Source organism: Cetorhinus maximus, chromosome 12 (assembly GCF_964194155.1).
Source record: "Cetorhinus maximus chromosome 12, sCetMax3.hap1.1, whole genome shotgun sequence".
Taxonomy (NCBI): Eukaryota; Metazoa; Chordata; class Chondrichthyes; order Lamniformes; family Cetorhinidae; genus Cetorhinus; species Cetorhinus maximus.
In genome coordinates, this window is record NC_135890.1 from 117,196,872 (window position 1) to 117,318,955 (window position 122,084).

The window sequence follows — 122,084 nt, forward strand, 5'->3', positions numbered from 1 at the left end:
TCATATATAGTCTACTAAATGTGTTCGACATAATCCCATGTACAAATTACATTGTTCAGCAGACACTTAACAAGCACTGTAGGGTAGCAGCAAATTGGAGCAGTGCCGTGCAATGATGAGATTGATACAGACTTGTCATTTTCCACAACACTGAATTACTACTGTCGGTCTTGTTGTTGTGGGGATGTGTTGAGTGAAGGGAAATTCATTGCCAGACCATCTCCAGAAAATACCCTCTGAAAATGTAAGCAGATTGTAATTGCTGGATTCCTTCCAAGTACTAAATCAGTCCTCCTCACTCAAGATGTTTATAAGAACTTAAACTATTCATAACTTCAAGCTACCGAAATTGGGCATTCTGGACAATATTGAATTAAAATTGGCCTGTTACTTTTTAAATTGATAGATTTTTGTTAACCAAAGGAATTAAGGAATAGGGGCAAAGGTACATATCTGGAGCTATTTGGAGATCAGCCACGGTCCCATTGGATGGACGGAACAGGCTTGAGGAGCTAAACCACCTACTCCCTGTTCACATATTCCTAAAACGAAAGGGCAGCAGACATGCACAGAGACACATTGTGCATCTACCTATTAATGCCATCAGTGTCAGTTGTGGCTCAGTGTTTGCATTCTTGACTCTGAGACAGAGAATTTTAGATTCAAGTCCCACTTCAGAGACTTGAGCACAACATCTAAGCTGACAATTCAGTGCAGCACAAAGGGAGTACTGCAGTGTTCGAAGTGTCGTCTTTCAAATGAGAAGTTATACCAAGGTTTCAGATGGATATAAAAGATCCCAAATCACTATTCAAAAAAGCGCAGGGGAATTATTCCTGGTGTCTTGACTGTTCTTTATCTCTCAGCCAACATTCAACCCATTTTACCTGGTAATCTATTTCATTGGTTTCTGTGGGAGCTTGCTGTGTACAAATTGGTTGCCCTATTTCCTACATTGCAATAGTGTCTAAACTTCAAAGAATCAGTGGCTGTAACAAGCTTGGGGCTTCCTGCATTCCTGTATTGTGAAAGGCACTATACAAATGCATTTTACTTTCTCAGTCTTCTTTTTAAATCTTTTGATCTTGCCATTAAATTCCTCCTATTAGCACAGGCGAAGGTTGTGGTACCTGCCTGTGGCTGGAGACAATGATCAATGCATGTGTTTTAAAATATTTATTCATTTTCAAACATTTACCAACAGGAGACGGTCTAATCTAGGTCATGAAGTGGTGAGCATCCATCTGTGTTCCCAACAGTGTTGGTAGGCTGATTGACATCGGGCAGAGACAAATAAAGGTGCTCCATCTGATATGTAGCTGTGCATGTATGAACAGTTGCCCACTTCCCCTTCATATAGTTCTATTTTTTGGAAGTCAGATTAAGTCATCTATATTTCCCAAAATAAAATGAATTTCTATGTTCTCAAATGCCTACATTTGAAGACCACTAAAAAGAAATTCTAAGGAAACCCAATGCCTGTTCTTAGAGTGATGAGCATGAAATAGTACATGATTTAAGACTCATATGAAAGTTCCAAAGAAGATTCATATTAGATGTGAAACGTTAACTCTGTTTCTCTCTACACAGATGTTGCCAGACCTGCTGGGTTTTTCTGGCACTTTTTGTTTGTATCGCATATGAAAGAAAGGGTTGCATTTATCACCTCAGGGCATCTCGATGCTTAGAGCCATTTGGGAATTGTAGTCACTGTTGTAATATAGGAAGTGCAGCAGCCAATTTGTGCACAGCAAGCTCTCCCAACCATAATGACCAGATAATCTGTTTTTTGTGATGCTGATTGAGAGAGAAATTTTGGTCAGGAAGTAGTCCCACGGGATCTTTTACATCCACCTGAGAGGTCAATCAGAGCCTCAATTTAATGTTTCATCTGAAGACAGCACCTCCAACACCACAGCGTCCCCTCAGTACTGCATTGGAGTGTAGGCTTAGATTTTTTGTGAAGTCTCTAGAGTGGGACAATGAACCAACAACCATTTGATTCAGAGGTAGATGTGTCACGGCATCGATAAAGCTCATTAGCTTTGGGAAAAAGAAACATAATCTTTCAAATGGCTTATGAACAGGGTTCAATTGAACACACCCATAGAGAACATCTTCAATTGAACACTGTTGAGGCTTCATTCAATCATCAAATTCTCAGACATTACACGTGTGCATGTTTGGTATATTCATGTGGCGCACACCTATGTGTTTGCATTTGGGTTTTGGAATTCTGGCCCGGTGCTGCGGGTTTAAGAAGCTATCCTTTGTGTAGCGTTCTTCCTTTATAGTTGATTTGCTTAGGGGCTTAAGTTTGAATTGAGAAATAGACTTCAGCAAACATTTAGAACAATTCAGTCTCTGCAAATTTTGATGTAAATTTCAGTGTGTAATTGACTTTCTGTGATGACTAATTAGTAACATCACTGCCAGTGCTCAAGGCTCAAATTTTCTTCTGATTGTATTTTCAGGCTAAGTAATGTGTAAGGCTCCTGTAGGCTGTGCATATTGTCAAAATCTTTTCTGTCAGTTACAATAGATGGAACTCCTAACACAAATGTAATGTCAATGTTGTAGCTGAACTGAAGTCGTATTTAAATTGAGTGTTTCTTAAGGTAAATATTATATTGTATTATTTAAATAGGGTAAACTAGTTTCAGAATTTCTTTCAAAAGCTTTATTGACAGTTTCAGTTAACTTTTGATCTACACTAATTCTGACAAACAGGCACAATTGGCCTTTATTAGATCAAGTGCCGTTGAGATAAGGACTTGTTATTGTAAAGTATGAGGCAACAAGAACTCCACACATGTAGAAAGTAAGCAACGTGGGAGGAATGAATGTTTTTGTTGGTTTGCACAGTTAAAGCAAGACATTGTGGGAAGTAGCATATCAAAGGAAGGCACTAATGAAAGGCTTGGAGCTTTCTGCTATAGGACCCTTGGTATTCTGGTCATGGGAATGGGGAGGATAGTAAACGGACTGAGAAGATGTGAGGAGTGACACAGTGAACAGCTATAGACAATCTGTGGGAGGTCAGAGAAATGTACCATTAGCTCAGTCTGAAGGGAGGTGTTGACGAGTTTGCCACGGTTCAGCTTTCGCTGATATACGGCAATTTGCTTCTGAAGAATTAACCATGTTTTCATCATGCTAATGTCATTACAATATTAAGCTGGCAACTCCCTTGCTACTTAAAAGGGTTGTCAATTTGTTCTTGGTTATGCTTCAATGATGAAAGTTTCAGGGGATATTATATATATCTATATATATATATATACACATAAATAGATATATAAATGCCTAATGGGTGGAACAAAAAGCAAAGTATTCTCAGGATGTGTGTAAAACTGAACTAATCAAACTGTAAAAAGAAGCAATTCTGCACAAGGTCAAAATCCTTGTGGGCCAAATATAGAGGCACATGATGCATTTAAACCCTTACCAGCTAATTTACAAAGCAGTAAATAGGTGCATCAAGAGAAATGGTGGATTTAAACTTTCACCAACTTTGAATGGGGGATGGTAATTGACCCTTTTCACAATTGAGTGACAATGGGATATTTCACAGTCTCTTTATGAAACAAATGCATCAATTGCTTGTTTGCTCAAAGATTTTCTTTACTTCCATTGACTATATACAATATTTAAACATAATCTCAGCAGCAACTTTATACCCAATATAAGAGGTTGACCTCAATGCATCACAAATGTTCTGCAGAGTTCATCATTCAGCGACATTTGTTAACTTGGTGTTGCCCAATGTCAAGAAAATATAATAATTCTCATAATATTGTGATTTATTGCAAAAGTGGGTTAATAGTGGGGTTTGGATAGTTTCTGTGTGTGTGTGGGATTTAATTAAATTGAAAGCAGCTGGCCTGGAGGCCTTTGAGTCATCAAAAAGAAGCTAGGTTTGAAATGCTAAATATGTAAACAAGACTGAAATTTTAGAATGTGAGGTTAGTTTGAATTTCAAAGAGATGGTAAAGAGTTACACTTAGCCAGAAGTAGCTAAGCCAAACAGTGTGTTTATTTTTCCCCAAAGGTTACTGATAAAATTAATACGATGAAAGATTTATATTACGAGAAAAGTAAAGTTGCAACAACCTATGGGAACAATGGAATTTACATTAAAAAGGGAGAAACATGTAGAAAGGAGATGAGGCTATGTGCAAGAGGAGAAGGCATTCTAAAATCTAACACAAGTGTGAAAAGTCTCCAGCCTCTGTGCATCAAGTTGCTGTCTACAGGAACTGAAGCTGAGAAAACGCACTTTTGAATTTGACTGTTCAGGGTATTGTGTGGCTTTGCCTGGGTCTGTTTAAATCTGTTTGTTTTTACTGTTGCCTTAATGGGGGTGTAACTGGAAGCCAGGATAATTAAGGGTTTTAGGTGTTATTATAGTAGTGATTTGGAGACCTATGTATGTGCTTGAAATCTTTTCTTTTGTAGAAATTTAGTTTTCTAAGAACCTCTGAGGTCATGGTAGTCTTATTACTTCTGAGTTCCAGGCGCACATCTCGAAATAAAATATAATTGCAAAACGGTTGTGACCACGTGATCAAGTCTCCCTCGTGGATTTGATCTGCCTGGCACACATCAGCTGCCGCATCATAACACACAAGTTTATACCAGAATATTCCTTGGGGACTAGCGTACTCATCTGATGCAGCAAGAAGTGGGAGCAAGAGGAGAAGGCAAATAGGGAAAATTAACAGAAAGAGGGAGGGGAAAATAAATGAAGCTACCAAATTTAAAAATACAGGCTACCGTGCATATACAGTGGTGGTGTGGTCTGCTGCAAGATGGTGAAATATAGATTCGCCTTTTTCAACTAAAAAAGCTTAAGGGACAGCCATTCCCTGATTCATTTCCCTTGACAATGCCTTGACTAATCAGAGTTGACCAGCCTGGTTTGAATTTTAACAAAAGCTTGGCAGTTAACTGTCCTCTGCTGTATTCTCCATGGTCACCACTTGCCAACCAATCAGCACTCTCTTCTCATGCAGTATAAATTGTTGTCTCTTTATTGTTGGTAATCCTGCGCTTTGTCCTGACAGCATGTCTCTTTTTTCAGCAATAAAATCTAAAACTGAAAGAACCAAAGTCCATTGTTGGCATTGTTGATTAATTGAGTTCATAAGTTGGAAGGGTATCTAATCAATGGTGTATAAAATGATTACGGGATCTGATAGGGTGGATACAGAGGAACTATTTTCTCTGGTGGGGGAATCCAGAACAAGAGGACAGAAACTTAATCCAAAACAGTTGTTTGGGCAATATGAAAACTTCAGCAGTACAGCACTGAATTTATAAATGGGTTTGAATTGTGATCTCTAGTGGTGGTGAAACTTGCCAACTCTCATTAAGCTTGTTTCTATTGATCTTGGCCAAGACCACAGCCACATTCTACAATAATGGAGTGTCTCCTTAAAAATCTGCCCTGGCAAACCTACTTGTTGCCAGCTGACTGTCCAAGGATAGTGATGGAAGTTACTAAATTAATATGGTCTATACCTGTCCTTGTTCCTGACAGAGGCAATGTAAGGATGCAGGAAACCACATGGCTTTAAAGGGAAACTACTCACACAGAAATCACAACAATTAGTGCAAAAGGTCTAAAATAAAACTTTTCTGAGGAATGTGATTTAATTAGTGATACCATTTTCCTTCATCATAAACAAGGAACATTGTCTCTGATAAAAACAAAAAGCTAAAAGCTACTGCGGATGCTGGAAATCCAAAACAAAAACAGAATTACCTGGAAAAACTCAGCATTGTCTCTGACTTTGTTTGGATTATGGCAGTCACACAGAGGAAGAACATTTAGACTTATATAACTCGACTGTCGAGAGCTCTACTCAGACTTAGTCAGCAGTCAGGTTGTATTTCACATACAGCTTGTTAAAACCGACTCTCCTACACTGCCTTTTTTGACAAGGGCACTGTAAATTCTTCACAAGGGCTGCATTGTCTAATAATATAAATGTGTTAGCACTGTAAATTACAGTCCTCCTTCTCCCTTCCTGTAAGAACCAACTACAAGGCACTATTTGGTTTATAAAAGACCTTGAGCCGTGTCAGATGCAAGTGCTGAATCCAATTTTCGCTATGCCTCTTTAAGCATCAGAAACTTGTGCTCACAGCTAACCAGGAGCAAATTTGAAATTGCATGGTCAGTTACAATATAGTGGCAATGGTGCTAGGAGGAAGCCATAGAAATGACAGCACAAGAAGTGGTCCATAACACGAATGCAAGCTCCTCACTGGGGATCCTTAAAAATGCTCCCTCTAATCTCCCTTCACCATGCGCAGCCTATTTGTTGCACTGAAGGATCCTTTTATGATTACCATGCAAATATGCATCTTTAAGGGGCCGCTGCTTAGGCACAGCTGGCATGGCACTTTCCCAGGTTGCTGCAGAACAGCATACCTGCTGATACAGTAGAATATATTTTAAAACTTCCAACAATAATATAATCTGAAGGAATGAGACTCCATGTTTGGTAAATATTAATTTTCAGTGCCATAGAGGTTTGTTTGGCAGTAATTAAGCTTCTCACACTTAATACTCACTTACGCTCGACATGGACTAGCTCCGGGTGCTGGTGTGTTTAGTGGGTAAATACCAATGTTTCCTAGTCTTCCCTGGTCTAGTGAAGCTTATGAGGGAGCAGGGAAACTCAGATAGCAACTTCTTGATTTCTACTTCAGTTGTGCATGCATAGAGACGAGAAGTTATTGTCCAATTTACTCCCTTATAATGGTAAATGCTGTTAGCCTCACCGCTATTCCTACCGCAAAATCCAAGCAGTTGTCTTAAACTAAAGTTTTTTTTTAAATGGCGTTGAATGCATTTTACTTTGTGCGTTTTGAAATTTTCATTGAAAATCTATAAGACCATGAAAGATGGAACGAAATTTTCACTCCCAGTCATCGCCGTTTACCCTCAAGAATCTGCATGAAACTGATTCAAAAAAAGCTGTCTCCTCAAGATAGCTGTTGGATGTTGACAAGGAGCTTGACATGAGCTTGCTTACAGCAACAGTAAATCTGTAGAGAACAAGTACGAGTCAATGGAGAAAACCAAGACTTTTAATATGTTACTCATGAATCCAGCAATGGCCAGAAATGTACATTACGCTGATCAGCTGATCCGATGGCCAGAAAGTAGGAGGTTAAAGTTCACTCAGCCGCGAGGGCTATTCCTCTTGTATGATGGCTGCAACTTTTCTTTGGTCGGTGACCTGTAATTTTACAAACGGCTTGTGCTGCACTTAAAATGAGCTTCGGAAAAGGTTGAAAACTATTTCAGATGGGATGGTGTATCAATAGGATTTCTCTCAGAGAGCCAGCGCTTGTACAATGGGATGAATGGCCTCAATTTAGGATGTAAAACTCTATGTTTCTCTACTAGAACTGCAACAATGGAATATGAGACACAACAGATTTACTTTTCCCACACTGACCAGTTCAAAATAACAAATATGAGACAAAACTGTAATATCAGTTTATTTAAATTTCTATATATATATATATATATAAAAAACTTTCTAATGCCAATCAGCATCAGACCAGTCTATCCCATAATATGGGTTTACAAACAAGTCGTCATTAACTGGCACATGTGCAGTCTGACTATACTATGTTCATATAATATACATTTATCGTGCAAAATGCATACCAGTTAACAGCAATAGTCAAACCACTTTTACTTCTTCTCCAATTATCCCTGAACAGCACACCAAAATCTCTGGCTCGTGAACTGGAAATCTTTCACAGAACAAGATAAAAATGCACATTCAACAATTTCTGAAAAACATTCTCGCCTATGGTATAGAATTAAAGTACATGCCAGTTTCCAGTAAAGCAATCCCACAGGCTCCCATGTTTACAGCTAAAGCAAATACAATTGGCAGCCCACAGTTTTGCAATACTGAGTTACAAATGATTTCCATTCCAGATAATTAAGCAACAATATTACTCACATCCAGCTTTATAAACAGACATCCCCCTCTGCTGGCTGATTTAGGAATTGTTCTACTTTCACAATAGGACACACGCAATGGACCCTTAAGGATTGCATCAAAAAAAAATATCATTTTGATTGCATTACTAGAAAAAGAAATTGAAAAACAAAATGTCACTTCCATTCATTTACTTAATTCAACATAAATTTTTTTTGCAAAGGTCATTGAATGAAACTAGGTCAAACTTTAATAGTTGGTAAAGTCTTGAAATGTCAATAGCCAAAGCCAGATATAGTCTCGATTTAAGATGACCAGTTCCAAACATGGATTTTTCTCCAGTGTGCATTTTTCTCAAGTGCTGTAAAGTTTTGTGGTGTGCCAGTTGCTTCAGGGATGACATTTAACCTCAGCAGGCTGTGACTGTTGGATCCAGGCCCGAGCGCTTGGTGATGTTCAACTTATTGACGTCTTCTGCACAGGTTGGATGGATACCCACTGTGGATACTAGCTGAGAGTATGTAGCATTGCATCTGGAAAAAAACGCAAGTTTAATCGGAATGAAATAGATATTTATTAACAGACAGATGGGCTGAGAGAGATGAACATACAATGACATAGAATTTACAGCAAAGAAACAGGTTATTCTGTTCTGTCTGTGCCAGTGTTTATGCTCAACACAAGCCTCCTCCTATTTAACTTCATCTCACCCCATCAACATGTCTTAATTCTTTCTCCCTATGTACATATCGACCATCCCCTTAACTTCTATTTGCCTCAACTACTCCGTGATAGTGAGTTCCAGCAAAGAATCTCCCAAGCTCTATACTAGATTTATTGGTGACTATCTCATATTTATGGCTTCTAGTTTTTGACCCATCATAAGTGGAAACATCGTCTCTTCTTCTCTACATTTACCCACTGAAGCGCACACAGGCTTGCAGACAGCTCTGGAAACAGATTATGGAAAATGGTAGCAAGGTGGGAACTCACAAACGCATCACATTATTGCCAAAATTTTGATCTAGTTTAAATAAAAGCAGCCAAAGTCTAGCACAGGAAGCATTGTGTTCTTCATCCCTCCCAACAAGACTGTGCTTTTTAACGAAGCAGCAAACTACTCATTACAGGGAGCACCACAAACATATAATTTACCAATGACTCATGAGGAAGCAGATGAATGTGGTTTCTTGGAACTTAGTAATTTTCTAAGTACAATAAGGCGGTGCTAGAATGGCACTAATTGTAATCGCAGCTCTTCATTTGAAGATGAAGTCATGTTTTTTGGTCTGCTGCTGATGTATACGATGCTGTTCAGATTTAAGCTCATATGCAGGAAGAACTCTGAATGAGCTTTACAAGCTCATTGAGCAGAGAAAGTGGGCACAAATCAAAGGCATTACTTCAGGGGATGGTGGGATATAGAGCTTTGAGTCTCCACTTTGCTTAGTCCTTGACTTCAGGCCTGCCCCATGGTATGGGGCAAAGGGGCAGGTCCTCACCACAAAGAGGAGGAGAAAATGAAGGTGATGGACTATCTCCTGAACACTCAAATATCCAGGGATTAGCGTGAGCCTGCATGAGTCAAATGCAGGCAGTATGTGGCCCAGGTGAATTTTAAAAAAGCAGCATGCCCTTCACAGAAGTGGGTGGGAGGAAAAATGAACTGGTTTGGATGTGGACAGATACCAGCAGAAAAGCACATCATGCTCTCCGACCAGGCCTCCACCCTTCAAACTCTCGCACTCACTAAAAAGCCCGTAACTTCACCCACACAGATTCCTCTTCCATCCCTTGTATTTTCTGTGCCCTAAAAATTAATTTCAAGCACCTCAAGTTCACTTTCAAATCATGCATTGGTTTTCCCCACTCTGCCTTGGTGATCTGCTCTGACTACACATTCCCATACACAGTCCAGCTCCCAACACAGCGTTCCTTCATGCTGTTTCTGTTCCATTATTAGAGGTAACCCTTGCAGCCATTACACTTTTTGCTTCCATGTTACTCATATTGCCATCTCCCTCCCTGATTTAAAAAAACAAATCTGCAAAATGTCTTCACTCCCTCTGTTTTTCCCTTTTCTCCTCCTGATTGTGTCTACCAGTTTTCTCATCTTGAATAGGGGCTCCTGTTTGACAGCACCACAGAAATGCAATGTATTGTATAAATGAAAAATCATAGCAAAATGTTGCTTCATCAGATGATATTGGAGGTTTGCATAATCCTAAATACAATTACTTAAGCACTGAAGCTGAACTTAGCTGATTTCAAAGCATCAGTGCAGTACAATAAAAGTACAGCAGCATTGCAGTCCGCGGTTACATAAAGAAATAAAAAATGTACAGACTAGACAGACAAAATTCAGATATATGCTATTAGTTATTGGAAGTATACGAGAAGTAGTCCACCAATTAATTAAAGATTGTATATATGTGTATCACAAAGCCACTTTTAATATAAATAAAAACCAAATTCTTATCATCTTACTTTATTCCCAGTGCAAATCCTTGAATGACCTCTCCGGCATTTGGTCCAATGAAATGAAGCCCAAGAATACGCTGGTCACCTTCACGTAAGCAAACCATCTTGATATAGCACTGGGTGGCATCTCGTTCAGCGACTGCAAACTCCAGTGGTTTGTAATATGCATGATAAACCTAATCAAAGCAGGAGGGCAAAATAATAATAGGGACAGTGAAACTATACTTCTAAGTCTACATATACACGATAAGCACATATGCATGTGTATGTGTACATTATAAATATATTAATGTAAATATTTTGTATATATTTATATATATATATATATACACACACACACATATATATATATATATTATATATATATTTATATATATATATATATATATATATATATATATAAAACACTCACCCATGCATACATAGTAATCTCCCACGGTGCGGTACATGCTGTATATGAGAATTAAGGACCCCCCAAGTGTTGTATTCAGGGGATCAGCATGAGAGAATCAGGGTGTACAGATGCAATATAGTTGTCATTTCACAGTGTTTATTCTAATAATTCCAATACAGATTCTTACATTCACATTTATAACAGAATCTGTCCATGTAAACTAAAATCAAGTCACTTAGACAGGTGCAAAATAATTAAAGGAAGTCAGCAAGGATTCATTAAGGGAAAACCATATTTAATGAACTTGGAGTTTTTTGAGGAGGTAACAGACAAAGTTGATAAGGGCAATGCTGTTGATGTGGTGTATGTAGATTTTCAGAAGGCATTTGATACAGTGCCACACAACAAACTTGTGAGCAAAATTCTAGCTCAGAGTAAAAGGGAAAGTAGGCACTTCAATAAGAAATTGGCTGAGTGACAGGAAACAGAGAGTAGTGGTAAACCATTGTTTTTCAGGTTGGAGGAAGGTTTGTAGTGGAGTTTCCCGGGGTCAGTGTTGGGACCCTTGCTCTTCCTGATATATATTAATGAACTAGACTGTGGTGTTCAGGATTTCAAAATTTGCAGATGATACAAAAATTGGAAACATTGCCAACTGTGATGATGATAGTCTTGAACTTCAAACGGACACAAACATGTTAGTGGATTGGGCAGACAAGTGGCAGATGAAGTTCAATGCAGAGAAGTGTGAGGTGATTCATTTCAGCAGGAAGGATATGGAGAGACGGTATAAACTAAAGGGAGAGCCTCTAAAGGAGGTGCAGGAACAGAGGGACCTCGGTGTATATGTACATAAGTCATTGAAGATGGCAAAGCATGTTAAGAAAGCAGTTAATAAAGCATAAGTATCTCAGGCTTTATTAACAGGGGCAAGGAGTACAAGGGTAAGGAAGTCATGGTGAACTTGTATAAGACAATAGTTAGAGCTCATCTGGAGTACTGCTTCCAGTTATGGGCACCATACTTGAGGAAGGATGTGAAGGCATTGGAGAGTACAGAGGATAGATTGGAGAGGTTGGGGCTGTTTTCCTTGGAGAAAAGAAGGCTGAGAGGAGACTTGATTGATGCATTCAAGATCCTGAGGACAGAGTAAATAATGAGAAACTGTTCCCACTCAAAGAGTATCAAGAACTAAATGGCACAGATTCAAAATAATTGACAAAAGGAGTAAAAATGATGTGAGGAAAAACTTTTTCACTCAGAGGGTGGTTGGAGTCAGGTTTGATCAAGGTATTCAAAAGGGAATTGAATTGCTATCTGAAAAGAAAGAACATGCAAGGCTACGGTAATAAATCAGGGGAGTGGGACTAGGGAGAGTGCTCTTTCGGAGAGCCAGTGCAGACTCGATGGGCCAAATGGCCTCCTTCTGCACCCTAAAGATTCTGTGATTCTGTGACAAGTTGCTCACACTCCTGCCATTGGTATTGGTGCAGGGCCTCTACTAGTGGGAGGGTGCCGTTATAACATGACAAGTTTACATCAGCAGTTTCCATTATAAAAAGCTGACAGGAAGTCACTTTGGGCTTTGTACCAATATCTCATGGTAATACAAGCAAGGAGTCAGGGACAAAGTGTAGTGCACATGTAATTCAGTCACCATTTTAAAACCATACAATCTGTCCTTATTTTTATATTTCCATTACAAATCCGTGTCCACATGCATAATGGCAATTGTCTGTATATACTTGTTACATTGTAATCAGAGGGGCATTAGAAATTCAATTTCATAACCCTGTCCTCCGTTCTGTGAAAATGATCAATGATTGTCTGTTAACCAGGCATTACACTTCAGGGGAACCAGCAAACTGGCAGCATTGTGGAAGGGAACCTGAGGTTGGATTTAACTAAGGGTTGGGCTCACTGATAGATACCTGGTGGTCAGCAGTGAGGATAAGGGTAAGGGCCTGGGATAGAAAGCATTGGTTGAGGGATCCCATGTGTAGCAACACTGGTTTGTGACTTTTCAAGGCATCTCTGTAGACACAGAATTTGGTGTTTTATGATTTTTTTTCCTGCTCTGTCTGCCACTGTGTCTCTCAACTGTGAGAAAACATAAACATTCTAATTACTATCAACAGAGCGCAGGCAGTAATTATAGCATTCAAATTTGAACTCGTTTCCGGGATTGGATTGTTTGCAATTTCTAACTGCCAAAATAATAGATGATCACGTGAGATAATTAGAGGCAGTTTTGCTCGAAAATCCAACACATTTATTTTCAAAAATTGACTGAGTTAAAATGAGGAAAACACCTGATTTGCCTGGATTTGACGCATTTTACTGAAGTTTATTGGACTTGAACAGTTTCAAGAAAGGTGTGTATTCAGTGACCTGCATTCTTCCTAGCATCAACAGTTGTTATAGAAAAAAAAACATAATTTGTTTAAAAAGAAAATAGAAAATTAACTGCAAAATTTTGAAAACTTGTCCTCTATTCTGAAAAACTTTTGAGTGGAACCTGCTAGAATATGCCAACAATATAACTGACTGAGTGGTACTAACGTATCTTAGGAAATTAAAATCATTGCACGTGCTGCGACTCTCACCTCCAGCTCACAAAATCACAGGTAGGTAATAAATTAACACGTCCAAGGCCTGGCTTTTGAGAGAGCCTAAAGCCTTCAGACAAAACCTTCAACAAAAGGCACTGAAAAGTATCCGAAGTTTTACCCACTGCTCTCTTATTCCTCCATTTATCAACTCATTGTGCTCTAAGCAGATGTTCACAGCTCACTGATTTAAAACGTGGAATAATCTTTGTTTCCCTTGCTCTGAATCCTTTCCATTTCCTCCATGTCTTTTTTAGAAGGGCATTGTTCAAAAAAGAGGGTACAATACTTCACATTTACCCTGATTCTTGTGCGCGGTATCTGCATCGGTGCCTGGAGCCAAGAGTGATATTACAACAATTCCTTTAATCTTACCACTCTCTGAGCAAAGAGCAGTACAGCAAGATGTCATTCTACCCTGTACAAGCTCTTCAGCTGAATCATTTTTCAGTTTTGAACATGCTGTTCACTGGGACAACACATGCAATTGTCAGTCAACTATTACATCTGGATCTTTTGCTAAATGTTGTCTAAAATTATAGCCATCTTGTTTTTCATTAGACTTTCTGTTTAAGGACGTTATATCATATTGATTTCCTGTTGTGATTTACCCCGAGTTGATTTTTTTTAGATCATTTAATTTTACCCATTTTCCCCCAATACCTTTCTTTTCTATACAATGCATCATCTGCAGCCATAACAACAACTTGCAAATTGTGCCTGGAGCAGAGTAAAATGTCCCAAGGCACCTCAATTTCTTATACTTTGCTCTTCTATTATAGCATACAGATATAAATTATGGTTCAGTGGGTAGCACTCTCACCTGAGTCAGAAAGCGATGGGTTCATGTCCCAATCCAAAGATCTGAGCACACAATTCAGTCTTATGTGCAATCTTTTGGATGAGACCCTGTATTTCCTCTCAGATGGTTATATTTCAAAGGAGAGCAAGGCGTTCTCTCTAGTGTCATGACCAATACTTATCACAGAAACTAGGAGCAGGAGTAGGCTATTCGGCCCTTCGAGCCTGCTCCGCCATTCATTATGATCATGGCTGATCATCCAACTCAATAGCCTGCTCCTGCTTTCTCCTTATACCCTTCGATCCCTTTCACCCCAAGAGCTATATCTAACTCCTTCTTGAAAACATACAATGTTTTGGTCTCAACTACTTTCTGTGGTAACGAATTATCCCTCAGCCAACATCACTAAAACAGACTGTCTGGTCATTGTTACATTGCTGTTTATGGGACCTTGCTGTGTGTAAATTGGCTCCGTTTCTCCTGCATAACAACAGTGGCTGCGCTCCGTAAGTACCTTATTGGCTGTAAAATGCTTTGGGACATCTTCAGAACATGAAGGCGCTTTCTTGTCTTTTAACCTCTGGAACCTACATTTGACTCTGGGCCAAATGAAAGTCTCCTCTTTGGTGAAAGCAATCCTTTTTAGGTGTGGTGTTTGGAAAGTCTCAGCTCCTAGTTGGCACAGGTCCAAAGCACTGAACTGCCTACAATTCCTCAGTAGCCCACAGTCTCGCTCAGGGAAGCCACAAGAACGTCTGGCACATGAAACGGAAATATTATGCTGGCACTGTGGAGGTGTTCCTCTGAGGGTGAGATTTTGCCCTGCATTTAATCAGTTGCAAACCTCATTTGCAAGTGTTTAATGTTTACACTTAGTGCAAAAGTGAAAGCATCCTATTTTGTAGAACTGACATTACTACTTAGTGGGAAAAATTAAATTCCTTTCCTTCCCAACTAGAGTACAAAAGCAAGGAAGCTATGGTAAGCCTTTACAAATTACTGGTTAGGCCTCAGCTGGAGTAAGGCATCCAATTCTGCACCACAGTTTAGGAAGGATGTCAGAGAGTTCAGAAGAGATTTACTAGAATTGTAACAGGGATCAGAGATTACCCGAGAAGCTGGGGCTGTCCTCTCTACAGCAGAAATGGTGAAGGGGAGATTTAATAGAGGTATTCAGAATTATGAGGGTGTTTTTTATATAGACAGGCAGAAACTATTTCCACTGGCAGGAGGATCAGTAACTAGAGGACATAGAGTTAAGATTATTGGCAAAAGAAGTGGGGGAAAAGAAGGGTATTTTGACACAGCATGTTCCTTCACTTGTTTGTAATTGGCAGAGTACAGACCATACTCAACCAGCTTGTGCTTTCAAAACCAAAACAAAACATCTGTTAGACGTGATTCTGCAATTGAGCAGCACTTGCTGAACAATCCCGAGTGCACTAATAGGTACACCAACAACCAATTTAAGACAAGCAGTCGAGCTTGTAACTTGGCTCATTTAGGCTTGTGAGAAGTTGCTTTCTCCATGGCAACACCTCGGCCAGTCAGAGTCAATGTGCCAACCAATCAACGCCCTTTTCTCCTGTATTATAAATTGTTATGAACATTTGAAATTTGGCATGCTTGTGTTTGTCCTGATTTGTGCAAGATGAAAAGCTTTGGCAACATGTCTCTCTTTTCAGTAATATTGAAGAGTTTTCTACACAGCGAGTGGTTATGATCTGGAATGCACTCCGCTTGAAAGATTGGTGGAGGCAGATTCAATAATAGCTTTCAAAAAGGAATTTGAGATATGCCTGGAAAGGAAAAAAAATTGCAGGGTTATGGGGAGAGAGCAGGACAGTGGGACCTAATTGGTTAACTCTTTAAAAAGTTGGCACAGGCACGGTGGACTGAATGAGCTCCTTTTATGCTGTGAACTATTTGACAACTTATATTCACTTAGACACTGCAAACCATCAGAGGACAGGCTAAGGCTCAGACAATTTGGCATCAGATCCCATCTGTAGAACTTTTAATCTGAATCAGTGGATCTCCATAGAAAAAAGTGTTCAAACTGGAGTGTTTTTTGTTCCTTAATTTTCCCAGCAAAGGATCTGCTAGAATATGGCTGTACAAGCACTGGATATTCTCTGGTGCCTCACTTAAGTTGTCAATCTATACGTGCGAGCCTTGACAGGAACGCAGCTGACTACTCAACTGCAGAGGCATCACATCCAAGTTCCATCCTGTTCTCTCCCAGCTCTTCATACAAGTTCAGTTCCAGCAGAGGCCACCAGATGGCAATCAGGACTTAGTGCAACTTCTGGCTCCATAGCAGAGTCATGCAGAGGCCAATTGCAGATCCCAGTCAGCACCCTAGCTGAGGTAATGGCTCCATAGCAGCGTCATGCAGAGGCCAATTGCAGATCCCAGCCAGCACCCCAGCTGAGGTAATCTAAATCACAGATTGAGGAATGATTCTGAAACTGCATCACTGAACAAACTCACTGAACTAACAAGGGAGCAGCTAAATGCTTATCAATGCAGTTCAATGAAAGTGGCTCTGCAGTTATCATGCAGTCTGCTCCTGGAAATTATAAATTATTTATTGTGCTTAAAAACTTAAATTATTCAAGAAATTGAAGCAAACAACATAAATAATACAGCAAAATTGGAAACTAGACTATCAGTTAATTTGAATTCAGTAGAATGTACAGCACCAAAATTGCCCATTCAGCTCAACTCATCCATACGTGTTTATGCTCCACATGACCCACCCTCCCACACTGGTTCATCTAACCCTAATTGCAGAATTTTCTATTCCTTTCCCACCTAAGTGTTTAGCTAGCTTCCCCTTAAATGCATCAATCAAGAACTAAGAATAAGGCTGGATTATGAAGACACTCCTTGAAACCTCTCTCTGACCAAACCTTAGGTCATCTGACCTAATACCTCCTTAAGTGGCTTGGTGTCATATTATTCTTTTATAATACTCCTGTGAGGTGCCTTGGAATATTTTATTCTGTCAAAGGTGCTGTATAAATATAAAGTTGTTGTTGAATAAGCCTACAATATCAAATGTCCTGACTTTGTATTGCAGTGTCCAAGTTTTCTGTCCTTGAGAGTCACTTTAGGTGCAAGCCTCTTGGGCCACATATAAAGTTGAACCAAATGTTCTCACTAATTTACATATCCCAAGTTCTGGTTACTAACTGATCTTGTCTGGTGAGGCGATAGCTGCAGGAACATATCTTTCCAAATCTGCAGGCTCACGAAACTCAAAAAGGACAATTCAATGAGTAAGAGGGCTATACTATAGAGAAGCATAGACTCCTATACTTCTTACCTCGATGTTGTCCTCACCATGGCGCTGTACTGCCTCTTCCTCCGATAAGCCTACACAGCCATACTCCAATGGTGTGAAAACTGTTGTAGCAACCTAAATGTGTAAAGTAAGCATTTCAACTGGATATAAGCATTAAGTTACTAGGTAAAAGCCAACATTCCAACCTCATCACCCTAAACCATTGGGTTATTCACTCAGGTGGACCTAAAAGATCCCAAGCCACTATTTCAATGAAGAGCAGGGGAGCTCTCTCGGTTGGCCAATAGTTATCCCTCAACCCACAAAAACAGCTTATCTGGTTATTTAACCTCAGTGCTGTTTATGTGCAAATCGGTTGCCGCATTTCCTACATGACAATAGTGACTGCACTTCAAAAGTGCTTTATTAGCTATGGGGCACTGTTACATTGTGAAAGGCACTATACAAATGCAAGTCTTTCTTTTTCTTTCCAAATGAGTGTGTGCCAGTTGGCCTGGTCCCTGATATCGGTTAATTCCATGATTGAACCAGCCTCAGGAAGTGAGGAACAACTCACAATAGAGCACATATCTCATTAGCCAAAAAAGAAGCAGCGCCAGTTATCGAGACTCGCTGACTTTCCGTTAAATTGCAAAGCTAATCACAATTGCATCTTATAAATATCCTATTATACATAGGCCTTTAAAATGAAAGTCTTTCTTCAATAGGTTACTGTGAGTCAATCCTTTTCAAGCTGACTGCTACAGAATTTACCCATAAGGTTTACTCACATTGTCATAGTCCATCAGCTCAGTTGATTTGCCAAACAGTCGATGTGCCAACAACTTCCCAGCTTTGATAGCTGTGGGCGTGAGCTCTGGACGGCCCTGTTAAACAAAGATAAAATGAACAAAACCTCTCCTGAAAGAAAACTATTTACTAGTGTTCTATTTTGTCACTGACTGCTCATTTATGACATTACTATAAATCATAGGAGGCAATGCACGAGATCGCACAGTTCAAATGATTGGTAAACATGCTTTGCAATTCTTAGTCATGTATAGTTACCCTCATTTTAGCTATTTAACCCATTCTAAGTAGCTGCCATTTCTGTCTTTAACATGGTCAAAGTTGACTGCATCTTCCTCTGAGATAGAAAAAGGCGCTTCTATGGTGATTGCAAAACTTAAAGTAAAGTACCTGCAGCTTTTTGCTTTGGGTGTCTGAGATAGGCTGTGCCAGTGTAGAAGGAACACCCTCAGGATTGCGAAGTCACAAAAATGTCAGCTACTGAACAATTTATGGACTGAATTTAAGATGCTGAAATTTCAACATTTGTCAGCCTGAACTGTGATAAGCAACTACAAGTGCTGCAGCACTCAACGTCAAAACCAAATTAAATTACAGTGCAACAAAAAAATACAAATCCTGCAACCAATTTTGCCTCTTCTAGTCCATTACATTTCATACAAACTATGATAAATTAATCCTGAAGATTATATTTTGTAGAAAGCAATAGCTGGATCATGTCCTACCTCTGCTGCATCTCCAATCGCATAGATATGAGAAGCAGAAGTTTCTTCATTGGCACCGACAATGATCTTCCCCGTTTCTGGATTAATCTGGACCCCAGCTTTGTCTAGACACAGGCCTCCCGTTTCAGGTGCTCGACCTGGAAGCAATTGGGAAGGTCAGTACGTAATCAGCAAAGGAGGATGTCACTTTTTCAGACGGTGTGTAATTGCAGTATTTACAATACATATCATGTATGAAAAAGTCTTGTGGCCGAGCGTGTGTCAGTCAGTATCATGTGTCATGCGTTGTTACGGACGCAAAATAATCTTAGAAACAGAGAAAGAAAAGACAGTAATTGACTTGGAACCTGAAGTTTACAAGTGGTCACACTTGTCTGTGTATTACCTTAGATTTTAAGTAGCTGGGTTTGCAAATTAGAACAGGGGCCTTTAAATGTTTTCTCTTTTGCATATAAAAGATGGACAAGACATGCAATTTCTTTTAAAAAGTCAAGTATTTCTAAAACTTCTATTACTGTTCTCGTGTCAGCCTTGGTCTATGATGTGACAGAAAACTATCACCAAGTCAGTCTACTTTCATCCAAGCTGTTCACCCATTGAGTTTGACTCAGGTATACCATTGCCGGACAGATATACCAAATCTGTTTTAATGTTTCAAAATAGCGCATCTGCATGAAAGCAAGTCTTCAACTATGTAGAACTGCCAGGTTTGACAGCAAAGTTACAGCAAAGGGACATTTGTTGGATAATTGTCGGCCTTCATCTTGCTTCAATGGCACTAGATAATGATCCGGAGACAGTAATCAAGCACGGCAGACATTAACGTAGCAGTGCCACGAAGATACGGCACTTCCACAGTCTTCTTCCCAATAGTCACTGACAGCTGGTGAGAGAGATCTTGTCAGAGGTTGATCTCTGTGGCTTACTGCACTTTGCCACTGAGCCACCCGCACATGAAATTTGTCCAAGAGCTTACTGCTCATGTTTGGGCAGGTAACTATTGTGTAAATACAATACAGATAAACCTGGATTTTTAAGGCATTAGATCCATCTCAATCCTCTGACCTCGCCTCCCTGTGGAGGCAGAGAGATACTGGGGTTTGACCCCACAACAGCAGCAATAATAACTTGCATTTATATAATACCTTAACTGTAGCAATGCATTTCAACAAGTCCCACAGGGGTGTTATCAGATAAAATTTGACACTGAGCGACAAAGAGATATGAGGACAGGTGACCAAAAGCTTGGTCAACGAGGTTGGATTTAGGGTCAGCCTTAAAAGATAGAGGTAGAGAGGCTGTGAGGTTTAAGGAGGGAATTCCAGAGCGTAGAGCCCAGGCAGTTGAAGGCACAGCCGCCAATGGTGGAGTAAAGGGAATCAGGGAAGCGAAAGAGACCAGAATAGCATCTTGCTAGTATCTTGCACCAATGATCATCTTTTCTATCGTGAGCATCACTTTGCAGTTCAACCCTGAAACCAATACAGATAAGACTGATCCATTCCTCATCCTTACAATGTTTCCAGTAGAAGAGATGGGGTATCACTGGGAACCAATTAAAAGGTGGAGATTCTAAATGACTTTCCCTCCTCCTAGCCATTGTTGCTCATGTTTCATCCTCTGCCTCCACCAATGCTGCTCTGAAATCATTCACCAGGAGGCACACAAGAACAGCCAGGCATATGCTTGGCATCTTCAACAAGTCTGGCCTGGGCATCTCAATGTACAGACAGCTGCAGACAAATACTTGCATCCTACTGTTCTCACTGACCTACATTGACTCCGAGTCCAGCAATGCCTTGTTTTTGAAATTCTCATCCTTGCTTTCAAATTCCTTCACAGCCTCATCCTGCCCTCTCTCTTTAACATCCTCCAAGCTCTACAAACTCTCTGAGATCTCTTTGCTCCTCCAGTTCAAGCCTTTTGTGCATCTGATATTAATCCCTCCACCACTGGCTGCCTTCAGCTCTGGTATTTCCTCCCTACTCTCCTTTAAGATGTTTCCTAAAAATCTCTTTGACCAAACCTTTGATCACTGTCCCAATACCTCCTGTGTCTCTGTATCAAAATCTTTGATCATCACTCCTGTGAACAACCTTGGGCGTTTTACCATGTTAAAGGCACTAAATAAATGGAAGTTGTTGTCCTGTGGCACTAAGGATCCAGTACTGTGTACAACTCTCAAAACGTCACGACTGTAAAACCCAGTATATTGGTTGAACTTGTCCAGAAGCTGCTTGTGACTTTTATGCCATATTTCCTAAAGATGGACTGTGTTAGTACACAAGTCACATGCCCAAACTACAAAAACCTGCCAAAAATGTGCAGTTTACATCACAGGTTTACAGTAACTGAGCCAATGGATTACACCTCCAAAACCTGGGCATATTTCACAGTCCAACAGTTCTTAGAATAAACAGAATAGGAAGAAAAAGGCAGAGTTGGGACAAGTGTTTGCACCCTGCCATGCCAGGAACTTAATAGTTGGTAGTGTTTTTTTCCCTGAAAGTCTGATTCATGTTGTAACAGGAGGATAAAATTCTGACATAGTAATCGTCGTCTCTGTTCTGAGCTGAACATAGTAATTAAAGGTGAGGCTAGAAAAAAATTAGCCAATTGCTTGAAAAGCAAACTTAAAGGTTATATGGTTTAAACAGCGGAGTGGAATTAGACTGGATGGCTTGTGGAGAAAAACAATGGCACAGACTTGGTAGGATGAATGGCCTACTTGTGTGCTGTAACATTATCGTCAGGTTGATATTCCACAGCGGGACAGGCAATAAATAACGGCTTTGCCAGTGCTCCCATATTCCAAGGTCAAATGTTAGTTAAAAATAGTGCTACACAACAGCACCCATTGACTAACATAGGAACAAACTGTAAGGCACGCCAAGTGGGGAAATATACATAAGTTCCAACCACAAGATATCAACAACCTGCATTTATATAGTCTCTTTAATGGAGTAAAACTTCAAGATGCATGATAGAACACGTTGCAACATAATTTGATACCAAGCCACAGAAGGAGATTTTAGGACAGATGGCAAAAAGCTTGGTCAGAGGTAGGTCTTAAGGTTTTAAAAAAAGAGAGAGACACAGAGAGGTTTAGGGAAGGTACTCCAAATCTTAGAGCCCAGGGAACCAAAAACATTGCTGCCAATCATGGAGGAAAGAAAATTGAGGATGCACAAGAGGCCAGAATTGAGGAACACAGAGATCTCTGAGGTTTGTATGGCTAAAGGAGATTATAAACAATCGCATGGTTAGCTAGATAAATAATTATGCAGTCAATGCAGTATCCTGTAAATACCATGGTAAGAAAAATGTACAGCACCATCTATGTCTGCAATCTACAGTATCTCTTAAAACAAAATCAAAAAATAAATTTGCACTTGACGGTTAATTGTTTAGCTGTTTCCTGGTGTTATGACTGTGATGGGAGGAGTGTTCAAGTGATCTAGCCCCACTACTCCACAGGTCATATCACTAGTTTAAAAGTTGAATTTACTCACCAATGTAACTAATTGTTGACCTTCTCCGCTGGTACCCAGAATAAAAGAGACTAAACAGGCTTCTTTCAATAAACAACAAGATTATAAAACCAGTCTTGTCGAATAGAAAGGCAAAGCTTATTAACACACATGGATTATGAAATTATACTAATTACTCTTTAGAGATACCCTAAATCTCACACACACACACAAAACAATGAAAGTAAAATAGAAATGGAGGAATTCAGCCAAAGGCTAAAAGTCAGTGGTTCAAAGGCAAAGGATTGACGGTGTAGTTTTTGAAATGGCGTCTGGGTTATATAATTGGTCTCTCAGTGCTGATCCACGAAAAAATCAATGACTCTGGCACTGCTGTTCAGGCAGACTCAAGGAATACTCGGGGGTACTCTATTCCAGCATGTAGAACATCTCAGGAGCAGCTTATATTAACTTGTGGCTCTGGGCTGCAAAAGGCTGCTGTCTTCCTTCTCAAGCAGGTAGTCCTTCTCTTCTCAAAGCAAAACCAAAACCCAGCTTTAAAACACAGTCTTCCAGAGCCATAAAAACCATGTGATTCCCTTTGTACACAGTTGACCATGGTCAAGAGGTTTACAGTTTTTTTTTTCAACTGCTTGATTACCCTTTCTTGTAAAAGGATGCTTTTTCCAGGAATAACAATCAGATTCCTACTGTATCCCTTTCAGAGACAGTGTCTTTTAAAACACAAATTCTCCCAGAATGTCCTAAGTCCTAGAAAATGGTTCATCTTCAGCGATTAAAGTCTTCGTGACACTGATTGCATTTGTAATGATTAGCTTCATGAAATATGTTTCATGAATAATTAAACGCAGACTGCACTGCAATAGCAATAATATAAAAAGGTCAAAGACAAGCCAAATTCAGGCTAAAGTACATTAAACTGATCAACATGATTATAACTAGTAAAAATTGTATTTTCCCCTCTTGTATACAGCCAGCATCTGCTCTCCCATCATATTTGAATGCATTTGAGAATATTTGGTATAGAATTGGCATCTGCTTATTCTGCACTTCCTTTCAGACAACTGACTGAAGCTGTCAGCACTGAACTACCTCTCAGTCTCCTCTCATGACAGCATGTGTTTTTTCTCCCTTTCTACTCACCATACTAGATCCTGCTTCATTGTTCATTCCTTCCTCCCCTATCCCCTAACATGTACACACCCACCCTCCCACCCCCATGCCCCAGCATTGATGCTATCAGTGAACAACAATAATAAAATGCCAGGCCTTATCTAGGCACGGATGTGATAGAACTTCCTACAGTTGTAATGCAATCTGTATTTGGATTATAGGCTGCAGAGTTTAGGACCCAACAAGTAACTGGGGTTTTCTAAACTCCCACTCTTCCTGTATGCTGAGCCAAGGGACAAGTTAACACGTTATCAGACGTTACAGCAGATTTCACTAGAAACTACAGACACTGCCTGTATAATAAATATCAGCGACAATGCATTATTTAGCTAATGTGGAGTGTTTAACTTCTTTCTTCCATCACAGGCTGCCGTTGGAGCTGATGGGATGATAATTTCACCAATTTAATTTGGCCAAGTCAGGCAGTTAAAGATGAGGAGTGGAAAAGCACCTCTGCTGGTGCCAGTGGGCAATGCTGCCAGCTGTATATGCTCGAAACTTTGCTTCACTGTAAGTCAAGTTTGTCCTTCACAGTTGCAGTAGCACTTGGGGTAAGACAGCTGAGTGAGAGAAGAGCAAAATCAGCTAAGGCTGCTAGCCAGTGATCCTTGCTGGAAAGTGTGGGTAAGTGGGTGTCAGGTGGGCAGGTTCCAGCTCTGCTCTGACGCACTCCACAATCAAACAGCCTGCTAACAATCACCATTAAAAACTGGCTAATTGGGCAAGGTACCAGAGGCCTCCCAGTGTGGGACTGCACCTGCAGACCTGCTCCTTCAGGAGAGAAGGGGAGAATCCTGCGGAAGATAAGTAAGGGGAAGAAATGTAGTAAATTGTCTGAACCCAGTACTTTGCTTTCATTACAGACCAATGCTGAGGAGCTTTAAGGGAGAAATATGAAACAATGAACACCCAGGAGTGATTATAGGTCAAAATATAATGGATAAGGGGATTCTGACAATGGCCTAATCCACAAAATAAGCTCAAGCAGCTCACAGCTAAAAGTCTTGAAATTACTATGAGAGACCTGTAACCATATGTGGATGACAATGGTCTCACCACTGTAATGCACAAGGACTCTAAATCCATTTGAAAGAAAGCTTACATTTATATATCTTGTAAACTAGGAGCCTCAACTGGAGCTTCATCAACAGCAATTAACTAAATAATCAGATAGTCTAATTTAATGATGTGGTTTGAGGGATAAATGTTCCTTAGAACACCAGGGGAACTTCTTTTCTTGAATTCAGAACAGTGTCCTGCAACCATCTGGATGGGCAGATGGGCCTTTGTTTAACAGCTCATCTGAAAGATTGCACCTTTGATAGCCCCTTGGTACTGCACTGAAGCGTCAACCTAGATCATGTGCTCAAGACTTACATCCATTTCTTTCAAATGGATCTTTGTGCAGCTATATTAAGAAATGACTCAGTTTAATATTAGGGAATTCTACAGCAAGGAAATAACTAAAATTGCAACTAAATATTCATGCTCAGCAGCTACAGAATGGATACTTGTAAGGTTATGGTGTAGACCCACCCAACAATTCTCCCATGCTGAAAATCTCTGATACTGGTCTTACAGCTAGAAGGCAACACAGGTTGCTACCCACCAATCAAAAAAAAACAAGGCAGGTAAGTCAACCAGGCCAACTCAACAGTCATCTGAAGCAGGATCCAGAATAGATCCGAGAGTCACAAAGGACTTAATTAGTCACTGAATATCAACCCAAGCCATTAGACCAAAAGTTTTATTCATGCAGCATCTGCTACTTTCTGTTTTCAAGCTCATTTTCAACGCAACTTAATTTGTCATTAATTCCACAAAGATTTGTAAGTCTCGCATTTGGAACCCAAAGAAATTCCTCTTGAAAAGTATTTTGTATTCATCCTTCCCCAATAATTCCAAGGTGCAGAGGGATCTAGATGAGTCAATAAAGGTTAGTATGCAGGTACAGCAAGTAATTATGAAGGCTAATGGAATACTATTCTTTATTACGAGAGGAAATGAACATAAAAGTAAGTATGTTATGCTTGAGTTATAAAGGCCATTCGCGAGGCCACATCTCAAATACTGTCTGCAGTTTTGGTCTCCTTATTTAAGGAAGGACGTAAGTGCGTTGGAGGCGGTTCAGAGGAGGTTTACTAGATTTGATACCTGGAATGAGCGGGTTGTCTTATGAGGAACGGCTGAACAGACTGAGCTTGTTTCCACTGGAGTTTAGAAGAGCGAGGGGTCATTTGACTGAAGTAGACAAGATCCTGAATGGCCTTGACAAGATTGATATGAAAAAGATGTTTCCTTTTGGGGGTGAGTCTAGAACTAGGAGGCACTTTTTTAAAATTAGGGATCACCCTTTTAGGACAGGGATGAGGAGAAATCTTTTCTCTCAGAGGGTTGTGCAACTTTGGAACTCTGCTTCAGAAGGTGGTGGGGGTGGGGGGATCATTGAATATTTTTAAGGTGGAGGTAGACTGATTCCCTTGCCAAACAAGAATGTAAGGTTATCGAGGGTAAATGGGAATGTGGAATTTGAAACACAAGCAGATCAGCCATGATCTTATTGAATGGTGGAGCAGGCTTGAGGGGTCGAATGGCCTACTTCGGTTCCTATTTCGTATGTTCCTAGCTTCTGTCACAATGAATTCCAAAAGTCTTGGGAGCCACGACTTATTCTTCCTAAAGTCATGTCAACAGCCCCTTATGATCTTTGAATTAACACCAAAGTTGGATAAAGGGATCGAGAGTATTTTTCCCCACCAGCAGAGTCGGACTTGCCAGTCCAACTTTCTCAGCACATTTCACTTGATTGAGTTTCACAATTAGGGTTAGAGAGCTGCCTGATGGATGATGCCAACAACCCCAGCAGTATCTGCCCTAACATGTATTCCTCATTCACTTAATAAGTTTGAAAGCACATCATCTTCCTGCACTCAAACTACTACTGACTCCTGAATTATTTCCTCTGCAACCAAAAATGCAGCTGGGAAAGGAAACCATCCCTTTCCTTTCCCCCATCCTCTCCTACAAATAGTATTTGTAGCAATATATTGAATCACCAACCCCCCCAAGACTGGTCCTAGCTAATGTTCAAATTCACAACCATTGAAATCTGCCTCAATTTTAAGAATTCATGAGCATAATGCTAAACTTGACAAACAATTTTAAAATGAGTTGCACATCATTACATATAATCTAGCCATTTGGAATCTGAACACTGACCATGCCACCCATCCCAATTCAGTCTGCTGCTACAGCCCTGTTTTCATGAAGCTACTAAAATATGAACCAGTGTAGCACCCATTTTTATGCTCTATCAAAGGAACATAGGAGCAGGCCATTCAGCACCACAAGCCTGCTCTGCCATTCAACCAGATCATGGCTATTTTCCTGCGATATTCCCATATCCCTTGATGTCATTAGTATGTAGAAATCTATCCATTTGTGTCTTCAACATACTCAATGACTGAGCTTCCACAGCCCTCTGGGGTAGAGAATTCCAAAGATTCACTACCTTCTGAGTGAAGAAAATTCTTCCTCTTCTCAGTCATAAATGGATTGCTCCTTATTCTGAGACTATGTCCCCAGCTCTAGATCCCTCCCCCAGCCAGGGGAAACATCCTTGTCTAGCCCCCTTAAGAATTTTGTAAGCTTCAATGAGATCACCTCTCTTCCTTCTAAACTTTAGAGAATATAGGCTCAGTGTCCTTAATCTCTCCTCATAGGACAGTCCTGTCATCCCAGGAATTAGCCTGGTGAACCTCTGCTGCCATCCCCCTCTATGACAAGTATATCCTTCCTTTTGTAAAGGGACCAAAACTGTACACAATACTCCAATACTCAATACTCCAGGTGCGGGACTTCAGCTAATCCTGGTGCTCTATTTATAGTTATACTTTCGTCAGGACCTGTTTGGCTAACATCTGCACATGCTACGGGTTCCCAAGGGAGTTTACCAGTGCTGGAGTCTCTTTAATGTCCTGAAGACGGCATTGAAGAATAATAGTTTAAAACATCAGTCAATTCATGGCATTCATGTTCATTCTGCCAAATTGACTCAAGTTGTACGTAACAAAATATTCTAAACCAATAAGTGTAGTTAGCTCATTGGATTCACATGGGCTTGTGATCACTAACTCGGGTTTAATTAACTCACTAACTTGTGTATTTGCCTGATGCTTAAAAGTCCAAAAGCTGCTGTACAGACAGCTGCTAAAAAACTTAAATGACAGAAGTTAAAGTAATTCTTACAATTAGTCATATGGAATATAGGAATTGCTAGATTAAAAAAAAGATTAAGATCCATCTAGCTCGCTTTCTACCATTCTTAAGTGATATCACAGCACAAGCGGAAACAGTTTTCTCTCATCTACTCCATCAAACCCTTTGTAATTTTGAACAGCGCTTTTAAATCTCCCCTCAACCTTCTTTACCGGAAGGACAGCAATTCCAACTTCTTTAGTCTCTCCACATAACATCCTTTATCTTGCTGGATCTGTTCGCTTCATTTATAAACAAGACTGATCAAATAGTTTTAGGTTGTATGCAATGGCCTGACAGTGCAATCTTTACACGTAACAAGATAATGTGATTGGAAACCCACACACTCCTAGTGAACAATTTAATGCAGTCTGGAGTTAATAGTTCAATCTGTGCACATTAACCTGCAGATGGTGAATAAAGATAAAGGTGCTGGAAACTTCTAACAGTTACCTTGCAGCAATCAAATATAGACATGTATTTTTAACATTACATGTACGGATTCGCCACTATTTCCATCTGGCCTTTTCTTCCCTAAAAGCCTTAGTTAACTTAACATAATACTGCATAATTTAATTTACCCTTAGAGAACTTGTGAATGGCAGCATTCATTATTCCACAAGAACTGCTTGTAAAAGAAATGGAAAAAGGCATTAAAAAAATTCCACTCCTTCACCTCTCCCAACACACACAAGTGCAATGCTTTTTTTTTTTAGAAAGCATCTATTTTTAACCAATTGTTTATATTTGAAAGGAAGTACTAAGGCCAAAGTAATATAATTTAACTAGGCAGCCTCCGGGTTGCAATGATCACACATCTTGGTGCTACAGGAATAGATTTACTATTGTGCTCTGATCAACCAACACAGGGAAGTCTCGACAGCAGAGAACAATAACCACAACTGTCAGTCATTCACAGTTTAAAATACTCACTTTCATTCGGCCTTTAAGCTGGAAATACACAAGCCTCCATGGATGTGCAAGTACTGACAGAATGAACATGTTCTTCCAAATTTCCAGGTCCCTAGCCACCAACATTTGGTATTTGAAAATCAGATTTTTCTTGGAGGTTATATTGTGTGGTGCTTGCTAAAACTGGGGTTCATTGTTTTTTTTTCCTTCAAATTTTTACAGTGCTGCACATCATCAGCTATTGGCAACACCACAAAAAGAACAGTTCTTCTGAGTTCAATGTTGCCATTTTTTTTTATTATTCATTCACGGGATGTGGGCATCGCTGGCTGGGCCAGCATTTATTGCCCATCCCTAGCTGCCTTTGAGAAGGTGGTGGTGAGCTGCCATCTTAAACCGCTGCAGTCCCTGTGGTGCAGGCACACAAACAGTGCTGTTAGGAAGGGAGTTCCAGGATTTTGACCCAGCGACAGTAAAGGAACGGTGATATATTTCCAAGTCAGCATGGTGAGTGACTTGGAGGGGGGCTTGGAGATGGTGGTGTTCCCATGTATCTGCTGCCGTTGTCCTTCTAGATGGTAGTGGTAATGGGTTTGGAAGGTGCTGCCAAAGGAGCCTTGGTGAATTCCTGCTGTGCATCTTGTAGGTGGTACACACTGCTGCCACTGTGTATTGGTGGTGGAGGGAGTGAATGTTTGTGGATGTGGTGCCAATCAAGTTGGCTGCTTTGTCTTGGACAGTGTCAAACTCCTCGAGTGTTGTGGAAGCTGCACTCATCCAAGCAAATGGGCAGTATTCCATCACACTCCTGACTAGCGCCTTGTAGATGGTGGACAGACTTTCGGAAGTCAGGAGGTGAGTTACTCGTCGCAATATTCCTAGCCTCTGACCTGCTCTTGTAGCCACAGTATTTATATGGCTAGTCCAGTTCAGTTTCTGGTCAATGGCAACCCCCAGGATGTTGATAGTGGGTGATTTAGTGATGGTAATGCCATTGAACATCAAGGGGCGATGGTTAGATTCTCTCTTGTTGGAAATGATCATTGCCTGACACTTAAATGGTGTGAATGTTACTTGCCATTTGTCAGCCCAAGCTTGGATATTATCCAGGTCTTGCTGCATTTGGACATGGACTGCTTCAGTATCTGAGAAGTCGCGAATGGTGCTGAACATTGCAATCATCAGTGAACATCCCCACTTCTGACCTTATGATGGAATGAAGGTCGTTGATGAAACAGCTGAAGATGGTTGGGCTGAGGACACTACCCTGAGGAACTCCTGCAGTGAGTCCTGGAGCTGAGATGACTGACCTCCAACAGCCAGGTATGACTCCAACCAGCAGAGTGTTTTCCCCGATTCCCACTGAGTCCAGTTTTGCTAGGGCTCCTTGATGCCACACACTGTCAAATGCAGCCTTGATGTCAAGGGCAGTCACTCTCACCTCACCTCGGGAATTCAGCTCTTTTGTCCATGTTTGAACCAAGGCTGTAATGAAGTCAGGAGCTGAGTGGCCCTGGCGGAATCCAAACTGGGAGTCAGTGAGCAGGTTATTGCTAAGCAAATGCTGTTTGATAGCATTGTTGATGACCCCTTCCATTACTTTACTGAGGATCGAGAGTAGACTGATGGGGCAGTAATTGGCTGGTTGGATTTGTCCTGCTTTTTGTGTGCAGGCCATACACGGGCAATTTTTCACATAGCTGGGTAGATGCCAGTGTTGTAGCTGTACTGGAACAGCTTGGCTAGGAGTGTGGCAAGTTCTGGAGCACAAGTCTTCAGTACTATTGCCGGAATGTTGTCGGGGCCCATAGCCTTTGCAGTATCCAGTGCCTTCAGCCATTTCTTGATGTCACGTGGAGTGAATCGAATTGGCTGAAGACTGGCATCTGTGATGCTGGGGACCTCCGGTGGAGGCCGAGATGGATCATCCACTCGGCCCTTCTGGCTGATGATTGTAGCAAATGCTACAGCCTTATCTTTTGCACTGATGTGCTGGGCTCCTCCATCATTGAGGATGGGGATATTTGTGGAACCTCCTCCTCCAGTGAGTTGTTTAATTGTCCACCACTATTCACGACTGGAAGTGGCAGGACTGCAGAGCTTAGATCTGATCCATTGGTTGTGGGATCACTTAGCTCTGTCTATCACTTGCTGCTTATACTGTTTGGCATGCAAGCAGTCCTGTGTTGTAGCTTCACCAGGTTGACACCTCATTTTTAGATATGTGTGGTGCTGCTCCTGGCATACCCTCTTGCACTCTTCATTGAACCACGGTTGATCCCCTGGCTTAATGGTAATGGTAGAGTGGGGTATATACCAGGCCATGAAGTTACCATTTAGCAGTGGTAGATGGAGGGTATCCTCAATGTGAAGGTGAGATTTTGTCCCCACAACGGCTGTGTGGTGCTCACTCCTAGCGATTCAGACATGGACAGATGCATCTGCGGTAGACAGGTTGGTGAGAGTGAGGTCAAGTATATTTTTCCTTCTTGTTGGTTCCCCCACCACCTGCTGCAGACCCACTCTAGCAGCTATGTGCTACCGAGCCACTCTTGGTGATGGACATCGAAGTCCCCCAGAGTACATTCTTCGCTCTTACCACCCTCGGTGCTTCCTCCAAGTGATGTTGAACATGAAGGAGCATTGATTCATCAGTTCAGGGAGGGCGGCACGTGGGTAATCAGCAGGAGGTTTCCTTGCCCAAGTTTGACCAGATGCCATGAGATTTCATGGGGAGTCGATGTTGAGGACTCCCCATGAAATCTCCCTGCCGATTATATGCCACCTCTGCTGGGTCTGTCCCGCCGGTGGGACAGGGCATTTCCAGGGATGGTGATGGTGGTGTCTGGGACATTATCTGTAAGATATGATTCCGTGAGGATGACTATGTTGCCTGACTAGTCTATGAGACATCTCCCAATTTTGGCATGAGCCCCCAGATGTTAGTAAGCAGGACTTTGCAAGGTCAACAGGGCTGAGATTGTCTAGGTTGATGCCGGGTGGTCCGTCCGGTTTCATTCCTTTTTTGTGACTTTGTAGCGGTTTGATACAACTTGGCTTGCTAGGCCATTTCAGAGGGCATTTAATTCAAGTACATTGAATCACGTGTAGGCCAAACCAGACCTTCCCTAAATTACATATTAGTGAACCAGATGGGCTTTTACAACAATCGACAATGTCATGGTCATCATTTGATTTTTCACCAGACTTTTATTGAATTCAAATTCCACCATCTGCCATGGGATTTGAATCCGGGTCTCCAGAGCATTCCCCTGGGTCTCTGGATTACTAGTTCAGCGACAATATCGCTACACCATCGCCTCCCCCCATCATTTATTTTGTTTCTTTTTACAGGGAAACATGATTCAGTTCTAAAAATTTGCAAGAGGCTGCTGGTCTGAAACACACACAAAAAACTTCTAGTGCATCAAAACTGTAATGTAGCTTTGAAGTGCCACATCAACAGAAAAATGGAAATGTAAGCCTAAGGCATTGAGGCCATAACAAAATCCAAACTGCAATTCTCAACACCAACAATTCAACTACATTTAAAGTCTTTGTGTAAAACCTCCAGACCCAAGATTATTTAGTAATTATTACAAAAACTTGTGATTCTGTTCGTAATTTTTGGTCCCTTTAAAATTTTTCCAAAGCTGAACTTCATAATAACCTAAGAAATAGGAGCAGGAATAGGCCATCTGGCCACTCGAGCCTGCTCCACCATTCAATAAGATTATGGTTGATTTATGACCTCAGTTCCACTTTCTCACCCCATCCCCATATCCTTTGATTTTCTAATGTCTAAAAATCTATTAATCTCAGTCTTGAAAATACTCGATGACTGAGCATCCACAACTCTCTGGGGTAGAAAATTCCAAAGATTCACAATCCTCTGCGTGAAGAAATTTCTCCTCAGCGCAGTCCTAAATGACTGATCACTTATCCTGAGAGTATGATCTCTAGTTCTAAACTCTCCAGCCAGCAAAGACAGGCACATTGCATCTACCCTGACAAGCTCCCTCAGACTCTCATACGTTTCAATCAGATCTCCTCTCATTCTTCTAAACTCCAGACAGTGCAGGTCTATTCTACTCAACCTCGCCTCAGAGGACAACTCTCATATCCCAGGGATCAATCTAGTGACCTGCCCTTGCAGTTGATTTATAATTGCTTCACCATTAGTGCCATGCCTTTAGTTGCCTCGGCCCCAAACTCTGGAATTCCCTCCTTACACCTCTCTGCCTCTCCACTTCACTTTCCTCATTAAAACCTACCTCTTTGACCAAGCTTTGGGTCACCTGCCCTAACACATTGTTATATGCTCAGTGTCATAATTTGTTTTATAATGCTCCTGCTGAAGCATCTTGGGGTGTTTCACTATGTAAAAAGCGCTACATAAATAGAAGTTGCTGTTGGATAGCGAAACACCAAGACAAACTTAACTGGAGTGCAAGGCATTAGACAATATTGTGAAATATGCCCTAAAAAGATCTCATTTTAACATATAACTTGTCAAATTTTATATTCCTACATTAACTACACTTCAAAAAGACTTCATCACCTGTAAAGCTTCGGGATGTCCTGAGGTGAGTAAAATGCTATAATAACGCAAATCATTTTTATGACTTAGGGGTGCAGCGACATACGCCAACATAATGAATTCTTTACCATTTGATTTACACCTACACAATGTATACATAGGTTATTATGGAAGCATTTTTATTCTTATTTGAAAATTGCTGCAAAACTTTTTATTTTGCACTCATCCAAAATCCTCTGATTTCCTGTTAAGTTTCTCCAAGTTTGCTCCTGGGCCTTCCTTTAATACGCTTGGACAGGGGTTACCTGGAGCAACCTGGAAATGGTGTATTATCCACTTTGAAGTTCTATGATTGTCTAATAAACACTGACTCATTTATTCTATTTGCAGAACATGCTTTATTTTCTGTCCTGAATAATCCAACTTTGGCAAATCTATACGCATTTCTCAGATGAATACTAATGAGAGAAAATTATTTTAAGTGCTGCCACATCCTTGATGATCTCCTACTCCCTTGAGGGTAAAAAAAGGCCCTTGAACTATTGCTAGGCACTAGGAGCTCAAAATCAATTTCAGAGGCTTGGTACAATTATAGAACTACAATAAGTTCTGCTGGTGGCTCAGTCAGCTATGCTTAAGGGACAGATCTTCAAGTCTGCACAGAAATAGCTGATCTCAGCCAGAATAGGGATGGACCAATCACCCTCAGCACTTGGGGCTACAGGAGGAACAAAAGTCCTCCTGAGTTTTCTACCTAATGCTTCTGCCAGAAAGAATGCAGGGGACATTCTCAACAGCAACAATTCAACTACATTTAAAGGCCTTGTGTAAAACCTCCAGACCCAAGATTATTCAGTTATCAATACAAAAACTTGTGATTCTGTTTGTAATTTTTGGTCCGTTTAAAATTTTTCCAAAGCTGAGTCTCATAATAACCTAAGAAATAGGAGCAGGAATAGGCCATCTGGCCACTCGAGCCTGCTCCACCAGGGGACAAAGGGTGCGGGTGAAAATGAGAGCGAGTGAGTGTGCTTAAAATTTCCAATGCATTAATTTTAAACTCTGCAAACTGCTGCAAGCTCATGAGTTACTGTTGAAATTCCAACATCACCAATAACTTAAACGCTTTAAATATTTTTATCCTATGCAAATTTAATGTAAATTCCAAATATTGTGACAAACTAATTTTACTATATTAATGTGAGGAGCTAGCCAATGCAAATACTGAACGAGAACTCACTTTCTGAATAAAGTTAGTACACTCTGTTGTACAGTTATGTATGGATAAAAGCTGCATTCTCCAGTTCTCCTTGTGGAAAACTACTTTCTTTCCAAACTCAGGGGTTGATATTAGAATTGCTGATCTTTCCTATACCATTACTGACCTGGTCTTGTGCATATCGGGCATAATTTTTAGAGTTTGCAGATGACACAAAACTTGAAAACGTAGCAAACACTGAGGCGAAAAGTCATTTGTGGTTCAGCTGGTAGTGATCCCCGGAGTCCTGGCCAATATTTATCCCTCAATCAACACCACAAAAACAAATTATCTGATCGTTATCATATTGCTGTTTGTGGTAGTTTGCAAAGTACAAGTTGGTTGCCACATTCCCGGCATTACAACATTGACTACACTTCAAAAGTACTTCATTGGTTGTGAAGCGTTTTGAGTTCCGGTGGTCGTGAAAAGCGTTATATAAATGCAAGTCTTTCTTTTTTTTTAAACAGACTGAGGGTCGGACATGGACAGAGTAGTGAAACAGGCAGACACATGGCAGGTGGAATTCAACACAATGTGTTAAGTGATGCATTTTAGTAGGAAGAATGAGAAGCTGCAATATTACAAAAAAAATTATTGACCCGGCAGATTTAATAGAATACAATAGAATAGAATTAAGGAAAAATAGAAATGAGGTGAAATATAAACTGGTTGAGGGGGTGGTGGGACAGGTAGAGCTGGATAAAGGGCCAGTGATAGGTGGAGGAAAAGAAGAGATTGCCAAAGATGTCATAGACACCATCCAAGGGCCCAAACACTCCTTTCAAGTGAAGCAGCACTTTACTTGCATTTCCCTCAATTTAGTCTACTGCATTCGCTGCTCCCAATGTTATTTCCTCTACATTGGAGAGACCAAACGCAGACTGGGTGACCGCTTTGCAGAACACCTTCAGTCTGTCCGCAAGCATGACCCGGACCTCCCTGTTGCTTGCCATTTCAACACACCACCCTGCTCTCATGCCCACATGTCCATCCTTGGCCTGCTGCAATGTTCCAGTGAAGCTCAACGCAAACTGGAAGAACAGCACCTCATCTTCCAACTAGGCACGTTACAGCCTGCCAGACTTAACATTGAGTTCAACAACTTCAGATCATGACTCTCTCCTCCATCCCCACCCCCTTTCCGACCCTCCTTTTTCCAATAATTTATATTTTTTTAGATATAATTTTCTTTTCCCACCTATTTCCATTATTTTTAAATGTATTTCCATTCATTGTTTCATCTCCACCTTTTAGCCGATTTCGATCCCTTCCCCCCACCCCACCAGGGCTATCTGTTACTTGTTCTTCCTGCTTTCTACCCTTAATGTCACCATTAGCACATTCCTAAACTAACATCACCACCGTCAACACCCCTTTGTCCTTTTGTCTACGGCATCTTTGGCAATCTCTTCTTTGCCTCACTGGCCCTCTATCCAGCTCTACCTGTCCCATCCCCTTCACCAGCTTATATTTCACCTCATTTCTATATTTCCTCAGTTCTGATGAAGAGTCGTACGGACTCGAAACGTTAACTGTGTTCCTCTCCGCAGATGCTGTCAGACCTGCTGAGTTTTTCCAGCTATTTTTATTTTTGTTTCAGGTTTCCAGCATCTGCAGTATTTTGCTTTTACAATAGAATAGAATTTGCTTTAACCATCTGTTTTACATCACTTTAAATGTGTCAAATTAGAAATTGCCATAAAATGTTTCAGGGCAGGTAAAAGAAACTGTGAAAAGCAAAAAAAAATTGTAACTTAGAAGTGTGGTATAATACCTTTCAGCCAAGAACTCTGTAATTAGTTAGATGGTACAGCTAATTTAGAGCTGGTGTTGCACAAATGGACCAGTAAATATTGAACATTTCGCAGATTTGGGATCTCCTTTAACAAATAAATCCACAGGATCACTCCAAGTCAAATGCAAAAAAATGTTGCATTCCGTGGAGTGTCTGCCCATAAAAAAGCTGTTAATTCAACACTTTTATTTTATTCGCTTCAGTAAATTTATTTTTCAGAAATTCTATAGGGGCTAAAGAACAACGAGAAGAAAGGTGAAACTTAATAAATGCAAGCTTTTTCTTTCTATGTAGGGAAATGCTCAGCCCCAGTCGGCACACCTTACACCAAAAGTGGAAACAGGAAATCTATGGCACAGAATGGGGCCATTTAGCCCATCATGTCTTTGCCAGCCAAAAAAAGGCATCCAGCCTAACTGCACTTGCCAACATTTGGTCTGTAGCCCTGAAGGTTCTGGTATTTCACATGTATGTCTAAATTTTATGATGGATTTTGCCTATACTACCCTTTCAGGCAGTGAGTTCCAGCTCCCCACCAGCCCCTGGGTGAAAACATTCTTCCTCAACCCCCCCTCTATTTCTTCTGCCAATTACCTTAAATCTGTGCCCCCTGACTTCTCAGCTAACAGAAATAGGTCCTTCCCATCCACTCTATCTAAACTTGTCAAAATTTTATGCACTTCAATTAAATTGCCTTCCAGCCTCCTCTGTTCTAAAGAAAACAATCCCAGCCTATTTAATCTTTCTTCGTAAGCTAAAATTCTCCATTCCTGGTAAAATCCTCATAAATCCTCTCTGTACCATATCTAGAGTGATCACATTTTTCCTGTAATGCAATGACCAGTGCTGCATGCAGTACTCTGGCCTAACTATACCCAAGCGGTGGCCTACCTATACTCTACCAGTGTCCTAACTCGGAGAAGTCAGTTGGTGTACTTCTTGATAGCTAACGATTACAAGAGAGGCTTCAGAGCATTTCTTTAGTCTGCCCTGTTGCGAAGGTGTCCCCGGCCCACTCTGCTGCAAAGATCTGCAGCATCTGGTGGCTTAAAGGGAAAGAGACAAAAGCGTAAGATACTGGCCTGAATCATCCGAGGAGCGGCAATCACCATCAGCCACTCCGCCCCTACTTTTCTCTACCACGCCAGAGCTCTGCATTTCTGGTCGGGAATATTGATCCCAGCTTCTCCAGAAATGCGGAGTGTACAGTCCTTCAAAGATCTTCATTGTAGCACTGGGGCATTGCGGGAAGACAAGCCACGCTCCCTTTTTACAGCAGTTCGCTGTATGCTGGTACAGCATGAGCCAGTTTTCAGGCTGCATGTGAATTCTCTCAGCTCTTTGGAAAATATTAATTATGCTCGATATATTACATTAGAAAGTAGCATAAAATTCAATGGCAAAGATTCCCTCACCTAATGGATACAATTTAGGCTTTTAAATATTTCCATTTTATAGAAAATATAGAGGAAATAATCCTGACTTTGAACCTAGTTTCCACTTCAGTGTTTAGCAGCAATTTAATTGTTAAGACTATGGATTTACATCGGCTTTCAGCGGGAGAAATCTCTATTTCCCCCTCTTTTTGTGTGAACTTAATGGCTTCAACAATGTGAAATCCTTCCAATTTTTAATATGGAATAACCTCACTTCAACAGTTCCCATGTGACTGACAGAAAGTGGCAAATCAGCGTTTCCCCCAACCCATGGGCCTGTAAGTCTCTCAGCCTTATCCAACATTGAAACTGGGAGAATGTAATCTGCCAAATAGATCCCAGAGCGTAGACTTCCTTGCCAAAAACAACAAAGATTGGCTAAAAATGAACAAATAGTTTTATTTCCACTGATAGCTTTAATTAGTTTGATGAGGTCATTCATAGGGCTAGCTTGTTTGAAGATGGCTCTTTGGGATGTTATACAGTAATTTTCTGCCGCTTGTGGCGGCGTGTGTGAGCAGGAGACAGGCAGGAGAGGAGAAGTAGTTTATCCTCAGTTTGGATAACAACACGAACTAAATGCTCGACAGTTACTTCTGATCACAATCTAGGGTAATCAAGGTAAGCGAGACTTGCCGGTGTATGTAACTGATGGGCTGCTTCTCTACTTTTTTAATCCCTTATTATTATAGCATTTGGTGAAAGTCTTTAATAAGAAGTGACAGTTGTGAATTGCTGAAAGTGGGACTTTTTCAGGTTCAAATGACGTTTTGCAGATTCAAGAATGCACTCACAACACGGCCCAGTTGGTATTTTAAGAGAAAAAGTACACGTATACAAATTGGCCCATGTTACAGTACAGGTAAAAAGTCCACAAAGCCCTCCCCCAACCCTTTACCAAAAGTCAGATTGATTCAATTGGTGACATTAAGGAAGCAGGTACAATTTAGAATAATCTCTAATGTTTGTTAATTATTTCTAATAATTTCATGTTTGGTTTTGAATTTTCCAACATGTTTATTGGAGCTGCTGTATTTCATTTGCAATGCACTTTCTTCCTCGTCACATACCGAATGACAATATTAACCTGTCAGTTGTTATTTTAATTTTGAAGAAAGATCCTGATGTAATCGACATTGTGGTTTCCTGAACTGACTTAATTAATTAAACAGCGCAGAAATCTCCATTCAGCAATGATTAATCGCCATCCATGTACTTAATAACATAAAGACTGCAGTTATGGCAGGGACGGCGCATGACGTGAAGAATTTCTGAAGTGTCAAACCCCACAGCTTGACATTAGTCCCTGCGTCAGCGAGTCTCTGTCAGTTCCTGGTTACATTTCAGGTGCTCTCCACCTCCCTCACACGTGACTAAAAAAACCAGAGTGTAAACGCTGTACACAGTACTTAACCCACAACATCGCTGTCGGTCATATTTATTCCACAAGTTATTTTTATGAGAAAAACACAAATCTTTCAGCCCACTGTTACTATTTTTTCCAGGATTTTCAGTGCACATGGATTATTCAGATCAAGTTGTATAATTGTTCTATTTGCTTTTTCTAATCAGAAATTTGCCTTCACATTTGGTCTTGTTAATTACATAAATTGGAACCAAACGTCATTGTCAATTTTAGAATAACTCAGTTACCTTCACCTCCCAAAGCTTCTTAAAAGCTACGGAGAGAAGGTAAGTTGGTGGGGGTGTGTGTGTAACGGGGTAGGGTGTGTAATGGGATAGAGTGGGTAAGGAATGTGGGTAAGGGGTAGAGTGGCATGGGTAAGGGAGTAGGATGGCAGGTTGGTTAGGTGGGTGAGTGGGTAGGTGGATTGGGGGTAGTCAGATGAGGTCAAGAGGGGTTTGTCAGGTGGAGGGAAGTCAGATGGTGGGGACTAGTCAGGTTGGGTGCTGGGTGGGGTGGCGGGGGGGGGGGGGTGTCAGGGGGGAAGTCAGGTGCTGGGGGTGGTCGGGGGCAGGGTGAAGGGTCTGACTGGAGGATGGTGTCGGGGGACTCAGAGGGAGTGAGCATGAGTGATTGGGGGGTCAATTGTATAGTTACCCAGGAGTTAGATTAGGATTTTTCCGTCTAACATTCCTTGGGTAGCTATGCAGATAAGTAAGTCAGAACCATCCAAAGTCTCCAGCTCTAACTCGAGTTGACACTTTTTTGGAGGGCCCTGGAGAGCTGGGGAATTGCCAATCAGGAGTTCAAACTTCTCAAGCAATTCCCACAAAGTCCTTCTATTGGGAATTGAGAGGAGAGTGAGAGGAAGACCCTGGGACAGGCAGTCAGCAGCACCTAGAGGAGAGTGCAAGAGAAGGACCCTTGGACATGCACACAGTAGCACCTGTAGGAGAGTGCGAGAGGAAGACCCTGGGACTTGAGCACACGGAGAGCAGACCTGCGTGAGAAGGGCAACGGTGGCAGGAGGTAAAAACCAGTGGCAGAGAGCCCCTTCAACCTGTTTCTACCTGTCAGAGCCGAAGTGTGACATCACAGGAAAACAGGTAGGTGATTGGTGGGTATCTCTCCTGTGTCTTTTGATTGGCCAAGTGGTTTAAATCAGGAGATGTTATTACAGCTGTAGAGTACAGTTAAGAAATTCACTTTTAAAATATTTAACGTCCAAATTAATTAATTAAATAGAATAGGGATGGCTGGGCAGGCGATGTGTTGCAGCTGTAGTATGTGGGAGCTGGTGGATGCCGGTCCGATCCACGGTGACCACATCTGCAGAAAGTGTTGGCTGTTCAAGGAACCTTAGCTCAGAGTTGATGAGCTGGAGTCCAAGCTGCGGACACTGCAACACATCAGGGAGGGGGAGAGTTACCTGGACACTGTGTTTCAGGAGACAGTCACACCCATTAGATTAATTACATCAAATGCGGACTGTGGTGACGCACAGGAGGGCGTGACTGCGAGTTAGGCAGGTATGGAGATCCAGGATTTAGCTTACGAGGAGCCTCAGCCTGTGCCCTTATCCAATAGGTATGAGGTTCTTACTCCTGGTGTGGACGAGGGCACAGACTGCAGGGAGTATGAGCAAACTGACCACAGCCCCCCACCATGGTACAGAGTCAAGTGGGGGGAGAAAAGAGAAATGTAGTAGTAATAGGGGATAGCATAGTTAGTGGAATAGATACCATTCTCTGCAGCAAATACAGAGTCCCGAAGACTGTGTTGCCTACCTGGTGTCGAGGTTAAGAACATCTCTTCTGGGCTGGAGAGGAACTTGGTGTGGGAGGGGAAGGATCCAGTTGTCGTGGTCCACATAGGTACCAACAACATAGGTAGGACTTGGAAAGAGGTTCTGCTGAGGGATTACAAGCTGTTCAGGGCTAAATTAAAAAGCATTATCTCCGGATTACTACCTGAGCCACATGCAAATTGGTGTAGGAGAAATAAGATTAGCGGGGTAAATGCGTGGCTCAAAGATTAGTGTGGGAGAAGTGGGTTCTGGTTCATGAGGCACTGGCGCAAGTACTGGGGAAGGAGAGAGCTGTTCTGTTGGGACAGGCTTCATTTGAACCATGCTGGGACCTGTGTCCTGGTGAATCATATAACTAAGGTTGTAGATAGGACTTTAAACTAATTAGCCGGAGGGAAGTTTAAAAAAAATCAAAAAGAAACAAGAGAGCAGAGGTGCAGGGTAGTGAAGAGGTGAACGATAATCAACGTGTGACAGAAAGGGGCAGAAAATATAAGCAAAAGAGTGCAGCAAAAATTAGAACCAGAATGGGTAATAATGGTATAAAGTCAAAGCTTAAGGCTCTTTATATGAGTGCACGCAGCACTTGTAACAAGATAGATGAGTTGACGGCACAAATAGAAATAAATGAATATGACTTAATAGCTGTTACAGAGATGTGGTTGCAGGGTGACCAAGACTGAGAACTCAATATTTAAGGGTATTCGGCATCCTAGAAAAACAGGCAAAAAGGAAAAGGAGGTGGGGTAGCCTTGTTAATAAAGGAAGGTATCAGTGCGGTGGTGAGTAGTGATATAGGTGGAATAGATCGTGATGTGGAATCAGTTTGGGTGGAAATAAGGAATAGCAAGGGGAAGAAGTCACGGGTGGGAGTCATCCATAGGCCCCCAAAGAGCTGCCTCACTGTAGGACAAAGTATAAATCGGGAAATAATGGAGGTGTGTAAAAATGGCGCTACAATTGTCATGGGTGATTTTAATCTGCATATTGACTGGACAAATCAGATTGGCAGGGGTAACATGGAAGACAGATTTATAGAGTGTATCAGGGATTGTTTCCTAGAGTAATATGTTGCAGAACCTACCCAGGAACAGACTATTTTAGATCTAGTAATGTATAATGAGGTGGGATTAATAAGAGATCACGTAGTTAAGGATCCTCTAGGTGGTTGCGATCACAACATGGTAGAATTTCAAATTCAGTTTGAGGACGAGCAACTTGGGTCTCAAACCAGTGTCCTCAACTTAAAGAAGGGCAATTACAGAGGTATGAAGAAGGAGTTGTCTAAAGCGGGCTGTGAAAAGAGACTAAGATGATGGTCAAAGGATGAGCAGTGGCAGGCATTTAAGTGGATATTTCATAATGCTCAGCAAAAATTTATCCCAGTCAAAAAGATTCAATGAGAAGGATGAACCACCCGTGGTTAACAAAGGTGGTCAAGGTGAGTTTCCAATCAAAAACTAAGGCATACAAAGCCTTAGTATGCCTAGTATTAGGCCAGGGATTGGAAATGTTTTAGGAACCAGCGGCGGATGACTAAACAGCTAATAAAGAGGGAGAAAATTGATTATGCAAGTAAATTGGCAAGAAGTAAAAAAAAACCAAGAGCTTCTACAGATATTTTAAAAGAATGGCTGAAGTGAGTGTGGGACCCTTGGAGGGTGCGACTGGAGAATTGATAATGGGGAACAGGGAAGCAGCAGATAATTTAAACCAATATTTTGCATCGGTCTTCACGGTGGAGGACACTATAAACATCCCAAAAGTATCAGATAAGCAAGGAGCTAATGGGAGGAAAGATCTTGTAACAGTCTCTATCGTGAAGGGCAAAGTATTTGACAAATTAATGGGACTAAAGGCAGACAAGTCGCCAGGTCCTGATGGCCTGCATCCAAGGGGTTTAAAGGAAGTGGCTGCAGAGAGAGTGGAGACATTGGTTGAAACATTCCAGAACTCTCTGGATTCCGGGAGGGTCCCAGCGGATTGGAAAATTGCTAACGTGACGCCCCTGTTCAAGAAGGGAGGGAGACAAAAGGCAGTAAACTATAGGCCAGTCAGCCTCACATCTGTCACTGGAAAAAGGCTGGAGTCCATTATTAAGGAAGAAATAGCAAGACATTTAGAAAAACTTAATGCAGTCAAACAGATTCAACATGGTTTTATGAAGAGGAAATCACGTTTGACAAATTTGCTACAGTTCTTTGAGATATAACAAGCAGAGTTGATAAAGGAGAACTGGTAGATATAGTGTATTTGGATTTCCAGAAGGCATTTGATAAGGTGCCACATAAAAGGTTATTGCACAAGAGAGGAGCTCACGGTATTGGGGGTAATGTATTAACATGGATTGAGGATTGGTTAACACACAGAAGACAGAGAGTCGGGATTAATGGGTCTTTTTCGGGTTGGAAAGACGTATCTAGTGGAGTGCCACAAGGATCAGTCCTAGGGCCTCAATTATTTACAATCTATATTAATGACTTGGAGGGGGCAGAGTGTAATGTTTCCAAATTTGCTAACGATACAAAAATAGGTGGGAGGGCAAGCTGTGATGAGGACATAAGGAATCTGCAAGGGGATATAGATAGGTTGAGTGAGTGGGCAAAAACTTAGCAGATGGAGTTTAATGTAGGAAAGTGTGAGGTCACACACTTTGGTAGGAAAAATTGAAAGGCAGACTATTATTTAAATGGAGAGACACCCCAAAAAAGTGCAGCACAGAGGGATCTGGGTGTTCTTGTGCATGAAACACAAAAGGTTAGCAAGCAGGTGCAGCAAGCAATTAAGAAGGCAAATAGAATTTTGGCCTGTATTGCTCCGGGGCTGGAGTTTAAAAATAGGGATGTACTGTGTACAGTTTTGGTCCCGATATTTAAGAAAGGATATAGTGGCATTGGAGGCAGTTCAAAAGAGAATCACTCGGCTGATTCCTGGGATGAAGGGGTTGATTTATCAAGAACGGCTAAACATGTTAGGCCTTTATTCATTGGAGTTTAGAAGAATGAAGGGTGATCTTATTGAAATGTACAAGATTCTGAGGGCGCTTGACAGGGCAGATGTTGAGATGTTTCCACTAGTGGGGAAATCTCGAACGAGGGGACATAGTTACAGAATAAGGGGCACTCATTTAAAACTGAGATGCGAAATAATTTCTTCTCTCAAAGGGTAGTGAATGTCTGGAATTCTCTACCCAAGAGTTGTGGAGACTAGATCAATGAAGGTATTTAAATAGGAGGTAGACAGATTTTTGAAATATCAGCGAGTTGAGGGCTGTGAGGAGGTGGCACGAAAGAGGAGTTGAGGCCTGGGGCAGATCAGCCATTATCTTATTGAATGGTGAGACAGGCTTTAGGGCTGAAGGGCCTAATTCTGCTCCTATTTATGTTCTTATAACTTCCAAGGGGTCCAGGAGCGCATCTTCCGGGGTACGTCCAGTCTACGAACCATCGGACACTGGAAGATATGGGCCACTATTTCCCAAAATACTGCCACAATATACAGTTTTCAACACTAAGTGATGGTCAATGTTGATAAGAATTCCCAGCACTCTTTTAAGAACAAGTACAAAGTTCTAATTTACTAAATTAAAAAGTGACTGATAGCTTGAATGCAAGTATTACAAAATAAATTTGGTACAACTATTGAAGAATTCTGTAAAAACAATGGAGCATCCTGAGCAACACAGAGCATATGACGTGAGTATATCTGGCATTCCAACTCAGAATCTCAAAATTGTTACAGTGCGAAAGGAGGCCATTCGGCCCATCATGTCTGCACTGGCTCTCCGAATGAGCATTATGACTCGGTGCCATTCTCCTGCCTTTTCCCCATAACCCTGCATATTGTTTCTATTTAAATAATCATCTAATGTCCTGCTAAATGCCTCGATTGAATCTGTCTCCACCACACTTCCAGGGTGTGCATTCCAGACCTGAACCACTCGCTGCGTGAAAAAGTACTTTCTCACAGCGCATTTGCTTCTTTTGCAAATCACTTTAAATCTGTACCCTGTCATTCTCGATCCTTTAGGAGCAGGAAAAGTTTGTCTCCATCTACTCTGTCCAGCCCCCTCATGATTAAACTGAAAGTAATTGTTGTCCACTGACGTTCTTTAGAATCCTTTGCTTGTTGACATTCTTGAATTATTTCTATATTTATGGACTGTACAGTTTGGTACCCAGGAATTCATTCAACCTATTAAGGTTCCTTTGAAGACTATGCCAAGATGTCTGCTTCAAAACTATCCTTCAGCAGTCATATATTTTTACAACAACATCAAAATAATTTTATTTATTTCATTATTAAAAGAACAGTGGCTTGTAGCAAAGAGCCGAACTTGCACTTGGGAGCTGGGATCGGGACCAGCATCACAAGCACACCCCCATCTGAACACCCCCATGGGCAGATTGTTCTGATTCTCAGCAGTAACTCCCAGTAGCAGGCCAGTTTAGAAGGTGAGCCCTGTTCCATAAATCAAACATCCAGTTGCTAAATCTCCCACTTCAAATGGAATTCTTCCAATGTCTCTAATGCTAAAGCTGCCTCCAAAAAGCTTGATTTGCTCTTTTATGCAAAGCATCACTTATTCCTCTTAATAACCTGCAGAGCCCAGACCTGTCCAAGATTTGAATTCTGTCTCAAACAGAGGTGAGGCTCTTCCAGCACCCCTCTCAGTCTGAAGATACAAGGCCGATCATCTGATGAATGATCCTTCTCTCATCGTTAGCCGCCTAACTCATTCACCTGCCTTTCTGCCATTGCTCCTCTGCCTTGTTTTCCTAAGCTTAGACCATGCTGCCTGAAGCACTTCTCCACCACCCTTTCTGAAAGGAAGACTCACAGAATCACCTCTAACTCCCAACACTTTTGTTTCCCAGGAGATCTGCATTGGGGAGCTCCACATCTCCCTCAGTATTTCCTTTTCCCTGCAAACTGAGGCTTTCAAAAATGAAGCATGGCCATACATGCTCTTCAATCTACTTTGCATTCTTTTACACAAAAAAAATTGAAGTAGCACAGACAGCAGCCACAGACACATCTAAAAACCCAGACTATTCTGCTCTCTTGATCAAAGAGAAATGTGGAGGAAGGATCCAAAATAATGACAGGTAAGCATAGGCTAGAGGGGGAAGAAACTACTGTATTCAGTCAAATTAATCTGCATTTCTGTGCAATCCACAATGTAATTAAGTGTCAGCACCCAGAGATAGACTGAGCAGTGCAACAAAGAGGAAATCGCTGTGTTGAAGAGTTAACTGCTTCTCACTGCTTTCTCTCCCACTGCTTAAAACACCTGGTATGGGTGTGTTAATACAGAAAAAATACTGAGTTCTAACTCAAAACCACAGATCAATGTGCTTACAGCTTACTTCTGGGTTTGCTAAGCAGGGGTGGGGCTGACCCAAAAAAAGTCAAGACCTTTATGATGGACTCATTGTAAAGACTTCTGACAGTGAGAAAAATTAGGTGGATTACTTTGCTTTTGAGCTTGTGTCACTGCACATTTATATTTATTCAGCTCGACCTTTCTTATATTTTTACAGACGCAGTTTACATACCATTGAGTTCATAAGACTTACATAACATGGTATCGACTACAGCTTGGAAATAAAACTTACAAAGGAAGATTCTTGTGGTTGAATTCAGCAATTCTGCATCTGGCAGACTGCTTTTCAAACAATACAAGCTCCCCACAATATCTCAACAAGTCTAACTGGTAAGTAGCTGAGCCAAGTAGACCAGTTTGAGCCCTACTTCAATTCCCATTCCCTGCTGGGTCAACCAGGGCAGTGGAGGGCAATGGATCACACAAAAATACCGAACAGTAGTAACAACATATAATCGAGTGAATTATGGATAATCTACCATGTTTTTTTAAACAAAAATAAAAATACCTGGAAAAACTCAGCAGATCTGACAGCATCTACGGAGAGGAACACAATTAACGTTTCGAGTCCGTATGACTCTTCAACAGAACTGAATTTTTTAATTTATTCTTTCATGGGTTGTGGGCAAGGCTGGTGAAGTCAGCATTTGTTGCTGAGTGGCTTGCTAGGCCATTTCAGAGGGGCAGTTCACAGCCAACCACAGTCACATGTAGGCCAGACCAGGTGACGATGGCAGAATTTCTTCCCTTAAGGGCATTAGTGAACCAGATGGGCTTTTATGACAATCGATGATAGTTTCATAGTCACAATTACTGAGACTTATTGATTTATTAATTGGATTTAAATTCCACCAGCTGCCGTGGTGGGATTTGAACCTGTGGCCCAGAGCATTAGCCTGGACCTCTGGAGTCCCATTATATTACCACTACGCCACTGTCTCCCCCTATATTTTATTGACCAATATAAAAATGATGGGTGGCTTTCATGAAGGATGCATATTTTTTTTAATGTGAAGCCGTATATATGCATGTCTGTTCCATGTCTTGCAGCACTACCAGTGTTTCTTTTTGAAGGGACATGTTAAGAATTGACTTTCTTACCAACTGCCCACATCACTGTGTCGAAGGACTCTCGCTCTTCCACATCTGATTCAAGATTTTTCCATATAACCTGCAGCTTTCCATTGTCCAGTTTTTCTATTTTGATTGGTGTGCATTTCCAAAAGATCCTGGTACCGTAGGATGCCAAATAGTCAGTCACCAAATGGGCCATTTGCTACATTAAATGAAAATGAAAAATAAGTTAAATTGCAACAGCATTTTATCAGGCAATATCATGTGCTATTTCCATATTTACATGGGCACATTTCTGAGACTGCAATTGGGATCTTTGTATTGGTTATTTCGGGAAGAAATTTGAGCTTTCCAGTTTAGCCTTCAAAATTAGTTCATCGAGCACACACACATCTCCAACTTTCCTACCGATGTAAAACAATCTTAAAATTCTGGGTGTTTTGAGCTGCAGCTGAAACGAGCAAAAATTTCAACCCATGCCATCCCCTGGCCAAACTGTTAAACCACTGCCCAGGCCAACGTTTATCCCTCAACCAACTCTAGCAAGTTGACTGCTGCGTTTCCTGCACTAAAACAGTGACCACATTTCCAAGGGTACTTCACTGGCCATAAAGTGCTTTGGAACATCCTTAGGGCATGAGAGTCATTGTATGAATGTAAGTTTTTTTAAACTCAACTCAACCTATGTTTACTTAATGACTGCCTCCATAGCGTTAAAAGAACACAAAGCCAAGGTTCTTGCTGAGCTGAGCGCACAACAGCAATCTGGATGGTAGTGTGCAGGCTCTCCCAAGCCATTCCCTGCAAAAGACCTCGCATTCATGGCTGCACAAAAAATTTACGGGTAATGCTCACTGAAATAAATAAGCACATACACAACATATAGAATGTTCCTTCTAAGTTTTATATCTTAGCAAAATAGTACATTACACATATCATGTTCCAGTATATTCGGACTACAATCAATATTTGAGAGTTTTAAAAACCACAAAAGACTATGAAAAGACGGACGCCTGAGGATCACCTGAGTTCTTTTGTGTATTGAAAATCCACCCCCCTATCTCAAGAAGGAAGAAAACGAATTTTCCAGACTATGTTGACTCAATGTCTTTTCCTGAAACTAATTCAAAAGGGTTATTTCAAATTGAATGGGTCATTCAGATACAAAGACATTAGCTGTCTCAAACTTTCAAGGTGTGAGTCATCACACAGGATATACAGCTGACCTAGACACCCACCTTATTTGGAAAAGGGCTATGGACCTTGTAACAAGTCACATGGTAAGAATGCCATGTTTGTTGCCTGCTTTTTAAACAGCAAGCTGTTCTGGACAGGAAATCCATCAGACATCCATCAAACCAGCTGCATGTCAACTAAGCAGCTAAGGTTATAAACAACCATACCTTAAAGGTGGGGGAAGGACTCTCCTCAACCTGTTCCAATTTCAAGTTCACTTGAGAACTAACCATCTGACGTGGTAAATGCGGGCTCACTCTTAAGTTTTAAGAATAAATTAGATAGATACATAGATGGGAGAGGTCTGGAGGGTTATGGACTAGGTGCAGGTCAATGGGACTAGCAGAATAATATTTCAGCACAGACTAGAAAGTCCGAATGGCCTGTTTTCTGTGCTGTAGTGTTCTATGGTTCTAACCTGGAAAACTGACTACAAGAGGCTTTGCAGCTTACTGAAAATCCTCTGCTGTACAAGGCCTTCACTTTAATTAAAGCATCAACTGATCTAAGAAACTACGGGCCTGCCACAGAAGAGAGACTGAGACAATCGTACATTGTAATTGTATCATTTCTTTCCCTCATCTGTATCTAACGTTTGTGCGAGCGATAGTGGGGGTGAGTCAAGTGAGTGAACCGTCACATTTTAAACTTCCAGGGCAAATGTGTGATAATAAATAACCTTCCTTTTTTTTAAATTCACAAAAAAACTTGCTGCTGGAATTATTTAAATTAGGACAGTCACTGAGGGTAAGAAAAAACACATCCCTCACACACAAAACACACTGATCACAGGCAGTAAGAAAACACAAATTCTGTCTTTGACAACTGACATGTAATAACATCCTTGTCTTTATAAAAACAGTGCAACTTCCAACTTACCACAATCAATGATGTGAAAGATCCGCTTGTTTGTTTTGAAAACTATTATGGATGCATGAGTGATTGCAAAGACAACTCAGAGCTGAGGTGCAAATAAACAATTCAGATTACATCCTTGCAGTAGACGTTAAATAAATCGGAGGTATTTTATTTATTCTAATTAGTCCCACACTGACATCTATTAAATGCATGTGTCCTGGTGGTTTATGGTGTAGAATAATTGCTTTGGTATTGCGTTAAAGGAGACTGTAGTTTTTCTAACTGCTGCATTCCTCATGCTCTTGAACAGAGCTTCCAATCCCATGCTCGGCATCACAGAAACCACCAATGTAACATTGCTGCCCATATCCTGTCCCACACTTTCACACTACCCCAGTGCTTCTGTCCTTGCTGATATGCATTAGCTACCTATCTCATAATGCCTCAAATTTTAAATTCTTACCCTGGTGTTTCAAACCCTTACTGGCCTTACCCTATCCAATCTCAGCAACCTCCTCCAACGCACCACTCCTCACCCTCCAAACTCTCCAATCCTACAAGTATGACCTTTTCTATCTTTCCACCCTATGCCCATCAGTGATGGCGATGCTGTCACCTGACTTAGCCTCATGCCATAGCTTTGAATTATTTCCCTAAACCCCCCAATTCCCTTTCCTCCAAGACTCTTCTTAATACCCACCTCTGCGACCAAACATGCGGTCACCTCTCCCAAACACTCTTCCTTTGGCTGTATTTATTTCTGAAGTACCTTGGAACTTTTTCTACACTAACAGTATTAAATAAATGAAGGTTATCAGATTAAACAGCTCCTATGACAAACAAATAAATAAAAATAGACTATGTAAACAAGTTCTCAAGGACATTGTCACATCACTGCTAAATGAAACGGCTTCTGTATTTCACTTTACTAACCTAGTATGATTTTCTATTCATTCATGGGGTGTGGGCTTCACTAGCTGGGCCAGCATTTATTGCCCATCCCTAATTGCCCTTGAGGAGGTGGTGGTGAGCTGCCTTCTTGAACCGCTGCAGTCCATGTGGTGTGGGCACACCCACAGTGCTGTTAGCAAGGGAGTTCCATGATTTTGCCCCAGTGACAGTGAAGGAACGGTGATATATTTCCAAGTCAGGATAGTGAGTGGATTGGAGGGGAACTTCTAGGTGATGGTGTTCCCATCTATCTGCTGCCCTTGTCCTTCTAGATCGTAGTGGTCATGGGTTTGGAAGGTGCTGTCGAAGGAGCCTCGGTGAATTCCTGCAGTGCATCTTGTAGATGGTACACACTGCTGCTACTGTGCGTCGGTGGTGGAGGGAGTGAATGTTTGTGGATGTGGTGCCAATCAAGCAGGCTGCTTTGTCCTGAATGGTGTCAAGCTTCTTGTGTGTTGTGGGAGCTGCAATCATCCAGGCAAGTGGGGAGTATTCCATCACTCCTGATTTATGCCTTGTAAATGGTGACAGGCTTTGGGGAGTCAGGAGGTGAGTTACTCGTCGCACTATTCCTAGCCTCTGACCTGCTCTTGTAGCCAGAGTATTTATATGGCTAGTCCCCCAGTTCAGTTTCTGGTCAATGGTAACTCCCAGGATGTTGATAGTTGGGGATTCAGTGATGGTAATGCCATTGAACATCAAAGGGCGATGGTTGGATACTTTCTTGTTGGAGATGATCATTGCCTAACACTTGTGTGGTGTGAATGTTACTTGCCACTTGTCAGCCTAAGCCTGGATATTGTTCAGGTCTTGCTGCATTTGGACACAGGCTGCTTCAGTATCTGAGGAGTCGAGAATGGTGCTGAACATTGTGCAATCATCAGTGAACATCCCCACTTCAGGCCTTATGATGGAAGGGAGGTCATTGATGAAACAGCTGAAGATGGTTGGGTTGAGGACACTACCCTGAGGAACTCCTGCAGTGATGTCCTGGAGCTGAGATGACTGACCTCCAACAACCACAATCATCTTCCTTTGTGCTAGGTATGGCTCCAACCAGTGGAGAGTTTTCCCCCTGTTTCCAATTGACTCCAGTTTTGCTAGGGCTTCTTGATACCACACTCTGTCAAATGCTGCCTTGATGTCAAGGGCAGTCACTCTCATCTCACCTTGGGATTTCAGCTGTTCTGTCCATGTTTGAACAAGGCTGTAATGGCGTCTCGAGCTGAGTGGCCCTGGTGGAACCCAAACTGGGCATCAGTGAGCAGGTTAGTGCTAAGCAAGTGTTGCTTGATAGCACTGTTATGACCCCTTCCATTACTTTACTGATGATTGAGAGTAGACTGATGGGGCGGTAATTGGCCAGGTTGGATTTGTGCTGCTTTTTGTGTACAGGACATACCTAGGCAATTTTTCACATAGCCGGGTAGATGCCAGTGTTGTAGCTGTACTGGAACAGCTTGGCTAGGGCCACGGCGAGTTCTGGAGCACAAGTTTTCAGTACTATTGCTGGAATATTGTCAGGGCCTATAGCCTTTCCAGTATCCAGTGCCTTCAGCCGTTTCTTGATATCACACGGAGTGAATTGAATTGGCTGAAGACTGGCATCTGTGCAGGGACCTCTGGAGGAGGCCGAGATGGATCATCCACTCGGCACTTGTAGCAAATGCTTCAGCCTTATCTAGACTAACGGGTTATAGTTCAGAATAATGAAAAAGCAAACTTTTTAATAGTTAAGTATAGAAATATACCCACATTATACCTGATCAAAGCCACGAAGAGGAATGCTTCGCACCATGACTGAAGTGTCCAAACCAACACCAGTTAAAAATCCAGCACATTCCAAGGCCACATCTAATGAAGTGTCAAATTAAGGGTCCAAATATTACTACACCATACATGGGGTTTCAAAATAATATTTTTATCAGAAGTAGTGTTCAACATTAAACACAGTTCATCAGCATGAAATTAAGTTTAGCACCTTCAAAAGCATTTCAAACTAAGGAAAAATTTTTTATCAGACTGTATAACTTTATTACTAATCTAGTGAGGGTTTTCAAAATAAGGATACAGCTTGCGCCAATAATCAACCTGTAAAGAAAAAGGAAAAAAATATTAAAATAAAGAATGTAATCTATTTAAGGATAGCCTGGTGCTCCACTTGCTTTCTGTTTCGACCTCAGCAACAAACATTATTCAGTAAAATATACTGAAAGGTAATCTGGCTGCCTGACCTCTGCCAATCTCAGGCATGAGTCAGCCATTGAGAGGAGCTCAAGAGCAGCAGAAGGAAATCCACTCATTGCTTTAGGGTTGATACAGATGATACATGCAACCTTTTCTGTTGGGCTAGATTGCAGTGTAGGTGCTTCAGGAGCAAGTGGCATTCTCTCTCACACACAATCCTGAGGCCCTTGGGCACCGATCAGCAGCCAAAACTTAGTTTAATGTTAATGCAAAACAAAAATATTGGGTTTAATTTTATCCAAATATCTGAAAGAGATGTCAAATGTCATACACATTGAAAAAAAATCACAGCTTATTGGTTGCTAGCCAGTTGATATGAAAAGGTCCAGAGGTGATATGAAGATTTCTTTTTAACGCAGCAAGTCGTTGTGATCTGGAATGCACTGCCTAAAAGGGTGGTGGAAGCAGATTCAACTGTAACTTTCAAAAGAGAATTGGATAAATACTTGAAAGGAAAACACTTTTTGGATCATGGGAAGTGTGATTGATTGGATAGCTCTTGCAAAGAGCTGGCACAGATGCGATGGATCGAATTACCTCCTTGTGTTGCTTTATTCTATGATAACATGTATGTGAATGGCATCCAATATGTTTTTTTCCTTAAGGTGAAAGGTGTGCTGGAAAAAGACCACACCCATTGTCCTAGTTCCCCTGAGAAGGTGATGGTGAGGCTTCTCCTGAATCAGCTGCTGTCTTTTTGCTGATTGTGCTCCTCATTTTCTCTTCCATCAATGCCACTCTTGTTGGCACCGTCGCCAACATTTAAGACTTAGAAGTGTCAAATCTTTATCCAACCTCAATAAAACCCAAGCTATCTTCTTTGATAAAAAGCAAAATACTGCGGATGCTGGAAATCTGAAATAAAACAGAAAATGCTGGAACAACTCAGCAGGTCTGACAGCATCTGTGGAGAGAAAAACTTTCATCTTCTTTGACCTTGACAAACATGCAAAATTGACAGGCCATCAAGCCTGACCCCACACACCACGATGGCTGGAACATCTGGGGCCCCTAGTCCTTTTAGCTGCAATGTTTTGTGTCATTTTATTTCACGTAGTTGGGTAAATCTAAACCATTCACACTGTTGTAGATAGGTACCCACAACTGTTGGCATTGCAAGAGAGGAAACTGCTTGCTTCCAAGCCTGACCATCACAGTCCTACTCACATCCCTTACTCCCATTACATCAGGGTCAACACCCCACCCCTGCTCCAAAAAGCGGATCCTTCTCATATTACACAACCCCCAAGTTCACCTTCCCCACCCACATGTGAACGATCACCAGATCACATTTTGTCACCTCTGCCAGTGTTTACCTTCACCCATCCCTCCCCAAACAAAACTCAAATCCAATTTTTTAATTATCTTGTGTATCTCCAAGGTTTGGCTTGGTGGCTACTACTCTACAAATCATTCAGAACACCTTAGCCCATGTTTTCATCTGCACTACAGCCCAAATCCCCATTGCTCCATATTAGCACAGATAGATGATTGGATAGCTAACAGGAAACAAAGAGTAGGGATAAACGGGTCATTATCGGGTTTGCAAATTGTTACTAGTGGAGTGCCACAGGGATCAGTGCTGGGGCCTCAAATATTTACAATCTATATCAATGACTTGGATGAAGGGGCTGAAGGTATAATAGCTAAATTTGCCAATGACACAAAAATAGGTAGGAAAGTAAGTTGTCAAGAGGACAAAGAGTCTACAGAGGGATTCAGATAGGTTAAGTTAGTGGGCAAAAATTCGGTAATGTGGGAAAATGTGAACGCGTTCACTTGGCAGGAAGAATAGACAAACAGTATATTATTTGAATGGAGAGAGACTGCAGAACTCTATGGTACAGAGGGATCCGGGTGTCTTAGTACATGAATCACAGAAAGCTGGTGTGCAGGTGCAGCAAGTGATCAGGAAGGCAAATGAAATGTTGGCATTTATTGCAAGAGGAATAATGTGTAGAAGTGGTAAGTTTTGCTACAGTTATACAGGGTGTTGGTGAGACCACAGCTGGAGTAGTGTGTAAAGTTATGGTCTCCTTATTTTAGAAAGGATATAATTGCATTAGAAGCAGTTCAGAAAAGGTTCACTCAACCTCGATGACGGGGTTGTCTTAGAAGGAAAGGTTCAGCAGTTTGGGCCTAAAGCCATTGGAGTTAAGAAGAATGAGAAGTGATCTTATTGAAACATACAAGATCCTGAGGGGACTTGACAGGGTGGATGTTAAGGGGATGTTTCCCCTTGTGGGGGAGTCTAGACCAGGGGACATTGTTTAAAAATTAGGGGTCTCCCATTTAAGACTGAGCTAAGGAGAATTTTTTTTCTCTGAGAGTTGTTAGTCTGTGAAATCCTCTTCCCCAGAGAGCAGTGAAAGTCGGGTCATTAAATATGTTCAAGGCTGAGCTAGAAAGACTCAAACAAGATATAATTTGTTGTCAAAGGTCCATGGGTCATTGCTAACCATCAGTCTGCTTCAAACACTTGCAGGTATGCCCCAAAGGACAATGACAAGCAGTCCAAGAAGTTCAGCATGAGGCAGCAAGAAAATCACCCTACATAAGAGAAGCCAAACTAACAGCAGGGGGCTGGAGGTGGCCTACCTCACCAAAGCAGGTCACAATGACAGTACTTCTGCAGCAGGCAGTGGGAGTTAAAGGAAAAAAAAATCAACAATTGTTTTTTTTATTCATTCACGGTAAGTGGGCTTTGCTGGCTGAGCCAGCATTTATTGCCCATCCCTAGTTGCCCTTGAGAAGGTGGTGGTGAGCTGCCTTCTTGAACCACTGCAGTCCATGTGGTGTAGGTACACCCACAAGGCTGTTAGGAAGGGAGTTCCAGGATTTTGACTCAGCGACAGTAAAGGAACGGCGATATATTTCCAAGTCAGGATGGTGAGTGACTTGGAGGGGAACTTCCAGGTGATGGTGTTCCCATCTATCTTGTCCTTCTAGATCATAGTGGTCATGGGTTAGGAAGGTGTTGGCTAAGAAGCCTTGGTGAATTCCTCCAGTGCATCTTGCAGGTGGTACACACTGCTGCTACTGTGCATTGGTGGCGGAGGGAATGAATGTTTGTGGATGTGGTGTCAATCAAGCAGGCTGCTTTGTCCTGGATGGTGTCAAGCTTCTTCAGTGTTGTAGGAACTGCACTCATCCAGGCAAGGGGGGAGTATTCCATCACACTCCTGACTAGTGCCTCATAGATGGTGGACAGACTTTAGGGAGTCAGGTGGTGAGTTACTCATCGCAGGGTTCCTAACCTCTGACCTGCTTTTGCAGCCAGTGTGTTTATATGGCTAGTCCAGTTCAGTTTTGGGTCAATGGTAATGCCCAGGGGGGATTCAGTGATGGTAATACCATTGAACATCAAGGGACGATGGTTGGATTCTCTCTTGTTGGAGATGGTCATTGCCTGGCATTTGTGTGGCGCGAATTTTACTTGCCATTTGTCAGCCCAAGTCTGGATATTGTCCAGGTCTTGCTCCATTTGGACATGGACTGCTTCAGTATCTGAGGAGTCACAAATAGTGCTGAACATCGTCCAATCATCAGCAAACATTCCCACTTCTGACCTTATGATGGATGGAACATCATTGATGAAGCAGCTGAAGATGGTTGGGCCAAGGACACTACCCTGAGGAACTCCTGCAGTGATGTCCTGGAGCTGAGATGACTGACCTCCAACAGCCACAACCATCTTCCTTTGTGTTAGGTATGTGCTTGTTCTTGGATCCACTTGTTGCAACCCAATTGACTTATTAGCGATTTGGTACCTTTGTTTAGTCTGAATTAGTGTTAACCTGGCCAACACTGCAGACTGATTGCAGATCAGTCTTTCATTCAAAATTCTGCCAAACCTCCTGCAAAGTGCAATCATGCCAAGTGAGATTCAGGGTGGTTAGCTGGGCTGCTGGTTCTCTGATCAGTCGGTCCGGTCATTCATAACCTGTGAATTGGCATCTAGATCTCTGCAGAGCACCAATGTGGCTCCAACGTGATGGGAAAATCTATATTCAGAGGAACGTGAAGAGTGAGGGTTTGCCCCACTATCCACCAACATTACTCATTCTCAGAATGGAAAACTTTATAGAGACGAGTTTGAGGGGAGAGTCAACCTTTCTTCCTCTGGCGAAAGTCATATTCCAACAAGCAGATGTTAAACAGTGTGGAAATGGGAAACTTTTCCCATCAGCAACAAGAAAATGGGAGCTCAGTTTAAAGTCTTTCCAATTTACAGTGGCTTCAAATAAAAGCCCTTATTGCTGTGAAAGGATGTGTGCGTATTAGCTATGAGCAAGTCTCATGAATTAGGCTCGAACCAATGATCTGAATCCAAAATCAGCCAGACCCAGTACCAAGCCCGCAGTTCAAGTGAAGTAAACATTTCGAGTGTTATTCATATCTCTCTGCAGAGGAAGAAATGTAAGCACATGCTTTTTTTTTTTGAGATTACAATATAAACTGCAAAAGGCCTTTGAAAATAAATGCTGCAAAGGGGAGACAAACTTTTGCTTTGTGTGTGGCCCACACAAAACTAAGCTTCAATACACTTGAAGGATGAGGTGCTGGTGGAATGGATAATTCTAATGACAAGACTAATCCCTTCAGGAATTAACAATACAACGCCAATGAAAAATGCAATACATATTGCAGAAGAGTTACTGTTACTGCCCCAAGGGCTACATCATTGGTGTTAAATCCACATTGAGCTGTACACAATGGGAATTTGCCTTGAGCTGCTACCCAGATTATTATAGGCCACTTGTGCTTATGCAACTGAAGCTGTTAATGGACAGCAATGTTTCTATTCGCACAGCATCCAGCTGGTTTATCTGAAAGGAGATCTGTTGCATGCAGATACACTGATCATCAAGGCAGTATATTTATTTTACAAATTACACAGCATTTAACTGCATTCATCATAATCAGGCCCTCAATCTCCACAGCAGTTTTATTAATTCATTGTGGGCATAGTAGAGACACAATGGTGCAGCGGTAATGTCACTGGACTAATAATCCAGAGGCCCAGGCTAATGCTCCAGGGACACAGCTCCAAATCCCATTGGAATTTAAATTAAATTAATAAATTAAAAGCTAGTTTCGGTAATATTGACAATGAAACTATTATTGATTGTCATAAAAACCCATCTGGTTCACTAATGTCCTTTAGGGAAGCAAATCTGCCGATCTTCCCCGGTCTACACGCGAGTTCAGACCCACAGAAATGTGGCTGACTCTTAACCGTCCTCTGAATTGTCTGAGCATTGTTATATCACTCAGTTGTGTCAAATTGCTACCAAGTCTAAAAGGAATGAAACCGGATAAACCACCCAGCATCGACCTAGGCACTGGGACAGGAACAGCACATCCAGCCATTCTGGCCCTGCAAAGTCCTCCTTTCTAACATCTGGGGGCTTGTGCCAAAATTGGGAGAGCTGTCTCAAAAACTTGTCGAGCAACAGCCTGACACATTCATACTCTCAGGATTATACCTTACAATGTCCCAAACGCCATCACCACCATCCCTGAGTTAACGGCACAGTGGTATACAGTCAGGAGGGAAATTCTCTGAGTGTCCTCAACATCAACTCTGGACCCAATGAATTCCTTGGCATCAGATCAAACATGGCCAAGAAAACCTCCTGCTGGTTACCACCTACAGCACTCCCTCACCCGCTGAATCAGCATTCCTCCACTTAGAAGAAGCACTGAGGAGCACTGCAAGCAGTAAGGGCACCAAACATACTCCATGTGGAGGAAGGACTTCAACATCCTCCTCAGGAGCACCACTACTGACCGAGCCCTAAAGGATATTGCTGCCAGAGTAGCTTGGCGGTAGATGGAGAGAGAACCAACAAGAGGGAAAAACCTACTTAACTCGTCCTCACCAATCTACCTGTTGCAGATTCATCTGTCCATGACAGTATTGGTAGGAGTGACCACTGCACAGTCCTTGTGGAGACAAAGTCCCATCTTCACAGTGAGGATACCCTCCATCATGTTGTGTGGCACTACCACCGTTCTAAATGGGATAGGTTTCAAACAGATCTAGCAACGCAAGCCTGAGCTTCCAGGAGGCGCTGTGGATCATCAGCAGCAACAGAATTGTATACAGCCACAATTTGTAAACTCATGGCCCAGCATATCCCCCACTCTACCAATAACATCAAGTTGGGGCATCAACCATGTTTCAAAGAAGAGTGCAGGAGTGCATGGCAGGAGCAGCACCAGAAATACCTAAAAACAAAGTCAACATGGTGAAGCTACAACACAGGATTACTTGCAAACCAAACAGCAGAAGCAGCATGTGACAATGATGTAAGTAATCTCACAATCAATGGATCAGATCTAACCTCTGTAGTCCTGTCGCATAAACAGTGTTGGACAATTAAACAACTAACTAGCTGAGGCTGTTCCACATATATCATCACCCTCAATGATAGGGGAGCCCAGAACATAGGTGCAAAAGATAAAGCTTAAGCATTGTGAACCATCTTCAACCAGAAATGCCGAGTGGCCTCCTCTGGAAGTCCCCAGCATCACTGAAGCCAGTCTTCAGTCAATTCGATTCACTCTATGTGATATCAAGAAATGCTGAAGGTACAGGATACTGCAAAGGCTATGGGCCCTGACAACATTCCAGCAATAGTACTGAAGATTTGTGCTCCAGGACTAGCCGTGCCCCTAGCCAAGCTGTTCCAGTGCAGCTACAACGCTGGCATCTGCCCAGCAATGTGGAAAATTGCCCAGGACAAATCCAACCCAGCCAATTATTGCCCCATCAGTCTACTCTCCATCATCATCATCAAAGTGATGGAAGGGGTCATCGACAGTACTATCAAGTGGCACTTACTCAGCAATAACCTGCTCACTGATGCACAGTTTGGGTTCCACCAGGGCCACTCAGCTCCTGACCTCATTACAGCCTTAGTACAAACATGGACAAAAGAGCTGAACTCCTGAGGTGAGGTGACAGTGACTGCCCTTCACATCAAGGCAGCATTTGACTCAGTGTGGCATCAAGGAGCCCGAGCAAAATTGGACTCAATGAGAATGAGGGGAAAAACTGTCCACTGGTTGGAGTCATACCTAGCACAAAGGAAGATAGTTGTGGTTGTTGAATGTCAAGGGGATTTGTTGGAGGTTATTTTTCTCAGTCCCAGGACATCACTGCAGGTGTTCCTCAGGGTAGTGTCCTAGACCCAACCACCTTAGTTGCTTCATCAATGACCTTCCTTCTGTCGTAAGATCAGAAGTGAAGATCTTCACTGATGATTGGACAATGTTCAGCACTATTGGCGACTCCTCAGATACTGCATCAGTCCATGCCCATATGCAGCAAGACCTGGACAGCATTCAGGCTTGGGCTGATAAGTGGCAAGTAACATTTGCACCACAAAAGTGCCAGGCAATGACCACCTCCAACAAGAGCGAATCCAACCATCTTCCCTAGACAGTCAATGGCTTTAAGCATTGCTGAACTGCCCCTCTATCAACATCCTTGGGGTTACCATTGACCATATGCTGAACTGGACCAGCCATATAAATACTGTGGCCACAAGAGCAGATCAGAGGCTAGGAATTCTGCGGAGAGTAACTCAGCTCCTGCCTCCCCAAAGTCTGTCCACCATCTACAATGCACGATACCCTCCTCTTGCCTGGATGAGTGGAGCTCCAACAACATTCAAGAAGCTTGACTCCATCCAGGCCAAAGCAACTCTCTTGATTGGCACCCCATCTACCATCTTCAACATTCACTCCCTCCACCATCGATGCACAGTTGCAGCAGCGTACACCATCTACAAGGCGCACTGCAACTACTCACCGAGGCTCCTTCGACAGCACCTCCCTAAGCTTCCCCCACCACCTCAAAAGGACAAGGGCAGAAATGCATGGGAACACCACCTCCTGGAAGCTCCCCTCCCAAGTCACTCACCATCCTGACTGAGAACTATATCGCTGTTCCTTCGCTGTCACTGGGTCAAAAACCTGGAACTCCCTTCCTAACAGCAACGTGGGTGTACCTACACCACATGGACTGCAGCGGTTCAAGGCGGCTGCTCACCACCACCTTCTCAAGGGCAATTAGGGATGGGCAATTAATGCTGGCCGAGCCAGCGAAGCCCACATCCCGTGAAACAATAAATGAAACTATTTGCATGTGCAGTTACAGTGATGCTTACATGGCACTGCAGTGGATGCGGCAGTAGAATGGGTGTGGTCGTGGAACACACTGAAGTGAGGAAGCCACTTCACACAGTCTGGCCTTCAGAACAAGGAAAATAGATCCACCTCTTCAACCAAGCTTTTAGTGACCCCTCCTATTCTCGACCCAAATGCCAATTTCTAAAGAACCTTGAAATATTTAGTTTGTGATAAAAGCACTATATAAATGCACACTGTTGCCAAACTCCGCTGCTGTGTGAAGCACTGGTCATGCAGTCTACTGGGCCACTTGGTGAACTTAGTGGGGCTCCTGCACCCATGTGAGATTTAACACATGCAGAGCTTGCTATAGACAGGTAAGTCACAGCCCACAGAACAACTCTGGCCTTGTAAACATGCTAACATGCTTTGAATTCAACAGGTACCAGTCTCACACCGATAATAAAAATGCAGCCTCCGGCAACACACGGTGTAACACATTTTCAACGTTCAGCCATTTTGACAGGGGCTTCTTTGCTTCATCCCTTCAGGTTGATCTCTCATTTTGCAAAAAAGAAAGGGAAAAAGGATACACAAGTTCAGACATTCCTAAACTAGGGACACTGCAGTATTGGAACTCCAGTAACAATACTCCCCACTTTCCTATTCACTCTTACGGATCCTAAAGGAGCGACAATTTGGTAAAATGTGGGAAAAATAAATCTTGGGTAAGGAACATCTAAACAATAGAAGCATTTATCCATATAGAAAGTGCCCTGAAGCATGCCAAAAATTTAGACAACTAATTAAATGATTGGGTCACAATATATTCTGGATAAACTGCAAAAAGACTGTCAAATTTGCTGATTAAGTATGGAAAAGCTACTGTAAGGCCTTGAGGCTTATTCTGACTATTATTGCAGGAATGTGACAATGTCAACAGCAATACACTTCTCATATTCTGTTAAAACCTGTATCAACAGCAACCAGGCAAAACTAGTATTAGAAATAAGATCTTCCCTACATATAGCAAGATTATTGCTTGTTTGCAGCCCTCAAAATGATTAATTTCATCCTGTCAATTAGAACTACAACATTGGGAATCAGAATGTTTTACTTTGTACAACAAAAAAAGCAAAAGGATATTAGAACATTGGCCTTTGTATTGAACCTAATGCAGAAATAAGCCACATCTCAACATCAACTCTGAATGCTGGACATCTACTGCTATCTAGTGGTGAAAGATTGAAACAGCAAGAACAAAAAAAGAGTTTAAAAATATCTAGTCAGGTAACAACCAAAGACACCATGTTGCAAAAAAATGTGTGTAATGGTATATTTAAGGGCTGCTACCATGACAAAGGGGAAGGGCTTGGATCATGCTACTGCCAGTTAATGCTTTAACTAGGCAGGATTAGAGACAGGCGAAAAAACTGGCCTTTCCACCCATCTGATGAAATCCGGCAGTTTCAGATTCATCCAGCCACTGGCTGCTGGAGATTCAAGCTACAGGAGCTGATGGTTGAAGTTCAATATAAAAGCAGCTTAAAGTTCAACCTATTTTACTCAGTTTCTTCAAAAAAATTCCAATTAAAGCAGCATTCCTTTAGTGCAAATTATCTCCGTGCTGTTTATGTGGAAGAACTGGGTCAGGGATTTTCAGATCAAATCCAAACCAAGAACAAGACCAAATCCAGCTCAAGCTGTCCTCTAGATGACCATAAAAATAACCAGTTTAATCTATCCAAGCGAAATATCGGTAAACAAACTACAGTCACAAAAGATTTAGCGGTTGAACATATAACATTGTTTATTAAATTTGGTACTTAGCGCTTAAGTTTCATTGAAAATTTAATAAGTCAGATTTGGCTGTAGTGTTGGACATCTAATAGCATCTACCATTAGTTAGACTCAGGTTCATAGACATTCACAGCACAGGAGGCGGCCATTTGGCCCGTCGTGTCCACGCCGGTCGATTCAGAGGTTAGACATTTCCCTACACCCTTCAGCTCAAAACACTTTTGCCCACTGAGTCGGTCAAAGTGTGAGCTTGTAATGCCACAGAGAAGGAAATGGGGCAACCAGAACCTGAGTAATCAAGGTATCTCCACAACTAATGAGATTTAAGAATTAGCCAACAAACACAGGGAAGGATGGAGAGTGGGATGAATTAAATAATTCAGTGTTGAATCAGGTGCCAGGAGGGAAAGAATGATTGGATTCAAAGACAAAGAAAAAGTAAGAGAAAAAAATAAAATTTGGACATGGTTAAAATCTCCTTGAACTTTTCAAAACCTGAAGGAATGGGACTTCACTATTATAAAAGCTCATTTTTGGTTCAAGAGAGATTGATTGGCAGTCATTAATAGTTATCATGTCATTCAGGTTATGGTAGTAATTATTAACCCCAATATCTGCGATGAATTTTGTCCACATCTACCTTTCAAACACAACTTCATGACATTCAATACCTGTTAATGATGAGGTAAAATAGTGTTCCATTGATTAGTACCGTGGTGTTGTTCTTGCGCTAGTCAGCTCTTGGGAGTCATTCCAATTTGCTGCTTCTTGTGCCTTCTGCCTTTTAACTCTGTCCATCCCTGTTTGTCACTCTTGCAACTCTTCTTTACGGCTTTATCCAGTCTTCTGTACTTATCATCTTTGCTCAGTGTTCTTTTCCTGGTCCCTCTTGATCTTCACCAGCTTTCTTTCATCAAACTTCCACTTTGGTTCAGTGATCCATTGTTCTTTGTTTGTTCCTCTCTCCAATAGTGACTTCTGCACTCTCCTTAATCTCTTCTTCTGAAGATCTCCCACTGTTCCTCAATGCTGCCCAACCTCACTTGAATCTGTTGGAGACAGCAAGCCGGAAACTGTCCAACGTGTCCTCCTTCAGTTTCTTTGTTACAAATGGCTGTTATGACTTTGTTGCCTTCTTCAGCTTCAACCAGTCCAACCCCAGTTCTACGTTCGAGTTCGTTGACAGCACTGCACCTCAGCAGCTGAACATCAACCTAAAGAAATTGCCACATCAGAGGTCCAAAGAGCCATCAAGAGAGCCTGAGGAACAACAAGGCACCTGGGGTCGACAAGATACCAACAGAGCTGTTGAAACATGGCAAGAACACCATCATAACTGAGCTCACGGACCTTTTCAACAAGATCTGGACTGCGGAGGACATCCTGGATGACTGGGGGCAAGAAATAATGGTCAAACTTCCAAAGAATGGGAACCTTAGCGACTGCAACAACTGGAGGTGCATAACACTGCTGTCAGGACTTGGCAGGATCTTCAGCACGGTGCTCCTCAACAGATTGAAAGCAGAAGTAGACGGTAGTCTTCGTGAAGAACAGGCAGGTTTCCAGGGTGATCATGCAGCGAACAGATCTTTATGCTGAGGAACATCATACAGCAGGCTCTAGAGTATCAGAAGCCATTTGTTATCAACTTCATTGAATTCAAAAAGCTTTCGACAGCATCCAACAGCAGTCACGCTGGTACGTTGCAAGACAGTACAGCATCCTAGAACAATGTCAAAGCCTTAAACCACGACTCCAACTGCTGCGTCAAGACCATCGTGGGCACGTTCAACATCATCACAGAAGTATGGCAAAGTTCATATTCTCCCCACTCCTTTTCCTCTTGGTTATTGATTTCATCATGAGGAAGGTGCATCCCGTGGCAATATCATCAATTGACGGGCTTGGATTTTGCAGACAACATAGCCTTGATGGCCGAAAAATCATGCGCGCTCCAAGGAATGACCAACAGTCTTGAAAGTGGTGGCGCCAAGGTTGTTCTACACATCAGCTGCAAAAAGACCAAGACAATGACGACTGGACGATAACTGGATGGCAACAGGCACCAACCCCCCCTCCCCCTCCTCCCCACACCTAGGGAGCAACATCTCCAGGGAGAGTGATGTAGAGATCAACATCCACACAAGAATCACCAAAGTAGCATCAGCCTTCCAGCAGCTCCACATGGTGTGGCCGTCCAACACCATCAACACAGCCATGAAGCTGTGGCTCTAATATAAAAGCAAAATACTGCGGATGCTGGAAATCTGAAACAAAGACAAAAAATGCTGGAAATCTGTGGATTGAAAGACAGAGTTAACATTTCGAGTCCGTATGACTCTTCTTCAGAGCTGGGACTCTATATGTCCATAGTAGCACCAACCACAATCTATGCCAGTGAGATATGGAAGAGAACAGCAAAGGTGTCACGTAAGTTGGATGTCTTTCATCAACACTGCCTACGTAAGATCCTGGGCATCACATGGAGTGACAACAGCAACAAGAAAGTGCTGCAGAGGACTGGTCAGAGGCACCTGCAGGACACTGTGATGGAAAGACAACTGATGCTTGCAGGGCACGTTCTTTGCCTCCCAGACGTACAATGCCCGCCAAAGTGGCAGTAGAGTAGACACCACCAGGCAGATCATGATAATGGACTGGCAAATGAAGACCTGGCAAAATAAATTAAAGGAGGGCTTCCAAGAGCGGTACACCACCTGGGAGGGAGCGACACAGATAGCAATGGACTAATGCTGGCGGCGGAGAACTAACTCAGTTTTGGAGAAGAGTCATATTGGATTTGAAACATTAACTCTGTTTTTCTCTCCCTACAGATGCTACCAGACTGGCTGAGTTTTTCCAGTACTCTGTTTTTATTACAGAGTAAAAGGCACAATTTGGATAGCCACTTAATAATATTATTTACCCTGGAGTGTGTTCACTGCCTGAAGTTGTTCTATTTACACATAGATAACAATGAGCGCCATTTGTCTTAATAGCTTTATTTTGATAGAAAAGTCTGGCCTTTATAATCTCTGCAGTACCTATAAATCTTGTGGGTGGCGCTGTAATGACTATTTTCAGTGTCGGGTGTCACTAAGTGTGATACAAAATAGCTGCTGTTTAATTATAATGATTATATGAAAAAGATTGAGGTTCTCATAAAGCACTCAAAATACTTTGATTTTTTTCACCAAAGTTTTTCCAGTTTTCCTGAAACTTCTAATATCCAAAATAAGGGATTAATTAAATTCACAACAACAAGATTACATTTTGCCATTAAATTGTTCCCAGTCTTTTAATATTTTCATTATAGGCATGAAATTACTTCACAACTGTCAGCGTTTATTTTGTATTTACAGTTAAGTATAAAGACTGGCAGCCAACATAAAGGGGAATCCCAAAGTCTTCTATCAGCACACAAATAGTAAGAGTTTGGCAAATGGAGTCTTAGGGCTGATTAGGGACCAAAAAGTGATTTATACGTGCAGGCAGGGGGCATGGCTGAGGTGTTAAATGAATACTTTGCATCTGTCTTTATTAAGGAAGCAGATGCTACCGAGGCCTCGGTGACAGGAGAGGAAACTCTGTCACCAGAAGGATTCAAAATTGATAAGGAGGAAGTGTTGGGTAAACTATCGGTACTTAAAAGCTGACAAAGCACCGGAACCGGATGAGATGCATCCAAGGATACTGAAGGAAGTTAAGAGAGGAAATTGCAGGGGCACTGGCCATCATTCTTCAGTCTTCCCTAGACTCAGGGGAGGTGCCAGAGGACTGGAGAATTGCAAACATTACGCCCTTGCTCAAAAAAGGTTGTAAGGATAAGCCCAGCAATTATAGACCAGGCAGTTTAACTTCAGTGGCGGGCAGGATTCTAGAAACAATTATTCGGGATAGAATTAGTAGGTTGGGTTGATTAGGAAGAGCCAGCATGGATTTCTAAAGGGGAAATCATGTTTAACTAACTTGGAGTTGTTTGAAGAAGTAACAGAGAGGTTTGATGAGGGTAATGCTGTTGATGTGATGTACATGGACTTTGAAAAGGCATTTGATACAGTACCACATTGTAGACTTGAGAGAAAAGTAATTGCTCATGGAATAAAAGGGCAAGTTGCAGCATGGATACAAAACTGGCTGAGTAATAGGAAACAGAGGGTAATCGTCAATGGATATTTTTCAGGCTGGATGAAGGTTTGTAGTGGAGTTCCCCAGGGATCAGTATTGGGACCCTTGCTTTTCTATATATATAATATATATATATTATATATATATATATATAGTTGGTGGGGTAGGCAGATAGGTGGCAGATGAAGTTCAATGTGGAGAAGTGAGAGGAGACAATATAGAATAAGGGGTACAATTCTTAAGGTGGTACAGGAGCAGAGGGACCTGGGTGTATATGTGTATAGATCATTGAAGGTGGCAGGAGAGGTGGAGAGAACAGTTACTAAAGCATACAGTCTGCTGGGCTTTATTAATAGGGGCAAAGAGTACAAGAACAGGGAGGTTATGCTGAGCTTATAAAAGACACGAGTTAGACCTCAGCTGGACTATTGTGTACAGTTCTGGGTGCGACACTATAGGAAGGATGTGAACGCATTGGTAAAAGTGCAGGAGAGGTTGACAAGAACGGTTCCAGGGATGGGAAACTTCAGTTATGAAGATAGATTGGAGAGGTTGGGACTGTTCTCCTTGGAGAGGAGAAGGCTAAGAGGAGATGTGATTGAGGTGTTCAAAATCATGAGGGAGCTGGACAAAGTAGATAGGGAGAAACTGTTCCTGCTCGTAAAAGGATCAAGAACGAGAAGGCACAGATTTAAAGTGATTTGTAAAAGAAGCAAATGTGATGTGAGAAAAAACCTTTTCACACAGCGAGTAGTTCGAGTCTGGAATGCACTGCCTGGGAGTGTGGTGGAGGTAGGTTCAATCAAGGCATTCAAGAGGGCATTAGGCGATTATTTGAATAGAAACAAGGTGCATGGGTACAGAGAAAAAGTATGAGAACGACACTGAGTCATAATGCACATTCGGAAAACCAGTGCAGGCACAATGGGCCAAATGGCCTCCTTCTGCGCTGTAATAATTCTGTGATTCTGTATAGGAACATCATAGGAACAAAAGAATAGGAACAGGAGTAGACCATTCGGCCCCTCGAGCCTGCTCTGCCTTTCAATAAGACCGTGGCTGATCTTCTTGTGTTTCGATTTCCATGTTCCCATCTAACCCCGATAACCTTTGATTCCCTTGCCTAACAAGAATCTATCTACCTCTGCCTTAAAAATATTCAGCGACCCCGCCTCCACCACCTTCTGAAGCAGAGAATTCCAAAGTCGCACGACCCTCAGGGAAAAAATTCTCCTCATTTCTGCCCTAAAAATGCTGCTCAATGCATTTTAATGGTGAGTCAGACATCAAGTGGCCATTTTCGTGAAGCTAACAGCGAAGCAGCATATCTCAGGTAGAAACTTTTCGATTTCGTCTTTAATCGTGCATCTTTCCTTGTCTGAAGTTGCTGTGGCATTTGCGCATGAATACCAATAAAGGCTATTAGCCACGTGTTATTCTGATAGCAACTTTTGAACTTTTGTGTTTGAATATTTAGTGTGCAGCTTTAACAAAAAAAAAGTTTCAAGTTGCTGCTATTTTTTGTTTTAGTTCCACTTCCATCATTTTGGCTTTGCCAACAAGCAAAGATCTTTGCTGAGGTGCATTGGCACCTATTCAGTCAATCATTTTCACCCAAGATACGGTGCAGCAGAGGGTGAACACCAGTGGGTACTGTTTTTTTAAAAAAGAGCACCCAGAAGGAAAGTGGGACTATTTTTCCAATGGAATGAACCATCCTGAACCATTGGTTATATTTGGGTGTTACTCTGATTTCAACCATTTTTGTTTTAAGAGGGGGAAATAATAGGAAGCTACTCTGTTATTCAAACACTTTGATTATTCTTTAGGCATTTGTTAGAATAGATCATGAAGTGCAGAGAATGTTTTAAAACACAAAAACACACATTAAGGCTTTGTACATGATATAATTGGACCATTACACAAAACTTCAATGAGTTTATTGTGGGGAACTTGTTGATCTTTGAAGTACCTTTAACCATCCTAAGGCAAGGCATACAAGTTACTAAATAGAAACTGAGAAACACAGGTTTCTATGATATACCCTTTAACAATGGACTGGAATAACAGACTGAGTGAAGTTTGTCAAAGTAGAATAGGCTTTCATTTGCTTTTGGTTAAAATGACCTTTTACTAAAGTCTCCTGACATTTTCAAAACGCTCTGAGAATAGTAAATGTCTGACTGAGAAACGAACTCTACACTTTAGTATTTCACCAACTATCATTTTTCAAATTCAGTTTTTCAATTTTTTCCATGCATCAGTCCTTTAAATCAAATTCAAATGGGGATTTTTCTAATCTCACTACTAGTTAAGAAAATCCAAATCATGGGAGCAGTCACAAGGTCTGCAAATGTGCTGACGACGGGACATTCCAACTGTTGCACTGTTGTCTTTGCCTTGGAAGACAAATATAATAAACAATAATGGAGTACCACAGTCCACAGAGAGCCTCTAACGCATAAAACTAAGCCGCATTTGCCACATCAACCATGGGAGCTGATTCTTTGTTCCTTAGAAAAATGAAGGGCAACATTCATACACACTTAGCTATCCAGCAGAGTCATCATGCAGACCAATCTATAAAGATGTGGCATTTTTAGTCTCAATTCACTAACTCCTATCAGGTTCTCAGATTCAGCTATAACATGCAACAGTGAAGGTCAGAGGAGAACACAGGCTGGGGGAAAAAAGACTTGTGTATATAAAAAAAAAGCTTGGATTTTTAAAAATTTCTGCCATTTCAGCCAGCTTCCTGAAAATGCACAAGAGCCACCGTCAACCATTTGCTGTCCAACCCATGTTTTTGTTTTCCTCCAGTTTAACTTAGCAGTTCCAGTAAGAAACTGATGTGGAACATGATCAGCTCAATTAGCCCTTTTGCCCTTTGGAAGCATTTGGATTGCTGTGAGTGATCTATTCTCTGGCCACTCGTCGATAAATCTGAATAATGCATTTTCTTTGTATGGCAAAATATCAATTGAATCAGAAGTTTTGTACAGTTCACCATCATCAGGCACATTGTAACCAGTTCGTTAGGTAAAAGTAATCAACACAAGTATCAGTTTTTAAGGCACAAGGTGAGAAAACTTTGTTCATCCTGTATTTTAAAAGAGGAAACCATTAAATACTGGTGCCATGCATGTTATAAATGAAAACCTAGCAGCTTCCACCTTCCAGTCGATTGCCCATCGGGAATTTTTCTTTACTCTTTGACGGGATGTGAGCATTTATTGCCCATCACTAATTTCTCAAGGTGGTGGTGGTGAGCCACCTTCTTAAACCGCTGCAGTCCGAGTGGTGTAAGTATACCCACAGTGCTGCAAGGAAGTGTGTTCCAGGATTTTGATCTAGCGACAGTGAAGGAACAGCGATGTAGTTCCAAGTCAGAATGGCATGTGGCTTGGAGGGGAACTTGCAAGGTGGTCGGTGCTCCCACGCATCTGCTGCCTTTGTACTTTTAGGTGGCAGAGGTCACAACCTCTCCTCCCCTCTCGGTGATTGAAAGTTCAACTGAATGGATTATTTACTCACGTTTTTCCAGGTGAGTCTTGAAGCCAAAAAATATCATCACTGGAAATGCCGAGTTCAGCCCCTGGAACCTTACACAAGAAATTGAGCATTTTACATATTTTTTAGTCAAAAGAAATATTGCTTTTTATTTGTCTATTACAAAAAAATAAACAGCATGCAGGACAAAGAGTTGTTTTAAAGACATTGACTACAGAAATACTATTTTCAATTCTTCCCAATTTAATTTGTAAGATTTTAAAACAGAAATAATCTTTGTAAGTCAACTAATTTTCAACAAAGTGCATCCTTCAATTAAGCTACGCTTTGGATGGCACAAGTGTGAAGCAGAGCAATAGAGATCATAGGAATGACTGGTCTTTGCTGATCCCAGTCAAAATGTTTTTTGAAACCACTTCAATTCTCCTCAGTGCACCTCGAATGAACTCAGGGGAAAAACTGAGCCAGAATTTCTACTCCTGACAGCTCTCTTGTAACCCTACTAAAAAGTGGTTGTGGAATAGAATTAGGGTCAGCTGTGGAACTGGAAATAGTTATAGCAACAAATTGACATTTAGATGTGAATATGTCAATGTATAAATAATCACAGTGCATGGCAATCGTCTTCTTAGACAATTGGGTGCACGCGCAAGGGTGGGCGAGCTGGGCGTGTGTGTGTGTGTCTGGCTCACTCCGTCTCCGGGTTCTCATTCACCCCCACACGCTCTCTCACCCACTCTCACAATGGATGAAGATGTGTGAATGAGTGAGCACGCTGAGCCTGGGAGTGAGCTGGGGGACACACATTCCCAATCTTTCATTCTCTGTCATCTTTATTGCTTGTTTTTTTTAAATCATCAATTTATTGTTTTGACCTTTTTGCTCGCTCAGCAAATTGATTCTTTTCCATATATCAACCTTTTATTTGAAATTCATGTCTAATGTTGTGCCAAGCCTTATCTTACCGAAATTTGTTCATCAGCCCACGTGAAAAGTTTGGACAAGCCTGGGATAGACTATAACCAGACACAAGGCAAAATCCTCTCTTTGCAGGACTAAACAATGTGTATTACTCAACCTCAAACTTGACAGTCTCACTCAGATATTTTCAAGATGGATAGCGTGGGACAAAAGAAAAAGTAAATCACACAGGAGAAGGTAAAACATAGATAAAAGCAAATCACTGCGGATGCTGGAAGTCAAAAATAAAAACAGAAAATGCTGGAAAATCTCAGCAGATCTGACACATGCTGTGCTAAGGTTGGGAACTAAGCTTGCAAAAAAGAAACTTTAAAAATTAAATTTGTGAGTAAAGGTATACTTTTCTCCTTCCTTGGTTTTCCTGTGCACTGTTTCCAGCGGACAGGTTTAGCAAGTAACTGATTACCAGGCCTCCACTAAACCAAAACAACACAAAAGCAAAATATTGCGGTTGTTGGAAATCTGAAATAGAAACAGAAAATGCCAGAAATACTCAGCAGATAGTAGGCAGCATCTGAGCAGAAAGGAAAGCAGAGCATTCCAATGAAAGATCACAAACCAGATGCTATGATTCTAAATGATGTCCAACAACAGCATGATGCGACAGCACATTTAAATTTTCCCTCCCGACAGAGAAGCACCCAATTTACACACTGAGCCTCGCAGGGGCTGAAGTTGTTGATTCAGTACATGTGGGATTGCAGAAATAAGTGCACATTCATCATAGGATCCTAGTGCCTAAACACAAAAGTATTAAAAGTCCAAGCAAATTATGTATTATAAACTGCACAAGAAACAATTGAAACTTACGTCTAAGGGATACTTTGGCCTGCCTCCAGTTGAGATCACAATGTTTTCAGCAGTCAGAATGGTCTGCAAATAGAATCCATATTATTCCAAGTCAAAACTGTGCACATAATGAATTGGGTGAAGTTGGCAAGCAATGGACTGTAGCTCATCAAAACTTGCAATGTTGAAACCTGCTACGACAGGAGTGTCCAACCTTTTCATGCGCACTTTTACCTTGGGGCAGGGGGTGGGGGATGATGCTGGTGAATTGGGTGCAAGGACTCTGGCAAAAGACCGGGAGGTGGTTGCTGAAGAGATCACAAGAGTGTGGGGGTGACAGTTACTCTACCGCTCTGACTCTCCATGACTCTTCCCCCACCATGTCCCCCCTAACTCCAACAACCCCCTCCAGGCTCCCTCTACCCGCCTCGCCCCTAGTCGCTCACTCAGTCTTCCCCTCCCCTCTCTCTCCCTTCCGCCCACTTCGCTCTCTCCCTTCCGCCCACTTCGCTCTCTCCCTTCCGCCCACTTCGCTCTCTCCCTTCCGCCCACTTCGCTCTCTCCCTTCCGCCCACTTCGCTCTCTCCCTTCCGCCCACTTCGCTCTCTCCCTTCCGCCCACTTCGCTCTCTCCCTTCCGCCCACTTCGCTCTCTCCCTTCCGCCCACTTCGCTCTCTCCCTTCCGCCCACTTCTCTCTCTCGCTCTCTCCCTTCCGCCCACTTCTCTCTCTCGCTCTCTCCCTTCCGCCCACTTCTCCCTCTCGCTCTCTCCCTTCCGCCCACTTCTCCCTCTCGCTCTCTCCCTTCCGCCCACTTCGCCCTCTCGCTCTCTCCCTTCTGCCCACTTCGCCCTCTCGCTCTCTCCCTTCCGCCCACTTCGCCCTCTCGCTCTCTCCCTTCCGCCCACTTCTCTCTCTCGCTCTCTCCCTTCCGCCCACTTCTCTCTCTCGCTCTCTCCCTTCCGCCCACTTCGCCCTCTCGCTCTCTCCCTTCCGCCCACTTCGCCCTCTCGCTCTCTCCCTTCCGCCCACTTCGCCCTCTCGCTCTCTCCCTTCCGCCCACTTCGCCCTCTCGCTCTCTCCCTTCCGCCCACTTCGCCCTCTCGCTCTCTCCCTTCCGCCCACTTCGCCCTCTCGCTCTCTCCCTTCCGCCCACTTCGCCCTCTCGCTCTCTCCCTTCCGCCCACTTCGCCCTCTCGCTCTCTCCCTTCCGCCCACTTCGCCCTCTCGCTCTCTCCCTTCCGCCCACTTCGCCCTCTCGCTCTCTCCCTTCCGCCCACTTCGCCCTCTCGCTCTCTCCCTTCCGCCCACTTCGCCCTCTCGCTCTCTCCCTTCCGCCCACTTCGCCCTCTCGCTCTCTCCCTTCCGCCCACTTCGCCCTCTCGCTCTCTCCCTTCCGCCCACTTCGCCCTCTCGCTCTCTCCCTTCCGCCCACTTCGCCCTCTCGCTCTCTCCCTTCCGCCCACTTCGCCCTCTCGCTCTCTCCCTTCCGCCCACTTCGCCCTCTCGCTCTCTCCCTTCCGCCCACTTCGCCCTCTCGCTCTCTCCCTTCCGCCCACTTCGCCCTCTCGCTCTCTCCCTTCCGCCCACTTCGCCCTCTCGCTCTCTCCCTTCCGCCCACTTCGCCCTCTCGCTCTCTCCCTTCCGCCCACTTCGCCCTCTCGCTCTCCCCCTTCCGCCCTCTTCTCCCTCCCCCTTCCGCCCTCTTCTCCCTCCCCCTTCCGCCCTCTTCTCCCTCCCCCTTCCGCCCTCTTCTCCCTCCCCCTTCCGCCCTCTTCTCCCTCCCCCTTCCGCCCTCTTCTCCCTCCCCCTTCCGCCCTCTTCTCTCTCTCCCCCTTCCGCCCTCTTCTCTCTCTCCCCCTTCCGCCCTCTTCTCTCTCTCCCCCTTCCGCCCTCTTCTCTCTCTCCCCCTTCCGCCCTCTTCTCTCTCTCCCCCTTCCGCCCTCTTCTCTCTCTCCCCCTTCCGCCCTCTTCTCTCTCTCCCCCTTCCGCCCTCTTCTCTCTCTCCCCCTTCCGCCCTCTTCTCTCTCTCCCCCTTCCGCCCACTTCTCTCTCTCTCCCTTCCACCCACTTCTCTCTCTCTCCCTTCCACCCACTTCTCTCTCTCTCCCTTCCACCCACTTCTCTCTCTCTCCCTTCCACCCACTTCTCTCTCTCTCTCCCTTCCACCCACTTCTCTCTCTCTCCCTTCCACCCACTTCTCTCTCTCTCCCTTCCACCCACTTCTCTCTCTCTCCCTTCCACCCACTTCTCTCTCTCTCCCTTCCACCCACTTCTCTCTCTCTCCCTTCCACCCACTTCTCTCTCTCTCCCTTCCACCCACTTCTCTCTCTCTCCCTTCCACCCACTTCTCTCTCTCTCCCTTCCACCCACTTCTCTCTCTCTCTCCCTTCCACCCACTTCTCTCTCTCTCCCTTCCACCCACTTCTCTCTCTCTCCCTTCCACCCACTTCTCTCTCTCTCCCTTCCACCCACTTCTCTCTCTCTCCCTTCCACCCACTTCTCTCTCTCTCCCTTCCACCCACTTCTCTCTCTCTCCCTTCCACCCACTTCTCTCTCTCTCCCTTCCACCCACTTCTCTCTCTCTCCCTTCCACCCACTTCTCTCTCTCTCCCTTCCACCCACTTCTCTCTCTCTCCCTTCCACCCACTTCTCTATCTCTCCCTTCCACCCACTTCTCTCTCTCTCTCCCTCTGTTTTGAAAATACACATCGACTCAGCACCCACTGATCTCTGGGGTACTGAATGCCAAAGAATCACAACCTTTCAAGTGAAGAAATTTCTCTTCTTCTCAAATGACTGATACTTTATTCTGAAACTGCGACTCCTTCTTCTACATTCCCCAGTCTTGGGAAACATATTCTCAGCATCTGCCCTGTCAAGCCCATTCAGAATTTTAAGTTTCAATTAGATTACCTCTCATTCTTCTACACTCCAAGGAAAATGGGCCTAGTCTACACCTTCTTTCATCTTTTATTATAACATTGATATTAGAAATTTCTATGGCTAATAGAAACGTCCTATGTAAACTGGTCATGCTGTAATTACCAGTAGGTTGCTCACTGTTGTGAAACAGCAAACTTACTGAAGCAATATTTCACCAATAATATAGACACCCTACTCTTCCTGCAAGATACAAGGTCTCATAGATATCTTCTACTTTATAAAAGTTTTGGTCAAGACGCTAGTAACTTTTGTTTGTTCTTTCTCCCAAAGCTTCTTGTCCTCGGATATCTATATTGGCCCAGATTTCGTGATCAGTGTGAAGTGACTGTGCTCACCTCTGATGTCAAAGGAAGCTGCTCACAAAGATCTAGCAATCTGGGTGGTGTGGATTTCCCCTTTCCCAAGGCTAGTTTGAATCTAGCACCATGTCAAGGGGATCTCCAGGTGTCCAGGAAGTAAGATGCACAGATTATCGTTCATTTTTAATTAAATTTACAGAGAACACCATTAATAATTGGTACCCAAGGAATTATGGTAGCTGAAATGTCAAAAACAACTTAAAAAAAATTGAAAATAAGTGGCTGTTTTTATCATAATGGAATGTCATGCCCAATCTATTATGAACTTCCAGTAAATACTTTGAAAATCTGGACACAAACAAGCTATTAAAATGCTCCTGCAAATCATGTAACCTTTGACTTTACAGGGTGAGTGTGAGAGAGAAACAGCGTGGTCATTTAAAGGGCGAGAGTGAGAGAGAAACAGCGTGGTCATTTACAGCGAGAGAGTGAGAGAGAAACAGCGTGGTCATTTACAGCGAGAGAGTGAGAGAGAAACAGCGTGGTCATTTACAGCGAGAGAGTGAGAGAGAAACAGCGTGGTCATTTACAGCGAGAGAGTGAGAGAGAAACAGCGTGGTCAATTACAGCGAGAGAGTGAGAGAGAAACAGCGTGGTCATTTACAGCGAGAGAGTGAGAGAGAAACAGCGTGGTCATTTACAGCGAGAGAGTGAGAGAGAAACAGCGTGGTCATTTACAGCGAGAGAGTGAGAGAGAAACAGCATGGTCATTTACAGCGAGAGAGTGAGAGAAACAGCGTGGTCATTTACAGCGAGAGAGTGAGAGAGAAACAGCATGGTCATTTACAGCGAGAGAGTGAGAGAGAAACAGCGTGGTCATTTACAGCGAGAGAGTGAGAGAGAAACAGCATGGTCATTTACAGCGAGAGAGTGAGAGAGAAACAGCGTGGTCATTTACAGCGAGAGAGTGAGAGAGAAACAGCGTGGTCATTTACAGCGAGAGAGTGAGAGAGAAACAGCATGGTCATTTACAGCGAGAGAGTGAGAGAGAAACAGCATGGTCATTTACAGCGAGAGAGTGTGAGAAGAGCAGGGCCTTTAACAGTGAGGGAGTGAGGGAAGAGTGAGAGACCATTAAAGAACGCAAGAGGGAAAAGAGCACAGAGAGCAGCTGATGGGTGAGTAGGATTGGTGAGTATTTCTAGTCTTTAAAGTAAAGTAAGGTCTTTAGTTTGTGTTTAGATCGCTAGTCTTTTTTTTCTCTTTTTATTAAAGATAGCTTGTTAAGTATAAGATCGATACTGGTGTGTATAAAAAATAATTATATTAAGTGTAAAGAGTGGGGATAATAATAGAGCAATTATTAATAACGAATAAAATACAATAGTGATGGTAGGGCGGGCAATGTGTTGCTGCTGCAGCATGTGGGAGCTGCTGGACACCAAGATGATCCAGAGCAAACACATCTGTACCAATTTGTTTGCAGCTCAAGGAGCTTTGGATCCGAGTTAAGAAGCTGGAGTCATTGCGTCACATCAGGGAGGGGGGAAAGTTACCTGGACACTTTGCTCCAGAAGGTAATCACACCCCTCAGATTAGGTAACTCAAATTTGGTCTGTGATCAGGGACAGGAGGGTGTGACTGCAGATGAAGCGGGTTTGGGGACCAGGGGGTAGTGTCCGAGGAGCCTCAGCCCCTGAAACTGTCCAACAGTTACAAGGTTCTTGCAAACTGTGTGGATGAGAGCGGGGACTGCAGGGAGGATGAGCGAACTCAGCACAGTGGTACACGGAGCCATTCAAGTGCGGGGAGGAAATGGGAACGTAGTAGTGGTAGGGGACAGTATAATTAGGGGGATAGATACCATTCTCTGTACCCGTGAGCATGAGTCCCGAAGGCTGTGTTGCCTGCCCGGTGCCTGGGTTAAGGACATCTCCTCAGGGCTGGAGAGGAACATGGAGTGGGAGGGGAGGGGTCTAGTTGTCGTTGTCCATGTTGGTACCAATGACATTGATAGGACTAGAAAGGAGATTCTGCTGAAAGAATTTGAACAGTTAGGAGCTAAATTAAAAAGCAGAACCTCCAAGGTAATAATCTCGGGATTGCTACCTGAGCCACAGGCAAACTGGCATAGGATAAATCAAGGAGTTAAATGCGTGGCTCAGAGATTCGTGTGGGTGGAATGAGTTTCAGTTCTTGGGGCACTGGCTCCAGTACTGGGGTAGAAGGGAGCTGTTCTGGTGGGACAGCTTCACTTGAACCGTGCTGGGGCCAGTGTCCTGGCAAACCGAATAACTAGGGCTGTAGAGAAGGCTTTAAACTAAATAGAGCTGGGGAGGGTTCTGGAAAGGAAGATGTAGAATCCATATTGGTAGAGGTAAGAAATAATAAGGGGAAGGAGGCACTGGTAGGGATCAGGCTATTTTGGATCTGGTAATGTGTAATGAGACAGATTTAATAAATGATCTCAGAATAAAGGATCCCCGAGGAAACAGTGACCATAACATGTTAGAATTTAGCATTCAGTTTGAGTGTGGGAAACTTGGGTCGGAAACAATTGTGCTAAACTTAAATAAGGGTAATTACAACAGAATGAGGGCAGAGTTGGCTGGAGTGGACTGGGTAAGCAGTTTGGCAGAAAAGACGGTTGATGAACAATGGAAGGCGTTTAAGAAAATAGTTCATGACTCTCAAGAAAGATATATCCCAGTGAGGAAGAAGGATTCAAGGAAGGGGATAAACCAACCATAGTTAACCAAGGAAGTTAAGGACAGTGTCAAATTGAAAGGAAAACATACAATGTGGCAAAGATTAGTGGTAAACCAGAGGATTAGGAAAGTTTTAAAAACCAACAAAAGATGACCAAAAAAAAAATAAAGAGGGAGGAAATAAACTTTGAAGGTAAATTAGCAAGTAATATAAAAACGGACAGTAAGAGCTTCTTTAAATATTTAAAAAGGAAGAAAGGCGCCAAACATAGGCCCCTTAGAGAATGAGGCTGGGGAACTAATAATGATGAACCAGGAAATGGCAGAGGAGTTGAATAAATATTTTGCTTCAGTCTTCACGGTGGAAGATACTAATAGCATACCAAAAATACTAAATAATCAAGGGGCAAAGGGCAGGGGGGAGGAAATAAATACAATAACTGTCACTGGAGAAAAAGTACTAGGGAAGCTAATGGAGCTGAAGGCTGATAAGTCCCCTGGACCAGATGGGTTACATCCTAGGGTATTAAAGGAAGTAGCTACAGGGATAGTGGATGCAATTATTTACAATATATATTAATGGCTTTGATGAGGTAAGTGAATGTGCTATCGCCAAGTTTGCAGATGACACAAAAATAGGTGGGAAGGCAAATGGTGAGGATGACACAAGGAGTCTACAGAGGGATATAGACAGGTTAAGTGAGTGGGCAAAAACTTGGCAGATGGAATATAATGTGGGAAAATATGAGGTTACGCACTTTGGCAGGAAGAATAGAGGAGTTGAATATTATCTAAATGGAGAAAGACTACAGATGGCTGCAGCAGAGAAATATTTGGGAGTTCTTTTGCATGAATCCCAAAAAGCTAACATACAAGTTCAACGGGTAATAGGGAAGGCAAATGGAATGTTGGCCTTAAGGGAATGGAGTATTAAAAAAAGGAAGTCTTGCTAAAACTATACAAGGCACTAGTTAGACCACACCTAGAATACTGTGAACAATTTTGGTCCCCTTATCTAAGGAGATAAACTGGCATTGGAGGCAGTCCAGAGAAGGTTCAATAGGTTGATCCCGTGTATGGAGGGATTTTCTTATGAGGAGAGGTTGAGTAGGTTGGGCCTGTATTCATTGGAATTTAGAAGAATGAGAGGCAACCTTATTGAAACACATAATATTCTTAGGGGGCTTGACAGGGAAGATGCTGAGAGATTGTTTCCCCTTGTGGGAGAATCTAGGACCAGAGGGCTTAATCTCAGAGTAAGGGGCTGCCCATTTAAAACAGAGATGAGGAGGGATTTCTTCTCTCAGAGGGTAGTCAATCTGTGGAATCCTTTACCGCAGAGAGCTGTGAAGGCTGAGTCGTTAAGTATATTCAAGGCTGAGATCGACAGATTTTTAATCAGTAAAGAAAACAAGGGTTATGGGGAAAAGGCAGGAAAGTGGAGTCGAGGATCTCAACCAGTGAACTAAATGCTGAAAGTGTTGAAGACCACTTTGTGTCATCAACAAGAACTGAAAGGAGTTTGGAAGACATCGATCAAAATCAACCCATTGAATTCTGCACTCCGGAATTGGTGCTATTGAACTGTTTTATCCAACCCTTAAAATCTATGTTTTTTTATGTCTTGTGTGTCTTATATGCGTGTGTATAGAGATTTAAGAAGGGTAGAGTTTAGGTTATAGAGTTAGAAATTAGCAGTTCATATTCCCTTCTTTTGCCACTGGTTAATGACAGTTTGTTCAATAAACAATTATTTACTTATTAAGTTTACAAACCTGGTGCTCATATTCTGTTAACCTAAATTAAACAGTTAGGTAGAATTGGGGCAATCTTGTGGTTTGGTCAAAGTTTTCACATTTGTCACGGCTCAGGGAACAGTGGTGCTTGATATTAAAGCGCGCTATCCCCAGTGAGTCGCGACATAATTAAATATGGATATTCACAGCCATCCGGGGAATTCACACACCTCTTTGTTTAAGGATGGGCCAACACAAAAGGACAATGGAATTTCCAGACTATCTGACTCCCTGTTTCATACTGAACAAAAGGGAAGATCAGAACTCGCTTGATGGTAAACAGAAGTGAATAATTCCTATCATTATGACATATCATGATGGCTTTCCCCATCCAAACTAGCCTGGGTGAACCTCAGAGGTGTTCACCCACAGCACAGGATGTGAAATCAACGTAAACACCACTCCTTATTTGGAAAAGGACTTGAAATTGAGAAGAGGCATGTGGGGGAAGCCATGTTTTTGTCTGCTTTTTAAAATCAGCTAAGAGCAGTTTGCATTTAGTCATCAGTTGGTCAGAAAGCCAGACTACAAACTAGCTGCAAGTCATCAAGCAACCAAGGTAACTCACAACTATATCCTGAAAACGGGAGATCCTAACAGAGAGAAGGACACCCCCGCAACCTGTTCCAGTTTAAAGTTTGCCTGAGAAACAACCTCCTTGCTATTTGACTACAGGAAATCTCTCATCCTGCTGTAAATACTTCACTTTACAAGACCTGGACTTCAACTTTAAGCCATCAAAATCATTCAAAAAACCAAAGTGCATCACCTTCACCTGTACCTAATATTTGTTTGTGTGTGCGCGTGCATGCGTGCGAGAGATTGAGTGGGTAACATTACTTCAATTTAGAGAAAGTGTGTGAAAATAAATAACCATCTTTATTTTTTAACCTACTAAAGATTGCTGCTGAAATTATTTTATTGGAACACGCACTCAAAGGGGTACGAAAACACACACTTCCATACAAAACATACTGATCACAGGCATTAAGAAAACAAATATATTCTGTCCATGGCAGGAGAAATTTAACAATCCATAAATATAAAATTAGTTTCTCAGGACCAGTGTTCAGCAATAATTATAAACTTAGTACACTGTTAAAAACCCAGTCACATCTCAATCAACAAAATGCAACCTTTTCAAGGGTTTTTTTTGAACAGCAAAACTAATTGCATAACGTGGCAGGTTCTCGTCGGTTTAGCAATTTCTAACTAATTGCAATCTGGAAGTTACATCAACAGTGTACCCTGTGAGGAAGCGTAGAATCACTGATAGCAATTTCTGGGTTTGAGTTTAACTGTGCATGTGTGGGCTCAGTTTCAGAACAACAATGACAATGAACACTGAGTTTCGCCACAATTACCATTGCAAAGTTTACTTTTTTCGCTTCCTGTCCCCTAATCAGTGGATTTGAGTCATTTAAAGAAGTAAAAGGTTTCTCTCTTGATTTTTCCTAGGCCCCATTCTACACATACAAACACAGAAGCAGGAAAGAATGAAGACAACTGCTTAATGGATTGCTCACTGCATTCTAGAAATATTCTGGGAAATGAGCTGGTCTTGCATAAACCTGACTGGCACCAACAAAAAGCCCATGGAGTGTAGTTATGCAAGAGTCTTTGCCCAATGATGATATTAACCTTGGTGGGTGGCAACAGGAGTTTTCAACACAATTTTACCAAAATTTCTCTTTGATCCTCTCCCCCTTGCTCACAGCATAATGCAATAAAATTGCAAACTCTCAATCAACCGCATATAAAACACAATCTTGCCCCCATCACCACAAAGTGCATCCAAAAGTATCTAAACTGGTGTTGTAACTACAAGTGCAGAAGCCTTACCTTTTCGCCTTGCTTGGACTCCCCTTGAACAGTATGTTTGTCTAGAAAAACACCTTTGAGATTCTTATACTTCACCTTCCTGTTAAGGGTAAGGAGAGGTTACATGTTCTGCTCTGGAAATTAAATACATCCAAATGAAATGTGATTTCGGAGAAAAATGCTGAAAATGCACTGCAAGTGCCTTTTAGAAAGTGCCGGATGACGTAGGTTGTACTCACCTATCTTGAAGTTGCACTAGATGTCCCCAGTTTAAGGATTTCACATGGCTTTGAACAGCGTTTGCCATGGTACCCCTGAAGAGGAATGGAAGCCATTAGCTACTATGATCTGAACAAGAGCAAAATACCGCGAATACTGGAAATCTGAAATAAAAACAAAGTGCTGGAAATACTCAGCAGGTCATGCAGTATCTATGGAGAAAGAAACAGAGCTAATGTTTCAGGTCGATAACATTTATCAGAAGAGTTACACGTCATCAGCTACTCTCATTATGTGGTGAAATGCAACATTTACGCATTGTACCAATCCAAGCTCTGGAATCAGGAATGACATTCCCTCAATTTAAATCACCAATAATGAGATTAAACCATCACTTAAGGGTTTATTTTTAATTTCAAAGCATCACACCTACTGCCCTGAGGCCTGCTAGACACTTCTGAACAGACCATGGGTGAGCATGCTCACTCTATGCAGCCTGATTCCAATTCATGTACAGTGAATGGTACAAAGCTAAGCACACCAAACTTACTAAAGCATCCTGAGGTGTGCAGAATTACACAAAAGCAGCAAACTAGAGCAACACCAGCAGATCTAAAACAACAGAAAACTGTAAGGTGATGGAACAAGAAATGCCAAACAGTGATATACAGTGAATGGTTGCTTAATAAAAAGACTTGCATTTATATAGCACACTTGTCAACCTCGGAGCATCCAAAAATGTTTTACAGCCAATAAAGTACTTTTGAAGTGTAGTTACTAGTGTAATGTAGGAAATTGTGCATGCCCCCACAAACAGCAATGATCAAATCATATATTATCAGTGATGTTGATTGAGGTTTAATTATCAGACAGGATATCAGGGATGTTCCTCTTCAAAGTGGTGCCATGGAATAATTACATCCAGACTCCAGGTTTAATGATTCATCCAAAAGATAAACTTGCAATTATGTAATGCCTTTCATGACCTCAGGACATCTCAAAGCACTTTACAGACAATGAGGTACTTGAAGTGTAGTCACTGTTCTAACAGGAAACATTACAGCCAATTTATGCACAACAAATTCTCACAAACACCAATGTGATAATAAGCAGATAGTCTGTTTTTGTGAGGTTAGTTCATAAAATCTTAAAGTACAGAAGGTCATTCAGCCCAATGCACCTATGGTGACTCTTTGAAAGTCTGAGGTATAAGTATTGGCTAGTTCACTAATGAGAACTCCCCTTCTCTTCGATAGAGTGCCATGGGATTTTTTTATGTCCACCTGAGTACAAAGGCAGGGCCACCATTTAATGGCTCATCTGAAAGACAATGCAGCATTGCCTCATTACTGCACTGGCATGTCAGCCTAGGTTTTTGTACTCAAGCTTTTGGTATGGGACTTGAATTCACAACATTCTGACTCAGAGGCAAGGATGCTACCCACTGAGCAGAGATCATTATCCAGCTTTCACTTTCTGGACAGAGGGCATTGAAGAAATAACAATAAAGGCAGTGCAGCAGACATTTCAGGACATTTGTAGTAAATCATGACCTGGAAAATCTAATTGTGGAATGTCTTTATGGTGATCTCTGAAAATAATGCAACAATTTTTGAGATCATCAAGCAATTAGGAAGGCAAATGATATGTTAGCCTTCATTACAAGGGGACTGGTGTGTAAGAATAAGGAAATTGACTTGCCTGGAGGGGAGTGAATGAAAGCTCACTGGATTGACTCCTGGGCTGACAGGGCTAGCCTAAGAGGAGAAATCAAGTCGAGTGGACCTTTATTCTGTGGAGTTTAGAAAAAAGTGAGCTGATTTTTTTAAAATGTTCATGTGATGTGAACATTGCTGGCAAGACCAGCATTTATTGCCCATTCCTAACAGCCCTCAAAAGGTTGGTGGTGAGCTGCCTTTTTGAACTGCTGGAGTCTGTGTGGTACAGCTACACCCAAAGTGCTGTTAGGGAGGGAGCTCTAGAATTTTGACCCAGCGATCTCACTGAAGTGTATCTTTTTTTTTTAAGATGGCATATGGTAGACACAGAGAGCCTGTTTCCCTTGGCTGGAGAGTCTAAAATCATTGTCTCAGAGTAACCGGTTGGCCATTTAGGATTGAGATGAAGAGAAATTTCCTCAAAGCGTTGCAAACCCTTGGAATTCTCTACTCCAGGGAGCTGTGGATGTTCAGCTGATGAGCATATTCAAGACTGAGATCAAAAGATTTTGGGCAGTAAGATAATCAAGGGATGGGGGAGAAGTGGAGTTGAGGTACAAGTTCAGCTATGATTTTATTGAATGGCAGAGCAGGCTCAAGTGGCTGAATGGCCTACTGTTGCAATAGGGAACTAAAGGAAAGGATCAGGGCACAGTTATAGCCATTCACTAAGAAGCTGTTTGTGAACTATTTGTCTACTGGGATGTACCTCAATAACATCTACATAAACATAGTTATTAAAAGAGATTATCTAACCCAGTATCATTTGTTAGTAATATTTAGAACACTCAGCGTGTATAATTTTGAACATTCTTTTTTCAAAAGGAGCACCAATGCATTGTGGGAGAGTCCAAAGAAAAGCAACATTGCAGACTCTGGTACAATGGACCCCATCTTATGAGTTCAAAAAAAATTGAACATTTTTTAATTGGAAAAGAGAAAATTAAAAGATATGACCCAGTTCTTTAAGATGGTGAGGCATTCCTGAGAGAGTGACTATTTAACTTGACTTTGATCACACAATTACAGAGGACAGAAGCAAAACAAAAAAAAAAATCAACAAGCTTCAAGGTCTGCAGTGGAATTCCTTCAAGCCAGAGCTGGGCCTGTTTCCGGCTTAGGAAGACATCACTTCTCACTCAAGGTAGGTGCTGCAGGGAATTCAGGGCCAGAGAGATCTCCTGTACTAGTTCCAATTGCCTAGATGGGTCAGACAGGAATTTCCCACAATTTCTTTCCTTGCAAATTGGCCTGGGTTTTTTAATCTGCTTGTTCACCTCTCCGAGGAAACAGCATGGCTTTAGATGGGGTGGAGAGTTGTCATGATAATATAATTTTCATAATACTATTGTGATTTATTGTAAAAGTGGGTTAATAGTGGAAGTTGGATAGTTTGTGTGCGGGGGGGATTTAATTGAATTGGAGACAGCTGGTCTGGAGGCTTTGAGTTATCAAAAAGAAACCAAATTTGACATACTAAATATGTAAACATGGCTGAAGTTTTAGAATGTGAGATGTAAGGAAAATTTGTATTTTTAGATAAATTACGGTAGTTTGAATTTCAAAGAAATGGTAGGGTATTACCCCTAGCCAGAAGTAGCTACGCCAAACTGCGTTTATTTTTCCCCAAAGGTTACTGATAAAAATTAGTACTATGAAAGATTTATATTATGAGAAAAGTAAAGTTGCAAAAACATATGGGAACAATGGAATTTGCATTAAAAGGGAGAAACATGTATAAAGGAGATGAGATTATGTATCAGGAGAATGGCATTCTAAGATTTAACAAGTGTGAAAAGCTTCCAGTCTCTGTGCATCAAGTTGCTGTCTACAGGAACCAAAGCTGAGAAAACGCACTTTGAATTCGATTGTTCAGGGTATTGCGTGGATTTGCCTGGGTCTGTTTAAATCTATTTGTTTTACTGTTGCCTTAACAGGGGTGTAACTGGAAGCCAGAATAATTAGGGGTTTTAGGAGTTATTATAGTAGTAATTTGTAGACCTATGCATGTGCTTGAAATCCTTTCCTTTGTTAATCAAATGTTTAATTTAGTTTTCTAAAAACCTCTGAAGTCATGGTAGTCTTATTACTTCTGAATGCAGGGCAGGTATCTCGAAATAAAATATAATTGCAAAGCAGCTGTGACCGCATGATCAAGTTTCCCTCGTGGATTTGTGCCGACTAGCACATATCATCTGCCATGTCATAACAGAGTGTATCGGTTATGCACAAGGCATCATAATTGTGTGGGGCAGGCTGGATGGACTAAGGGGTCTTTTACTGTACCATCATTGTTCATATTTGTTTGTGTGTTTGTTTATAGACAAGAGAAAACTCCTTTTCTTTCCCATCTCACCCAACCTTCACCCCTAGAAACCTGGAGTAGACTCACAATAAAACCAGCTGAGATTCTGCGAATCCATGCGAGGTGTGGTCAGGAATAAATTTAACAGTACTTTATCCTTTTTTTTTAGATTGGCTCATCACCTGTCTTAAGAAACTGATGGATTGGAGCCGATCTGTAATAAAGTAAACTGCACTTATGTTGTGGAGGGAGGGGCTAAATGAGAAAACTGACCCTATTTTGTTTTATAATTTAAACACACTTTTCTTGGGGAAAGAGTACAATATATCATTATTTTCTAAAAAGGTATATTGCTCCTTTAAGCAACTTCCTTCTAATTTCCAAAGTCCCTTTTAGTCAGCAAAATAAAAGCAAAATACTGCGGATGCCGGAAATCTGAATTAAAAACACAAAGTGCTGGATAAATTCAGCAGGTCTGGCAGCATCTTTGGAGAGAGAAACAAGTTTCAAGGAAGTGTCATTTTCGGCTTGAAACATTAACTCTGTTTCTCACTTCACAGATGCTGCCAGGCCTTTTGAGTTTTTCCAGCACTTTCTGTTTTTATTCCCCTTTTGCAGCCTCTTGTATCCTATTTTAGATCTCTACCTGCAACAGAAAAAGAGCATTCAAGTCCATCAACTGACAACTAGAGGGTATTATGTGCCGAGGACAGACAGCCAGGAATTACCTGATATTTTTGTTGGCTTGATGGGAACTTGAAGCAACCTGACAACTATATGTTTATCACCTGCCAGTTAAAGAGTAGGCAGATTGGAATGATTTCTTCATCACATCACTCGAGGTGTGAGGCAACACACATTGCAGACTTGCCACTAGGTTTAGGGAAAATCATCAAATCAACATTCTTTGTATTCCTCTCATTTTCCAAACCTAACTGGCGCCTCACTGCCCGAATGTACCTTCAGGTGCCTGATGAGATCATCTGACTGGTGCCACACAAACTCAAAACAGATTAACTTATTTCCATATGATGCTTTTAAGAAGCAGAAGCGCCTTAGAAAGTTAAACCAGTTTTTGTAATTTTTAGTCTTTATTCTAAGTCTGTGCAAACAGCCAAAGTAAAAGAGTTTGCTGTTCATTCTTTAAATCTTATACTCCATTCTTTTAAAAAACCAGGTGTAATGGTTATTATTCTAGGACCTTCACCTACTGACTTTTTGCTATCAATTATTATAGAAGTCTGCTGACATTAATCAGGGAAACTAACCCACAGGCAAATTATATTACATAGTTTCCGTCAATGAAAAGTAATTTTCGCTTCCCAGTGATTGAAATGGTATACTGCATTCTTACAAGTTAGCCAGTTGGAATTGTGACATGTGTACCACCTTGGGAAAGTCAGCTCACGCTGCTTTAGGACCATAGGAACAACTGGTGAACTGCAGAACTGTTCCACTGGCTGATCGCATTAAAAATATAAACTGCAATTAAACCTACTGTACATCTAACTGCATTTATTCACACTCAGGAATTGCATGCACAGAATTTCTGTTTTCCTACCCACAATAGGGAGAGTAACCGGAAGCCAAGAGTATAAAATAAGAACAGAAAATGTCGGAAACATGCAGCAAGTATGCCAGCATCTGTGGGGAGAGATCTGAAATGTTAAACTGGAAAGGTTAACTCTGTTTCTCTCTCCACAGATGCTGCCTGACCTGCTGAGTGTTTCCAGCGTTTTCTATTTTTATTTCTGATTCCAGCATCCGCTGTATTTTGCTTTTGTAGCCAGGAGTATAACCCAGGTCTACTGCTCTTCATTATTCTTTCCAGGTACAGATCTCAAACTAATACATGAAATACATGAGGTGTACAAATGGAGGAGTTACTGCATAAGAGCTGAATTCACATACATCTCCAATCAGATGCTTACACCTCTAGACCCATCTTTAGTTTCTTCCATCACCACCTCTTTCTGCCTTGCACTGTTATCCCTTTTGTCATTTAATCACTCCTGCCTTCCACCCTATCATAGACCTTCTGTTTTGATCCCACCTTCTGCCCTCCCATTCCCTGCCATTGTATTTCGAATATGAGCAAGGGAGCTCTCCGTGTATCCTGGCCATTACTTATCCCTCAATAGATGTCACACACAAAAAAAGACAGATTATTTGGTCATTGCGACATTGCTGTTTGTGGGGGCTTGCTGTGCATAAATTGGCTGTGTTTCCTACATCACAATGGTGACTAAAATTCAAAAGTACCTCATTAGCTGCGAAGTGCTTTAGGACGTCCTGTGGTCATGAAAGGTGCTATTTAATGGAAGCCACCTTTTTTTGCTGAGTGTTTCCAACATTTTTTATTTATTTTTCATATTTTCAGCATCCACAGTATTTTGCCTGATGCTGAATTATGGTTGCTACCATACAAAATTGCCATAGATACTTTTTCTCAACCCTAGTACAGACAAACCCACACTCCTTATGACCTTCCTCCTGAACTTATGCACAAAGTAATCTGGGATGCTGGCCATGGGGTGAATAATGAACCTTTAACAAGTAGTGTAACTGAAACAGGATAAATTACCACCGTACGTACTTGGTCATGATAATGCATAAATAATATTCCATATTTCTCAGGCTACAAACTAAAAATCAGGTTTAAGAAAAATAAAACTAGCACAGGAACAAGTTAAAAACAAGGTATGGATAAAGCACATTGTGTCACACGTAGGACACAGAATCTGTTGCAAAATGATGAAACATTTAGGTTTTCCCTGGAAAATTACACATCCAATTGTTCTGTCAATGCAAAAATTAAATACAAAAATGAATGTTCACAGGATGTTTCATTCACCCTACCACATGGGTTTATAAGTGGCATGTAACATTCATGCCATACAAGTGTCAGGCATTATCTCCAACAAGAAAGAATCATCTCCCACTGACATTCAACAGCTGAAACTCCCATCTCCTGACTGCCCAAAGCCTGTCTACCGTTGCCAAGTCAGGAGTGCGATGGAATACCCTCCACTTACCTGGATGAGTACAGCTCCACCAACACTAAAGAAGATCGACACCATCCAGAACAAAGCAGAACCACTTGATCAGTATCCCATCCACCAACTTACATTCACTACCTCCAACATTGGTGCACAGTGACAGCAGTGTACACAATCCACGAGATGTACTGCAACAACTTACCAGGTCTCCTTTGACAGCACCATTCAAACCTGCAACATCCTTAGCAGGGCAGCAGATACATGGGAACACCACTAACTTCAAGCTCCCTTCCAAGCCACATACTGCCCTGACTTGGAACTACATCACAGTTCCTTTGCTATTGCTGGGTCAGAGCCTAGAACTCCCTTTTGCACAACCAGAACGGTGGGTGTACCTACGCCTGATGGGACTATAGCGGTTCAAGAAGGCAGCTCACCACGACCTTCTCAAGGGCAATTAGGGATGGGAAACAAATTCTGGTCTTGCCAGCAATGCTCACAACCCATGGAAGAATAAAATAATCTGTTTGGCAAAGCAGAGCATCACAGAAGATTTCTTGATTCATGGTTCTGATTATACATCCCTTTTCACTGTCATACGAATTGGGACAAAGGGAGATCATGTGGTGCCAAACATTTAGGGCTGAGATGGAGAAATTTCTTCACTCAAATGATTGTGAAACTTTGTAATTCTCTACCAAGAGTAGTGGATGCTCAGTCGTTGAGTATATTCAAACAGAGGTCGATAGAATTTTGGATACTGAGGCAATCAAGGGATATGGGTTAATGCAAGAAGGTGCAGTTGAGGTAGAAGATCAGCCATGATCTTGTTGAATGTCGGAGCAGGCTTGAAGGGTCAAATGGCCTCCTCCAGCTTCTATACTTAAAATTCAAAGCTAACATTCTCAATCATACAACAGTGCTGGTCAAAAAAGCTGTTGAGAGGCACAGATACTGCCTAGCAGATGATCCTCATTATCATGTTTACATAGATGGAACCAATGATCTCAGATGCATGATAACTGTGCTACACCCCAAGAGAGATGGTCAACGCCAATATTGGCACTCATCAATGGTGCTCGTTAAGCAAACCAGTCAGTGTTAGCAAGTCCTTTTCAATCAACATTAGTTCACTAGTCAAGAGAGGTATTTTCTCTGATACAAAGGAACTCCCAGGAGCCAAAGGAGACATTTTTACATTTTTAACAATCCTATCAACTATGATTTACAACAAATAAGCTTTAAAATGTAGCATCCTTCGTGTTTCAAAAGGAGGCCTCTGCAATTTGCCATTGCAGTCCTTCATATTATATTATTTCTGTTCCCTCACAGTCAGGCTAGGAAGTTATTTAAACACATAGCCCTAACCGACTCCCACAAATTAATCAGCAGAAATAGAAGTAAAGGATGTCAAGGATAATCATAACTCTCTATAATGACTTAATTTTGTTTTAATGGTTCTGCGAGTGAAACACCTTCATTAAAACACATCATGACCAGTAGCTGTATGCTAATCACAAAAGCTCCTACTTATCTTTGTGTAACATTCAATTGCACTCCTCTCATTATACATACTGTACAATAAATCATAATCTATTAAATGGCAGCACTCCAAATGCTCCAGATGTTGGGAAAGGAGAAACTATTGCTTGTATAAAGGGAAAACAATATTAGTTTTGAAATACTAGAGCTACCTAAATTGCTTGCATCAACTTATGACTGCCATGATAGCAACAAGTCATGGACACCAAATGATCCCAGGTTCCAGTGCCATAGTGTGCCAAGTTAGCTTATCCAGGATCATGGCAAAGGTACCATAATTGGTCAAGCATCTCAGAACCAGGCAAAGGAGAAGTCAAATCAGGATTCAAAATGCTGACTTCTATCCAGTGAATCCCAGCCCAACAGAAAGGGTACATACGTAGTTGTGAGGGAGAGATTCAGGTTCAACAACAGTAATGGTCAGTCAAAGCACACAAACTAGGCTCACACTTTCCAAAGAACAGACACTTGCATCAGCTGCTACTGAAGGAACTGCTGCCCATGCTACTGTACATTAATATGCAGCAGTACGTACCATCTACAAGATGCATGACAGAAACTCACCAAAGCTCCTGAGGCAGCACCTTCCAAACCCATGACCACTACCATCTAGAAGGACAAGGGCAGTAGACACATGGGAACACCACCATCTGGAAGATCCCCTCCAAGCCACTCACCATCCTGACTTGGAAATATATTGCCGTTCCTTCACTTTCACTGGGTCAAAATCCTGGAACTCCCTCCCTAATAGCACTGTGGACGCAACTACACCACATGGACTGCAGCGTTCAAGAAGGCAGCTCACCACCACCTTCTCAACGGCAGTTAGGGATGGGCAATAAATGCAGGCCCAGCCAGCGACGCCCACATTCCATGAATGAATAAACAAAATGACAGTCCAGGGACAAAGCAAGATGAAGAGAGATAAAAAGACTCAATTACACATTTTCGTCTGAAAATTTCAGGCAATCAAGTTAAAATTTTCAAGAGGTTTAGAGGGGAATTAATGTGCTGGCCCTACTAATGCAAAAATGCAATTTTTTTTTAAAACCCAACAAAAGCATTTGCAAATATAGCAAAAAGAAACTGCATTTAGATGATGCCTGATAACATCCACATGCCACTTCAAAGCTTTTCATAACTCATGGATTACTTTTAAAATGGAGTCACTGTTGCAAGACACTTAAGTGGGGCTGTCAAGATCCCACAAGCAATAAATGAGATAAATGACCAATTAATCTATTCATGATAATGTTGACTGAGGGGAGTAATGTTGGCCAAGCAATGAGAACTACCTGTTCTTCTTTAATTAATGCCACAGGGTCTTTTACATCCCTCTCTGAACTACTGGACATCTCATCGAAAGATGACACCGTTGACAATGCAGCACTACAGACAGTATTGCACTGAAACGTCCACCTAAATTGTGCACTCAAGTCTTTGATGAGGGTTGAACCCTCAAGATCTTCTGACTCTGGGGTAAGAATTTTGCCAACTGAGCTATTCTGACACTTACTGACTTTAAATATAAGGAAACAAACTGTGCTTCTACGTCACTGGTTCTCAGCACCATTCCCTACTCAACAGGAGGGAGAAGGCAACCAACTCTCAGGTTTACGCCAAGGGGCCTGTGCAGCTAATGCCTTGGGAGTGCAAGCAAGCATGAATTCTTCTATCCACCTGCCCTGACCAAAGATTAACTGTATTCCTTTATGATTTTTTTTTAGTTTGTATAATCTATCCTCCTGCAATAAATGCCTCACCACTTCTCAGGACCTCCAACTGTGATACACACCATAACAAAACAATTTATTTTTGTGTGTTAAAAATTTGAACATACCAGTCATGCTGTACAGGCAGGGGTATATCCCAGCCATAATTCTTGGCATCTTTAATGGCACCCCCCAGCAGGGCTGCATGATGCATTAGCTTTTTCGGAATACAGCCTACATTGACACAAGTGCCACCAAGACCCCATCTCGTGCCTAGAAGACAGCAAACAATGATGTAAGTTACACACCTTCTTGCAACAAAATAGATGCCACATTCCTAAGTAAAAAAAAATACACAAGAGATTCAATGAAGGAAAAAGACTTGTATTTCTGCAATGCTTTTCCTGTCCTCAGGACATCCCATGGCATATTTTACACCCACCTACAAAGGCAGACAGGACCTCGGCCAAATATACCCTAAATATGGCACCTCTGACAGTGCAGCACATCCTTGGTTTCAAAGCATCAGGCCATATTATATACTCAAGTCTCGGGTGGGGTTTGAATCCATAACCTTCTGATTCAGAAGCAAGAGTGCTACCAACCAAATGAATCTTATCCTAAGTTTTTATTTTGAACTTAATTTGAAATTGATTAGTGATTTACACATTTATGTTAGAAGGGCAGAAAGTAAAAATTGTATTTTCCTTCTGTCTTGTCCTGCTTGTACCAGGTGATCTGCTGTAATGTTCTGTCATGCTTGTCTGTTTTGCACCATCCTCTCACATCCTCTTCTGCAACCGTTCGGTGATATCCATCATCCAACTACACCTACGTCAACTCCTCTTTCCGCTTCCCTTCACTTTGCCCTCCAGGGGTGATCTCTGTAGCTTTTCAGCTCTGATCAAATGGCCAAAATACTGGCATTTTCTTTTCTGTATGTCACTTTTTTTATGAGTTCTTTTTGCTCTTGCAATTTCAAGCAGTTCTTAATTTGTCTTATAGCCTATGGAGTTTTAAGCATACTTCTTAGCATCAACGGTCTTTATTTTCCTAATTTTCTCTTTTTTTCTTAAATAAGCCTTTCCTTGAATCCTTCTCCATCTGACCTCGAACCTCATCCCTGGCCAAAAGATAATCAAGTGCTTTGGAGGCCATAATTCCTGTCTGCCTGCTTTAGTAATAAAGTAGGTAGGAGAATATAAAATGGCGAAACAAATTGGAAAGTTTGTTGAGACAAGTTTACATTTGTCAAAGTAATCAGCACTTCAAATTTAACCAGGGGAAAATTAATCCTGGAGCTAGAAAAGAAGGGAAAAGTACCTTCCATCAGCCAACCACACAGAAAGCCTTGGTAGAACAGGCCAAACGTCAGCAAAAATCAGGTTGGATTCAGCTGAGAGGTGGAAGATACTGGTGGAGTCTTAATAGTGGAGCGTAAGGCAAGGCTGCAGGTGAAGCAGGTTAACAAAGGCAGGAGCAGCAAGACTGTGGAGCTGAGTCCTGAGCAGCAACCAACATATGCACAAGGAAACAGGAGTAGTTCCATTTACAAATTGCTTCTGTTCCAAGAAAGGCTCAACCCTTCAGTGAGTTCTAACCTTCGTTTGACAACTCTGAAGAGTAGAGTTGGGGCTCATGGGTGGTGGGGATTGGTAGACAAAGTTCAGGCTTCTCTGTGACTGGAAAGTCAGGGCATGTTTTCTGGTCTGGATCAGGGCCGAGCTAAGCAGTGGAGTCGAGGTTCATCTGTGGCCACAAAATCAAAGCCTGCCAGGAGGCTGGAGTTAGAGCTCAGCTCCACCTGGGGAGCAGAGTCAAGGCCTGCCAGAAGGTCCAAGTTGATACAAACATATCGGTACAACTGGCTTTGTTGCTTCCATAGGAGAAGATTATTACTTATGGTACTTTAGAGAAATAGAAAGATTGCAGATTGATACCTTGAATCCAATTAATGTAATCTTATTTCAGCCTCCCAGTATTAGTGTTCCCAATTACTGTGTATCTGAGGGAGCCACAACCAATTTTACCATGTGTCCACCTGAGGAATGGTCACTTGAGAAAGGCAGAGGACAGCTGCTGGCGGCTATAGATTGGACACTTGCGGAACTGAACCAGCATGAGTCACTGTCTTTTGAAGGTGGGTGGGAGAAGTGGGAAAGTGAGAAGATGAAAGGAGTAAAAAATAAAAAATTATTTGTCTAATATGAATCACCAAATTATATTACCACATCCTGCCTAAATATACATTGACTATTTGTGATCGCATTAAAGAGGGTACAGAGGAGATTTATGAGGACGTTGCCAGGAATGGAGAATTTTAGCCATGAGGAAAAATTGGATAGGCTGGGGTTGTTTTCTTTGGAACAGAGGAGGCCGAGGAAAGATTTAATTGAGGTGTATAAAATTATGAGGGGCCTAGGTAGAGTGGATAGGAAGGACTTAGTTCTCTTAGCAGAGAGGTCAATAATCAGTGACATCGTTTTGAAGTAATTGATGGAAGGATTGGAGCGAAGTTGAGGGCTAATTTTTTTCACCAGAGGTAAGTGGGGTCTGGCACACACCACCTGAAAGGGTGGTGGGGGCAGAAACCCTCATTGCATTTAAAAAACACTTGGATATGCACTTGGATGCCTACAGGGTTACAGACCAAGAGCTAGCGTGGGATTAGGCTGGATTACTCTTTTTCAACCAACACAGACAAGGAGGCCTTAATGGCCTCCTTCTGTGCCATAAATCTTCCTATCTTTCTATGTTAAAGGGTCAGGCCACAAATCCCGGTTTAGTGAAGTAGCAGCTTTCATCCAAATCACAGCCTACATCAAGAAACCACCAAAATTAGTACTAGAGCACATGCCAGCTCTCTCTGGCAGGACAGAATCCGAGTGACTTTTGTGGCAGTATTTTATTATTGATCGAAGGAGATATTGGACGTTCAGTCTCATCAATGCCGTGACAACACTTAAATTCTAGTACTATACCAATCTAATGTTAAAATTCAAGGACAGAGAGGCACAGATGACCAGCCGTATTGCTGTAAGCGGTTTTAGTATTTTAGCACAGGAATCCATGTTCTTACCTTTAGGTGATGGCTCCACATAATCTAACACCACTACTTTTCTGTCATACTGGGCCGCTGTAGGGAATTTGAAACAAACAGCGATTAGACTGAAGATCTGTTTTACACAGCAGCCAAAACAACAGTGATTAGGAGAAAATAATATCGTTTGCATCTATACATTAATGGCAATGGAAGGTTGCACCTTCCGCAATGCACTCTGGTTCCTTTTGTAGGTCAGATGATTCGTTTATTCGCTGATTAGTCAGAATCTCTGTCTGCAAGACATGGGTCACTGACCAGACAGAAATATAAAGCAGATCTGTCCCTTTAGTGTGACTTGAGGGTGCCACACAAACAAGTTTCATCCACTGAGCTGATCCAGCACCCAGCTTTATTTTCCTCAAAAAAAACTTTATTCATAAAATTTTTCAAAAGTACATTACATATCCATTCAAATTAGACAGTGCAATATAGTTAAATTTCTTACAACACCTTACATGGCAGTCTGAGATATTTGACCCATTGCGTCTTCACTAACTTTCTGAAAGGGTCAGCCATTTACTCCTGTTCCCCTCTTCTTTCCCTACATTCTTTACCCAGAGAGCTGCTAGAATGTGAAAATCATTATTACAGGAAGTACCGGAGGAAAATAGTACAGATTCATTTAAGGGATAGCTGGATAAACGCATGAGGGAGAAAAGAATAGGTTATGCTGACAATGAGATGAAGAGGGATGAGAAGGGGCTTGTCTGAAGCTACAACACCAGCACCAGACCAACTGGACTAATTCTGTGCTGTAAACTTAATGTAAAACGTTTACATTTTCTTTTTAAAAAATGTATTCCCTTGCCTCTTAAAAGCGATTATAGATTTTGGTTCAATCAGCGATTCTAATGCAGCATTCCATATCGTAACAATCCTCTGCACAGAAAATTCTCCTAACCTGCTCCGCTGTTCTTTTGGTGATTATCTTAAATTTAATGTTCTCCAGTTACAATGAAAAAGTTTTCCTGAATTAGCTTACCAAAATCCATCAATTTTGAAAACCTCCATTAGGTCTCCCCTTTAATCTTCTCTGCTCTAACGAAGAAAGCCCCAAATATTTAGACTCTTGTCATAACGAAAGCCTCATCACCTTAGTGGATCATTTCTGTGCCACTTCCACAGCCTTCATATCACTCCTAAAGTAAGGCATCCAAAATTGGACACAATATTCTAACCATGGCCTAACCAGTGATTTGTCTAGGTTTAGCATCAGCTTTTGCCTTTTGTATCCTTCATCCCTTTTATAAAATCCAGGATACTTTAAGGTTTTTTTCTTGTAGCTTGATCAACTTGTCCTCCCACTTTTTAAAAGATTTGTGCATCTTCAATTTTGTCAAGAGGTGTCAGCTGTGGCTCAGTTCATAGCACCCTCGCCTTTGAATCAGAGGGTTGTGGGTTCACGTCCCACTCCCGGAAAACCAAGAACTGTGATTGTACTCGAAAGAGTTGCAATCTGTGACTGTTGATAACTCCAAAGAGTTTCAATTTTGTCAATTATCCGTCTTCAGTATTTTTTCTGAACTTCAGTACATGCTTATTAAATAATCACTACTTGAAACTCAACCACAATTGTTTTGTGTGTTCATTCATGGGGTTTTTGTTCATTCGTCGTTGAAAAGGTTCAGCACTTATTGCCCATTCCAATCCAATGGAATGGCTTCCTAGGCTATTTCAGAGGGCAGTTAAGAATTAACCACGTTACTGTGGGATTAGAGTCACATGTGGGCCAGGCCAGCTAAGGATGGCAGATTTCCTTCCCTAAAGGGCAATGAAGCAGATGAGCGAGTGCTCAACAGTGCTGAGAGATAAGTGGCCAGTCAATCTAGTTTTGGTTAAGTTGGCAGGTGTGTTAGATGGGAGAATGCCATCTGGAATAGCATCATGAGATCGCTTGTGTTTGCCCTAAAAGGCAATTGGGGCCTGGGTTTAATATTTTTTCCAAAGGGTGGTGGGATTATTATTACAAATTAATTATTCCAATAATTTGTTAGCCTGCTGGAAATTATCAAGCCTGTTTACAAAAATACATTTAAAAAAGGGCCATTTAAACATTCAGAATCAACCAAAACAGCAGGGAAACAGGAAGAAGTGACAATATGGTAGGAAACAGGTGCTTCAACGATTAACTTATTAACAGACTAATAACAGTAATTTACAGGCCCACTGTAGATGCTAAAATGTTTAAAAGTTTGTTTATATTTCACTCCTCATAATTATACTATCCCGAAGCACTTCAGCCCACTGTGCAGAAACCTTTGTACTCAACAATGTAGCTCCATCAGTGAGTATAATCATGTATCTTAAATCGTGTAGGAATCTGTTGGAGGGATAAAAGGGAAGGGAAAACGTACTGCTCTCTGACACGTGCCCCTACACCACACTTTGGATACAGTAAATGGGTTTTCCAAGTGTAGACCTCTTACGAACATTATTAATAAATTTTCCTGTTTAATGATTATGTATGTAATGAAGCTATTATGGCTCTAGGTGAGCAAACCAGGGGTCATTTGACTGATCAAAACAGTAAATAAAACAGAGTACCAAGCCTTTGCTGTGGTCTTATTGCTACACTATCTATATGGCTGGTCCAGTTCAATGTTGGTCAATGGTGAGCCTCTCCCACCCCCCACAGTATGTGGAGGAATTTGACAATGGTAACATCGTTGAATGTCAGGGGAGACAGTTAGATTCCCTACTGGAGATGGTCTTTGCCTGGCACTTGCATGGCACAAATGTTACTTGCCACTTATCAGCCCAAAGCTTGAATGTTGTCCGGTTCTGCCGGCACCGACTGCTTCACTAACTGGGAAATTACGAGTGGTGCTGAAAACTGTGCAATCGTCAACATACGTCGCTTCTGACCTTATGACGGAGGGAAGGTTACTAATGAAGCAGCTGGAGATGATTAGGCCTAGGACATTGCCCTAAGAAAGTCCTGCAATAATGTCATGAGGCTAAAATGATTCGCCTCCAACAACAGCAGCCATTTTCCATTGTGATAGGTATGACTCCAACCAGTGGAGAGTTCTCCCGATTCCCATCGACTCCAGTTTTGCTGGAGCTCTTTGATGCCACACTGGGTCAAATGCTGCCTTGATGTCAAGGACAGTCCCTCTCACCTCACTTCTGGAATTCAGCTCTTTTATGCATGTTTGGACCAAGGCTGTAATGAAGTCTGGAGACACAAAGTCCTGGCTGAATCTAAGCTGAGCATAGGTGAGCAGGTTACTGCTGAGTAGGTGCCACTTGACAGCGCAGTCAATGACACCATCACTATGCTGATGATCAAGTACAAGTTGATAAGGCAGTAATTGGCCTAATTGGATATGTCCTGCTTTTTCTGAATAGGTCACAGCCAGGCAATCTTCCACTTGTCAGGCAGGCTTCAGTGATGTAGCTGTACTGAAGCATCTTAGCTTGAGACACGACTGGTTCTGGAGCACAAGTCTGCAGCACTACAGCCAGGATGTTGTTGCGGCCCAATGCCTTTGTTGTACCCAGTGCACTCAGCCATTTCTTGATATTACATACAGTGATTCAAGACTGGCATCTGTGATGGTGGGGACCTTAGGAGGAGGCCAAGATGTTATGAATATTTCAGTCTTAACTCTTGCACCGGTGTGCTGGGTTTTGCCATTGTTGAGCCTCCTCCTCCCGTTAGTTGGTTTGTTATCTACCATCATGGGAGAACAAAGCAGCCCGCTCGAATGGCAGCCAGTCCACCACCGACATACAGTGGCAGCAGTGTGTATTATCTACAAGATGATCTACAAGGCTCCTTCAACAGCACCTTCCAAATCCGTGACCGCTACCACCTCGAAGGACAAGGGCAGCAGATGCATGGGAACACCACCACCTGCAAAGCTCCCCTCCGTCCTGACTTGGAACTGTATCGCCGTTCCTTCACTGTCGCTGGATCAAAATCCTGGGACTCGCTTCTGAACATCACTGCGGGTGTTCCTACACCACATGGATTGCAGCAATTCAAGATGAGGGTTCAGTATCACATCCTCAAGGAGAATTAGGGATGGGCAACAAATGCTGGCCTAGCCAGCGACGTTCATAAATAAAAAAAATTCACGACTCGATATGGCAAGATTGCAGAGCTTTGATATAAGCCCCTAGTGGTTTAGCAGCATGTCGTCCCGTGTTGCAGCTTCACAAAGTTAGCACCTCATTTTTAGAGATGCCTCCTCTTGCTATGCTCTCCTGTGCTCCTCATTAAACCAAAGTTGGCCCCCTGACTTGATGATAATGGCAGAGAGAGAGATAGGTCACGATACATGCTCAGTTGTGTGTCCTGGTTAGTGCTAATTAAGTTGTACCTTCTTTCGAACAGGCAAGGCCACCAGAACCACCTCCAATCACCAACAGATCATACTCATACTTTCCTGCAAATAAAAGAGACAGCCAAAATGAAAAACAGTTGAGTAGAGGAGGCCACTCAAGTTAGATACACAGCTTTACAACAGGTCATTCTAAGATACAGCAGGTGGGGCTTGGGATGATGGTTGCAAGTCCTGGAACTAAAGTTCCTTTACAAGTGGAGATGAAAAGGACAAGCACGCCTCCATAGAAAACAAGGTAAAAAGCCCTGAACTAATTGGTACACAAGCCATCCGAACAGTTTAGGCCCTCTCTTAGCAGATAAATATCGAATTATTTGGGCAATTCTCAGGAAATCATCTGCTTGCCTGAAATGGAGGGCTTAAGGTGTGGGGAAAATCCAAACTCCAGGAAGAATTAGCCTCAATAAAACATTAAAGAGTGACATTTTGCGATAGAACATCAAGCAGCTTCTGGATCCGCATTTAATTTTTGTATTAAAGTGTGAAATATGATAAAAACAGTTAGTTAAACCAAAAAGAGTGGCTGTGGCTTCTTATGTGGGGCCATGAGGTACAGGACCCATTCTCTTCATAACAGCCAGTTATCATCATTTCTTTTACAAGGGGTCTGAGCAGATTAGATGGGTGGCTGGTCGATGGAAGGGAAGCAATGCAGACAACAGATGACAGGAGAGGAGTGGCGGGAGTGAGGCGGAGTAAGGGGGAGTGGGGGGTCAGTGAGGGGAGAGGTGAGGGAGGGGCAGTGAGGGAGAAGCTGGGGGGGTCAGTGACGGAGAGGAGCGGGGAGGTCAGTGAGGGAGAGGAGCGGGGAGGTCAGTGAGGGAGAGGAGCGGGGAGGTCAGTGAGGGAGAGGAGCGGGGAGGTCAGTGAGGGAGAGGAGCGGGGAGGTCAGTGAGGGAGAGGAGCGGGGAGGTCAGTGAGGGAGAGGAGCGGGGAGGTCAGTGAGGGAGAGGAGCGGGGGGGGGGTCAGGGAGGGGGGCGGGGGGGGTCAGGGAGGGGGGCGGGGGGGGTCAGGGAGGGGGGCAGGGGGGGTCAGGGAGGGGGCAGGGGGGGTCAGGGAGGGGGCGGGGGGGAGTCAGGGAGGGGCGGGGGGGAGTCAGGGAGGGGCGGGGGGGGAGTCAGGGAGGGGCGGGGGGGGAGTCAGGGAGGGGCGGGGGGGGAGTCAGGGAGGGGCGGGGGGGGAGTCAGGGAGGGGCGGGGGGGGAGTCAGGGAGGGGCGGGGGGGGAGTCAGGGAGGGGCGGGGGGGGAGTCAGGGAGGGGCGGGGGGGAGTCAGGGAGGGGCGGGGGGGGAGTCAGGGAGGGGCGGGGGGGGGAGTCAGGGAGGGGCGGGGGGGGAGTCAGGGAGGGGCGGGGGGGGAGTCAGGGAGGGGCGGGGGGGAGTCAGGGAGGGGCGGGGGGAGTCAGGGAGGGGCGGGGGGAGTCAGGGAGGGGCGGGGGGAGTCAGGGAGGGGCGGGGGGAGTCAGGGAGGGGTGGTGGGGGTCAGTGAGGGGTGGGGGGGGTCAGTGAGGGAGAGGAGTGGGGGGAGTGAGGGAGAGGAGTGGGGGGAGTGAGGGAGAGGAGTGGGGGGGGTGGGGGAGTCAGTGAGGAGCAGGTGGGGGGGGTCAGTGAAGAGCAGTGGGTCAGTGAGGGAGAGGAGTGGGGGGTCAGTGAGCGAGAGGAGTGGGGGGGTCAGTGAGGGAGAGGAGTGGGGGGGTGGGGGGGTCAGTGAGGAGCAGGAGAATGGGGGGTCAGTGAGGAGCAGGGGGGTGGGGGGGTCAGTGAGGAGCACGGGGGTCAGTGAGGGAGAGGAGTGGGGGGTCAGTGAGGGAGAGGAGCGGGGGGGGGGGTCAGTGAGGGAGAGGAGCGGGGGGGGTCAGTGAGGGAGAGGAGCGGGGGGGTCAGTGAGGGAGAGGAGCGGGGGGGTCAGTGAGGGAGAGGAGCGGGGGGGTGGGGGTGTCAGTGAGGAGTGGGGGGGGGTCAGTGAGGGAGAGGAGCGGGGGGGTGGGGGTGTCAGTGAGGAGTGGGGGGGGGGGGGTCAGTGAGGGAGAGGAGCGGGGGGGTGGGGGTGTCAGTGAGGAGTGGGGGGGGGTCAGTGAGGGAGAGGAGCGGGGGGGGGGGTCAGTGAGGGAGAGGAGCGGGGGGGTGGGGGTGTCAGTGAGGGAGAGGAGTGGGGGGGGTCAGTGAGGGAGAGGAGCGGGGGGGGGGGGCGGTCAGTGAGGGAGAGGAGCGCGGGGGGGGGGGGTCAGGGCGGGAGCGGGGGTGTCAGTGATGGGGGGGGGGGGTCAGTGAATGAGGCTGATCGCGGGTAAGCGGCTCATGTCAGCGCCTCTGAGAGGCGAGAGGTTCCGGTAACCGGGTGACCCCCACCTGCCAGCCCCCGGGCTCCGGCCCTCAGCTCTCGTGCTCCCGCCTTCCACCGGCAGCGGCTCCACAGCCTCAGCGCCGCCATCTTGTCCGGTCTGAGGCCCCCGGGCCGGGTGTTCACCGCGCTGCCTGAGGAGATTTCCCTTGTTAAAAAAAAATTCTTCCATTCACTATTAAAACATATTTATCAAATCTGTTTCTGAAGACATGCCAAACATTACTGGAAATGAAATAAAATGCTAAAGAATGCTGATTTTGCAGCATGTGTTAAGCTGCCCTACTTTGTGCTAATTGAGGAGTCTTGTTTTTAAGTGTTGCCCTCTTCAATTTCTAACCTTTAATATTTTCTCAAGGTGTTCCTGTGAGTTAAATTGTTTACTTTTTGAATTTTGCCCACAAAGTGGCTGGATGTGGTCATGTGACACCTTAACAAATAACAGCAGATGGCTGATGGGCTGAATGGCCTCCTTCAGTGCTACACCATTCTGATTCTCAGTGCAGTATGACCAACCCCTCAAGTATTATCCTGGAGTCTCCAGCCGCTGAAGATTAATCTCCAGGACACTGCAACAACCCCGATGGAAAATCATAGCAGCATCTCATCTCTCTCCTCCTTAAGACACTCCTTAAAAACCTCCCTCTTTGATCAAACCTTTGGTCGCCCATCCTAATATCTCCTTATATACAATTTGTTTATTGAAAAATCGTGACAGCAGGTGCTCAATTGAAGATACAAGTAAAACAAGTAATCATAATTCATAACAGTGACAGGCAATTCAAATAAAAAATCAAGTATATCATAAAAGGATTGCACAATTGTGAATGTCAGCATACAAATAATTACAATATATTGCAAAATGCAGGTCTCTAATTTACAAATTCAAATGAAAGGTCCAATACACTCTGCATTGTATATTAAAGTCCATAGATCCTTTGTTGTCAGGGTGAGTTAATTAAATTCTCAGTCATTTGCATATTATTTAAGTAAGGGATTGGGCTGTCTCTGTCTATTTGTTCCATTTCCCATTTGTGGAATGGTGTCTTTTCTCCTGTGACTGACTGACAAATTTTGTTTGATAATGCTCCTATGAAGCGCTTTGGGATGCTTTACTGCATGAAAGGCTATATAAATAAATACAAGATCTTGCTGTTATTGTTAGAAATTGTGTTTTTATCAGCTGTGACTTCAGTGGGTAGCACTCTCGCCTCAAGTCAGGACATTGAGAGTTCCAAGTCCCACTCCAGAAACAAGACATTAAACCGAGGCCCATTTGCCCTCTCAGGTGGACGTAAAACATCCCATGACACTATTTTGAAGAAGAGCAGGGGAGTTATCCCCAGTGTTCTGGCCAATCGTTATCCTCCAACCCATATCATAAAACAGATTATCTGGTCATTATCACATTTCTGTTTGTGGGAGTTTGCTGTGTGCAAATTGGCTACTATGTTTCCTACATTACAACAGGCACTTCATTGACTGCAAAATACTTCAGGATGTCATGTGGTCCTGAAAGGTGTTCTTTCAATCCAAGTTATTTTTCCACTTTCTTTGTATACTTTCCATTGTTAGTTATAAAACATTGGGATTAGATAACAAAGAATTTCTTCCCTTTCCAATTGGCTGTTGGGAGGCTGGTGGATAGGCCACAGGAGTGAGTGGGGGGAGGTGGGGAAGGGGTGCTTCAAGGTGTAGGGTCATGCGCTGAAACCTTCAGGAATACACCCAACCATAGTTGGTAATCCAAATCCAAGTGCATCGCCGATGAAATTTTGGGTTTGTGGAACAGAACAAGGACTGAGGAGGAGGGTGAATTGGATTGGGTGGATTCAATGTCAAATCAGGTACTAAAAGAGAAATAAAAATAACAAAGGCAAAAAGAAAAAATCTGCAACAATTCGGGTAGCAGACTGCACACTTTTAATTATTCACTCTGAATGGCAGCTATTAACAATTATCACATCATTAAAGGAGTATTTACACTGATTATTATTGGATTTAACTTACTGTGGTGAGTTTAATTGGCAGTGAATGTGCAAATACATGAAAATCATGGCAAGAGTAAGGGCTTGATGCCATTTTCAACAAAGATAGCAGGGGAGCAGGGCAAATCATCAAACAACTTGTAATGATACACAATTCGTTGGGTATCACTTCCTCATGACAAGTTGCTGAATGATTTTCACATTAATGAGTGTGCATCGTTCCTACACTTATGTTTTCAGCAAATTCTGGACTATTGTCAAAGGTCAGGTTTATAAGGTACTTGCATGTTTCAGCTTTGCAATGACAGGATCACAAGGTGATTAAGGACACATATGAAAGTAAATACTATTGAAAAGATAAATCCAGTTGAGTACTTTGGGCTAAATTGTTAGACAAGGTGACAGGTTCAAACCAGTAAAAGGCAAAATGTCGGAGTGATATCAGTAAATTCTTCTGAAACAAGGGGTGATCGGCACAGGAAATGAACTCTCAGATGCAGTAGCGGAGTCAAGAAATCAAATAGGGAATTCAGAAGAAACTTTTTATCCAAAGACCAGAGAGAGTGGTTGAAGTGAGTAGTATAGATGCATTTAAAGGGAGGCTAGACAAGTATATGAGGGTGAAGAGAACTGAGGGTTACGATGATAGATTTAGATGAGGAAGCTCGAGTGGAGCAGAAACGCCGCATGGACTGATTGGGCCAAATGGCCGTTTCTGTGCCATACATCTCTGTAATAAAATCACTGAAATCATTTAAAAATAAGTTGATGTTAAAATGGGGGACTGCACGGTTTGTCTAGATGGGAGTTCCTAAGCTGTAATTACGGTGTCTGGAAGAACTGAGGAGCGAGAAAGATTTTGTCTTAACCGTGAAAGTCACGTGAGCAGCATGGGAGGGTGTTTTCAGCTCCATCAGGTAGTTGTTAAGAGTTGATGGGATTTACAGCCAGGAGAATAATTAGGCTCATTAGATTTATAGAAGATAATTAAAAGCTTTGGCAGCCATGTTTCCTACATATGTTTTCCTTTTCATATGTATCCTTAATCACCTCATAGTCCCAAAGTTGTGGGTGATTGAGGAGTGCATCAAGGAATCACAGAGGAACAGTCAACAGAGAATATTGAAAGGGGAAGGGAAGATCATCTTGCTAGTGGCATCACACTGGAGGTGACAGAAATGGCAGAGGACGATTCGTTGAATGTGGAGAATAAAAGGTTAAGCCTGTTTCCCTCTCCAGAGATGCTGCCTGACCTTCTGAGTGCTTGCAGGATTTTTTTTTGGTTTTTATTTCAGAATGATTGTGGTTTCATTAAGCACGAAGTACTGCAGCTCTTCCTTCACATGGCAAGGATTCAGTACACAGCTGGAAGGAAATCTCCAGAGCGTAAACTGAGCAGGTCAGTGCAGAACACAGAAAATAAAGTATGCTGGAAATACTTACAAGGTATGATTGATGCTGCCTGATCTGTTATGTATTCTCCCAGAAAGCAGTTGGTACATGTGTGTGCTTCAGTACTGGAGGACATCACCATCATTGTAAACAATGGGACCCCCACCCCCTTTAACTGCTATATCTTTTCACTATTTCCCAGAACATAAGCTTCAATTGTTAGAAGTGGCCTACTCTTGCTCTTATTTCATATGCTTGTTGACTGGAGGAGGGCAGGTGTTTACCACAAAGCAGAATGGCAGGGCAGCCAAATCACAACTGTACCAAATAACCTCTTGGCATTGGTAGTGGCTTAAAGGAGCAGGTCCTGCTGTTTTGGCTGAGCAGAGTTACATAGAAACAGGAATAGGCCCCTGAGCCCGTTCTGCCATTCAACCAGCTGACATGTCTCTCAACTCTACCTACCCACTTTCATTCTGTAATTTTTAATAGATTTTTTTGTTCGGTAAAACATTATTAATTTTGGTTTTGAAATTTACAATCAATACCCACCTCAACAGTTTTTTGGGAGAGTGAGTTAGATTTCCAGGACCCTTTGTGCAAAGTAATGCTTCCAAATATCACCCCTGAATGACTTGGCTCTAGTTTTAAGGTTGCCCCTCACCACCTTGTTCTGACTCTTCACCCACCAGCAGAAATAGTTTCTCTCCATCTATCCACCAAATCCTTTAATCAACTTGAACACCTCAATTAGATCACTTGCTAAACCTTCTACGCTCAAGCTTAGTCCATGTAACAGAGTTTCACAGCTGAACCCTTTTAGCCCTGGTGTCATTCTGGTAAATCTGAATTGCAGCCCTTCCAATGCTAATATAATCTTCCCGATGTATAGAGCCCAGGTATGGTGGTACGGCAGGGAGAAGTCATAGTGGTGGTGTGGCGAGGAAATCCCAGATAGGCACAAAGCCGGGCTTCCAGACGTTGAGCAGAAGCTGCAGCATCTCACCAGGGGTGAGAGTACAATCGAGCAACTCCTGGGAAAACCTTAAAATACAAGCAACTTACCGTTGGATGCTGGAAATCTGAAATAAAAACAGAAAACTCTGAAAAAACTCAGCAAGCCTGGCAGCATCTGTGGAGAAAGAAACAGGGTTAATGTTTCGAGTCCAATGTGGCTTTTCTTCGGAACTGGCATTGGCCAGGAGGCACTGCCCTCTGCAGTGTTCTTATCAAACCGGATCAGCAAAGGAAAGGGAACAAAAAAAGGCGGGGGGGGGGAAAACATATCCAAATTAAAATAAAGCTAAAAATACTGAAACAATCTCAACATTTCCTCCTTTACTTTCCTACTTTAAAATCTCTGTTTTTAGCTACAGTCTCTGAAAATAGCTAAGTCTTGAAGAAAATGTCTGTAAACTCAAGATTGCTTCAGGAAATGAAACATTTTCACCACATTACAGCAGCCTGAATATTCCTAGACAGGGATTAAGGAATGTAAAAGTGATTATTTGAACAGTTTTAATTCACTCCTCTTTGCATTCTCCCCCTCCCCCACCTACATCTGTTTTGTTTACACAGAACCACTTGCAGCTGGGAGACCTGGCAAGTCACCTGTGGATTTCTGCCTGACTTTAACACTGCCGCTCAACTGTGTATGTTTGCCTCTGGCCAGATGGTTTATTTCTGTATTTTCGGAACTGACAAAACTCATCATAATTGGAGTGGATGGATTTAAAGGCCAGGTAGCTAAGGGAGCTCAGACAGCTGCTGCTTATAATTCCACTTCATGTAACTAGATTATGCCTCTTAAAGGAGAACTGTATTGACTTTAAATGGCTGTTAAAGACTTACACTAATAAATCACCTTTCATGACATCAGGATGTTCCACAGCGTTTTACATCCAATGGAAGTACTTATTGAGGTGCAGACACTGTTGTATTATTAAATATTGCCCTTCCAAAGCCCTTTTGTTCTTTCAACCCTTTAGATACATGAAGAATACAGATTAAAGGAGGCTGGGAATAAATTTATGCAGAACTTCCCTTGAACTGACGTCCTCACCAGGGATTCAGAATCCCAGTTTCATTCACAATATTCATTGAATGAAACTTCATGTCGTCTTGAGAAATTTCACCCAAAGCGTTTATAGAATCATTGAATTGTTCAGCACAGAAGACGACCATTCGGTCCACTTGGCTTCTTTGAAGGAGCTATCCAATTAGTCCCGCTCCCCCATTCTTTCCCGGAATTTGCTTCACCCATCCTTGCAGACAATGCATTCCATATAAAATTATGTAGCAGCTTTAAAATACAGAAGGGGCATGGAGAACATATAAATAGAGGCGCAGTGTACTAAAGCAAGCAAGTAATGTTGAACCTTTAGAAAACACCAGTTCAGCCTCAACTGGACTATTGTGTCCAATTCTGGACAACAGACTTTAGAGAGCGTGCAGAAAAGATTTATGAGAATAATTCCAGGGATGTGGGACTTGAGTTACATGGATAGATTGGTGAATCTGGGGTTGTTCTCCAGAGAAAAGGTGGTTGAGAGGGGATTTGATGGAGGGTTCCAGGCAGAGTAGATAAAGAGAAACTGCTGCCATTGGCGGTAAGGTCAAGAATCAGAATGCACAGGTTTGAAGTGATTGGCAAAAGAGTCAAAGGCAACATGAGGAAAATCCTTTGTAAACAGTGAATGGTTATGATCTGGAGTGCACGGCCTGAAAAGTTGATCGAGATGGATTCAAGTGTGGCTTTCAAAACGGAAGCGAGATAAGTACCTTAAGGGGAAGAATTTGCAGGGCTACACCCTTGTTGCATGAATGATCAGCGGTTGGCTGGGTCATGGAAAACTGTGAAATCAGAGCGTGAAATCCTCTTTGGCTTCTTGTTAGTGTGAAACCGGTGCTGTACTTCAGTTTTTTCTCAAAGATTTCTGACTCAATACTGCTTTGGCCAAGTCAGTCTCTTTTGAAAATTATAGGTTTGTTTGAAGCTTCTCAAAGTTTCTGTACATTTCTGCCTTTGCAGCTTAAACTTACAATGTCCAAGAGGCAAAATGAATCCTTTTCTTCACTGCTCAAATGACAAATCCAGGGAAACCACAAGAGCACCCTCAAGACATTTGTCATCACTTCAATCCTTTACAGCTTCTGTTTAGTTTCTGCATCTGATTCATGTTTTGTTCCTATCTCTTCCCACCTCAAGGGTAAGCTCCTCATTCATATTTATAAACAAACATTTATTCTTTTCCAATTTCATTGGTTGAAAATGGCTTCAATGCTTCCTGTGGGATGCAGTATCAGCAAGTGCACCTCAGTGCATTTCATCAATTCTACTTAATAAAAGTCAGCATGGTACAAATTGCAGAAACGCAGAATGAAGATCTAACTGTTATGAAAGCCACACTTACCTCATCAGAGAGCAGGAGGTTGGTAATTCCAAGTCCTGGCAGACTCCGGAGTTTCCACACACGTGCAGTCCACACAGTTCAGCATTTTGAGTAAAGGACTGGCACAGCATACCTGTGCGCAAAGGGAAAACAGTGCGAAAGCTCAGGGCATGTGACCAGAAGCAGTGTGCCATTGAAAACAAGTAGCCCAGGCAGGGGACAGGCAGCAGTCCCAAAGGTAGAAGGGACAGGGAAAGGTCCCTAAAGAAGAGTCCCAGACAGGGGACAGGGACGGGAAGACGACCCAGTTAAGTTAAAGAGAGCAAAGGAAGAGGCTCCAAATGGGAAAAGGGCTGCGGTTAGTAGGCTTTAGCTGAAGAGGGCTCAAGAGAAGCCCTGGCAATTGAAGAGGGCTCAGGGGAAGCCCTGAAGATCCAAGAAGGCAGCAGCAGGTTGGTGCCTCCACACTGCAGGCTGTTGGGGTGAAGGTGCAGGAGTGTTCTTCTTGGAGCAGTAGTGTTCTGTTCATGTGTGGCCAAAGAGCTGAAAGTTGTGTTTGAGAGTTGGTGCTCGAGTGCAGATTCAAGAATCAGGGGAACAGAATCTCGGGAGACGGGATTTAAATCCTGCGAGGTCGGCTGTCGTTGGGGCCCTCAGAGTTGGAGCGGCTTGTGGAGAGAATTCCCAGGTTAGATCTTTGAAGGTGGAGACTGAATCCCTCGTGAGAGAGAGTCAGAGTTTCAGTGAGATCGGTTAACTCTCAGTATTACTGAAGTCTGGGTGGGTTGTTAAGAAATCAGTCGACTCTGTCTTTGCATCTGCAGTGGTGCAGTGTAGTGTGTTTGGCCAGTTTGTCTGTTAATTAATATGTACTTCATATTAACCAAGAACGTTAGAGTACAAAATAGATATTGTAAATTGTTTTATCTTTCTGAGCTTGTAATGTTTATTTTTGTTTGTTCAAAACCCTTGGAATCTTGTGACTTTATTCTCTAAGTGTCTTGAATCTCAAACTTTGTCTACTTTAAACAAAATGTTATTGGTCCCTAATGAATCTTAGCACAAACCTGAGGGTCTGGTCAAGGATCTTGACATAAGTCAGTGCTTCCCAAACATTTTCCTGGTGTGAGCCCATTTCAGTGCCTCAGACTTGATGTGACCTCAGAGTGAAAATCTGGGGGGGTGGGGAGGGGTATGAGAGTTATTGAATTGGGGGCAGGGGATCAATGGCTTCAGCTGTCAGGATAATGATTATCAATGCAATAGAGAACCGTGTTGCAGCTCTTTACATTAATTATACTTTCTTATAGCTTTAATAATTAGATCCTAATTAATGTAATAGAATCCTGATTATTAATGAAATAGTATGCTGATTTAAGCAATAAGGTGCTGCTTTTAATGGAATAGGCACCAGATTATGAATATAATAGTATCCTGATCATTAATGTAGTAGGACTCTGAGCAATGATGTAATAGAATCCTTATTATTGATACAATAGGATTTCAATTATTGTAACAATCATGATTATCAATGCATTTTATGATCTTGATTATTGATGCAAAATGATCCTGGTTATTGAGGAATTAGGCTTGCCAAAAAAACACCTACCTATTCACTGACTTTTTGCAGCAGTAATTGGGCCTTGGGGAGTCCATTAGGCCACCACCCACCATTCGAGGACTCCCGGATGTCAGAAATCAGTCCAAGCTTCACAGCCAGCATTGCTCCCTCAGAGCTCGCAAATCCAAAACCTCATATTAAGGGGGTTGCAAACCAGTTTGGGAAGCCCTGATATTTTTTAAATTAATTTTATGGGATGTGGGCGTCGCTGGCTGGGCCAGCATTTATTGCCCATCCCTAGTTGCCCTTGAGAAGGTGGTGGTGAGCTGCCTTCTTGAACCGCTGCAGTCCATGTGGTGTAGGTACACCCACAGTGCTGCTAGGGAGGGAGTTCCAGGATTTTGATCCAGCGACAGTGAAGGAACGGCGATATATTTCCAAGTCAGGATGGTTAGTGACTTAGAGGGGAACTTCCAGGTAGTGGTGTTCCCATGTGTCTGCTGCCCTTATCCTTCTAGGTGGTAGCAGTCATGGGTTTGGAAGGTGCCATCAAAAGTGTTTTGGTGAGCTCCTTGGTGAGTGTTTGCATACGTTATTAAACAACCCTTTCCACCAAACAGTGAGACATCAGAAGTTCAACGAGTGTCTGTTTATTGAAGTGCAATACCATTTCAAACTGAAGGTAAAATAGCACAAAAACAAATGTATTGAGCAACCAAATGTTCAGTGACAGAACAAACTGTGCCACATTTATTAACCGACTTACTCAAAAAATCTTTACTTCTCAATAAAGTCATTTCAAACCCCAAAAAATTGAAGTAGCTTTGGGATCTGAATATTAAATATGATTTGTACAATTAAAGGAAACTTTGGAGTTGCAGAGAAGACTCAACCGATGCAGTGTGTAATGTGACATGCAGGTCTGCAGGGTGCCACATTCAAAATATGATCTCTATTGAGCTGACTGGTCATGGCCAGGATGATGGTAGAGACACAATAATTGATTATTGCATGAAAAAGGCTGGAGCAAAATGAATCAGCCAGGGATTTTATTCCTGATTATTATGCATCAACACCTGCTAGAAGTGAGGATGTGTAGACATCAGGTTTGGCTGCGAGTTCCGAATAGTCACAGCTTACTGTTTGGACTTAGACGTACAAGTGGTCACCTGGGAGATACTAGGGAGTGACTGGGACTCTTGAGAACATCGTCCAGAAGTCAATATCTTCAACAATTAACTACAATATTGAAGGAATGCTCCAGGAATATAGGAACATAGGAGCAGGAGGAGGCCATTTGGCCCTGGAGCCTGCTCTGCAATTTAACTGGATCGTGGCTGATCTTCTAACTCAATGACATCTTCCCGCACTTTCCCTCTACCCCTTGATGGCATTGGTATCTAGAAATCCATCAACCTCTGCTTTGACCAAACTCAACGACTGACATTCCACAGCCCCCTGGGCTAGAAAATCCCAAAGATTCACCACGCACTGAGTTAAGAAATTCCTCTTCATTTCAGTCCTAACTGGCATACCTGGAGGCTGTGTCCCCTGGTTCTAGATACCCCAACCAGGGGAAACATCCTTCCTGCATCGACCCTGTCGAGCCCTGTAAGAATGTTGTACGTTTGAATGAGGTTCTTCAAAACTCCAGAGAATAGCGGCCCAGGGAAGGAAGGTATGGACACAGAAATTATTAGACAACTATATAGAAAGGGAGGGACACATGGCTGTAGGCTTCAAAACCGAGACCTGTTGAAAGTCACAAAGAGACATGACCACTGCAAAATGCCTCAACCAGAGACTCATCTAGTTTCGCAAAGTACTGTAATAGTTCTGCATAGTCACATGATAATCAAAACACCCAAGTAACCAACATGATTGTAAAGTGTATAAATGTGGAAAACGAATTACGACTGGGGAGGCAGTCTCTCCGCAAACTGTGTCCTGTGTGCACACTTGTCATAAAGCTGCTGTCTTGTTCGGACGTCCACCATCTCAGTCTTTAGTGCTGCTTGAAGACGAGAGCACCCAGTTTCCTCAATTTCTCCACATATGAGAATCCTGCCATCTTGCTGTCTGGTGAACATTCGTTACACCCTCTCTATGGCCAGTTTATCCTTCCTTAGGTAAGGAGACCAAAACTGCCCACAATACTCCAGGTGCTCTATACGGGGTTTGTCCAACCATTTTGTGTGGAGGGGGTGGGGCAGGGTTGAGGGGATTTGGGGGGGGAGGTGGGGGTAAGGGGGGGCCACGTTTCCATTTTTTTCTCACTCAAGGGCCGGTGAGCACATTTCAGAAAGAAACATGAATTTCAAAAAAAAGTTAATTATGAAGCAAATAAACAACTTCCTGAGCAAAAATAAAGCAATGTCAAAGCAATAAAGTGATCATTTTTAAAAAAGAGTCATTAGTAAAGATGACCATTAGAGTGTGAGGGGGTCAGAATGAGTGTCCAGCTCACTCCCAATCTCAGAATGCTCACTCACTCACCCTCATGCACCGTATGAGTGGCTGTGACTATTTACTGATATGTGGGGATGAGGGTGAAGAGCCAGACACTCAAACTCCCTCGTTCACCACAACCCCCCTCACACACAGCCCACACACCCCCCTCACACACACAACCCACACGCCCCCCCCTCACACACAGCCCATACGCCCCCCCTCACAAACAGCCCACATGCCCCCCCCTCTCTCACACAGCCCACACGACCCCCCCCCACCACACAGCCCACATGCCCCCCCCTCACACACACAAACCACACGCCCCCCCCTCACACACACAGCCCGCATGCCACCCCCTCTCTCACACACAGCCCGCACGCCACCCCCTCTCTAACACAGCCCACACGCCACCCCCTCTCTCACACACAGCCCGCACGCCACCCCCTCTCTCACACAGCCCACACGCCACCCTCTCTCTCACACAGCCCACATGCCCCCCACCTCTCTCACACTCAGCCCACATGCCCCCTCTCTCTCACACACACAGCCTACAAGCCCCATCGCCCACACACCAACCAGCTTTTCCAGAGAGCCTTCCAGCCAGCGCCCCAGCACCATGGCCCCGCAGCCTCTCCTGCCCCCATGGCCCCACGAACACCTGTGTTTTCCCTCAGCAGACAGCCGCTGGTGGTTGCTGCTTCTCTAATTAGAGCCCATTTCGCTACCACATTTGCTGCTGACAGGCTTTAGGGAAGGAAATCTGCCGCCCTTACCTGGTCTGGCCTACATGTGACTCCAGACCCACAACAATGTGGTTGACTCTTTAATGCCCTCTGAAAGGCCTAGCCAGCCACTCGGTTGTATCAAACTGCTAAAAAAGAAAGCCAATAGAAAGGAATGAAACTGGGCGGACCACCTGGCATCGACCTAGGCACTGGAAACGACAACGGCAAACCAAGTCGACCCGGTCAAATCCTCCTTACAAACATACAGGGGCTTGTGCCAAAACTGGGAGAGCTGCCTCACAAACCAGTCAAGCAACAGCCTGAGATAGTCATATTCATGGAATCTTACCTTACAGATCCTGTCCCAGACACCAACATCCCCATCGTTGGCTACATACTGTCACACCGGCAGGACAGACCCAGCAGAGGTGGCGGCACAGTGGTATACAGTTGGCAGGGAGTTGCCCTGGGAGTCCTCAACATCGACTCCAGACCACATAAGGTCTCATGGCATCAGGTCAAACATGGTCAAGGAAACCGCCTGCTGATTACCACATGCCATGTCCCCCTGCTCCTCAGCTAATGAATCAGTGCTCCTCCATGTTGAACTCCACTTGGAGGAAGCACTGAGGGTGGCAGAATGTACTCTGGTTTGGGGACTTCAATGTCCGTCACTAAGAGTGGCTCAGGAGCACTAGTACAGGCCAAGCTGGACAAGTCCGAAAGGACATAACTGCTAGACTGGGTCTGCAGCAGGTGGTGAGGGAACCAAGTGGGAAAAACATACTGGACCTCATCCTCACCAACCTGCCTGCCGCAGATGCATCTGTCCATGACAGTATCGGTATGAGTGACCACTGCATAGTCGTTGTGGAGATGATGTCCTGTCTTCACATTGAGGATAGCCTCCATCATATTGTGTGACACTACCACCGTGCTGAATGGGATAGATTTTGAAGAGATCTTGCAACTCAAGACTGGGCATCCATGAGGTGCTGTGGGCCATCAGCAGCAGCAAAATTGTACTAACCACAACCTGCAGCCTCATGGCCCAGGGTATCCCTTACTCTACCGTTACCACCAAGCCAGGGAATCAACCCCGGTTCATTGAAAAGTGCGGGAGGGCATGCCAGGAGCAGCACCAGGCATACCTAAAAATGTGGTATCAACCCGGTGAAGCTACATCACAGGACTACTTACGTGCCAAACAGCATAAGCACCAAGCGATACACAGAGCTAAAGCAATTCCACAACCAATGGATCTGATCTAAACTTTCCAAGTCCTGCCACATCCAGTTGTGAATGGTGGTGGACAATTAAACAACTCACTGGAGGAGGAGGCTCCACAAATATCCCCATCCTCAATGATGGGGGAGCCCAGCACATCAGTGCAAAAGTTAAGGCTGAAGCATTCACAACAACCTTCAACCAGGAGTGCCGAGTGAATGATTCATCTTGGCCTCTTCTTGAGATCCCTAGCATCACAGATGCCAGTCTTCAGCCAATTCGATTCAACCCACGTGATATCAAGAAATGTCTGATGGCACTCGATACTGCAAAGGCTTTGGGCCCTGACAATATTCCAGCAACAGTACTGAAGACTTATGCTCCAGGACTTGCTGCACCCCCAGCCAAGTTGTTCCAGTGCAGCTCCAACACTGGCATCTACCCAGCAATGTGGAAAATTGCCCAGATATGTCCTGTACACAAAGCGGGACAAATCCAACCGGTCAATTACCACCCCAGTCTACTCTTGATCATCAGTAAAGTAATGGAAATGGTCATCAACAGTGCTAGTGGCACTTGCTTAGCAATACCCAGCTCGCTGGTGCTCAGTTTGAGTTCTGTCAGGGCCACTCAGCTCCTGACCTCACCACAGCTTTGGCTCAAACATGGACAGAAGAGCTGAATTCCAGAGGTGAGGTGAGAGTGACATCAAGGCAGCAATTGACTGAGTGTGGCATCAAGGAGCCCTAGCAAAACCAGAGTCAATGGGAATTAGGGGGAAAACTCTCCTCTGGCTGGAGTCATACCTCACACAAAGGAAGATGGTTGTGGTTGTTGGAGGTCAATCATCTCAGTTCCAGGATATCACTGCAGGAGTTCCTCAGGGTAGTGTCCTTGGCCCAACCATCTTCAGCTACTTCATCGATGACCTTCCTTCAATCATAAGGTCAGAATGTTCGCTGATGATTGCACAATGTTCAGCACCATTCGTGACTCCTCAGATACTGAAGCAGTCTATGTCTAAATGCAACAAGACCTGAACAATATCTAGACTTGGGCTGATAAGTGTCAAGTAACATTCACGCCACACAAATGCCAGGCAATGACCATCTCCAACAAGAGAGAATCTAAATATCACCCCTTGACGTTCAATGACATTACCATCGCTGGATACCCTATCACCATCCTGGGGGTTACCATTGACCAGAAACTGAACTGGACTAGCCATATAAATACTGTGGCTACAAGAGCAGGTCAGAGGCTCAGAATCGTGTGCCGAGGAACCCACCTCCTGACTCTCCAAAGCCTATCCACCATTGCAAGGCACAAGTCAGGAGCGTGATGGAATACTCTCCACTTGCCTGGATGAGTGCAGCTCCAACAACACTCAAGAAGCTTGACAACATCCAGCGTACAAAGCAGCCCACTTGATCCGCACCCCATCCACTAACATTCACTCCCCCCACCACCACCGACGCACAGTAGAAGCAGTGTGTACCATCTACAAGACGCACTGCAGGAACTCACCAAGGCTCCTTAGGCAGTACCTTCCAAATCAATGACTGTTGCCATCTAGAAGGACAAGGGCAGCAGACACCTGGGAATCATCAGCTGCAAGTTCCCCTCCAAACCACTCAGCATTCTGACTTGGAAATATGTCGCTTTTTCTTCACTGTTGCTGGGGCAAAATCCTGGAACTCTCTCCCTAACAGCACTGTGGGTGTATCTACACCACATGGGCTCCAGTGGTTCAAGAAGGGAGCTCAGCACCACCTTCTTGAGGGGAATTACAGATGGGCAATAAATGCTGGCCTAGACAGTGATGCCCACACCCCATGAATGAATTTTTGAAAATCTCCTTGAAGCCTCTTTGCAACATCCTCGACTCTCATTCCCACCAAGTTGTGTGTCATCAGCAAACTTGGAAATATTACATTTGGTCCCCACATTCAAATTATTGATCTAGATTATGAATAGCTGGGCCCCAAGCACTGATCCTTGCAGTACCCTACTAGCACAGCCTGCCAACCTGAAAATGATTCCTTCATCCCTACTCTCTGTTTTCTGTCCATTAACCAATCCTCTATATATTTTCCCCAATCCCATTAAATCTAATTTTGCTTCCTAACCTCCTGCGTGGGACCTTTTCAAAAGCCTTCTGAAAATTCAAATACACCACATCCACTGGTTCTCCCTTATCTATTCTGCTCATAATATCCTCAAAAAGCTCCAACACGTTTATCAAACATGATTTCTCTTTCATAAATCCATGTTGACTCTGCCTAATCTCACCATTATTTCTAAGTGCCCAGTTATCACATCCTTTATAATAGATTCTAGCATTTTCCTACTACTCATGTCAGGCTAACAGGTCTGTAGTTCCTGATTTTCTATCGCTCTCCTTTTATAAATAGTGGGATTGCATTTGCTACCTTCCAAATCGCAGGTACCATTCCAGTATATGTAGAATTTTGAAAGGTGTCCACCAATGCATCCACTATCTCTACAGCCACCTCTGGGATATAGATCACCAGATCCATGGGATTTATGAACTTTCAGTTCCATCAATTTCTCCAGCACTACTTTATAACTAATACTAATTTCTTTCAGATTCTCAATCTCACTAGTCCATTGGCTCCCCAATATTTCAAGGGGGTTTTTGTATCTTTCTCAGTGAAAACAGACACAGAGTATTTGTTTAGTGGCTATTACATTTCCCTATAATGCATTATAAATTCTCCATTCTCTCCCTGTAATGGGCCCATATTTGTCTTTACTAATCTTTTCCTTTTTACATACCTATAGTAAGCTTTTACCGTCGTTTTTATGTTCCTCACTTGTTTAGTTTCATATTCTATTTTCTCTTTCTTTATCAATTGCTTGGTTCTCCTTTGCTGAATTTTAAAATGCTCCCAAACTTCAGGCTTACTGCTTTCTTGGCAACTTTATTTGCCTCTTCCTTTGATTTGACAGAATCCTTAACTTCTCTTGTTAGCCATAGTTGGATCACTTCTCCTACTGGCTTTTTAAGGAATGTAAATTTGTTGCAAACTGTGTATTAATTCTTTAAATGCCTGTGTACCATTATACCTTTAAATGTAGTTCCCCAATCTACCTCAGTCAACTTGCCCCTTGTACCTTCGTAGTTTCCTTTGTTTAGATTAAAGATCCTAGTTTCAGATTAAACTATATCACTTTCAAACTTGTAAAATTCCCTCATATTATGGTCACTCTTCCCTAAAAGCTCCATTACAACAAGATTATTAATTAGCCCTTTCCCATTGCACAATACTAGATCCAAAAGAGCCCCTTTTCTAGCTGGTTCAACATACTGTTCTAGAAAACCATCTCATAATACATCCCAGGAATTTGTCCTCCTCAGCATTAGTGCTAATTTGGTTTACCCAGTCTAAATATAGATTGAAGTCCCTTATGATTACTGTATTACCCTTGTTACATGCACCTCTAAGTTCTTGATTTATATTGTGCCCTACATTATCAATAATATTTGATGGCCTATAAATAAGTCCTACCAAAGTTTGCTGCCCCTTGCTGTTTCTTAGTTCCATCCAAACTGATTCTACATCTTGACCTTTTGACTGAAAATCCTCGCTCACTAATGCACTGATCCCATCCTTTATTAACAGTGCCACCCCACCACCTTTTCCTTTTTGGCTATCCTTCCTCAATGCTGAATACCCTAAAGCTTTCATTTCCCAGCCTTGGTCATCCTGCAGCCACGTCTCTGAAATGTCAATTAGATCATATCTGTTTACTTCTATTTGTGCCATCAATTCATCTACATTGTTATAAAGGCAGCGTGCATTCAGATAGAGTGTCATTAATTCTGACTTATTGGGCCATAACTTTCAATGGATTGGCAATTGAGTCGGATTGCCACTCCACTCATAATTACTTACCTGGAAATCCAAGTGATCCTATCTTGCCTGATCTGCTAACTCAGGCTGAATGAAATCAGAGTAGTGCAGCTCGCTCCTTGGGCCTGCTGTCAAGGTCAGCTCAGTTGCAGGCAAGTAAGCCACGCCCCCTCCTTTACGGCACTAGCTGAAAGGATTGGGCCAGGTGGGGTGGTTGGGAGACGGGGTGGGGGGGGTCATGATTTGGGCCTATGTTGATGGGGGCCAGGAATCGAGTCTGAGGGGGGCGGAAATTGGGCTTTGGAAGGGGTGGGGTCGGGAGTCAGGCTTGAGGTTGAAGGGGGGGACGGAGAGAGAAAGAGGGAATGGGAGATGGGCCTGGGTGGGGGGTGGGGGATATTTTGTAGTTAGGGGATGGAGGAGTCCCATCGGGGGTTGGGGGTGGGTCAGTGCTATAGTTATCCAGAAGCTCGAAGTGCTTTTATTTCCTTCTAACTTTTTCTGGGTAACTATTGCTGTAACACAGTCAGAACCATCCAAAGCTTGTGATTTAAATCACATTTTCAGATGGTTCCCAGTGCAGGGCAATTGATCATTGAAAGCTTGAACTTCGCAGACAATTGCTATGCAATCCCTACTTGGGAACTTCCGGGATGTGTGGGGTGGGTAGGGGGGTGGGGAGGTTGGGCTTCCCCACCGCATCTTGGGGGTACCCCCAAGATGCACTGCCCTGGAGCTCCAAAGTTATGGCCTAATATTTTTACAATCTCTCGCCTTAACTGCTGGTGCACTCTTCTGTTAGTCCACTCTGTCCCTTCCAGACACACTTTAATAACCATTTCCCTAATGCTATCCTGCTCTCTTACCTTTTCCTCTCTCTTTAGTTTATCACATCTTCCCTCACCCACTTATTTAGGTTAAAGCCCTCTCTACTGCTCTGGTTATACAAATCACCAGAACACTGGTCCCAGCACAGTTGAAGGGAAGATCATCCCAATAGTATATCTCCCACTTTGCCCAATACTGATGCTAGTGCCCCAGGGATTGCACACCAATCTTTAAGCCATACGTTGAAATCTCTCATCTTATTTACACTAGGCCAATTTTATTATGGCTCTGTTAATAATCCAGAGATTATTACCTTTGAGGTTCTGCTTTTAAGTTTAGCCCCTAGTTGCTCATAGTCTCTAAGCAAAATCTCCTTCCTAGTCCTATCTATATCATTGGTCCCAACATGGATCACAGCCACTGGATCCTCACCTTCCCTCTTCAGCCCAGTGCAGATGTCCCAAACCCTGGCACTGCACAGGCAACACAACCTTCTGGACTGCAGAGAACTGTATCTAGCTCCCTCACTATACTGTCACCTACTACCACTCTATTCCTGTTAGCTGCCCTGCTTAAATAACTTCCTGTACCATGGTCAGTTTACTCATCCACCCTGCAGTCTCCATTCTTGCCCATACAGGCTGCAGGGACCTCATTGACAATTGCAAGGACTGAGGCTCCTCCACTTCTACCTTCTTAATCCCCTTACCTGCCTCAGTTGAACTCACACTATCCTGTCCCTGACCACGTAGCAAATGAGAAGACCCTCTCCTCAGGGGGAGACCACCTCCTGGAACAAAGTGTCCAGGTAACATTCCCTCTCCGTGATGTGTTGCAATGTCTGCAGCTCGGCCTCCAGCTCAATGACACTGAGCCAAAGCTCCTCGAGCTGCAGACACTTACTGCAGATATGTTTGCCCTGGATCACAGTAGCATCCAGGAGCTCCCACATCATACAGTCGCAGCACATCACCTGCACTGCCATCCTTATTAGGCCTTAATGAAGTAACTAATTAACTATTTTCTTAATTTTGAACTAAATGAATGCCTCTTCTCAACACCACTCAATGTACTAATTTAAACCTTGGTAATCCAATAAACGCCACCAGTTAAGAATAAAAGAAATAATGGAGTCACTAGTTTCTTACCTCCCTTCTGCTAGTGTCTCTAAATTGATTATAAGGTAGGTACTTTAGGGTTATTTGAAAGTTTACGTTTTTTAAATTCCAACTCTTTACACACATTTCCTAATAACAGTTACTCACCAACCAATGACCTTGTGACTTTCCTGTGTTGTCACTGTTCACTTTCTTGCACATTCAGGGCACTTGGAGATTCCTCTCTGTATCTCCCGCAGGTCCGCTCCTCTCCCTCCAAAGGCTTAGTGGACTTAGCCTTGCTCCTTGGGCTACGTTTATTCTCTCCTGGCTGTCCCCAATGACCCCCACACCCCACCCCCACAGTTCTGCTTATCTCTCTGCCCCGGGAGGTAAGCGCAATGTTGGTGATGCCATCTGAACCCTCAAAGTGTTACACCGAGTCATCCAACTGTCTGTCCAGGTGGATGTTAAAGATGGCAAGACATGATTTGAAGAGCAGGGATTTCTTCAAGCCTCCCAGCAAACATTCATCCCTCAACCACTACAAAAACTAATCATTCATCTCATCGCTATCTACAAGATCTTGTTGTGTCAACACAATTGACAACAGTGCTTTCATTTGATATGGCGATTGATCCGATTTCATTAAGTCATGTTCAGTTGTAGCTGATGATATATAAGGTTTTTAAGGAGGTTTTCTGAGAATATTGTTCTGTTTGGTGGGGGGAGGAGGTTAGTTTTAAAATCCAGAAGACAGCCACACAAAAGACAATTTGATTAAGTCAAAAATCAGTAAATCAAAACTGGCTGAATTATTCAACACTCCAGTTGACCAGTTTCTGGACACAAGGTATTGCAACTTTTTGAATTAAAAATCACAATTAAACACTTGGAATCATAGCACACGGGTGCCCACTCGGCCCATCGTGGCTGTGCCGCCTCTTTTTGTGGAGCTGCCCAATTGGTCCCACTCACCTTCTCTTTCCCCAAAAGCCCTGCAAATTTTTTCTTTACGAATATTTTTCGGATTCCCTTTTAAAAGTTAGTACCGAAATTGCTTTCACCGCCCCGGCATTGCATTCCAGATCATAAGAACTCACGATGTTGAAAAAAAAATGATTCCCTCCCCTCCAGGATCTATTGCCACTTTATCTAGTACACGCTGCATCGAAGATTGAATTTCATTCAGAGCGCTGGACTAAATCCAACTACTGTCTTGGACTCATCCTGTAGATTTATGTTATAAATTACTTGACTGTGATTACTAATATCAAACCATATGATGGTGTTAACCAGCGTTAGCCGTAGTATATAAAGTTAAGCATCAAGCCTTTGAAACATATTAAGCATGAATAGGAATGCATTATATTGTTTACTACTGGCCATGACAGTTTTTTAAAATTGAGTTGATTTAGGAAAGA

General features: G+C 42.8%; 1 protein-coding gene across 2 annotated transcripts; it reads right to left on the reverse strand.

Moving 5' to 3' along the window:
• Positions 1–8,150: 8,150 nt before the first annotated feature.
• Positions 8,151–102,232, reverse strand: txnrd2.2 (thioredoxin reductase 2, tandem duplicate 2). 2 transcript variants are annotated; one of them, XM_078554483.1, is made up of 16 exons: positions 102,130–102,232; positions 99,758–99,823; positions 95,406–95,462; positions 92,455–92,599; positions 82,071–82,145; positions 81,853–81,931; positions 72,284–72,346; positions 70,517–70,584; positions 52,737–52,756; positions 52,428–52,519; positions 47,648–47,822; positions 19,084–19,220; positions 18,340–18,435; positions 17,591–17,683; positions 10,461–10,630; positions 8,151–8,506 (listed from the first exon to the last, which is right to left on the reverse strand). In XM_078554483.1, exons 1-16 carry the CDS (start codon positions 102,209–102,211, stop codon positions 8,383–8,385), a joined length of 1,542 nt encoding a protein of 513 aa, XP_078410609.1. In that variant the 5' UTR covers positions 102,212–102,232; the 3' UTR covers positions 8,151–8,382. The 2 variants fall into 2 exon arrangements, with proteins under 2 accessions (XP_078410609.1, XP_078410610.1); XM_078554484.1 differs by lacking the exons at positions 8,151–8,506; positions 10,461–10,630; positions 17,591–17,683; positions 18,340–18,435; positions 19,084–19,220 and adding an exon at positions 39,134–39,321.
• Positions 102,233–122,084: the final 19,852 nt, after the last annotated feature.

Coding starts and splice junctions, on each gene's coding strand:
- txnrd2.2 (XM_078554483.1), bottom strand. CDS start 102,211: ATGGCGGCGCTGAGGCTGTGGAGCCGCTGCCGGTGGAAGGCGGGAGCA. Junction 95,463..99,757: donor CCTTGCCTGTTCGAAAGAAG/GTACAACTTAAT, acceptor AATTCCCTACAG/CGGCCCAGTATGACAGAAAA. Junction 17,684..18,339: donor AGCTGATGGACTATGACAAT/GTGAGTAAACCT, acceptor TTACACATTTAG/GTTGCTACAACAGTTTTCAC.